This window comes from Aquarana catesbeiana, linkage group LG03 (assembly GCF_042186555.1).
Source record: "Aquarana catesbeiana isolate 2022-GZ linkage group LG03, ASM4218655v1, whole genome shotgun sequence".
In the NCBI taxonomy this organism is placed as follows: Eukaryota; Metazoa; Chordata; class Amphibia; order Anura; family Ranidae; genus Aquarana; species Aquarana catesbeiana.
The window spans coordinates 641084428-641228606 of NC_133326.1; positions in this window are offsets into that span (position 1 = coordinate 641084428).

A 144179-nucleotide genomic window follows, 5' to 3' on the forward strand; every position below is an offset into this window, starting at 1 on the left:
TGTGACTTGTGTTTGGACCACCATGTTGGAAATTCCTCCTTATGACTACAAGATTGTTGGCTGACAAGTAATATATTTTTTTGTGGAAAATTCTTTTTATTGAGTTTTACAGCTTTAAACAAAACAACATTTAGCGCCTACAATAGAATTCACCGTAAACTGGCCATGCAGGGCAGTGCAACAAAACACACATACTCCTAACTATCTAATGAAACCCCCCTCCGTCCCCACCTAACCAAAACCAAATCGCTCTCCCACCCAATCCTGATGCCCCATCGGACTGGAGCGTTAAAGCTAGATAATTCAGTTTCCATAGTGTGTAGTAGCTGGATGGCCACAGATCACCAGGTCTGTATATGTCACATACACTCGAGCCAATAATTGTTAAAGTTATCTCTGATACCTTTGAAGTAGAGGACCTTAATGTTAAACTATCTATCAATCATTGTTATATTTGCCCCTGTCCGACCCACCACACAAGAGTAAATCTACTAGTTTTTGCATGCCTCATCCTACAATCACCCTACAGTAGAGGAGGAGTCCAGCCATGCTTGTCAAATCTTCATAAATTTCTTTTCACAACCCCTGGAGATATAGGTGGCTTTATAGAAGGGGATCATTGAATTAACCAATCCCTTCCAGAAGGACACAGTTGGAGGAGTCTGCTTTTTCCGATGCAGCAGAATAGTCTTGCGGGCGTAAAATAATAAAACATTAAAAAGGGTTCTTTGTGCATTAGCCGGGAGCACAGCATCCACTAAACCTAGAAGACACACCGAGATGGACTGCAGAATCGGGATGGTAAGGATATCAGTTATGCATTTCAGGACCCCCTTCCAGAAAGCACTAATGGCTTGGCAATTCCAAAAGATATGTTCAAAATTGTCAGAGGAGTGTGTGCATCTCCAACATACCGCTGTGCAAGATGGGTAAATCCCCGCCTGTCGGGCTGGGGTATAGTAAATTTGGTGTAGAAATTTGAAATGTATCAGTCTATCTCTAGCTGAAATTAGGTATTTAAATGGACAGTCCTAAATGTCATCCCAGTCTTCTCCATTTATGTTTGGTACATCCATCTGCCATTTTTCCCTACATCGGAGCATCCTATCAGGAGTTATACTAAACAACTCTGACAAGTAATGTTAAAGTAAAACTTTGCAAACAAAATCAGAATCTGACTTGACATTTTTTGTCTGTAATATGCTGGGATGAAGAGTGAGTTAGACTACTAATGGGCTCTGCAGGGCAGGAGTAGTTGGCCTGTGGGGAGTAAAGGAGGGCACTGTGATGGAGTATTGCTCCTGGGTCTCCCAATAGTTTAAGCAGCTTGGGGTTGCAGCATTCCACTGGTGGAGAGTTAGCCCCTTGGGCAGTGCTTGTCAAGGACACAGGTTTTATATGAGCTGGGCGTTGATAATGGCTTCTGTCTACTGCCCAGAGTATTCTATTGGGCCAGTTGTTCAGTAAATAGTAAAATCATATCAGTTGTCCAGGAAGATTAGAGAGTAAAGGCTCAGTTAGTCGGCGAAATGTGACGTGGTTAATTAATTATTTTTAGTTTTTAGTTTTTTTAGGCAAGGCATCACGGCTGTGATATGTGTACATCTCTGAGCAGCTACATGCCCTTCTTTAGGTGGGTGGTCAGGTGGTGGCTTTTATAGCCCCTGGTGTTTATGTAAATGAGCCCCCAAAAAAAGTATAAAAAAAGTAGAACATTTTGAAGCTTTTTCATGCAGGACGTGTATGCACCATGTATCATTTAAGATGGATATATTTGGATGCACATGTGTGACATGGCGACTTTTTATATTGTATACCTAGAGGCCTCCGCCGTAATCTGTAATTGTGTAGGACTAGAGATAAAGCACTTGACATGATACAGAAAATTCTTTAGCAGACAAAGGACAGGTCACAGCAGTTCTCTGCCTTATTTGGTGCTGTGTCACAAAGGACATTAACCAGGGTCATGTAATTGAAGGAACAAAATGAACTGATCATGGACATGTTTGCCACTGCTTAGCTGCAATCTGCAACTGTAGAATGCTCCATGTCTGATCATCCCACATTACCAAAACATTTGACAAGGTGGGGTCTATTCTACTTTGTGAAAGTCAGAATTTGCATGTTTCTGTATATTGGGGGTACTCTTTGAGCCCTCTTGGGGAGTTTTTAGAAGAACTTGTAGTAAGTACCTTATTTTACACTTTTTTGCTCTTAGTTTTTGTAAATGTAAAAAGCATTCATGTGCTTAAAGAAGAACTCTCATGATTAGTAAAAATAATCGAATACTGTTTTATAAATGCATGTTCAGATACCTTGCATTAACCATCAATATACTTCAGAAGTAAAGCTCATTTTTTTCAAGGACTCCCTTCTTCTCCTCACATAGAAGCTCCATAGCTGGGTTCCGCTTGGGCATAGCTCAGTTGCCACCACCCCATTGTTTTCTGAGTGTGTGTGTTGGGAACTTTGTGAGTTACCCTGTCCACTCCACCTTTTTATCATTTTGCATCATAGCAACCAATGGCGCTGTGTGGCCTGGCCACCCGCATCATAGTAGCAGTGAAGCTCAATCACCAAGTGGCTCATCTTTCTGAGCCACTTGGTGATTGAGCTTCAATGCTACTATGATGCGGGTGGCCAGGCCACACAGTGCCATCGGTTGCTATGATGCAGGCGGCCAGGCCACACAGCATTATTGGTTGTTATGGTGCAGGCGGCCAGTTGACACACCCCTTTCCCTCTGCATACCTAGTGACAGTGCTTGTTTTTGGAAAGCGTCTGTTGCTTGGGACAAGCACTGTCAATCACTAAATTAATATTCATCTTTTTTTGCTAGATACAGTATGTGGTTGGATTGTGAATGGAGGAGGTGGCACGCTGTTGACCATGTATCTCCGAAACAACACCACCTAGAAAGATGGGCAAAAATGTGACCTGCATTTTATTGTGATATGCACTTTTATGCTTGGCTCACAGTCCCACAAAGTAAAATTGCCATTCAGAATTAAAAAAAAAGGAAGAAACAGGTGGCAGTAGGCAGCGCCTCCTAAACGCCTGTCAGATACTGCTATACTGCCGGTGAAAAGCAATCCACCATGGATTGATTTTCTGAGGGCAGTTAGCATTACTGCCATTTTGAAAGAATCCTTACAGAACATCATGGCTGCGTGTGCACACCTTGATTAAAATATAGGCGAGTCGTAATTTACATTTACAGTTTGCTGATACCCAAAACTTACATTTTGGTTCTGTACACTTTTATGAAAGTGCCTGTGCTGGCTATATGACAAAGGAAAATAACTTGGTAACTCGCACAGTGTAAGTATTTTTTAAGAGTTCTTGGTGAGCAAACCTATGGAGGTTTTTAGACATAGATCACCAAGTTTCAGGAGAACTAGTTGAGACCTGAGATGACTGACTTTAGTCGCTGACTACTAGCGTAATGCTTATTCTTAACAGAATTTTCCTAATCCCATGATAGGATGGAAAATATGATGCTGCTGCTTCTGGAAAAAATTGTAAATGGTACAGTTGAGTGATACCGATGGAGAAGAAATGTCCAATACAGAATGGTCCTATAAATCATGAATCTTATAAATGAGAATTTCTGTCAAGGATGTCATCAATCTCTAAAATTAAGAGCACTATGTAGCTTGCCTTTCACTACTTGGGGCAGTCACTGGAGCAATAAGTGGGAGGAAATAGAAAATCTGTAGATTCTAATCCCCCCCTTCTTGTTTAGAAGCTATGGATGCCACAAGCCGAGACATCTGCTCTTCTGTCAGTCAAGAGGACTGCTGGAATACCTGTAACCAGAGATACCTGTGGGGCAACGGGATGCTGCTACACCCTAAATAATGTTACAATGCCCTGCTTCTTTGGCAACAAGTGTAATATTGCTTAGCACATTAAATATATTTAACTAAATATTTGTTAATGGGTTTTGCAGTAGGTTGCTTCAGCTGTGATTTAGACCAAACTAGAGTCTTGAAAAATGTTTCCAAATAATTGTGCACTACCACAGGGTGACACTGTGGGTGCATAGGTAGGGGTGTGCCAACGTCCTATAAAGGCATATGGATACTAGAAGGACTAAAGAGTGGACTTTATAGGCACACAGGTAAACTTTCTAAAATGATAAAGTTAATTTATTGAGTACAAAAGTCATATAAGACAAACAAAAAATACAAGTAAAGTCATATGAAATTTTTTGTAAAATTAGTGATGTATATCCCACGCAAAACCTTAACCCCACTTCATACAATACTTAGAACTAGTAGTATGACCAGCAATATGGAAATTAGAATTCCTGTAGTGGTGATTCTGTTAGAGGTGTAAACAAGCAGGTGAGGTTATGGATCCGGTTATACGCAATCTTTCAGTTGCTCGACATGTTGCGCATGGAAGCACGCTTCCTCAGGAGCATATGAAATTCATGCGTTAAACAGATGGACGATAAGAGATGACAGAGCCAGCTAGCAAGCACCCCCCTGCCCCAAAGCACCCACCCCCCATGTTGAGGGCATGCGGCCTGGTACGGTTCAGAAGGGGGGAGGGGGGTCGCTCACTCATCCCCATCCCTTTTTCTGACCAGCCGGGCGGCGTGCTTGGATAAGAGTCTGGTATGGATTTGGGGGGGACCCCCACGCCGTTTTTTCGGCGTAGGGGGTTCCCCTTAAAATCCATACCAGACCCAAGGGCCTGGTATGCTCTTGGAGGGGGAACCCATTCCATTTTTTTATTTAAAATTTGGCACGGAGTTCCCGCTCAAGTTCATCTAAGCACAAGTCTCATGCCAAAGTCGGATCATGCAAGACGGCGATCCGACTTTGATCCGACTTCAATGATAGTCAATGGGCTGAAGTAGGATCAAAGTCAGACCAAAGTAGTACAGGGAGCATTTTCAAAGTCGGAACGACTGGTGTCGGACCAGTTAAGACGACTTCCTTATGGAAACATTGATTTTCACACGTCATGCGACATTAGCTCCCAGTGTCGGAGTGTTTGTCGCACAAGTGTGAACCCGGCCTAAACCTGGAAGCTGATTGGTCACTATACACAGCTGCACCAGATTCTGTGTACACCAGTTTTAGTAAATCTCCCCCAATGGCTAGATATGTAGACTACTTTTTTATTCTTTTTTTTAGCTACTAGAAATACTAAATGACACATAATTCTGTTGAATTAAAAAAGTGAGGATATGTTAGAGCTGGTTTAGCCATTTACAATTTTATGTAGTTTCATTGAATTCCTAAAAGAATTTATCTGTAAGAGATGTAATTCTATAGCACCCGATTACACAACATCTATAAATTAATGTACATGCACTAGACATTTTCCTGCTATTTACTGTGTGTTCTGTTGAACTCCATGTTGGTGTACTTTTAAATTGTAAAATAAAGCTTTTATTGGTATTTCATAGGCACTTTCACAAAGAATGCTTTGCTGAACAATTCGTGACGGTCCTCTTCGTTGAGTGACAGTTCTACAATCCTAGCTGGACCCCTGAAATCTTTGCTCAATTCTTATATTGTGTCTTGATGCATCCCCAAAGCTACAAAATGTAAAAAAAAATGCTCCATTTCTTCAAAAATGTAATTAAATAAACCTTAGTCGAATGCAAAATCATCAAAGTGACGCATATGCCTGCTAAAAGGATTCTAGTGGCTCCCAAAATGGTGGTTTTCAAAGTGTTTGATCTAGTGTGCTGACTCCCTCTGAAAAGGTCTAGTTTTGGGCTGTGTTGTTACTTAGTAAAGCTGAATATGGGTTCAACTTCATTGCCCAAAATGGTGAGTAGGATGATGGCAGCTGGCACTCAAATACTACACCAATCAATCCTACCCCTGTGGACATCTTGAACTTGCTTACTTGAGATGTAGCACACAATTAACACAATCTGCAGACTTCCTGTGTTTTTCTTTCGTACAGAAAGCGACCAATTGGAAGTGTGTGCATATTCATCCCAGGTGCTTGGTAGTTCAGTGAACTACATGAAGCTGAAAAGCTGGCCATTGATAGGTAGAATATAAAATAATACATTGGTTGAAATTAGAAAGGTGGATAATATTTGAAATTTCATGATATTTACCTATATAAACCCTACTGTAAAACAATGAGCTTACTTTATAGATCCTTGTAAACTTACTTTATGTATCTTTATAACATTGTATACTCAATAAACTTCTTTTGACAAGGAAATTAGAAAGGTGGAAATTTCTTTTAACATTAGAAACGATCATTTCTGCCTTTACACGCATATGAAGTTTAATGGTATCCCAGTCTTGGTCCGTAGGGTTCAATATTGAGTTGGCTCACCATTTGTAGCTATAAAAGCTTCAACTCTTCTGTGAAGGCTGTCCACAAGGTTTAGGAGTGTGTCTATGGGAATGTTTGACCATTCTTCCAGAAATGCATTTGTGAGCTCAGGCACTGATGTTGGACGGGAAGGCCTGGTTCACAGTCTCCACTCTAATTCATTCCAAAGGTGTTCTATCGGGTTGAGGTCAGGACTCTATGCAAGCTAGTCAAGTTCCTCCACCCCAAACTCACTCATCCATGTCTTTATGGACCTTGTTTCTGCACTGGTGCGCAGTCATGTTGGAACAGGAAGGGGCCATCCCCAAACTGTTCCCACATAGTTGGGAGCATGGAATTGTCCAAAATGTCTTGGGGTGAAGGAACTTGACTGGCCTGCACCTCAACCAGATAGAACACCTTTGGGATGAATTTTGCCAAAATATATAAATATATATAAATTATTGAGCCTGGGGATGTCTCAGGTGGTGCAAATAGCTAGCCATGCACGTAAATGTCGGGTGTAGACTGTAGTACATGGCCATACTCGTGTAAATGCCTATGTGCATATTGCATATCTTCCTGAACACGAGACTTGTGTTTACATGACTATGGTCACTCACTTGTATGGTTGAGTATAGGTGCCACCCGGCCCGGGTGCTTGAATTTTTTTTACTTGAGCACTTTTGAGCCTCAAGGCATCCATGTGCATGAGACCTAAAAGTAGGTTTCAGTCTGTTTCTTACAGCCTAAAAACATTAGCTATGTGTTTACATTAGAGGGTTGACAGCAGTGGTGTCGCTAGGGGGTGGCTTTTGGGGCTATAGCCCCGAATCTGGGGCCCATATCCCCGAATCTCTGCAGGAGTCCCCAAGGGGAGGGGAGGCTCTCTGGGGACCCTGATGTAAGTGGGGGGGCTCTCTGGGGACCCTGATTTTAAGGGGGAGGCTCTCTGGAGACCCTAATATAAGGGGGTGCTCTCTGGGGACCCTGATGCAAGGGGGAGGCTCTCTGGGGACTCTGATGTAAGGAGGAGGCATTCTAAGGACCCTGATGTAAGGGGGGGGCTCTCTGGGGACCCTGATGTAAGTGGGGGGCTCTCTGGGGATATACACACACACACACACACGTATATTTCTGTATATACATGTGTATGCCCGCCCAAGCGTAAGACTTTCTTTACTACGCTGCTATGGGCTCTAGCCCCAGATCTTTTGTAGACCTAGCAAACGCCCCTGGCTGACAGACTTCCCAAGGTTCTGTGGCAATAGAAACTAATATGAAAAAACACAAAGAATACCACTCTGTTAGGAACTTTGAAGATTCATTTTTCTGTAATGAATGTAGCTACAGAGATGAATGTTTTTAAAGTGTTTCACAGTCTGGGCACATTTACTTTAGGAGGTCACCAGGGCATATCTATGCAAAGGACAGTGGGAAGTTAGTGTAAGGAGCTGTCTTTTCTGAGATACAGCTCTACACAAACTCTGATGAGAGTGTAAAAGTACCATTAGCTGACAATACCACATCTACTGTAAACAATTCAATCTGTTTATGATAAATGCGGTGTGCCTGTTGTTTTTGAGAAGTTGTCTATGGACAAATATATGTTCCCACATATTTCAAGTCCTTGTAAACCCTCACATATGCTCAGTGAAGTGACTGGGCTCAGATGATACACAGAGATGAGACAAATCCTCATACATAACTTGTATCCAGGGCCAGGACAAGGGGTGAGCAGGGGAATCAGCTGCCCTGGGCACTGTGCTATCGTGAGGTGGGAGGGCACCGTGAGGAGATTTGCTGGAGGAGATTTGTGTTGGAAGGGGGAATTTGGGGCGTGGCGGGGGGGGGGGGTAAGAATTGCTCTAGGAAGGGAAATGGGGAGGGGTGTGTGTGTGTGTTAGGAGTCTTCATTTAGAGGAATGTGTGTTGTGAGGGGGATAGGGAAGAGGATTTGTGCTATGAGGGGGGATTAGTGGGGGGTTTGTGCTAGAAGAGGTGATATGATAGAGAGGGATTTGTTTTTTGAAGGGAGGATTTGTGCTAGTAGGAATGATGGGGGGGGGGGCTAGAAGGAGAAATTTGGGGGGGATTTGTGCTGGGAGGTGGGATTAGGGGGGCATTTGTGCTGGGAGGTGGGATTTGGAGTGGGGAGAAGAGTATGTGTACTTGGTGGGGGAAATTTTAGGGGTAGAGGAATTGTGCTAGGAGGGTGATTTTTTTATGGGGAGGATGGAGGGGCAAAGATTTGTACTGGGAGGGGGTATTTCAGCAGGGGGGTGTATTTGTACTGGGAAGAGGGGGAATTTGTGAATTTATGCTTCGGGAGTAATCATGCAGATTAGTGCTCAGTTTTGAGCACTTGGGGGATTTTTGCTGACACATAATGCTCATGCATTCGTTTTTAGTTTGCCATGTTCACCCTGGGCTCTAGATGACCTTGTTTCGGCACTGGTTGTATCTGTCTATCTGCAACCCTCTCTTCTCCACATCTGTTCAAATTGCTGAAATTAATCAGCTTGTCTGATAAAGGTCAGAATTAAGGGGGCGGAGAGCTAAAGTTACACTCTGCAGAGCTCAGGAGAGGAGAGCTCTTAGAGCTGATTGGACTAAAGAGACACACCTCCTTCACACAGCACAAAGGAACAGAGCTGAGCCTGTTATTTAGCTGGAGCTCTCTCCCCTGTCACCGTCTTTCTCATGCTGTCAGGAAAATATGTCTCAATTTTGTACAAATCAAAAGGTCACCAATGTAAATAGCAGAAAAACGCCTGTAATCTGCCTAAAAAAAAGTTCCAGAACTTGTTTGAGCTTCAGGCATTTTGAAGCTTCTGGCTTCAAGTGTTTTGGAGTGGAGATATAAACCATCTCCATAGAGAATCATTGATTTTTTTTCACCTCCAGCGTTTTGTAGCTTCAGGCTTCAAGCTACAACACGCTCAGGTGTGAATGGGGACTAAGTGTTCTTAATTGAGACAAGTACACACTATAGTGGAGAATATGCTTTATTCATATTTCATGACTGAGGCTTGATGCAATAGGCAAACAGAAGATATTTGACAATTGCATGTCAATAGTTCAATCTTCATGTGGGATGAGGTCACCTTACAGTGATAACTCATTTCTTGAACTCTGTCTTTATACAACCGACTTCCACATTATCTTGTGAGTATAACAGGAAGCTATCACCATCATAGTTTTATGAATTACTGTGTAATTGCTATGGTTATTGACTGTCACAAGTCTAGACTGAGATATTGCGTAGAGAACATTCATCTTCCACAGAACCAGGATCTGTGGCATTAGAATGACAGCTGTAAATATATTGCAACCACATATTTTTATTTTTTTATTTCTTTCTGCATCCCCTCTGCTTTTCTAGATAATTTACATAAACTCATGTCTCCAAACAAATCCCCTTTCATGTACATGTTTTTTTAGAATGTACTTACCTTAGATTTCCTCGTCCTGAGTGCTTCCATCTTCATTGTGGGCTTGTGAAGCCTACTTGGTCTCTCTTCCGGTATACGGTGCTGCTGGCTACCCAGCAGCAGGCCAGCTATAATGCTGGGAATTATGACACACATCTCCAGGGAGCCAGTGCGCCGCAGGAAATTGTGTACATCGCCGCTGAGGGGGGAGACAGGAAGGCATAAAGAAAGCCTTGGAAACAAGGTAAGCTACGAAAAAAAGAAAAAATTTGCCCAATGCTGTTATTGTGGACACTTAGGAAGCAGATGATGAGAACATTAAAACATGGGTGGAACTCCGCTTTAAAAAATATACACACCTTTCCCAGCAGATAAAGAATATAATTTTCTAGGTGATGACTTATTAGAGCATGGTACTTACCTTACTCCACAGTCCTATAGTCTTCCTCTTTGCCACATCCAGTTGTAAATGGTGGCTGGTGCTGTATATTTTGCTTTGCAGGAAGAAGAAACAGCCAGATTACTGATCTGTGTACAGCCGTGTGTGCTTGTATGCTATGATTGGCTACAGTCATTTAGCAGTTCTCAGCCATAAATCATTGGCTGGGAACTAAATCCTGCTGTAGCCAGTGACAGCGTGTGTTAGCAGGGCGTTCCTAACCCTAAACAGACTGGATGACATATATGTACGTGATCCAGCCTGCCCATGCCAGTAGATGTACCCCTGCAATAAATGTACTGTGGGCAGGTGGGAACTGGTTAAAGAGGAACTGCAGTCTGCTCACATAATTTGTAATAAAACATCTTTGCCATTCTGAAGCTTCTCTTCAACCACTTTGCATATTATTTTATATATACTGTGATTCTGTACTTGCCAAATATGCTGCAGAAATCTCCCTCCACTGAGCCTGGCTGCAGCCATTTTAACTGTGGGCAGCAGAAGCTGCTGCCTGTTCACTTCCTGGATTTACACAGACACACAGAGGCACACCTCCAGCTCTGCAGCTCTCATTGGCCCTCTTATGACTCATCCCCCCCTCCCTTCCTTGCAAACTCCCAGGAGAGTGAGAGAGAGAGCTGTGCATGATGTCATAAGCCTAGGGTAATGGCCAGACAAGAAACATGAAGGGGGCTGTATAAGGTATTTACTGGCAGAAAATAAATGTTTTACTATCCAAAGATAAAACAACAAGGGCAGAAGATTTAATAGATGGGAGGATGAAAAGTGACTGAAGGTTCACTTTAGGGAATCTCATATAATGTTCCATTAGAGAGATTTCCCCTCAATTTTTTTTTTTTTTTTAGGGAGGAAATGGTGAGGGAAAAACTGCGACAGGAAAACAGGCAGGAATAAAAATGTGAAATTTGTGAAAAAGATGTTCCATATAGTGTAAGATCCAACACATTTATTTGTGGTTGAATTGTTTAAAAAGGGAAGAGCATCTTCCTTACATATAAAAAGATATACCGGCCGGTACAGATAGCTTAAAACGCCTGTGCTTCCGGGACTTTGTATGTCACGATGACGTCAGCACGTCGTCCGCCCTACTAGTTTCGTCACAGATTGACGTCGTCCTGGGGCGTTTTTGACCTCTTGCAGGTCAGATCTATCTGGTAAGCAGACATCCTTCCTTTTGGTGATGGTCACATGCGGTGTTGGTGTCATATGGGACTTGGAATAACTGGAATATCCTATGAACTGTGACTTAGGAATCTTAATGTGTGAGGTTTCTATCTTTGCACCATCCTAGTCCTGCACCTGCCACTCTTTACCTCACGAGACTGTGTCTAATTGGACGCTCATCCTCCGTTGTGAAAATCTACTGTTGAATGAGGACTCGTTTATCAATATTATGCTGACATGCGTACGAATAGTATGCTTTACTAAATGTTTAAGCGCGACTGTTTTTATATTTATTGATCCTTTTGTGATATCACACATGAGAGTTGCTGCTCTTTTTTGATTTAATGGATTTATTTATCATATTGTTTTTAATAAGTGCGTTTTTTTCCCCTTACTAATTTATTAAAATAATACCTGGTGATCCTGGTATGAAGGTCCTTGTTTAGACACTTCCCATTATGGGGTGAAAACTGTCTTTTTTGATAAGCTTAGCTGTTGCCACCATCAGGGAATCCAGTTCAGAGCAATGATGTGCAGCCAACACTGGGACACATAGACATGAAGCGACTGTAAAGAGGCGGTAGGATGTCAACACTGAAATGCGAAAACCCAGACAGCAAGAAACTGAGCTGCAAGTTTGAAAAGAACTTGCTAAGCTATTGCTAGACTTGCCAGACTTCACAAGTTTGTTGCACAATTGCAGCAAGTTCTCATTGTATGACTTCAGATCAACTTTGTTTGCAAAAATTCTGCAAGTCTGCGGCAAGTTCTGGTTCAGTTATGTTGTGCAATAGTCATCCCACCACCAGGGGCACTGTGACTTGCAGAGCTCTTGCTGTAGACTCACCACTGCAACTTTGCTCTTGCTAAAGATCTGCCTCTACAAATTGGAAAAATGTTGACTAGAAAAGGTGCTCTGCAAGTGTACAACTTGCCAGTGAAAATGTGAAGCAAGTTAACAAGACTTACTTTTCAACACTGCCACAAATTTGTGGCAAGTTATCCTTGCTATCTGGGAAGGGATGAGGAAGGGTGAAACCTGTATTACAAATAGAAAAACATGGCCATTGTTTTTTTTTTCTACATAGCACTTTAGCAAATCGAGTATTCAGATTGAACTTCAGGCTAAATAAAAATTTAAAAGAAAAAAACAATCCAGATAAAATTAAATTTAAAAAGCAGCTCTGTCTGCAAAACTGTTTCTGGCTCTTTGCCCAAAAGTAGTTCATTTTTCACATTAAATGTTGTTGTTTTTCCACTTAAAGCAGAAGTCTCTCAGTCATCATTAACTATTTCTAATCCTTATGATGTTAGCATCAGTAAATAGATAGAAAAGTGTATTATATTTATCTGTTTTAAAAATTCTCAGCTAAGCACACCATCCTGTCTGCATGCCTGAGCTAAGGAAAGATGAATTCTAGCATTTTAGGCTCGATTCACACCTATGCATGTTGCTTTTGAGCATTTCTGCAGTGTTTTTTGTGATGCCACGTTTTTGAGCAGCGTTTTTTCAGCATTTTTGCTGCGTTTTTGCCGCGTTTTTTTTTTACAGTTTTTTGTAGACTGTATACAGTCTAAAAAAAGAAAAAAGAAAACACCAAAAATGCAAAACACATCAAAAACGCTGCAAAAACGCTGCAAAAACGCTGCACTTGCATTTTTGATGCTGGTCCATTGAATTCTATTACATGCAAAATGCTGCATTTTGCATGAAAAAAAGTCCCCGACCCTTTCCAAAAACGCAGAGGCACAAAAATGCATTGATGTGAACATGTTCCATAGGAACCCATGTAAAAAAATTCCCGTGCATTTCTGCAAAATGCAAAATGCATCAAAAAACGCATTAGTGTCACTCAAGATGGCGACGGCTGGAAATGCTAGGGGGTGTTTTTCAAAGTGGTTTCTGAGCAAAATAAAGCATGGAGACTTTGGATGGATGGGGGGAGTTTGCTGTGAATAGTAACAATACATTCAATATTGTTTTCAGTTTGTTGAGCTCATTACACAGTTAAAGTGATACTAAACACACAGCTGTCACGTGATCCAGATCTTTCCCAGTCTGTCTACAGGAAAACATAAGCAGGAGGAGCTTCTAGGCCTCTGCTGCTGGTCACATGTTAAAAAAAAAAAAAAAAAAAAAAAAACACAGCCTTTGGGATACAGAGTAAAAATAGATAATTAAAAGCAATAAACTGTTTTAAATTGTCGTACAAATATAAATATTCAAAGTTAAATGTTTATTATTTCTTGGCAATAACATGATGAGGGTGGATTTTTGCCAGTCACAGGCTGTGTCACACCCCTCCAGCCTGTGTCTTAGAATAAGAGGGAGGGGAAGCCTCCATTAATCCACATGTAATATCCCGCCCCTATTGTGTTTAGTTGGTTAGTGGGCATGGAGGAGGAGGAGGGAGGGAGTGGGCTGTCATTTACCACTGTGTATATGCCCACATGTGTGGTGCTCAGCATAGAAACTCACTGACAATTGAGCATGTGCAAAGCTGCCAACACTGCTCTGCAAAATCTCTATCTGAATTGGGGACATGGAAAAAAGGGGGAGATAGAGAACAGCAAGATCAACCAGGGTTTTTGGAGAATACAGAAATCTAATCCTATAGTGACTGAGTGAGAATTAACAGAATGCAATACACCATTTACTGATAGTTTTTTAATGATGTGGGTTTAGTTACACTTTAGCTACTTGCCGTCATCAAACTGCGGCAGGTCAGCACGATCGGTAGGTGTACGTCGGCACCTTTAAGGGAGATAGCGGGCGCGTACGCACCGCCGAAGGCACCTGCTGCACAGCGGGGGACCCGATGTGTGTGGCCGGCGGTCGCGATGACTGCTGGCCACCCGCAATTGCAGGCACGAGAACCAGAACAGGGATGTGTGTGTGTAAACACACACATCCCCATTCTGACAGGAGAGGAGAAACAGATTGTCTGTTCCTACTAAGTAGGAACAGCGATATGTCTCCTCCCCCAGTGAGTCACATCCCCATACAGTTAGAAACACTCCCTAGGACACTTAACCCCTTGATCGCCCCCTAGTGTTAACCCCTTCCCTGCCAGTGACATTTATACAGTAATCAGTGGCTATTTTTAGCTTTGATCGGTGTATAAATATAAATATAATTTTGTTTGGGTACAACGTCGCACGACCGCACAATTGTTAGTTAAAGCGACGCAGTGCCTTATTGCAAAAAATGGCCTGGTCATTAAGGGGGAAAGTCTTCTGGTCCTTAAGTGGTTAAGTTCTGCTTTAAATGTTGGCTATTGCCATTCAACCCACCTCCTGTGAACCCAAGGTGTCAAGAACTCCGCCAACACACACACATACTGAATAAGTCTGCCATCCACTCTGGGTTTACAAGAGATTGTTAGCGGGCGTCAGGTCATTCAGGACCCAACCCTACGAGGGCTCATGATGTCAGGGGGCCAAAGACATCTTGATGAAAGGTATGTACTAGAATTGGGCCTTAAAAATAGTATATGTTTGTGTTTAGCTTGAAGTTGCTCCAGTTTGCTTTTTCTCTGTAATGTGCTTATTAGGCTTTGTGCAGATGGGTGTCAATATCAAGAGTTTAGCGTGCAACTCAACAGCTCATTAAACATGAAAAGCTTTAATTCTCAATGGTAATCCATGACACAGAACACTGTTCAAGTAGCTCCTTGCCAGGATGCATTCAATTATATGGGACATGCACACACAGACACTTGGAATAACCATCATACTCCCTTCATTTCAACCAATTGGCGGACATGTAAGTGTTTATTAGTGTTTATTTTTAAGTGTTTAAGGATTTTTAAGAGTTTGAAAAGCATTTTATAAGTATTCTTTAAAGAATCTACCCTCTGCCCTGCTTGTGAGTAACAAAGTATATAATATATAAAATTGGAGTTAAGCCACCACTTGCTGCTATCTCCCATGCATACCTATTGCCACAGTTTAATCGTGTAGCAGAGATAATGCTTTTCTTTCACAGGCTTGAAAGTAGAAGGAGATTAATCCCTTCACAATCACTCATTTATGAGTTTTATAGCAATTATTTACTGCTCTACAACAGTGGCGGCCTGTCCATTAGGGGCGCACGGGTGCTGCCCCCCTATCCATGTGTCCGGCCCCCTGATCTACATACCGGGCACCGGACCATGGATTTCAATGGGGGGGGGGGGGGGGGTGTTTAAGCACGTGATTAGAGCCAGAGACTCTAATAGGCTTCATAAAAAGGTGGGCTCCAAGCCCTCCCAGTTTTGTGAGCATAGCGAATTAATATTCGCTATGCTCACACTGATTCTCCTCCCAGCCAATCAGCAAGCAGATCGTGAGACCTGTTTCCCGACTGACCGAAAGGAGAAGCAAGGTTATTGGCCGAGGAGGAGGAAGGAGGAGACAGGCGGTCGGAGGAGAACCAAGGGGAAGACCAACGGACCCACCAGCCTCCACTCCAGGGATGGGTCACCATCCATCATCTTGCTCAGCCATCCAGCACTGTTCCCGGTATTCCCTGTGTTAAAGTCCATCTCCCGCCAAGGGGGGGGGGATGGGGCGTTGGTTTGCACCCCCCCAAACTATCGAGCACCAGCCGCCACTGCTCTACATCAAACGTAAGCTGAGAAAAATAAATGATGGTTGCCTGGTTGTCATGTTGTACCACTTGGCCAACTGCTTAGATCACACGAGCTCAATTACAACTTCTATGCTGATGATACTCAGATATACATCCACACTAAACCGGATTCTACTTTGGCTGCTTCTCTCCTATCTAACTGTATTTGCGATATAAAAATTTGGATGGCCCAAAATTTCCTTCAATTAAACTGTGACAAGATTGAAATCATGCTTATTGGCACCCCCCCCATCAATTACGTATGGCCAGTCCTAATAACTTATCTATAGATGGCACTGTATTTGAGCTTCAGTCTAAATTGAAAAATCTAGGTGTAATATTTGATGCTACTTTAACCTTTGATTCACACGTACAAAATGTTGTCAGAACATTTTTCTTCGACCTGAGACACATTGCTTTGGCTGCGTCCGATGCTATCATACACTGCAGCTGAAAAGATGATCCATACAATTGTGTTCTCCCGACTTGACTACTGCACTGCTCTACTCGCTGGTGTAACTAAATCCACCACAATCTGTACTATGCATACTCAGGCCCACTACTTGAGCGCAAGAGAATTGCTTTGAGAGTGATCATATTACCCCTATGCTGGAGTCCTTGCACTGGCTACCCGTAAGGTTTCGCATAGACTTTAAGACAGTGGCGGTTGGTGTTTTTTTTTCAGGGAGGGGAATGTGTCAGCACCCCCTCTCCCCGGGACTTACCCAATCTAGGTGGCGGCCGGGTTGAGGACTCCTTCGGGCGGGTTGCAGGCTCCTAGGGGCGGGTTGCGAGCTGTGGCGGGGAGCGGGCGGGTTGTGGGCAGCTTCTCCTGTGTCCTTTGCTCCTCGGCAGTGGGTGGGTTGTGGGTAGTGGCTCCTGTGTCCTCTCCTCCTTGGCTTCGGCAGTGGGCTGCAGGTGGCGGCTCCTGTGTCCTCTCCTCCTTGGCTTCGGTGGCGGGCAGCGGCTCCTGTGTCCTCTCTTCCTCGGCTTCGGTGGCAGGCAGTGGGCAGCAGCTCCTGTGTCCTCTACTCCTTGGCTTTGGCGGTGGGCAGCGGGCAGAGGCTCCTGTGTCCTCTCCTCCTCGGCTTCGGTGGCGGACAGTGGATCCTGTGTCCTCTCCTCCTCAGCTTCGGCGGCGAGCAGCGGGCCGGTTGCGGGCAGTGGCTCCTGTGTCCTCATCTGCTCAACTTCGGCAGTGGGCGGGTTGCGGGCAGTGACTCCTGTGTCTTCTCCTCCTCGGCTTCGGGGGCGGGCAGTGGGCAGCGGCTCCTGTGTCCTCTCCTCCTCGGTTTCGGTGGCAGGCAGTGGGCGGCGGCTCCTGTCTCCTCTCCTCTTCGGCTTCAGCGGTGGGCAGTGGCTCCTGTGTCTTCTCCTCCTTGGCTTCGGCGGCTCTAGTCACGTGCTTCAAAAAAACACACCCCGCCATTGGAATCCATGCGTCCAGCACCCTGTATGTAAATCCGGGGGTCAGACGCATGGCAGCTCCTGTGTCCTCTCCTCCTTGGCTTTGGCGGCAGACCATGGGCACAGAGGCTCCTGTGTTCTCTCCTCCTCAGCTTCAGCAGCGGACGGGTTGTGGGCAGTGGCTCCTGTGTCCTCTCCTCCTCAGCTTCGGCGGTGGGAACTGGGCAGGTTGCGAGCAGTGGCTCCTGTGTCCTCTCCTCCTCGGCTTCGACAGCAGGCAGGTTGCGGGTAGCGGGTCCTGTGTCCTCTCCTCTTCGGTATTGGTGGCAGGCAGTGGGCAGCGGCTCCTGTGTCCTCTCCTCCTCGGCTTCGACGGCGGGCAGCGGGCAGGTTGCGGGCAGTGGCTCCTGTGTCTTCTCCTCCTCGGCTTCAGCAGCTTCCACCGCGTGGCTCCTCCCTTCTCCTCCTAGGTGTCCAATAGGATCCTTTCAGCCAATCGGGTGACAGGTCTCAAGACCTGCTTTCTGATTGACCGGGAGGAGGATTAGTGTGGCGATAGTGAATATTCATTCGCTATTGTCATACAACTGGGTGGGTTCGGAGTGCAGTGCTCTGCGGCAGGAGCCCACCCTTTTTTGAAGCCTATTAGAGGCTCTAATCACGTGCTTCAAAAAAAACACACCCCCCGCCATTGGAATCCATGCGTCCAGCACCCTGTATGTAAATCCGGGGGTCGGGTGCATGGATGGGGGGGCGCCCCCATGCGCCCATAATGGATGGGCCATCACTGCTTTAAGAACCTCTTGCTCACCTATAAGGCTCTTCATGGCTTGGCAGCCCATTATCTCTCTGAATTTTTATCAACTTACTTGTAGCGTGGTTTGCTGTGTGTCCCCCCTACTCACCTACATTCATTGGGGGACAGAGCCTTCTCCCGCTATGCTCCAAAACTTTGGAATTTACTTCCTAAGAACATCAGAGAGTCTTCTTCTCTAAACTTACTCAAATCAAATCTAAAAACATTTTTCTTTAGACAAGCTTTCATTTAATTGTCCCATTTTCCTTTATGTTATCCTGTGTATTTTTTGTGTTTTCTTTGTAAAGCGCTTTGAGAAGCCACCTTTAAAGTCGCTCTATAAAATAAGGTTTTTTATTATTATTATTACCAGTGGCTTCATGATCCACCAGATTGTGGATTAAGGTAGATATTCTTTAAATCATCCCCCTCTTTATAAGCTGTATATGGGATGTTTTATTATTTTATTTATACCCCTATAAGGCTTTAGGGAAAAATTTCAGTATTGCAGGTGTTTGTGTTGCGTCCATAACTTTTATCTTTGGTTCCTTTTATTTCACCTTTCTGATACTGTCAAACATTGTAAAAGTTTGCAGATGTCTGATGAATCAGACCTAGAGCTGGCCAATCAGCAGGGAGAACAAGTTTTGCTAAATACAGGGCTATAAGCCTAAATCAACAGGAGTATGTCTGACCTCTGCAGAGAGACTACTGCTTACACACAAAGAGCAAAGATCCTACTCTACTTGTTTTGATGCTCCTGGAATCTATTTAGCTATTTTAAACTGAGGGTTCTGTTGGACTTTATTAACTTAAAGCTGAATTCCAGGAAAATAAAAAGTCCTCCCTTGCAAATGGAGCTGCAAGGGTTAACTGTTCATTTATTTCTAGGGGTACAGGATACAGCAGTTTTACTTACCTGATCCTCTGCTTCTGAAGCTCCTTTAGAGCTTGAGTGGTTCCTGTTGCCCCTTTCCCCCCACATGTTGGTAGTCTAAGGTCCTCTGACATAAACAAGATGAATGCAGGGCCCATATTCCTGCATTAGACATGAGGACACTGAGGGACAGTCCACTGGCAAAGCGTAGGGGAGCACTGTCTGCCAGGGAAGTGGAGGATCAGGTAAGTAAAAGTTCCATTCCTGTCCCCTAGACAGAAACAAGCAGGTAATGCTTGCAGTCTGGGCACCAGTGGCGGCCCACCCAGGTGTGTTACAACAGCAAATGAATATTCGCTGTTGAAACACTGATCCTCAATCCGGGCCAATCAGAAGCGGGTGTGAGACACATTTTCTGATTGGCCGAAAAGAGAAGACTCCCAATTGGCCCGCCGAGGAGGAGGGGGAAACGGAAGCCGCCTCTGCAGTGATGATCCGTAGAAAACAGGAGAATGGGAGGCTGCCGCTGCGGAGCAGGGTGGCTGATGGGTGATTGATGGGGTAAGTACTGTTTGCGTTCCCCCCCCCCCCCCAAAAAAAGAAAAAATTTCCACCGACCTCCACTGTGCTGGGCACAGCTACAAAGCAAGGAAGGACCTTTAATTTTCCATCTTTAATTTAGCCAATAAAGAGTGTCATTCCAGCTCAAAACTTTTTGCGCAGCTCCTTTTTTGTTCCTTACTTGTTTGGTGTGTATTTCACTTTTGAGTTGCAGCTTTTTTAGTTGTTATACCAGCGCAGTTTTTCCCTTTACCATTAGCATCAGCAATGAGTATTGGAAAATATCTGTGCAACCAGGCCAAAACACTCGAGAAGAGGAAGGAAGATGTTAACCATGTGGGAAGGGAATAGAAGAAGAACAGCATGTGTTATCCCTTCTTCCTTTTCAGTGAGAAGAGGGAAGAAGTCATATGAGAAGTTCTAACAGCTCATCAATGACAAAATCATTCTGAGAGGACATACCTGGTTCCGCACGTCTCTCTCTATTGCTCCATCGCTGATGGAACACTGCAAACCATCACTACCAAGAGACAGCTCACTCCTCCAGACAGCAACGCATGGAACCGGGTGTACAGTATGTTTACTCTGCTCACCTTAGTGATCCTGTTGCCGGCAAGTCACCAATGACAGGATCACTAGTGTAACAGGCAGTGCCTGGACAAGGTCTTTTGGCACCCAAGTCAGGGAAGTCAAAGTGCACAACCTCCCCACCACAAAATCTCTATTAACTTAGCTCTACAAAGGCTAACACAGATTTAAAATAGTTGCAAAGAGTTAACAAACTAAGAACAATGCTTCTGTGATTGGCCACAGCTGATCACATGGCACAGATGGGCTGTGATTGGCCCAGTCTGCACCATGTGATCATTGTGACCATTCTCAGCTAGCAACACAATTGTACACAATGGATGGCTTGAAAGGAAGCCATCCATTTTTTCCAACTGTCATGTGACCTGCTGTGATTGGCAGCGGGCCGGTACAGTGATCTGTCATCGACATTGCCGGTGACAGATCGCGTCGCAGCTCAGCCCCGCGGGCGCGATCGGGTAGGATTTTAGTATGACGTCCCCCCAGATCGACAAGAGTCCTGCCCCGGTTGTCAGTTCACTATAGCCTACATGATTAGACCCGGAGGCTCTAATTACCTTCAAAAAGGCAGCACTGTGCCTGGAGCCCACCCAGTTATGTGACATTAGCGAATGAATGTTCGCTAATGTCTTTCTGTTTCTCCTCCCGGCCAATCAGGAAGCGTTTCCTGAGACCCGATTGGCCAAGAGTCCTAAGACCCGATTGGCCACGAGTCCTAACTCCTGATTGTTAGGAGAAGAAGCATCCGCTGAAACTTGGGAGGAGACGCAAGGGGGGAAGCTGCTGAAGCCGTGACCTGGAAGGGGTAAGTGCCGGGTTGGTGGGGGGCCTGGTGGGTGATGGGTGAGTAATGCGGAGATCGAGTGACATGGGGGGGAAGCGGTGACTGATCAAGCCAGCGCCTGGGGAGGGGGGGGTGTTCCGTGGAACCCAAAAATTCTTCCAAAGGCTACCAGGGCTCCTTGAGCTGTGTCTGAATGATCTCCCATTTGATGGTGCTTGCATAGTTTCAGGGTCATTGCCATTTGGCAAACCAGTAGCATGACAGAAATTTTCATTTTAACTGTCCGTAAGGGTAGCATTCTTACCACCGCTGTAGGGTTTTATTCTTCTTACTAACCACCAATGTAAGAGATACTTTCTCATTGACGCCTAACAAATTGGTTTTACCAAGGGTTCCCCAAGACCTAAAAAAAGTTTCTTCTGGGTTCCTCTGTGGTTAAAAGGTTAAAGTAGAGCTCCAGTCTCCTAAGCAATTTTTTAACAAAAGCGCCCCACTGAATCTTAGTACTCATACTATATAATTTGCATATTGTCATAACTGTCTTCGTACTTCTGAAAGCGGACCTTCAGTCATTTTTTAAACTTTCCACCTATTAAATCTTCTGCCCTTGTTGTTTTAACTTTGGATAGTAAAATATTTTTTTCTGCTAGTAAATACCTTATACAGCCCACTTCCTGTTTCTTGTCTGGTCATTACCCTAGACTTATGACATGATGCACAGCTCTCTCTCTTACTCTCTTTGCCAGGAAGAGGGGGGGGGGGGGGGGGGTGAGTAATAAGAGGGCTAATGAGAGCTGCAGAGCTGGAGGTGTGGCTCTGTGTGACTGTGTAAATCCAGGAAGTGAACAGGCAGCAGCTTCAGCTGCCCACAGTTAAAATGGCTGCAGCCAGACTCAGTGGAGGGAGAGTTCTGCAGCATATTTGGAAAGTACAGAATCACAGTATATATAAAATAATATGCAAAGCGGTTGGAGGGAAGCTTCAGAATGGCAAAGATGTTTTTATTACAAATTACGTGAGCAGACTGCAGTTCCTCTTTAATTTTAAATTTGCCATTTCTTACATGACCCTGGCAGACATGCAGCAGCCATCAAAGAAGTGGGCATCTGAAGCTCGCTCTTGGGGATTTTTCGGGATTCCATGCAGCTGTCTACCCTGCATGCACCCCCCGATCTCGCGCCTGTACAGTAATGACTCTGAGTGGTGCACTTTGTTGATTACAGGCAATTGCAATAGCAATTGCGGCATCGGTAGAAGTTCCCGCCCTGTTGTCTTGGCAACCTGTCAATCAGCAGAGAACAAAGAAGGCAATTCCGATCGAGAAGGCTTCCCGAAGACTTATGGGATATATGACGCTGATATCAGGAGTCCAAAGGAATCACCCAATGACAAATCGCCTAGGCAGCCGGGACCGGAAATGCTGTCTAAATACATTAAAAAAATATCCATTTAGGGCTGTACTGCGGGTGGCCATTGTGATCCGAGGAACCTGTCGAAATGGGTGGAACTCCACTTTATTATATCTAACTGAAAGCTCAGTCCTGCAGATTCTACTTGGTGAATGTGGCTCTTCCTGTGAAGCCACCAGTGCTCAGTGAGAACATGTGTGCTCTGTTTACAGAATGGACGGCTGGCATACTAAGGCTGCATTCACACCTGAGCAGAGTGATTTTAAGTCTTTTGCCTTATAAACCCTTACATATACCCAGTGAAGTGACTAGCCTTTGGCGATACACAAAGATGATACAAATCCTCATACATAAGTTGTACCTGTTTATCTGCAGTCTTCTCTTCTGTAGATCATTATAAAAGCACACAGATCAAAGGATTTTTTTTTTCTGAGCTCCAGCAGCAGGTAGCGGAGAATTGAGGTCTCACAGTGCTTTCAGTGGGGAGAGCTCTGAGCCCTGATTGGTGGGAAGGGTGCACCCGCCTTCATACGGAGAACATTCAGAGCTAAGGATGTGAATTACAGGCTGTGAGCTCTCTCCCCATCACCTTTTTATCTTTTTGCTGTCAGGAAAACCTGTCAGAAGTGACTCTCTGAAAACAGAGAAATGAGACAGCAGAGAGAAATCACACTAAAGCCCTGTACACACGGGCTGAATATCAACAGAAACCATCCAACATTCAGCCCATGTGTATGGCAGCCCATCTGACAGAAGCCGGCTGAACATCTGGCTTCTGTCGAAGGGGCATGACCGAAAAAGATCTGCCGATCGACATCCTATGCGATCTTAGCCAGTCCCCCTGTCAGAACACAATAGCTCAGCTGAAAGTCAAACCGAGAGCAGCCCTTGAAAATAAAGTGGTTCGCTTCTCTAATTCCCAGTGCTTTGTTTTTGTAAAGAATATTGCTATGACACTCATGCATCAAACACCACTTCTGTTGCCAAAGATACACACAGTTTTTTCATCACCTCCGCCAAACACCAAAGTGATGTAACCATTCTGCTAACTGTTCACTGTACCTCTTCACACTATCAGACGCTTCCTGCACAAGAGCAATAAAGCCGTCAGCTCTTTGCACAATGACCACAGAGTATCATCCTGTATAGCAGACAGTGCTACTGTTGTCTCATTGCTGTGGAACAAATAATAGAGGCAAATTAACAATGTAGTAGTTACCCCCAACAACCAGAGAAATGGAAATGGCAAAAACCTGTCAAATAAACATATAAAATTGTAGCAGTTGGCAAACAAATATATAAACAGCAGTAATTAGGGCATACAGCTAATAATAAGGTCCAGAGTAAAATGCCCCCCTAAACTCTATACTACGAAGGGTCCTGCCTAAGGCACAATGTTGCAAATATAGTCGGTCAGTCTATATTAAACCCTTTCCCTGCTGGCCAGCACATTGGGGCCCAGTTCCAGCATTGGAGTGATCAAGATAAGTTTCTCCCAATTCTGGTATAGGTGCCTGCACAGTGTCCCAAGCAAACAATAGTGTTCCTCTTGAATAGGGATGAGCTGAACCCCCCTTGGTTCAGTCCGCAGCAGAACATGCGAACAGGAAAAAAATTTGTTTGAACACGCGAACACCATTAAAGTCTATGGGACACGAACATGAAAAATCAAAAGTGCTAATTTTAAAGGCTTATATGCAAGTTATTGTCATAAAAAGTTTTTGGGGACCTGGGTCCTGCCCCAGGGGACATGTATCAATGCAAAAAAAAGTTTGAAAAACGGCCATTTTTTCGGGAGCAGTGATTTTAATAATGATTAAAGTGCAAAAATAAAAGTGAAATATTCCTTTAAATTTCGTACCTAAGGGGTGTCTACAGTATGCCTGTAAAGTGGCACATGTTTCCCGTGTTTAGAACAGTCAGAGAGCAAAATGACATTTCTAAAGGAAAAAAAGTCATTTAAAAGTACTCGCGGCTATAATGAATTGTCGGTCCCGGCAATACACATAAAAGTCATTGAAAAAAACGGCATGGGATTCCCCCACAGTCAATTACCAGACCCTTCGGGTCTGGTATGAATATAAAGGGGAACCCCGAACCAAAATTTTAAAAAAGAATTGTGTGGGGGTCCCCCCAAATTTCATACCAGGCCCTTCAGGTCTGGTATGGATATGAAGGGGAACCCCGTGCCAAAATTTTTTAAAAAATGGCGTGGAGGTCCCTCTCAAAAATCCATACCAGATCCTTATGCAAGCACGCAACCTAGCAGGCAGCAGGAAAAGAGGGGGGGAAGAGAGAGCGCCCCCTCTCCTGAACTGTACCAGGCCACATGCCCTCAACATGGGGAGGGTGCTTTGGGGTACCCCACCAAAACACCTTGTCCCCATGCTGATGGGGACAAGGGCCTCATCCCCACAACCCTTGCCTGGTGGTTGTGGGGGTCTGCAGGCGGGGGGCTTATCAGAATCTGGAAGCCCCATTTAACAAGGGGACCCCCAGATCCTGGCCTCCCCCCCTGTGTGAAATGGTAATGGGGTACAAATGTACCCCTACCATTTCACAAAAAAGTGTGAAAATGGTAAAAATGACATGACACGACTTGGGGACAAGTCCTTTATTAAAAAATAAAAAAATAAAACTGTCCCACAAAGTCTTCTTCTTCTTCTCTTGCTCTGCCGACAGACCAAAAAAGAAAAAAAATTTTAAAAAGCGACAGACTTGCCTCCATGGGAGGCACCCACCGTAATGACCTTCCTCTCAGGTGGCAGCTCTTTTATAACTGAGGGCGGGGCCACACGGTGACCCCGCACCCCTCTGACGCATGGGGATATCCCTATGGCTTTCCTGTAGCGTCAGGCTACTTCACCTCTCTGTGTCACTGATACTAAATACTATAATACTAAAAAATGTTGCTAAAAGCTTGCAGCACTTGTCTCCCACAATATCCTTACCATATTTGCCTCAAGCCTGGGAACAGACTTTTTTCCTCTCCATGGAGCCCCGATCATGCTGGTATGCGTAGGTCCATTACCAGTCTGTAATACAGGCTCAGTCTGGGCACTACATCTCCCACAAGTCATAGTTTCAGCCAGCAGGCTCTGTACTTCCCACAATCCACAGCAGCTCAGTTTCCTCTTCCTCTCTGTGACCCCTTGGTGGTAGGCAGGCTTTTCCTTTAGCTCTCTCTGTGGCTGCATACAGTAGTGTAGCTTACCAGTGCTTTGTTGCTCTCAGAGGGGAAGGTGTTGATCCTGTGTTTCTGCAAAGCAGGAACACGGATCTTTGCTTTCCCCTATTGAAAGCACCTCCCCCGCAGTGAGTAAGCACAACCTAGGCAAACATTTTACCCTTTGATTGCCCCTGATGTTAACCCCCTTCCTGACAGTGTCCCTAGTACAGTGACAGAGCATATTTTTAGCACTAATCACTGTAATAATGTCACTGGTCCCGAAAGAGTGTCAAAAGTGCCAGGTGTCCGATTTGTCCGCAGCAATGTCGCAGTCCTGCTATAAGTCGCTGATCGCCGCCATTACTAGTAAAAAAATAAAATAAAAAATCCCATAGTTTGTAGACGCCATAACTTTTGCACAAACCAATGAATATATGCTTATTTGGAATTTATTAACTAAAAATATGTAGCAAAGTCTAAATTGATGAAGAAATTAGATATTTAAATTTTTTTATTTTTACAGCATTTGTAGCTGCTGACTTAAACTTTTCTTGGGGGACCCTGGAGCTCCTCTTTAAGCTGTAATATATAACAAATTTTGTTTTCGGATTTTAATACAGTATGCTTTGAAAAAACAAGTATTCTTGAAGAAGTGGTTAAAGCCTTTCTTTCCTACTGCCAGCACAAGCCACGTAATTCAAGCCGCAGTTTCCTCTTCCAAGGTACACCTTTATATCTACGATCTGGCTGTACATTGCCAATTGGAAGAAAATAGACATGTGCAATTTCTTTTTCTGAATTAGTTTTTTTAACCGCTTGCCAACCAGTCGCCGCAGTTTTACTGCGGCAGAATGGAACGGGCAGGCGAATCGATGTTATGTTACGTCGCTTCCTTAGGCGGCCACTAGGGGCGCGCACGCCCGCCGCTTGCCCCCGGAGCCGATGAGAGTGCCCGGCGGCCTCGATGACCGTCGGGCTGCCGCGATCGTTCGTGACGCAGCGAGAACCGGGATCTCTGTGTCTCCCCTAGTCAGTCCCATCCCCCCTTCAGTTAGAACACACTTGAGGGAACACAGTTAACCCCTTAATCGCCCCCTAATGTTAACCCCTTCACTGCCAATGACATTTTTACAGTAATCAATGCATTTTTATAGCACTGATCGCTGTATTAATGCCAATGGTCCCAAAAATGTGTCAAAGTTGTCCGATGTGTCCGCCATAATGTCGCAGTCAGGATAAAAATCACAGATCACCGCCATTACGAGTAAAAAAAAAAAATAATAGTAAAAATGCTATAAATCTATCCACTATTTTGTAGACGCTATAACTTTTGCGCAAACCAATCAATATACACTTGTTGCAATTTTTATTACCAAAAATATGTAGAAGAATACATATCGGCCTAAACTGACAAAAAAAACCGCTTTTTTTAAAAAAAGGGGGATATTTATTATAGCAAAAAGTACAAAATATTGTGTTTTTTTCAAAATTGACGCTTTTTTTTTGTTTATAGCGCAAAAAATTTAAATCGCAGAGGTGATCAAATACCACCAAAGGAAGCTCTATTTGTGCGGAAAAAAAAGACGTCAATTTTGTTTGGGTACAATGTTGTGCGACTGCGCAATTGTCAGTTAAATAGACACAGTGCTAAATCGCAAAAAGTGCTCTGGTCAGCAAGGGGATAAAATCTTCCGAGGCTGAAGTGGTTAATGAATTTTGACATATTCATTAATTTGGAAACATCTGAATTAACGAAAACCCGTTTAACGAACTTTGTCCGAATATTTGTAAATTTGAATATTCGTAAATTCATAAATTTTAAAATTCGTAAATTCGAAAATTCTGAAATTTGGAAATTTTGCAAATCTGAAAGCCCGAAAATTCGAAAATCTGAAATAATAACTAACTATTAAATTATAGGTATTGGAATTTCCTTTCAAATTTGGCTGTTAGTGAACGTAACTAATACAAATTTATCAGAAGTTACAAATTATCCGAAATAACGAATGTCGTATCTAAACAAATGGAACGTAATGAATTAATAATAATAAATAACAATAATGATAATAATAAAAACGTTTAATTATTATTATTTTTTATTAATTTGTTACGTTCCATTTGTTTAGATGCGGCATTCATTATTTTGGATAATTCATAACTTTGAAAGGAAATTCCAATACCTCTAATTTAATAGTTAGTTTTTATTAGTTAGTTAGTTATTGTTTAGAATTTTAGGATTTTCGTTTTTTTGGATTTTCTTTCTTATATTTGGATTTTCGAATTTACGAACTTACAAATTTAAGAATTGCGATCATAACGAATGACCCAAAAAACGAAAAAACAAAACAAAAAACGAAAACAAACAAATTTTTCGGTAGTGTGCATGTCTAGAAGAAAACACTATTTTGGGAAAGCATAGTTATTATCTACCCTTCTGTGACCAGAGTTTTTCAAAGTTTAAATGCCCAGGCCACAATTAGCAGCATTGTCATGCATCAATTAACGTGACAATAACTTTATGAGTTGTTTTTTTTTCCTAATTGACAGTAGGTCTGAGATTTAATAACACCCAAAGTTGCACAGTCCTAGTTTTCTGCTACAAGGTTAGTTAACATTTTCACAAGGGGCCCTTTACATTTGGACCTATAAAGTCATATTATAGTCACAAAGGGGTTTACCTGAAAGTGGAGAATATGCAACAAAGAAAACCATGGTTTGATGTAAGGTGACACTTTTCTCCAAATGCTGAGGTTTTAACCCCTTGCCCCGTGGCCTCACGGAAGTGGGTTTTTATCCATGGTGCAGCAAATAAACATATTGAGAGCGACTTCAGGAACTTAGCAATGTACAGTCTGGAGGAAAATATAAATTTAGAATATATAGATATAGAAAAAAATTATAATCACTAGATCTGTTTTTGACCCAGCTCATCAGGATCAAGGTTAAGGTCAAAAGTCAATGTCAGAGTCAAATTTTGAGTTCAAAGGTCAGGGTCAGTGTATTTTAGATAGGATAAAAAAAGCTATTCTTAATTTAACATCAGTGTCAGTGTGTTTTAGGTAGGATAAAAAACAAAAAAACAAAATGCGCACTATTGTTTCTGAGCCATACTACAAGTACAAACAACAAACAATATTACATATATGTGGTATCACTGTGATAGGAGTGGGAGAATTTATTTTGGGCTGTTCTTTGGTGGTGGGTTAAGATAATAGCAAAAAATATATAGCTATTTAAAAAAAAAATCTTTTTTTTCTATTTTGTACCAGATTTCCTTTAAAAAAAAAAAAATCAGGAGATATCCATTACCAAATGAAAACCCAATTTGCCCTGAAAAAATAAGCTAGAATTTACCTGGAAACACTAGTAGTTACAATGATACGTACAGTTTTACTACGGGGGGCGTTCAAGTCAAACTGGCACTTTTGAGTTTATATAATAAAAGAAAAAATTTAAAGGAGTGGAAACTGCATTTATTTTTCATCATACTCCCCTGCTACATTTATACTCTTATCCCAGCATTTAACTAATGCCTGGAAACCTTTGGCATAGAAAGATTTGTCATTACGCCAGGACCATCCTAGGGCAGCCTGTTTCACTTCGTCATCAGTGCTGAAATGCTGACCTCCGAGGAATTATTTTGGTGGTCCAAACAGGTGGAAATCACTCAGAGCGAGGTCCAGACTGTAAGGGGGATGTGGCAATACCTCTGTGGGCTGTGAACCACCACGGCCAGGATCGTTACTGACGGACGGCCATCTTTGAAATGTTTACACCATTCAAATGTCTTACTGCAGCTGAGCGTCTCATCACCGCACTGTACTTGAAGTCTTTTGTAGATATCTGCGGGTTTTACACCTTCATTTATAAGAAACTTCATCACCGCATGATGTTCCATGTACGCACTATCACTGCCTGGGAGCCGCCTGGAGCCCGGCCAACTCCGGTCATCTTGAATAACGGTCTCTGGAATGGCCCGCAACTCGTGTGCCGCCTATCAGTAATAAGACACACTTGCCACTTACATCTGCGTGTAGTACCGCCACCCTAGCTTCCCTTTTTATACCTGTAAAAGTCCCGGTTTGACTTGAATGCCCCTTGTAGCTAAAGTTAAAGTTGCAAAACTGTGTTTGACCATTAAGATTTGCTCTTTTATCTTAAAAGGGTTACACTTCCTAGAGACTTTATAAGGCCAATATGGACACAAGGGGGTAGGATTACTAAAACTGGTGTCTGCTGAATCTGGTGCAGCTGAACACAGTGACCAATCAACTTCCAGGTTTTATTGTCAAAGCTTCAAGCTGAAGTTAGAAGCTGACTGGTTACTATGCACAACTGCACCAGTTTTAGTAAATCTCCGCCAGTGTGATCATACTGAAAATCTTGTTTACAGAACATCTCCTCCTTATGTTATTGATGTAGCGGGCTGCCGGCTGCTCCGTATAGCTGCCGATTCTTTTGCCTTCCCCTCCCCACCTACATTGTTACCCTGGGAACCATAGCAACCTGTGTAAAATCTTCTTCTCATGCTGGCTGTGTAAGACTTCTTTCCCCACTCACTTCTCCCTTCCTGGCATCAGAGCAAAGGACCAATCAGGGAGCAAGAGAGCTAGCCAAGTAATCTCATAGAATGTAATGCAGAGTGCTTGGGATCATGGGAGGTGTAGTCCAAAACGACATCTCTAAACTGCAGAAATTGACTTTCTGAACTTCAAATCTTGGCAGACTCTGAGACTCAAGAGGAGAAGGACACAGGACTGCTGCAAAGCATGCTGGGACATATAGTCCCTTGGAGAGACTGCTACACTGTGTGGGATGGCTGCAGAACTGCAGATCCCAAAAGACTCAAGGAGGGGATGAGGGGATTCTCTTTACTGTCTGCCCGGGAAGAGTTTGGGACTTGGCACCAGACCAGGGAAGGCAGCCAAGGAGCAGTCAAGGGAGAGTGTTGAGCCCTAAGGCACTGGCACTCCCCCCACCAGGGTGGCCTACTTGCCTGCATCTACGGCCCTACAGAGCAGGTTAGCCAGTCACCATCTCCATCCACAGCCTTACAGAGTGGGTTAGCTGGATATCATCTGTGGTTGCCACCATACAGAGTGGGTTTGCCGGAGCTCAAGTCACCGTTCCACAAAGAGCCTCTCTGCCATCAGAACCCACCACTGAAGTGCAGGATTGTTGTGAGGGTTGCCAACCCACCAAACTCTCTGCACTACAAAACAAAGTGAAATTCCAGTTACACAGTTTGCCATTAGGCTCCCTAGACACTACCATACCTATGCTGCATACCACGAACAGTGCCACTTCACCTGTTCTAGATTACCCTATTATCTCAGATCTACTTAACCCCTTCCTGCATCTGTTGCTTGCCCTTTTTTGATCACTGTTAAGCCTTGTTCAAGTTATTCCTGCCAGAGCTCTTCCTCAAGTTCCCTCCTTCTTGAACTAGGACCATCTCAAAGCCACTTAGCATTACCATTAGTCCACCACTGAAAGGGCCCTAACCCCAGAAATATTATTTTGTCTTGTTTTTGGAGATCATTCCTCCTAGTTTTATCATATTTAAATAGACTTTAGCAATTTTTCAACTTCCCGAACACTAAAGTTCTGAAGGCAGACTTAGACCTAGCAAAGGGCCTAAGGCAGCGTAGCCTCAGGGGGTTTATACTATCTGTTTCTGGCTGCCCTTATGATACACTAGGTGTCTCTGTTACAGTTTAAGCTGATTGGTAAAACCTGAGCCCTGCTAATCGCAATTGTCCTGTATTTTTAGTGTAGTAATACCATTGTTGTTCATTTCACCCCTTACCTCTGTCTGTCTTATCTATTTTATTTAATGACAATATATTTAGTTTGTTTTACTAATTGGTCTGGTGTTTGCATCCTTTGAAATAGCATTATAGATGGGTACTAGAGTCAATGTCAGTGATTTCTCTGTGAAACTGTATGTTTGTGTACTCAGCCTGGCGTGTCAAAGTGGCTGAGGTCTTTGAGAAGGTTGAGGCCAGCAACAGAACCCATCTTAACTAGCGGCTCCTTCTGGGGTGGCACTACATAAATGAAGATCATTAGAGCACACATATGCACACAGGGACAAACAGAATTTGTCAGCCTGTGCAAACCTTGGGAATAGAGATACACTGAATTCTATTGGTGTATGGTCTTTTATGCCCATGTGCTGTGTATGAGTAGCATAAAATAAGAGTAATACATGTGAACAACCAATATTGTATTGAGGAGATAGTTAAGACTTTAGTCAGACACAGCTTAGCCCTCGCAGTTATGTCCATGGTCCACACCCTAGACATGGCATTTTGGTCCTTGTCTGAAGTTCAAACATTCTTTTAATGCTTTTTTTAAGTAGATCACATTTGGCGTCCTAAAGCAGCTGCACGGTATAATAAACGGTCTATAATACCAAGTGCTGAACTGGAGGAAGAATCTGGAGTATTAATTCTTGATCAATGGAAAGAATTGTCCTAGACAGACATAGCTTTTCATATTTAGCAAGACAACTGGATAAGAGCAATTCAGATGAGATAAAGAGCAGCACTGTAAGGAATAGTTCAACAAGTACACACAAAATAATTACGCTTTTAATCTAAGTTTCCATAATCCTCCTGCTACATTTTCCACATCATTTTATGGTTGGATTATGGTGATATGGGGCTATGGATTGTACAAAAGATAAATATATATTATGCATATAGTTTAAGGAACCCATTTGGCCAGGGTTTTTTACAAAGCCCTTGTTCCCCATGAAAGAGTATTGACCTGTAGATAAAACTAAGCCAGAAACCTTAAAGAGTTTCACCCATTTAAAAGTCAGCAGCTACAAAAAAGTGTGGCTGCTGACTTTTAATAAACAGACACTCACCTGTCCAACGGTCCAGCGATGAGGCTGCCCGAAGCCTCACTTCTCTCCCCCTGCTATCTGCAGCGCCGGCATTGCAAGTGTGGGCGCTCGGCTGTGGCTTCCCAGCTGGGCGCATGCTGCGCGTTGTGAATGGCTGGTCAATCTTCTGGGACCTGTGACGTGTCCCAGAAGATTGCAGGTAGGGAGGGGGGAGAGGTGAACTTCCACTCGGTGCGGTGGCGCCAGGAGAGAAAGTAGGAGCTGGGTACCTGTGAAAACTAGGCTCCCCCCCAAAAAAAATTACAAGCCAAATGTGGCATGTCAGGAGGTCATAAGTACTTTAAGCGGAAGTTCCATTTTTGGGTGGAACTCTGCTTTAAGTGATCTCCTTCTCTACCAGACTGGACCCTATCTGCAGGGTGAGTTGTCTTGGTTGCATGTTATATTCTCCCTTTTGAAAAATGGGAGGTTGTCTGAGTCAATGTTTAAAAATGTGATTGTATTATTGTATAGGGGATAGGAAAGATTTGAAGAATTGGAGGCCAATTTCTTTATTAAATACAGATTATAACATTGTTGCGAAAGTGATGACGGACAGATTGAGGAGTGGGGTTGAGGGAATGGTAGGGAAGATGTGTGCAATGCCTGGAAGAATGATAACTGAAAGTTGGGTATTTTTATGGGATATTATGGTGGTGTAAAAAGGAAGCAAAAGTTGGCAGTGCTAACAATTATACTAAGTCTGGTGTGAGATTGGGGTGTCCTCTGTCCCCTGTGTTGTTTGTACTGTATGTGCAATTAAACTTTTACCACTAGCGCCCGCACCGCCCCAGCGTGAAAGGGGTTTAAGAAACAGTGTTTTTGCCATCTGTGGTCCCAATGGTAACATTTAGCCCCCCAATTCCCATTTTGCCTGACATCCTTCAAATAGACAGGATATAAGGGGATATCTCCCCCTCAGGGGGAAGACAGGAGTTCTGACACTTCACCACTCTATTCAAAACTTAACCACTTAAGGACCAGGCCTATTTTTCAAACTTGTTGTTTACAAAAACATTTTTTTTGCTAAAAAATTACTTAGAACCCCCAAACATTATATATTTTTTTCAGACACCCTAGAGAATAAAATGGCGGTCGTTGCAAAACTTAAGGTCACACCGTATTTGCGCAGCAGTCTTACTGACGCAATTTTTTGGGAAAAAATACACTTTTTTGAATTAAAGAATAAGACAGCACCAAATTTAGCCAAATTTTTTTTCATATTGTGAAAGATACATTTACGCCGAGTAAACTGATACTCAACATGTCACACTTTAAAATTGCTTGTGGAATGGTGACCCTTAAAAAATCTCCATAGGCGACGTTTAAAAATTTCTACAGGTCAACAGTTTTCAGTAACAGAGGAGGTCTTTTGCTAGAATTATTGCTCTCACTCTAGCAATTGCGGTGATACCTCACATGTGTGGTTTGAACGCCGTTTTTATATGCGGGTGCGACGTTACGTACGCAAGCTCTGCAGGACGGGGTGGGCGCTTAAAAATTTTTTTAATATTTATTTAACTTTTTTTTTTTTTTACACTGTCCTTTAAAAAAAAAAAAAAAAAAAAAAGGGTCACTTTTATTCCTATTACAAGGAATGTAAACATCCCTTGTAATAGAAAAAATGCATGACAGGACCTCTTTAACCACTTCAGCCCCTGAAGGATTTGCCCCCTTCCTGACCAGACCATTTTTTTGCAATACGGCACTTGCTTCACTTTAACTGACAATTGCGCGGTCCTGCGACGTTGTACCCAAACAAAATTGATGTCCCTTTTTTTATTTTTTGCACTATAAACAAAAAAAGAGAGACGATTTTGAAAAAACACAATATTTTTTACTTTTTGCTATAATAAATATCCGCAAAAAATGTAAAAAAACTAATTTTTTCATCAGTTTAGGCCGATATGTATTCTTCTACATATTTTTGGTAAAAAAAAATATCGCAATGCGCGTATATTGATTGGTTTGCGCGAAAGTTATAGCGTTTACAAAATAGGGGAAAGATTTATGTAATCTTTATTATTAGTTTTTTTACTAGTAATGGCGGCGATCTGCGACACCTATTTGGACCATTGATATTTATACAGAGCTAAAAATAGCCACTGATTACTGTATAAATGTCATTGGAAGGAAAGGGGTTAACACTAGGGGGAGATCACGGGGTTAAGTGTGTTCCCTATGTGTGTTTCTAACTGTGGGGGTAAGGGAGTGACTGGGGGAGGAGACATATCGTTGTTTCTACTTAGTAGGAACACACGATCTGTCTCTACTCCCCTGACAGAACCGGGATTTGTGTGTTTACACACACAGATCCCTGGTCTCGTTTTGTCAGGAGCGATTGTGGGTGCCCAGCAGACATCGTGCCCATCGGGCATGCGCATCGGCTCTGGGGACAAGCTGCAGGCACGCGCCTGCTATAGCGTCTTAAAGAGCCAATGTATGGCTACAGTGATTTGCGCAGCGTGCCAACCTGCCGCAGTCGTGCCAACCTGCGACGGCTGGTCGGCAAGCAAGTAAATGTAAGATATGGGGTCAAAAAGACCTCAGATCTCACATTTACACTTAGATGCAATAAAAAGAAAAAAAATAAAATAAATAAATGTCTTTTTTTTCTCTCAAAAAAAATTTCCCCTTTAAGACCATTGGCCGGAAGTGACGTTCGACGACACTTCTGTCATCCAATGTTATGGAACCGAGTGGGGGCCATCTTTCCCTCAATCGGCTCCATGCTACTGAGGGAGGGGGGCACCTCTCCCGCCGCCGATAAAAGTGATCTTGCGGTAAATCTGCTGTGGAGACCACTTTTATCTGAAAGCGGACTGCCCATCTGCTGCCATAACCCCGGTATTCTACGTCAAAGTACCGACGTACAATGACGGCGGTTTGCGGGAAGTAGTTAAAATAATTTTGGATTTGGGCTTTGTTAAAGTGATATTAAAGTTTTTCTTTTAAAAAAAAATGTCATACTTACCTGCTCTGTTCACTGGATTTTGTGCCAGGCGCTCCTGGCTCCTCCCACTTGACCAGTGCCCTCAATAGGAAGCCGCTTGCTATAGGGGCACTGGTGCATGCACGCTCCCAAGCCCCACTTTATGCGCCTATAGGATACATAGGGCTGTGGCTCAACCCCCCCCCCCCGCTCTCTCCTTATTGGCTCACTGGCTGTGATTGGGGGTGTCCCCTCTCGTGATATCCACCAGGCATTTTGACAGCTGTCATCCTCGTGTGCAGCCTAGTATGCCACTGCTAATATCAATACCTTGAGCTGGCTGGCTCGCTGTCATCCTCGGTCTCTGTTTACTCAGTGATGCCTACAGCCTAACACTGATTACAGCTGCTTGATGTTTTGAGACTTTGGCCAGTCATAACAATATGGAGTGGCACACATTGAGGTTGATTTACTCAAACTGGAGAGCGTAAAATCTGGTGCAGCTCTGCATAGAAATCAATCGGCTTTTAGTTTTTTTTTTGTCAAAGCTTAATTGAACAAGCTGAAGTTAGAAGCTGATTGGCTACCATGCACAGCTGCACCAGATTTTGCACTCTCCAGTTTTATTAAATCAACCTCATATTACTGAACTTACAAAACCCTCTGAAGTCGCAAAGATAAGACAAAGAAATGACTTCCTTGCAACTTTTGTGATTTCAACATAACAAAAGGCCCAAACTATTGCATCCTGTCATCCAAATGAAATGAATAAATACAAATTGGTTTGTTGTTTTCGTTATGATTTATTTGAGATTCATTGAATTTGTTACTATTGTGATTCAGCAATTCGGATATATCCAAATCTCCGTATAGCAAAAATGTCATCCAAATTTAGATTCTGATGATGCATGTATGTATGCGAAATGCGTAGAGGGTTCTGGGTAACCGCCGATGTCACTTCCTGTTCCAACCCGTACCAGATCGAGGCTTGGAGCGCACACCGATCCCGGGAGACGAAGCGGAGGAACTAACCCAAAAAATACACTGCTGGAATGACTCAGTGCTGGTCTAAAGGCACCTGAATTGTGAGTGCACATTTTTATAATTGGGGATGTTTACCTTGTTGGTTATAAATTTTATAAAAGCATATTGCGCAATGATGGCTATTTACTTCTTATGAGGTATCAAGATTTGAAGAGTAACTAGTGGCAATCTAGCTGGAGAAACACCAGGAAAGTGGAGTGGTTATCCCAATATGAACCAAAGGCAAAGTTTTTTCTAGGCTCTGGTGAGTGACCATTTCAGAAAGTGGTGGTGATGCACAAAGTGGTGAAAAGGCTTCTAAAATAGCACGGATGTGGTTTTGAGCACCCTATGCACATGGGATTTAAATGACAGAATTGTGAAGTGGACTTTGGGAAATATTGTTAATAGTCTGTGTCCAGCAGTTTTGATATTTTTGCAATTTTGCACTTGATAATTTAATAATTTGCACTAGAACGTTGCACTATAGAGCTATGCAGTTTTGAAATTTGTGCACATTTCATCGATACCGTTTTTAGTGGTAATATTGTATAAGCACTTGATCAGCGCAGTTACATTTTTCATACAATATGAATTTAAATTCATAACTAAAGGTATCGCACATGTCTACCATGTATCCCTATGGACAGGCAGGTGTTAATGTCCATTTACACTGCCCTACCTCTGGGTCCAATCTGGTCTGCAAAAAAAAAAACACGTTTTGTGGAGCGGATCAGAGATAGCCAGATGTAAATAGACAGCAGAGTCCGTTTACACTTGGTCGCCCATAGAGCAGAGCGGAGTCTGTCCATGTCTGCTCTGCATAGACTGAGCGGACATGGATGTGATATCTGCAGGGCCAGATTAAGAGCATCATGGGCCTGGTGCTGAGAATTTCGGTGGGCCTTTTTATGGAAACAAAATGAAAATGCAAACAATTTTTCGCTAAAACGAATTAAATATACTCTCACCAGTAATACCAGCCGCGCAGCCTCTGAGCAGCAGCAACACCACCAATACCACCTGCTATGCGGTCTCTCACCAGCAGCAACATAGGGAGACCACATTTCCAAATTGTCATTTAGGGACATCCCCCTTTTCCCAAAAAAAAGATGAGGGTGGAGGATGTAGTCTCGGGGTTGGCAGGGAAATCGGCAGTGGAGGTGATTTGTCAGGCAAATGGCTGGTGTTAGTACTTAAAATCAATCATCCTGACACCATGCTTGATATGGTGTCAGGATGATCAAATTCCATTATTTCAGTTACTACATTGTAATATATAGTGAAATAGTTCAACTCACCATCGTGCAGAATTAGTGGGACCTGAGCTTGTCACTTGCCACCAGATGCAGCATGTCACTTGCCACCCATAGCCTGCCACCAGATGTAGCGTATCACTTTCCACAGTTGCCTGCCGCTAGATGCAGCATGTCACTTGCCACCAGCAGCCTGCCACCAGATACAGTGTGCCACTTGCCACCAGATACAGTGTGCCACTTGCAACCAGATACAGTGTGCCACTTGCTACCCACAGCCTGCCACCAGATACAATGTGCCAATTGCCACCAGCAGCCTGCCACCAGATACAGTGTGCCACTTGCCACTAGCAGCCAGCCACCAGATACAGTGTGCCACTTGCCAACCACAGCCTGTCACCAGATACAGTGTACCACTTGCTACCGACAGCCTGTCACCAGATACAGTGTGCCACTTGCCACCAGCAGCCTGCCACTAGATACAGTGTGTCACTTGCCACCAGATACATTGTACCACTTGCCACCAGATACAGTGTGCCACTTGCCACCAGCAGCCTGCCACCAGATACAGTGTGTCACTTGCCACCAGCAGCCTGTCACCAGATACATTGTGCCACTTGCCACCAGATACAGTGTACCACTTGCCACCAGCAGCCTGCCACCAGATACATTGTGCCACTTGCCACCAGATACAGTGTGCCACTTGCCACCAGCTCCCTGCCACCAGATACAGTGTGCCACTTGCCACCAGCACCCTTCCATCAGATACAGTGTGCCACTTGCCAACCACAGCCTACCACCAGATACAGTGTGTCACTTACCACCAGCAGCCTTCCACCAGATAGTGTGCCACTTGCCACCAGCAGCCTGCCATCAGATACAGTGTGCCACTTGCCACCAGCAGCCTACCACCAGATACATTGTGCCACTTGCCAACCACAGCCTACCACCAGATACAGTGTGCCACTTGCCACCAGCAGCCTGCCACCAGATACAGTGTGCCACTTGCCACCAGCAGCCTGCCACCAGATACAGTGTGCCACTTGCCACTAGAAGCCTGCCACCAGATACAGTGTGCCACTTGCCACCAGCAGCCTGCCACCAGATACAGTGTGCCACTTGCCAACCACAGCCTACCACCAGATACAGTGTGCCACTTGCCACCAGCAGCCTGCCACCAGATACAGTGTGCCACTTGCCACCGGCAGCCTGCCACCAGATACAGTGTGCCACTTGCCACCGGCAGCCTGCCACCAGATACAGTGTGCCACTTGCCAACCACAGCCTACCACCAGATACAGTGTGTCACTTACCACCAGCAGCCTTCCACCAGATAGTGTGCCACTTGCCACCAGCAGCCTGCCACCAGATACAGTGTGCCACTTGCCACCAGATACAGTGTGCTACTTGCCACCAGCAGCCTGCCACCAGATAGTGTGCCACTTGCCAACCACAGCCTACCACCAGATACAGTGTGCCACTTGCCACCAGCAGCCTGCCACCAGATACAGTGTGCCACTTGCCACCAGCAGCCTGCCACCAGATACAGTGTGCCACTTGCCACTAGAACCCTGCCACCAGATACAGTGTGCCACTTGCCACCAGCAGCCTGCCACCAGATACAGTGTGCCACTTGCCAACCACAGCCTACCACCAGATACAGTGTGCCACTTGCCACCAGCAGCCTGCCACCAGATACAGTGTGCCACTTGCCAACCACAGCCTACCACCAGATACAGTGTGTCACTTACCACCAGCAGCCTTCCACCAGATAGTGTGCCACTTGCCACCAGCAGCCTGCCACCAGATACAGTGTGCCACTTGCCACCAGCAGCCTGCCACCAGATACAGTGTGCCACTTGCCACTAGAAGCCTGCCACCAGATACAGTGTGCCACTTGCCACCAGCAGCCTGCCACCAGATACAGTGTGCCACTTGCCAACCACAGCCTACCACCAGATACAGTGTGCCACTTGCCACCAGCAGCCTGCCACCAGATACAGTGTGCCACTTGCCACCAGCAGCCTGTCACCAGATACAGTGTGCCACTTGCCAACCACAGCCTACCACCAGATACAGTGTGTCACTTACCACCAGCAGCCTTCCACCAGATAGTGTGCCACTTGCCACCAGCAGCCTGCCACCAGATACAGTGTGCCACTTGCCAACCACAGCCTACCACCAGATACAGTGTGTCACTTACCACCAGCAGCCTTCCACCAGATAGTGTGCCACTTGCCACCAGCAGCCTGCCACCAGATACAGTGTGCCACTTGCCACCAGATACAGTGTGCCACTTGCCACCAGCAGCCTTTCACCAGATACAGTGTGCCACTTGCCACCAGATATAGTGTGCCACTTGCCACCAGATACAGTGTGCCACTTGCCACCAGATACAGTGTGCCACTTGCCACCAGCAGCCTTTCACCAGATACAGTGTGCCACTTGCCACCAGCAGCCTGCCACTTCCTCCAGGACTCTTCCAGGATGGGTAGAAGGGACAGGGCCTGCATAGTCAAACAAATCCCTGAAGCCCCCACCCCTCCTGATCTGGGATGGTATGGTTGTGTGTAAAATGAATGCCAGCAGTATTGATCAGACCAAGTTCTATAGAGGGTTGTGTGTACAGCCTTTGGGCTCACACTGGTTTGCTGCAGTTTGGGCGCACTGCTTGTGTATCTGCAGTTTTAGCTTGCAGTCCTATTGATTTTGGTGCGCTTTCAGAAAAAACATGCAACCTAATAGAAATCAATAGGACTGTGGGTAAAACGCAGGAAAACTGTGGATACACCAAGCAAAGCAGTGTGAACCCACCTAAAAGCACAAGGAGCCGAGTCTACATATTGGCTGCAGTTATAACAGCCATTGCTGAAGATAAAGGTAAAAGAGGGGGAGAGAAGGGAGATAAGAGTCCAGTCACTGAGCTCACACTTGGATGGGAAGCTTATCACTCACATATCTGTTCACCTTCTATCTGCCGGCTGCTCTGTTCATAATTTCCCAGCCCACACGGCTCCTTCACTGCACACAGAGAGAGAAGAGAGAGGGGAGGGGGAAGGCAGAGCCATTTGTGTAGGGGGGGAACTGTGCACTTTGACACTGTAATAACCACAGTGAGCCAACACAGATGCAGCCAGACACCCCTACATTTACACACAGCTTCTCCTGTCCCATAGACGTTTATGGACAGGAGAAATCAGGCTTATACAGCTGACTGGGAGGGCCGATTTTAAGGCAGGGGCCTGGAGCTGCAGCTCCATCAGCCCCTATGTTAATCCGGCCCTGGATATCTGTCCCGCTCTACTCTGATCAGCAGGGGATCAGCTCATAGATCCCCTACTGATCAGAATGGCATCTGCCCCGTCTAAAAGGGGCCTAAGACACAAAACATAAAAGTCTTTGTCAAATTGTAATAATATCCATAAAAAAATGTGAAATCATTAATTTAACACCAAAGCATATGGATGGAATTCTTCCATAATACAATGAATAATGTTATGAAGCAAGCCCTCTCCTTTTCCATATGGTGGGATCAGTCTCTAATGACCTGATTCCTGACCCAACTCTGGGAGAGACATGCGGTGAAAATTGAGTTTATTTCCGGCTATAAAGCTTCACAGCCACAAAGCTCAGAGGAGAACGGAGGCTCTTTTGGAGAGGAAGAAACTTGTTTTAACCCAGCCATCTGGAAACAGTTGTGTTTAACACTCACAGGGGCTAACTGTGCCCCATAAACTGAAGAAAGACACATATACCCTGAGGACCCTCCAGTGAAGTAGCTGTGACAGAAGAACGACTCTATATGTATAGAGATTTACCAGAGTTCTACAAAGATTTCTAAAGCTCCCCTAAAGTTTATCCTTGTAAATAAAATAGATTCAAGTTGAGTTTTCTCCTGTGCACGAAAACTAAATGCTGGCTCATATTCAGGTTTCGTAGCTCCTGAATTTATTTTTACCATTGCCCTTAAGTGGTCCACTTTTGCATCTGGGTATAATGTGGGCACACCTTGCACCTGGTGGAGTCTCTGTGGACGCATAAGCCTTATGAAGACTGCTTCTTCTCCTTAAAACAAAAAACAGCCAAGGAAGGATAATAATTTCCTTTTACCATAGGCCAACTATGTTGGGCTCCTACTAAGTCCCCAAGCTAGCTTTAGCCCAGGTTCATATTGTTGCAAGTTAGAAATCGTGCGAGTTCAGCTGAACTCCCACTATTTGAACCCAGCAATGCAGTTCGACTTCAGGGGCGATTTGACAGACATCTTTGTGGGTTCCTGCACAGATCCCTATTGAAATCACACCCAAAGTCGCCAAAAGTAGTACAGAAACTACTTTTGAGAATCGGTGTGGCGCCTCAAAGTCAGCGTCCCACCAAATGGGACGGCGCTATTGCCAGCAATAGCCGCCGATTTGGCATGTGATTTGACATGTCAGATTGCATGCCAAATCGGACCAATGTGAACCTAGGCTTAGTATCACACAAACAGATGCCATAGCCACACAAGGCATGCAGAGGGTTGGGATCAGGCTGAAAGAGACAGTTCTCTCACTTTACAACTGATAACTCAAAAAATTGTGCATATGGTTGTTCTTCTTTTATAGCAGTTGGGTTCTAGGTGTATGAACAAACGAAAAAGGTGGACCACCTCTGAGTCAAAAAATGCTGCCACGTCCCCAAACTAATTTAGAAAAAGGAAATTCTCCCATGGGACTTTATTACAGCAATAACCACAATCAATTTTGTAAAAGCGGTAGAAAACGCTGTGTGTTTTTTTTTATTTATTAAAAACCTGAAAGGCAAGGTCATAATGTGCTATCCCATACTAGCACATTATGTGAAACTTACCTGAAAACGAAGCCTTCCAGCCATGCGCTCTCACCGCTGAAGGTGTTCCCATCCTCACCCGCTCTGCCTTCCGGGTTTGTGGATTCCGGCTTTGTGAGTGGCCAGAGCCGCAATGACATCACTTCTGCGCATGCATGTCCAGTGCCGTAGTTTACGGCACTGGACTTCGAAAGAACGGTTCAGGTATGCTGTTCCTTCAGAACGCATGCACCAGTGATGTCACTGGCTGCATCTACAGTAAGTATCTCCTAAACGGCGCACGTTTAGAAGATATTTACAGTACCTATCGGTAAGCCTTATTATAGGCTTACCTATAGGTTAAATTCATGCAGGGGTTTACTCCCACTTTAACCACTAAGCCACCGCCCACCGTCATATGACGGCTGGACGAGGCTTCTGTTATTCTGGGAGGACGTCATATGACGTCCTCGCCTTCCCGAGCCACTAGGGGGCGCGCGCGCGCCGCCGGCGGCGCGCGCGCGCGCCCGCCGTGTCACTCGGGACCCGGTGCGCGTGCCCGGCGGCCGCGATGTCCGCCGGGCACTCGCGATTGCCGGGTAACACAGCAGGAGCGTGGATCTGTGCATGTAAACACAGATCCACGTCCTGTCAGAGAGGAGAGGAGACCGATGGCGTGTCCCTTGTACATAGGGACACCGATCGGTCACCTCCCCCAGTCAGTCCCCTCCCCCCACAGTTAGAATCACCTCCTTAGGTAATACATTAACCCCTCGAGCGCCCCCTAGTGTTAACCCCTTCCCTGCCAGTCACATTTACACAGTAATCAATGCAATTTTATAGCATTGATCGCTGTATAAATGTGAATGGTCCCAAAAATGTGTCAAAAGTGTCCGATGTGTCCGCCGCAATATCGCAGTCACAATAAAAATTGCAGATCGCCGCCATTACTAGTAAAAAATAAATAAATAATAAAAATGCTATAAATCTATCCCGTATTTTGTAGACGCTATAACTTTTGCGCAAACCAATCAATATACGCTTATCGCAATTTTTTTTTACCAAAAATATGTAGAAGAATACGTATCGGCCTAAACTGAGGAAAAAATTTGTTAAAAAAAAAAAAAAAATTGGATATTTATTATAGCAAAAAGTAAAAAATATTGTGTTTTTTCAAAATTGTCCCTCTTCTTTTGTTTATAGCGCAAGAAATAAAAACCGCAGAGGTGATCAAATACCACCAAAAGAAAGCTCTATTTGTGGGAAAAAAATGATAAAAATTTAATTAAGGTGCAGTGTAACACGACCGCGCAATTGTCATTCAAAGTGCGACAGCGCTGAAAACTGAAAAATGGCTTGGGCAGGAAGGGGGTGTACGTGCCCTGTATTGAGGTGGTTAAAAAGTAGATATATTTTATTGTACAAAATTAGGAATATAAAATCACATAATAAAAGAAGGTTTTGCATAAATAATTCATACACTGTATACTCCTGAATGACACCAATAAAATATAGAGTGTAGCACCTTCTAATTAGAAAGTGCTAGAGTGAGGATTTTTGTTGGCAGAGTAGGTCAATTTAGGCAGGTCTACCTCATTGCTAGGCCTGTTTGTTTTCATTCTGGGCTGGGCGTGGCTCAGAGTAGTGGCTGGTGACTCACGGGTAGCTTCACTTCACTGTCACCTCCCTCTTCCTTTTAGAAAGTGCTAGAAGGAGAGGAGGGGAAGAGAGGTGGAGCTGCCTGGAGTATCTTAAGGAGTCTTGACCAATCCACAACTTGGATTGGCAGGAGGCAGGCCTCCTTAAATACCTGGGGTCAGCCCAGCTGGGCAGGAGTTGTCGGGCTGTTCAGGGTGACAGGTGAACCACAACATTCAGCAACCCCTGCGGGCCCTCACAGCCAATAATGTCTAAACTGCTGGAAACAAAAGTGAGTACACCCCTAAGTGAAAATGTCCAAACTGGGCCCAATTAGCCATTTTCCCTCCCCGGTGTCATGTGACTTGTTAGCGTTACAAGGTCTCAGGTGTGAATAGGGAGCAGGTGTCTCAAATTTGGTGTTATTGCTCTCACGTTCTCATACTGGTCACTGGAAGTTCAACATGGAACCTCATGACAAAGAACTCTCTGAGGATCTGAAAAAAAGAATTGTTGCTCTACATTAGGGATGAGCCGAAGCTCATCCCTACTCTACATAAAGACGGCCTAATAAAAAGGAAAAATGGCACAAAGATGGGTACAGGCACTGTGGTATGGAATAGACACTACATAAAAGAACACGTTGTTGAATAAAGGGCTGTGTACAAAATATAATGTAATCTGTAATAAAATAAATCCGCTTAAAAAGCGCAAAGTCCCGGTATAAAGCAAGAAGTCTATAAGACAATAAAACAATGGCACTGATGGCAGCTCCCTTGAGAGTGAAGCAGACTCTGGACTCAAGATAAAAGAACAAAAAGGGGCGCCTACTAAGTGCAATATGTTTGAGATAACGGTTTATTAATAGTATAGTCAGCCAAATGGCTGCTCACATGATAGTTGTGAGAAACAAGCATGGGTGTATCTCAGTATGGGGTATGCAGTCACTCTGTGTTCCGGGGGTACGTCCTCAGTGTAGTCCCAGTGTGCTGAGCTGATCCTGGATAAGGAGAGGGGATCCAGAGAGTGGAGTCAGACAGCCTGCATGCTGCTGGGCAGGGGCGAGCATGTGAGCCAACCTGTGTGTATCCCTGCCGGCCTGTATGTTGCTCGGCGGCGGCGTGCATGTCAGCCTGGAACGCACACAGTGCAATCCGGAACCGGAAGTGACGTTGGGGTGTGTCAGGTGATGCGTTTCAAAGCTTCTGCTTTTTCCTCAGAGGCTTCTCAAAGGTTCCACAAAGTAGGGGTGAAGTACCTGAGGTGCTGCCTTGTGAGTCATCCAGCCTCCCTGAGTCAATCTCCCTGACCCAGATTCAGCCCAGGCTTGGCTGCCAGCCAAGTCAAATTTACCTACACTAACAAAACAAAAAAAAATATTTACACTATTTAGCACACTAGAGGATGCTACAGCAGTAAAGAAGTACTTCAGTAAACAGCTCCAGATTGAAGCTAAGTATTGCAGCAAAAGTAGATTTTTTTACTATTAACCGTGTAGGGCTGCTTATTAATTTTTTTAATTGTATTTCTGCTTTAAGCTATATAGTTCCAAGGGCGGGAAGTTACTAAACACTCACTGAGAAGTGCAATAGAAGAAAGCCAGAAGAAGAGAACAAGTGAATGTCATATGCATTTCTGGAGGTTTTTAATACAACTAAGTGGAATGTGGGAGTCCCCAGCATAGGATGATGTTGATTAAAAAAAATATTTAATATATTTTTTCATACACATTCTTTAGCACATATTGTTTTAGAGCATTGAAAAGATACCTCCCAGACAGGGCTGGATAGATAATATATGACCGGGATGGACCCCAGTTTGCAAGAAGTCTTTTTCTGGCTGGGATTTACGCAGTTTTGAATATTACTGCCAAATTCGACATCCTGTCTCAGCAATTCTAGGAATATTTGTAGTGTTCTGCTCTCCAGAAGGAAAGATTTTCCTCCTGATGGAGTGATAGGCTGATGTTTGATACACTGTATCATGGGACAAAACTCTGCAGATAAAAGCACTTGTTTACTGTAATAGTATATGGATATCTGTGGGTTTCAGCTTATCTACGCTTAATTAATGAGCCTTGCATACCAATGAGTCTGGCAAAAGAAAAGATTTAAAATCTGCATTTTCTTGCTTAAAAAAATAACAACTGTGTATTTTCATAGAGTAAACATTAAAGAGGAACTGCAATCATTAAAAAAAAAAATAAAAGTTAGCAGCTAAAAATGCTGTAGCTGCTGACTTTTAAAGGGGTTGTTTTTTTTTTTAACCAATTCAGTCCAGGACCAAGCCATTTCTTGCGATACGTCTCTGCGTTGCTTTAACTGACAATTGGAGGAAGACGTTGTACCCAAACAAAATTTATGTCCTTTTTTTCCCCAAAAGTAGAGCTTTCTTTTGGTGGTATTTGATCATCACCTCTGCAGTTTTTACTTTTTGCACTATAAACAGAAGAAGAACAACCATTTTGAAAAAAACACAATATTTTTTTACTTTTTACTATAAGAAATATCCCAATTAAAAAACAAAACAAAACAAATTTCAAATTTCTTCATCAGTTTAGGCCGATATATATTCTTCTACATATTGGTTTAAAAATCGCAATAATCGTATATTGTTTGGTTTGCACAATAGTTATAGCGTCTACAAAATAGGGGATAGATTTGGCATTTTTATAATTTTTTATTTTTTACTAGAAATGGCGGTGATCTGAGATTTTTATCAAGACTACGACAATGCGGCGGACAGATCGGACACTTTTGACACATTTTTGGGACCATTGACATTTATACAGCGAACAGTGCTATAAAAATGCACTGATTACTATATAAATGTCACTGGCAGGGAAGGGGTTAACACTAGAGGACGATCAAGGGGTTAAATGTGTTCCCTCAGTGTGTGTTCTAACTGTGGGGGGATGGAACTGACTTGGGGAGGAGACTGATCATTGTTCCTATACACTAGGAACACACGATCTGTCTCCTCTCCCCTGACAGAACGTGGATTTGTGTGTTTACACACACAAATCCCCATTCTCGCTCTGTCAGGAGCGATCGCGGGTGCGGGCACGTGCACCGGCTCCTTAGGGACGCGACTGACGCCCCCTATACTCCTTAAAGCGCCCGCTGTACAGCTACGGCAATTCGCGCAGGAGTGCCATTCTGCCACCGTCAACTGATGGCGGCAGTCGGCAAGTGGTTTAACGTGCCTATACTTACCTGCTCTGTGCAACAATTTTGCACAGAGCAGCCCGATCCTCTTCTACTGGGGTGCCCCGTCGGCACTCCTGACCCCTTCTCTTTATCAGGTGCCCCCACAGAAAGCTGCTTTCCCTGAGGGCACCCGTGCGGGCTCGCTCCTGAGTCCCGCTACTGTGTCCATTGACACAGACAGCGGGACTTGGCCCTCCCTCCCGCTTCCATGTCACTGGATTTGATTGACAGCAGCGGGAGCTAATGGCTCTTGCTGCTATCAATCTGTCCAATGAAGAGAGAGACAGCGGCTGGAGCCGCTGTGCTTGTGCACATCACTGGATCAGGTCGGGCTTATGTAAACTGACAATATATATAAGTGACAATAAGCCGTAGTGTTTATTTTGACGAGAGCCCAACACCAGAAACACAAATGTGAAGTGAATATGCCAAGCAAACCAGAAGAAAAGGTTAACCAAAGCGAACCTTTGAAGGAGTCAGAACAAGAGTTGGAACCAAGTTCCCCACCAGATCCTGCTGAACTGCCTGAAGTCAGAAGATCCACTCGGACTACAAAGGGGATACCACCTCGCAAGCTGTCATACACTGTCAAAACACACAGCATACTTGAACCAACATCCTGGGAAGACATAGAAAAACTGCCAAAACGTGAGGCCAATAAATGGAGAAAAGCTGCAGAAGAAGAATTAAAGTCAGTTCAAGAAAATTAAGCCTGGCCACTCACAGAGCTCCCTCCTAACTGCAAAACTATAGGAAGTAAGTGGACTTTCAAAGTAAAGTCAGACGCAGAAGGGAATATCCAGAAGAAGAATTATATATAATTTGACAAAGCATATGCTGTTGAGAAGGGGTGTTGGAAGAACAAGAGCAAAGTCACTTATGTAAACTGACAATAAATATATGCATTATACCTTTCTACCCAGCAGGTGGTACTACAGTGTTATAATGTGTATTCTCTGTGGTAATGTAATAACAGGATGTATTGTCTGTACCTAAGTGTGTACTTGTATACTTCTGCTTCCTGTCTGTCTCCATGATGATAAAAGGCATGTAATATATTTCTTTATAAAAGTGAAGCCATTTGCTGTATCCAAGAAGCTTCCTCACATGATTCCAATACCCTCCCAATAGGGCTCTGGTAATAAAAAGGGAGGGGGGGTTTGGGGGCAGCTGCAGCACATTAAGGTGAAAAACCTTGAGGCTTTTCAACCACTTTAAGAGACAGACACCCACCTGAAGAGTCCAGTACTGTCTTCACCCAGGCCACTTCTTCATAGGTTAGGCAAGATTGCGCTATGCTGTCAGATGGGTGTAGCAGCCTCATGTGACGTGTCCCAGGAACTTGCAGGTGGAGGGAGGGCCAAAAGGGAGAACTGCAGAGGTGGCAGCAGGTAGCTGTCAGAAAGAGGTACCTGCTTCCAAAAGAACCCCAAAATTTTCAAATATGTTAGAGGAGGGGGAAGAGGTGGTTTAGCACAGTGGCTAAGTGGGTAGCACTTCTGTCTGGCAGCACTAGGGTCAGTGGTTTGAATGGCAACCGTGGCGCTACCTGCCTTGAGTTTGCATGTTCCTGTACCTGCGTCGGTTTCCTCTGGGTACTCTGGTTTCCTCCCACACTCCAAAGACATGCTGGTAGGTTAATTGGCTTTGTCTAAATTGGCCCTAGTATGTGTATGTATGAATTTGAGCTAGGTACCTTAGATTCTAAGCTCCTTGAGGGGCAGGGACTGATTCAAATGTAAAATATACATGTAAAGCACTGCATAAATGGACAGTGCTATATAAGTACCTGTAGTAAATAAATAAATAAGTGATACTTTCACTCTTAAGTGAAGATCCGCTTTAACCAATATCAAGGCTGACGTTCCTAAACTCTGCTTCTGAAAATACCAGTTCCTTGGTTGTTGGTTGTCATAGTGATTCTATGACATCAATACATTTAAGGTCCCTGACACGGTACGAGTATGCATATTAGGAATTTTGAATACTATGACTGTCCAGGGCTGCTAGCTAGTTCCAAGTCAGTATCTCAAGCTGTTGAATTAAGCAAAGTCCGGAAACAGATGGGAAAGTAGCATTTCTACAAGCAAAGGCAGGCCACTTATTACACTTGGGTCAGGTTTCCTGATGGCCTAAACATGAGCTCCAGTTGAACATTGCATGCCTCTATTCTCCTTACTACCACCATTAGAGGCTACACTATTGTTGGTGGTCAGTGAATCAACCCTGACATTGGCTGGAATGTCAGTGACATCAGGGAAGGAGGAAGATAGTCCTGGAGATAGTCCACAGGCAGTACAGTCCTTGGCGACCAGCCAAATTTACAAGCATCTGACAGGGAACAAACTAGGGATGAGGTTTGGGTAAAATGTGAGTTTGATCCAAACTGTTTGTGGTTTGGCAAACCACTAAGCCAACTGGCCTTATCTTCTAGACTGTAAACAAAACAGCCATGGATCATAGGCAACGTCATTGCCAATTTATGGTCATGGCCATATTTGGTTAATGACATCACCCAGGATCCCAGGTGCTGTTGTCTATATTCCAGCAGTATGGGGATTATGAATCTTAGCAGCGGTAGCATGGAGAGGCAAGATCGTCATGTGACGGGTCATAGTGGGGGCAGGACACATCGGCAGGTGCAGAGAAACATCATTGGGCAAAGGTTTTGGAGGCTAGATTTACTTTGCTTGATGGTAGGTTTATATTGGGGGATATTGTGTCCATTTTTGGGTGTGTATTTTTATTAAAAAAACTTTGCAGTGTGAGTGTTTTTTTTTACTTCCAACTCCTTGTGGGAATTGGTATTTGGGAATTGGTATGGGGAACTAATGTACCCCTGTACTCATTCCTCAGGGAGGGGGGCTTGGGCAAGATATCTGTAAATCGTAAGGGTGCTTCCAGATTCCTGAAAGTTTCCCCCCCAACAACCACCCTGCATCATCTCTGATTATCGGATGTGGGAAAGAATCCCTTGTCCCCTCAGCATGGGGACAAGATGCCATTTAAGGTTGGAAGCTTAATAGTTTCCGCTTGCAAGGTACCCTCTCAGTGTTGACAGGCATGTGACTTGGTGTGCATCAGATAGGAAGGGGGGTGCGCTCTGCGTTCCCTGCCCTCCCTTTTCTGGTCACCCAGGCTGGATGCCTTGGTAAACATCTAGTGAATTTTATGGGGGAAGCCACACAATTTGTTTCATTTTTTTCTGTACTATCACTTTGACACAGTTTTAGCCTTGAAAATTAAAATCAAACTCTTATATAACCACTGGAAAGATCTACATGTAAGTGAACCATTTGCTTTGCCCTAGATCGGCAAGCTAAAGGTTCACTTTAAAGAATCATTCTGCTAAGCTCATTTGTATTTAACCAAGCCTCATTATTTATGGTGTCCTTGTGTCTCGCACTGTATTGGAATTAATGGCAAGCTTTGAATTCCTTGAAACCATGACGCTGCTTTAGTACCCGGGGGCAGATGTTCCGCACCTGTGTGATACTTTCCTTTTCTTTCATCATTACTTTCTTTTTCGAATTCTGTGCCCTATAACTCCCCCCTCAACTCTGTTTCCACTTCCTTTAACTCTTGTGTATGTCTGTGTTTTATTTCACTACTTGTTCTACAGATATGTGTACCAGGGATGTGTCTAGTATATATAAAAGGTGTAGGTTGTAGCAGTGCATTGAAAAACCCACATTCACCTTTTCATATTCCACACATAAGATTTACAGTATCTCACAAAAGTGAGTACACCCCTCACATTTTTGTAAAAATGTATTCTATCTTTTCATGTGATAACACTGAAGAAATGACACTTTGCTACAATGTAAAGTAGTGAGTGTACAGCTTGTATAACAGTGTAAATTCGCTGTCCCCTCAAAATAACTCAACACACAGCCATTAATGTCTAAACTGCTGGCAACAAAAGTGAGTACACCCTTAAGTGAAAATGTCCAAATTGGGCCCAATTAGCAAATTTCCCTCCCGGTGTCATGTGACTCATTAGTGTTACAAGGTCTCAGGTGTGAAAGGGGAGCAGGTGTGTTAAATTTGGTGTTATCGCTTCCACTCTCTCATACTGGCCTCCTGGAAGTTGAGCATGGAACCTCATGGCAAAGAACTCTCTGAGGATCTGAAAAAAAGAATTGTTGCTCTACATAAAGATGGCCTAGGCTATAAGAAGATTGCCAAGACCCTGAAACTGAGCTGCAGCACTGTGACCAAGACCATACAGTGGTTTAACAGGACAGGTTCCACTCAGAACAGGCCTTGCCATGGTCCACCAAAGAAGTTGAGTGCACGTGCTCAGCGTCATATCCAGAAGCTGTCTTTGTGAAATAGACGTATGAATGCTGCCAACATTGCTGAAGAGGTTGAAGGAGTGGGGGGTCAGCCTGTCAGTGCTCAGACCATACGCTGCATACAGCATCAAATTGGTCTGCATGGCTGTCGTCCCAGAAGGAAGCCTCTTCTAAAGATGATGTACAATAAAGCCTGCAAACAGTTTGCCGAAGACAAGCAGACTAAGGACATGGATTACTGGAACCATGTCCTGTGGTCTAATGAGACCAAGATAAACTTATTTGGTTCAGATGGTGTCAAGCGTGTGTGACGGCAACCAGGTGAGGAGTACAAAGACAAGTGTGTCTTGCCCACAGTCAAGCATGGAGGTAGGAGTACATTAATTGAATACGCTGCGCTAAAAATTATATAGATTGTAGTATATACTAAAACTAAGTAAAATTAATCAAATTAATATAACTAATAAATGAATATGATATACACAAAACCAATTTAAAGTGCCTCGCGCTTAACTGTGTTTAAATCCATAAACATAAACAAAAAAATATAAAGAAAAAAAGTGCTCCTGTGCAATATATAGTGTCCAAATAGGTTGTGAATGACTGTGCTGAATATAAACAACACTGCAGGGGATATGTGATTCAAATCATAAGACAAAGTGCTCATGTGCATATAAATCGCATCCAAATCACATCCAACTGCGCCTCTAGTAACATGCTAAAAGTTTGTGTAAGTCAAGAACAATAAAAAGTGTGATCCAAGACGTGCTGGGGTGTCTTCACTCAGGTGCCCCCCTTAGGTAGTAAACGCTCACCTTGGAGCGTGCGACTTTCCGATTAAGCTAAGTCAAAGCACACATGGGAACCACCTCTGGCTCTTTAGAATGTCAGGCTCCTGGGTTCCTCAGCATAGTTATCCGAGATATGTGAAAGGAAAAACTCGATAGTGCAATGACGTTTTAAACAATTTATTTCACTGAAGCAAAGATCCCCATCTGGGGTACTCACATATCTCAGGTGCGTCAGTGCACTATTCTATGATGAACATGTAGCAGATTATACCTGGGTGGTATCGGGATGATACGAGCATCCTCCTTAGCTTACAAGATGTCTTGTCGTGCCGTCCTGACTCCTCCACAACTATTGTCAATACAGGGATATCGTATCTGCCTCAGGGGGAAATATATTTCCTCCCAAGAGGGTTAAGGCAGTGCTGGAAAATAATGGTGGCCACACAAAAATTTGGACACTTAGGGGTGTACTCACTTTTGTTGCCAGCGGTTTAGACATTAATGGCTGTTTGTTGAGTTATTTTGAGGGGACAGCAAATTTACACTGTTATACAAGCTGGGACAAAATATAAAAAAGAAGAAGGACACTCCTATGGCCACATCCGTATAAATTGTATGTCATAAGAAAAAAAGAGGGGATGGGGTTCAAACAAGGAACCCCTAAACGGATTTTAGAGGCACAACAAACCTAAGAGAGCATAGTCAAAATAACAATATAATACATTTTATTAAATATAAATGCATACAAAATAAAGACATTGACAAAAGGTAATAAAAAATCATCTATATGAGAATATACGTGTATATATACATATAAGCCCCGATGTGTCTACGCGTTTCGTAGAAAACTTCTTCAGGACACATTCAGGTTTCAGTTAATACAAAAGAGGGTCTCACTAAAATGAGAAAATTTTTTTTTTAGAAAAATAAACACATAAACATATAATACAGTACAACAATGGATGAAACTCAGTAGCCTATGCCCAGGAATCAGATACTAAATATTAGTCCACTATTTAGTATCTTTTTACTATTAGTCCATGTTATACAAGCTGTACACTCACTACTTTACATTGTAGCAAAGTGTCATTTCTTCAGTGTTGTCACATGAAAAGATAGAATAAAATATTTACAAAAATGTGAGGGGTGTACTCACTTTTGTGAGATACTGTATATCCTGTGCATTCTTCATTTTCTGAACTATGTTTAAAGTGAATCTGTTATGACCCATAGCTTAGTAAAGCTTAAAAAGTGAAGCATGGCCAAATATTTTTTGGCCATACTTCTCTTGCGGTTCACAGGAGCGCACTTACTTGTGCTCTTGTGTGACATTGAGCTGCTCCAGGCCCCGGACAATAAGGTTGGGATCTACCCAGTTGTCTGAGTTGCCCAGTTGCATCAGACCGATGCTGCAGCACAGAGTTGAGTATGCACATTTGTTTTTTTAGTACCCCAAACTTCTGCTTTAAAGTGTACATTATATAAACCCACACAATGAACTTCTCTTTTTTGCTCTGTTCCGGTTTGTAAAATGTACCAGTGAAAGCATTTTCTTATATCTGTTCAATAAATGCAAAAAGTACATGTTTAATACGTTTAATATATGAAGAAAGCCTACACAAAAGTGGATGAAAGGCATTCAGAAACAGATAGGCAGCCATGACAATAACATGGCAAAATAAGGCTAAATTGAAAGTGATGGTAGAAGAAAGGTTCTAGGTTGGAACTTCACTGACTGTGAGTAGTCATGATAATGTTAAATTATATACTAACAACAACTTATAAAGCCATCTTCGCAACTCTTCCCCCAGCTACATCATTACCTGCTTTCAAAATCTCATCCTCTCTTCGGTCCTCCCAAGACCTCCTGCTCTCTAGCTCCATTTGTCACCACCTCCCATGCTCACCTCCAGGACTTCTCCCATCCTTTGGAACTCCCTACCTAAATCTATACGACTATCTCCTACTCTAGTCATCTTTAGACAATCCCTGAAAACCCATCTCTTCAAATAAGCCTATCCCTGCTTATAATACACAGAGGGGGTTATTTACTAAAGGCAAATCCACTTTGCACTGCAAGTGCACTGACAATGGACTTGGAAGTGCAGTCACTGTGGATCTGAGGGGGACATACAAGGAAAATAAAAAACAGTATTTTAGCTTGCACATGATTGGATGATGAAATCAGCAGAGCTTCCCTCATTTCAGATCTACCCCTCAGATCTACAGCGACTGCACTTTCAAGTGCACTTGTAGTGCAAAGTGGATTTGCCTTTAGTAAATCAACCCCTGTGTTTTTACTTTCTCCATCAGCTCATCTTCCACAGTTATTACCTTTTGTAACACTTGACCCTCCCTTCTAGACTGTAAGCTCTAATGAGCAGGGCCCTCTGATTCCTTTTGTACCAAATTGTATTGTAACTGTAATGTCTGCCTTCATGTTGTAAAGCGCTGAGCAAACTGTTGGCGCTATATAAATCCTGTATAATGATAATAATAATAAAAGGGCATTTTTTTAAGAATTCTAGCAAGCTGATAACTTTCTGTGCTTCCTGCTCTCTGTGTGGTACATACTCCTGACCCCTGCACTCTGTGAGGTACATACTCCTGACCCTTACACTCTGTGCGGTACATACTCCTGACCCCTGCACTCTGTGCGGTACATAGTCCTTACCCCTGCTCTCTATGTTGTGCATACTCCTTACCCCTGCTCTCTGTGTGGTACATACTCCTGACTCCTGCTCTCTGTGTGGTACATACTCCTGACCCCTACACACTGTGCGGTACATACTCCTGACCCCTGCACTCTGTGCGGTACATACTCCTGACCCCTGCACTCTGTGCGGTACATACTCCTTACCCCTGCTCTCTATGTTGTGCATACTCCTTACCCCTGATCTCTGTGTGGTACATACTCCTGACTCCTGCTCTCCATGTGGTACATACTCCTGACCCCTACACTCTGTGCGGTACAAACTCCTGACCCCTACACTTTGTGCGGTACATACTCCTTACCCCTGCTCTCTATGTTGTGCATACCCCTTACCCCTGCTCTCTGTGTGGTACATACTCCTGACCCCTGCACTCTGTGCGGTACATATTTCTTACCCCTGCACACTGTGTGGTACATACTCCTGCTCTCTGTGTGGTACATACTCCTGACCCCTACACTCTGTGCGGTACATACTCCTGACCCCTGCACTCTGTGCGGTACATACTCCTGACCCCTGCACTCTGTGCGGTACATACTCCTTACCCCTGCTCTCTATGTTGTGCATACTCCTTACCCCTGCTCTCTGTGTGGTACATACTCCTGACCCCTGCACTCTGTGCGGCACATACTCCTGACCCCTACACTCTGTGCGGTACATACTCCTGACCCCTGCACTCTGTGCGGTACATACTCCTGACCCCTGCACTCTGTGCGGTACATACTCCTTACCCCTGCTCTCTATGTTGTGCATACTCCTTACCTCTGCTCTCTGTGTGGTACATACTCCTGACCCCCACACTCTGTGCGGTACATACTCCTGACCCCTACACTCTGTGCGGTACATACTCCTGACCCCTACATTCTGTGCGGTACATACTCCTTACCCCTGCTCTCTATGTTGTGCTTACTCCTTACCCCTGCTCTCTGTGTGGTACATACTCCTGACTCCTGCTCTCTGTGCGGTACATACTCCTGACCCCTACACTCTGTGCGGTACATACTCCTGACCCCTGCACTCTGTGCGGTACATACTCCTGACCCCTGCACTCTGTGCGGTACATACTCCTTACCCCTGCTCTCTATGTTGTGCATACTCCTTACCCCTGCTCTCTGTGTGGTACATACTCCTGACCCCTGCACTCTGTGCGGCACATACTCCTGACCCCTACACTCTGTGCGGTACATACTCCTGACCCCTGCACTCTGTGCGGTACATAATCCTTACCCCTGCTCTCTATGTTGTGCATACTCCTTACCCCTGCTCTCTGTGTGGTACATACTCCTGACTCCTGCTCTCTGTGCGGTACATACTCCTGACCCCTGCACTCTGTGCGGTACATACTCCTGACCCCTGCACTCTGTGCGGTACATACTCCTGACCCCTGCACTCTGTGCGGTACATACTCCTTACCCCTGCTCTCTATGTTGTGCATACTCCTTACCTCTGCTCTCTGTGTGGTACATACTCCTGACCCCCACACTCTGTGCGGTACATACTCCTGACCCCTACACTCTGTGCGGTACATACTCCTGACCCCTACATTCTGTGCGGTACATACTCCTTACCCCTGCTCTCTATGTTGTGCTTACTCCTTACCCCTGCTCTCTGTGTGGTACATACTCCTGACCCCTGCACTCTGTGCGGTACATACTCCTGACCCCTACACTCTGTGCGCTACATACTCCTGACCCCTGCACTCTGTGCGGTACATACCCCTTACCCCTGCTCTCTATGTTGTGCATACTCCTTACCCCTGCTCTCTGTGTGGTACATACTCCTGACTCCTGCTCTCTGTGTGGTACATACTCCTGACCCCTACACTCTATGTGGTACATACTCTTCACCCCTGCTCTTTGTGTGGTACTTACTCCTGACCCCTGCACTCTGTTCGGTACATACTCCTGACCCCTGCTCTCTATGTTGTGCATACTCCTTACCCCTGCTCTCTGTGTGGTACATACTCCTGACCCCTGCACTCTGTGCGGTACATATTTCTTACCCCTGCACACTGTGTGGTACATACTCCTGACTCCTGCTCTCTGTGTGGTACATACTCCTGACCCCTGCACTCTGTTCAGTACATACCCCCGCACACTGTACACCACTGAACTGTGCAGCAGTTAGGATTGTTTAACCCGTGCACTCCTAACCCCTGCACTATGCTGCTTTAAGCCCCTCCCACACTTTTAGCACTCCTACTGTTCCCTTTCTACCAGTGGCAGCTGGTGCTCGAAATATTTGTTGGGGGGTCGGCAAACAAACCTGCCCCCTCACAACCCCCCCCCCCAGTGCTCGATCAAATGATCGGGAAGGCGGCAATTAATGGCTTCACCTTATGAAGGGAGGTGCAGGGAGGACGTCACGGAGGGAAGAGCTACGGCCGTTGATTCTCCTCCGAACAGGAAGCAGGTCCTGAACACCGATTGGCCAGGAGTCCTAAGACTTCCTGGCCAATCGGTTCTCAGGACCCGATTCCCGATTGGCCGGGAGGAGAAGCAGGATGACATTAGCAAATATTAATTCACTTATGTACCACAAGTGGGTGGGCTCGGGGCGCAGTGCTCTGTACCCCGCGCTCACCATTTTTGAGGTCAATCAGAGCCTCAGGCCTTAATCACGTGCTTCTAAAAAAAAAACAAAAAAACATTGGAATCCATGCGTCTGGAGCCCTGGATGGAGATTAGGGGCTGGGCGGATGGATTAGGGGGGCGGCGCCCTTGTGCCCCTAATGAGCGGGGCCACCACTGCTTTCTACTCCTGACCCTTGGGTTCTCCTCATAGTGCCTTAGGGTGCCCTAGATCTTTCACAGTCATAGCAATAGCCCTAAAACGAAACCATGCAGCCTCATATGATTCATACCATGTTTTCGTGTGTGGGACATTTTAGGGGGAATGTAGATTAGCTTCATATCTTCAGCAACTCCAGCAGAAATCAGAAGTGAAAAATAAGCATATGATCAGTCTCGGTCAAATGTAAACTGTCTGCCTGATAAGATCAGTAGAGTATTTATGTGGGCATTCTTCTCCACCACATAACATAAAGCCCAGCGACATGAATGATTTTCCTCGCAGTGTTCCATTTCCCGTGAAGGCATGTTTTTACTTGAACATGACTTATACAGAGAATACAGCGGCTTTAATTATTAGCTATTATAATACTGCAAAGAGAGGGCTCTAATAATGGTCTCACTTCATTACTTCTACTGGGAATCCCCATATCACAAACTATGTAAATCAGCTTCACAAAAATTAAATAATCGCAGCTATTCATAGAAACAGTATCAGTTCCTGTAAATGAAAGAGGAAAGAGAAAAAGATGCTTGGAAACAGAAAAAATGGCCTCTCCTCCGGCATACCTCCCAACTTTCTAAGATGGGGACTAGGGACACCTACCCTGTTTCCCCAAAAATAAGACCTAGCGTGATTGTCAGTGATGGCTGCAATATAAGGCCTACCCCCCAAATAAGCCCTATCCTGTTTCCCCGAAAATAAGACCTAGCGTGATTGTCGGTGATGGCTGCAATATAAGGCCTACCCCCCAAATAAGCCCTACCCTGTTTCCCCGAAAATAAGCCCTACCCTGAAAATAAGACCTACAAGGACTTTAACTAGGGTTTATTTGGGGGGTAGGGCTTATATTACAGCCATCACCGACAATCACGCTAGGTCTTATTTTCGGGGGGAAACAGGATATTAGCAAAAAGATAAAGGCATAGGACACACCCCCTGCTACACACCCTTTAATGAATTAACCATTTGACCTCCAGAAGATTTACCCCCCCCCTTCATGGCCAGGCCATTTTTTTTGCGATACAGCACTGCGTTACCTTAACTGACAATTGTGTGGTCCTGCGACGCTGTACACAAATAAAATTTATATCTTTTTTTCCCACAAATAGATTAAAATGATTAAAAAAAAAATGTGCTATAGGCAAAAAAAATAAGACCGACAATTTTGAAAAAAAAAAAACACAATACTTTTTACTATCTGCCTTTAAAACATATCCAATAAAAAAAAAAATTAAAAATCTAATTTCTTCATAAATTTAGGCCAATATGTATTCTGCTGCATGTTTTTGGTAAAAAAAAAAAGTCCCAATAAATGTATATTGATTGGTTTATGAAAATGTTATAGCATCTACAAGCTATGGGACATATACTGGGGCTTTAATTAATTAATTTTTTTACACTAGTAACGGTGGCAATCAGAAACTTTTAGCAGGACTGCGATATTGCAGTGGTCAGTCGGACACTAACTGACACTTTTGACACTGCGGTAACCAGTGTCACTAATACAGTGATCAGTGCTAAAAATATGCACTGATACTGTACTAATGACAATGGCTGGGAAGGGGTTAAACATTTAGGGCAATCAAAGGGTTAGCTGTGTGCCTAGCCAGTGTTTGTGTTTACTATCAGTCCTGCTTTTACTAGAGGAAGAGATGGATTTGAGTCTGCAGGGACACAGAATCCATCCCTTCCCCCTGTCATCCGTGTCACATCCATTACACATCAGTGCCACATCCAAGCCACATCAGTGCTCATCCGTGTCACATCAGTTCTCATCCGTGCCACATCTATGCCACATCAGTGCTCATCCATGCCACATTCATGTCACATCAGTGCTCATCCGTGCCACATCAGTACTCATCCGTGCCACATCCATGCCACATCAGTGATCATCCGTGCCACATCAGTGCTCATCCGTGCCACATCCATGCCACATAAGTGATCATCCGTGCCACATCCATGCCACATCAGTGCTCATACGTGCAACATCCATGCCACATCAGTGCTCATCCATGCCACATCCATGCCGCATCAGTGCTCATCCGTGCCACATCCATGCCACATCAGTGCTCATCCGTGCAACAGCCATGCCACATCAGTGCTCATCCATGCCACATCCATGCTGCATCAGTGCTCATTATTGACACATCCATGCCACATCCATGCCACATCAGTTTTTAGCCGTGCCCCATCCATGCCACATAAATGCTCATCTGTGCCACATCAGTTCTCATCCATGCCACATCCATGCCACATAAGTGCTCATCCGTGCCACATCCATGCCACATCAGTTCTCATCCATGCCACATCCATGCCACATAAGTGCTCATCTGTGCCACATAAGTACTCATCCGTGACACATCCATGCCACATCAGTGCTCATCCATGCCACATCAGTTCCCATCCGTGCAACATCCATACCTCATCAGTGCTCATCCATGCCCCATCCATGCCACATCAGTGCTCATCCATGCCACATCCATGTCACATCAGTGCTCATCCGTGCCACATCCATGCCACATTAGTGCTCATCCATGCCACATAAGTGCTCATCCGTGCCACATCCATGCCACATCAGTGCTCATTCATGCCACAGCCATGCCACATTAGTGCTCATCCATGCCACATAAGTGCTCATCCGTGCCACATCCATGCCACATAAGTGCTCATCCCTGCCACATCCATGCCACATAAGTGCTCATCCCTGCCACATCCATGCCACACCAGTGCTCATCCATGCCACATCAGTTCTCATTCGTGCCACATCCATACCTCATCAGTGCTCATCCATGCCACATCCATGCCACATCAGTACTCATCCATGCCACATAAGTGCTCATCTATGCTACATCCATGCCACATCAGTGCTCATCCGTGCCACATCAGTTCTCATCAGTTTTACATCCATGCCACATAAGTGCTCATCTGTGCCACATCAGTGCCCTACAGTACCTCACAAAAGTGTAATAGGTAGTCAAATTAGATTAAAAATTTTTGTCCCTAGAACAACTGACGGTGCTCCCTGCATGTTGGGACTCTGCATGTGGCCAGGCTGTGTAAAAGTCTCACATATGTGGTATCGCCATACTCAGGAGGAGTAGCAGAATATATTTTGAGGTGTAATTCTTGCTATGTACATGCTATGTGTTAGAAATATCTTATAAACTGACAACTTTGTGTAACAAAAATGCGTTTTCATTTTCTTTCCACATTTTCCAAAAAACTTGTGGAAAAAAATGACATGTTCAAAAGACTCATTATGCCTCATAGAATATACATTGGGGTGTTTGCTTTCCAAAAATTGAGTATTTTTTTGGCATTTCCATTGTCCTGGTGCTCCAGGGCCTAAAAAAAGTGTGATAGGTAGTCAAGAAATGATATGTGTAATTTATGCTCCCAGAACACCTGATGGTGCTCCCTGCATGCTGAACCTCTCTATGTGGCCAGGCTGTGTAAAAGCCTCACACTTGTGGTATCGCCATACTCAGAAGGAGTAGCAGAATGTATTTTGGGGTGTAGTTGCAAGTATGCATATGCTGTGTGTGAGAAATAACTTGTTATTATGACAATTTTGTGGAAATAAAAAAAAAGAAAAAAAATCTTAATTTTGCAAAGAATTGTGGGAAAAATGACAACTTCAAAAAACTCACCATGCCTCTTACTAAATATCTTGGAATGTCTACTTTCCAAAAAAGGGGTAATTTGGGGGGGTATTTGAACTGTCCTGACATTTCCGGGGCTCAAGAAATTAGGTAGGCCGTCAGTACATCAGGTGTGATCAATTTTTAGTGATTGGCACCATAGCTTGTGGAACTTTCACAAAGACCAAATAATATACACTGTTTTGGGTTATTTTAACCAAAGATATGTAGCAGTATAAATTTTGGCCCAAATTTATGAAGAAAAATCAATAATTTGCAATTTTTTTAGAACAGAAACGAAGAAAAATGCATTTTTTAAAACACAATTTTCAGTCTTTTTGTATAGCGCAAAAAATAAAAAACTCAGTGGTGATTGAATACCACCAAAAGAAAGCTCTATATGTGTGAAACAAAGGACACAAATTTCATATGGGTACAATGTTGCATGAAAATGTGAGAGCACTGAAAACTGAAAATTGGTCTGGTTAGGAAGGGGGTTTAAGTGCCCAGTGGGAAAGTGGTTAAACAAAAAAAAAATGGCTTAAAACCACAAGTGCATTTTTAGCACTATTATTCCTTTATATTGGTTTATATGTAGCAATTTAGAAATTGGATAAAAGGTTCAGCCCTGTAAATAATCTTTGATAGATAAATAGTGCATTTTATATACAACTATATAGATCAGACCAAAATGAGGGACAAATGAGGAGGAAAGAGAGACAGAGGGACTTTGCTCCAAATCAGGGACAGTCCCTCGAAATCAGGGACATTTGGGAGCTATGCCTCTGGAAAGCCAAGATTTTGCTTGATGCCTGTTTTTCATAGCATGTATTGATGCTTTACAATGCTATAGACTGCACACTGCCATTTTCTAAACTTGAAAGTGGCCCATTCCATTCCCTATGGAATCATTAAAGGTGAAGTTGTCCTTTTGCAAGTCGAATTTGTCAAGCTGGAGAGTGTCAGTATACATTATGTCTGCACAGATACAATGGCATAATCTCTACTTTCATAATTGGCAGGGATTATTATTTCTTAACTATTGGCTGACAGCTCACATTCTGCTCAGGATTGCAGTGACTTTGCATAGTCTGCATACAGTTGTGACTTTAATACAGAGATCAAAGTCACAGTAATCATCAAAGTCACAGTAATCATGACCGTACAGCTATATTTGCAAACACAATGAGCTCCCAGCCAATAAAAAATATAGTTGTTTCAGCCAATCAGGAAAATAGTATTATATCTGGGCAGATGTAGTATGTACAGACACACTTCAGTTTTGCACATTGGACTTTTAAAGATAACGTAGATTTTTACTGAGTTTTCACAGCTGCTTTCCAGATATTACTATAGAGCTGGCACATAAGAAAATGAGCAATACCGAGCCTATGACTCTATGCTTTGGATTTGGTAAATGGAATAGCAAGAACCACTTAAAATGTCTTCTCTGTAGATTGTCAGCCAACATCAGCTCCTGGTGATGTCATTGTGATGAAACACGTTGGACGGGGCTTGCTGGCATCACTGCTGTCCCCCATATTCTGGTCTGTGGAACGCAGATGGTTACTGAATGCCAAAATCGTTGCTCTGCAATACATGTGATTGAGCTTGTGTAATACAAGCAACAGTCTTATGAATTTTAATTTTTTTTTTATCTTTAATAAACAATATTGTGCTTTGGGGTATTGCCTGGTGTATGTTCCCTAACATGCATGTATACCGGAATCAAAGAATGGAGTACTGATCCACAAAAAAGCCTAGCACCGGAGATGACCAGAGTGGAGGCTGTGGTTATATATAAAGCTGGCATAGCACCTTAGCTTGAGAAATATTGATACATAAGCCTGGCACTGGAGATCACTAAAGTGGAGGCTCTGGTTATATACAAGGTGAGTATAACATTTTGGTCTGGTGAGTTTGTAGGCAAAGGAGGGGAGCATGAAGTGGTGACCTGCACACAAATCACTGAATGTATCTGAAGTTTACAGCACAGAGCACTTTTTAAGCACATTGGATTTGGATATATCATTTGTCATATATGTACAGTATATTGACTAATGTGAATGGACACATCAGCACTTTATTTTATATCACATTTAGTAGACACTTTAGCACTTTATGTTACATGAATTGTATTATATATTTATAGCACTATTGATTTACTAATTGATTACTTTATAACACTTAGTAAGTATTTATTTGCACTTTGAGTAGCGCACACATTTTGTGGCTTTGATTTACCTGCATCACTTCTCGTTTCCAAAAAAACAAGTTTATGTGCCATTAAAATAGGGGAAGAGTTTCAGACTCCCTTCCTTAGCTACAACAGTACTGTATTGAGGTTGATAAGAACAATGTGACTGAAATGCATGAGCAGTTTCAATGTACTTTCTCTGTTTGGAATCAATGTTTTTATACATATCATAATATTTTTGCTACTCTTCATAGTTACATAGTAGGTAAGGTTGAATAAAGACAATAGTCCATCCAGTTCAACCTGTGTAGGTGTATGTGAGTTAGTGTCGATAATTATTTCCCACATCCCTGTATGTTGTGTTCTTTAAGATGCACATCCAAGAGTCTTTTAAAAATATACATACTCCTCGCTGACACCACCAATTGTGGAAGAGAGTTCCACACCCTTACCACCCTGACAGTGAAAAACCCCCTGCGCAGCTGAAGGTTAAACTGCTTCTCCCTCAATCTCATTGTGTGGCCACGTGTCCACTTACATTCCATGAGACTGAATAGTTTTTTTCCTACGGTAGCATCACCATTGAGGTATTTGTAAATCGCTATCATGTCCCCTTGCAAGTGTCTCTTCTCCAGCGAGAATAAATTTAGTGCTTGTAGTTACTCCTTGTAATTGAGGTCCTACAATCCCCTTATTAATTTAGTTGTCCTTCTCTGGACTCTCTCCAGCTCCAGCATATCCCTTCTGCGGACTGGTGACCAGAACTGGGTGGAATACTCCAGATGTGGCCTAACCAGATATTTAAAAAGTGGCAGGATTATAGTTTTATCTCTGGAGTAAATTCCCTTCTTATGCATGCTAGTAGTCTGTCGGCTTCGGTATCTGCAGCTTAATATTGCATGCTATTACTCAGCCTGTCTTCTACTAGGACCCCCCGATCTTTCTCCATCCCTGATTCCAGGGGCAGCCAGTCCATTAGGGTGCATAAGCGCTGCCCCCTCTGTCACACCACCACCCTATATGATTAATGGATAGATTCATGCAACTTCACATCAGGATATAGAAATTTTACAGGAAGGACTGAACAAAATAATGGAGTGGACAACTACATGGCAAAGGAGGTTCAATGTGGAGAAACTAAAAGTAATGCACTTGGCAGCTAAAAACATAAACACAAACTACTTACTAGGGGGAGAACCTCTGGGAGAATAAAGTAGTGGCGTCTGGTGCTCAAAATGTTTTGTGGGGAGCAAACAAACTGAAAAATACTGAAAAAAAATCCCATCAGTTGCAGCCTCACTGTGCCCATCAAATGCAGCCACTGTGCCATCAATTGCAGCCACTGTGCCCCAACAAATGCAGCCACTGTGCCCATCATATGCAGCCACTGTGCCCCATCAAATGCAGCCACTGTGCCCATCATATGCAGCCACTGTGCCCATCTAATGCTGCCACTGTGCCATCAATTGCAACCATTGTGCCGTCAATTTCAGCCATTGTGCCATCAAATGCAGCCACTGTGTCCCATTAAATGCAGCCACTGTGTCCATCATATGCAGCCACTGTGCCCCATCAAATGAAGCCACTGTGCCCATCATATGCAGCCACTGTGCCCCATCAAATGCAGCCACTGTGCCCATCAAATGCAGCCACTGTGCCCCATTATATGGAGCCACTGTGTACAACATATACAGCCACTGTGCCCATCATATGCAGCCACTGTGCCCATCATATGCAGCCACTTGTGCCCCATCATATGCAGCCACTTGTGCCCCATTATATGCAGCTGCTTGTGCCATCAAACATTGCCACTGTGCCCATCAAATGCTGCCACTCTGCCCATCTAATGCTGCCACTGTGCCATCAAATGCTGCCACTCTGCCCATCCAATGCTGCCACTCTGCCCATCCAATGCTGCCACTGTGCCATCCAATGCCGCCACTGTGACCCCACTCGCCATCTGCCCGACACTTACCCTGTCTCGGTGGGGCAGCAGGTGACGGAGGTGAGCGGTGTTTTCCATTAGTCTCCTCCCGTCTTCTCCCGTCAGGCATCCAATCACAGCGCCTGTCATTTCAGCCGATCAAGTGATGGGTAACAGACCCAAGCATGCATCATTCGCTGTTCTAACACACTTGGGTGAAGGTCACCTTTTTTGACGCCTATTAGAGCCTATGGCTCTAATCAGATGATTCAAAAACACGTCCCACCGCTGTAATTCAGGCGCCCGGTGCCCGAAAAGGGGCCGGGCGCCTGCATAGGGGGTGCCGGCGGCAGCCATGGATAGATTCAGGCAATGCATGAATCTATCCATTGGCCATAGAGGGGGTGGCTGGAGAGAGGGGGTGGCGCCCATGTCCCCTTATGGACGCACCGCCACTGCTTCATACTTCTGCTAGTAGGTGTCCCTCATTTCCATGTCAAAAAGTTGGGAGGTATGAAACATGCCCAAAAACAGCAGCATTGTTTCCCCAGGGCCTAGAAAGCAAACTACGGTACTGACAATAAGGCCCCTGCAGACACTGCTGGCTGAGGCTCATCAGGGTACATGTACAGGTTTGGAAACCTTGCTTAATTGCTCTTGTTTTCTGGATATGCAGTGGTTGAGGTATCTGTAGTAGATGTAGCACCCTCCTAGGTAGGTGCTAGGATAGTTAGTTAAGTGTTAGTATGTGTTTTATATATGATAGGTAAATTTAATTGCCACACTGTAGTCATTGTGGCTGTCATTTTGGGTAAGATAAAAGCATAGTTTGGCTCGCAGTGCTCAGTGAGCTGTGATAGTTTAGTTAGATCTGCTCTGTGTGCTCTGCTGCTGCCATTTTGCCTGATAGTTACCTCTGAATCCAGGTAAATTGAGAAGGTTCTGGTTGATAAGTGTGGAATTATGCAGATGGCAGCATGAATATTGATGCAGCCCTGGCCTATCCCTCTATTCTGGGAGCACACTGAGCTCTGGGTCTTTTCCCAGAGTGGATTAGTCCAGCCTGAGGGGCACTCTGCCCTCCCAGGCAGAAGCTGCTATTGGTGAGGCCTCAGGTTGGTGACCTGAGGGCAGGAATGCTGAAATCCAAGTGCTAGTGGAAGCTGACTGAGGAGAGCTGTCCGCCAAAGATCTGTCTGGTATCACTGGAAGGTGTCACTTGGAAGATTGGAAGGTGGCTACCATCCACCCTTGGCCCTTGTGAGTACAGAAACTGAGAGATCTTGGGGATCTTGTGCTTTAGCCTCTGGTGTCTTTTATCAGCTGTGGGTCTGTTAAAGGGGACACCGGCTGGTGACGTAAAGAGCTTTGTCCAGATAATCTCCGATTTAAATGAACTCTGCTCTTGTGGCTCTAATTACTACTCAAGCTAAAGTCTACTGTTTGTTACAAGCCAGAACTTCATTATAGCTTGCTCAGAAAGGAATACAAAGTGCTCAAGTTGTACATAGTTTTTATCTTTGGAGTATCCCACCACTTCCCTCAACCCCATCCAAGTTCTCCAAAAAAATAAAAACACAAAAACAACAAGAAGAAGAAAGGTAGAATGAGCCTGTTGTGTACCTGGTTGTGGGGCAGAAGTGGGAAGACCTGGACAGTAATGCTGCTGCTCCTACGGGAGTAGCGCAAAATCTAGATTCCCCACATTGCTCCATAGATGATTGTTATTTAGAAACAGATGCCTTGGGTTGGTCAGATGGTGCCTATGTATCCAGCAGCCCTCTTCTGCCCATAGTAACCTTAAAGAGTATCTAAACCCAAAAATAAAAGTTGAATATACTGCAGATTACCAATCCTTAAATGTGGTTGTTGCATTAATTTCCTTTTTTGTTTGTTTTTTTTTCTTCTTTCATCTGGTGACCCAGGTATTAACATGCTTCCTGTCCCAGGATAACTTCATTCTATGGAGGAGCAGCGGAGTCACCCATGGACATGTAAGCAAGGGTGAATTCACTGCCCAGCTAGAGGACTAGGCTGATGGGAATAGAGCCACCTGGTCATGGAGATGTACTGAGAGACTAGGACTAGAGATGACTTATTGCCCTAGAATTATTGCTCTCACTCCGACATTTGTGGCAATAGCTAACGTGTGGTGCATTCAAACTTTAAAAACACATGCATTATTTTTATTTAATTTATAATAATTTATAGAAGCAGCAGCAGCCATGAGCTTGTTTAACCATCTGAATATCAGGCTTTTTATAAGGAGAGCCAAGTATACTCACCCACCTTCTTCTGTAGTGCTGGGATCTTCTGGCATTGCCCACATTGACAGCCAGCACTACAAATACCACAGCACGGAGGTCCATCCCTGCAGCACTAGCAATGTGAAAGTCTGCATTGGCACCACACACACACACAATCTCCTCTGCTTCTAGCTGCTTATATGAGCTTGAACATTTTACAATCTACAAAGAAGTTTCAAATCTTTATGACAGTTACATGGAAAGTGACATTAACTGTTTTGTAAAGTCAATCTGGGTTGGGTGAAAGTGTAAACGGAACTATATAAAGCATGATTTTACAATCATCTTTTGTTTGTACCTCTTGTGCCCAAACCCATTAAATCTCTGTGATTTATGATACTATTCTGCTGTCCATTAGAATCATTTACTGCAGTTTTAAACTGCTGAGAGCAACTAAAATATATTCTACATAGTGGAGTAACAGTAGAGTTGAAACCCGATAGTGGCTTGTTTAAAGTGGAGTCATCAATTTTATTACAATCTATGTTACATTTCCTCCATATCAGAACAGGCATTTCCTTTAACAGCTTTAACCAAGCCACTTAAAGCTTGCTGAAAGATTTAGAAATGCTTTGCAAAACTTGTTATACATGAACTTTTATGACCTGAAGCCCTTGGCTTTGGACACAGAGGGGTTTACTTACTAAAATTGGAGAGTGCAAAATCTTGTGAAGCTGTGCATGGTATCAAATCATATTCTAACTCCAGCTTGTTCAATTAAGCTTTTACAAAAGGAACTGGAAGTTGATTGGTTTTTATCCAGAGCTGCACAAGATTTTGCACTCTCCACTCTTAATAAATCAACCCTATATTGACTGTCTTGATGTCTATATGAAAACATGCCACATCTTTGCACCTAATGTATTCACAATCCACTTTTCAATTTTGTAAATGATGTTTTATTGTGGTCTTGTGTGGGAGAATTATGGTGGTGTGGCAGGGCTGTATCTTTTGCATAAACATTTTGGTTCTAAAAAGATATACCTCTTAAAAAGATGGGAATGTTTCTTGTTATTTCTTCCATGGGTAGGGTTGCCACCTAATCCCTTTAAAACTGAACACATATAAATTATACATGTTCTGTGGCTGATTAAGGTGGTATTTAAATTCACTTGGTGCCTTATTTGCATTAAATTAGCCTCAGAACCTGTGTAATTCATATGTGTTCGGGTTTAAAGGGATGAGGTGGCAATCCTAGCTGTGGGTCACGTGATCAGTGGGTCACACCAATGGTGGATAGGCTTGCCTGCAAGTCTCAAATACACACAAACTACCAGCAGAAAGGAAACATGGACATCTACATGTGCTGTAGATATGTTTTATGTCTTCTAGTCCATTCAGGGAGCCCTCAAGTGAAACTAAATTATATCCTTATTCTGCAAAAATAACTCTTACATATCAACTACTAAATGGCCCTGTAATCTACATATTTTTCGTGAAATCTTTTTTTTCCTTTTTTTTGGTTTTTGTAAAGTCCACCATAAGCTCCAGAACCCTTTTCTTCCCTCACTTCTGTTTGTTTGGAGCAAGCAGTGTACGTTAGTTGCGGTCATGTGCAATACTCTATGCACACTACAAATCCCATAGTCCATAGTTCACCTCAGGAGCAAACAAGAGAGGATGGCTACAACCCTACATACAGTGGGATCATGGAGAACGAGTGTAGCCACCCTCTAACAGGACTTCAGATCGTAGCAGCAAAAAAGAAGAGATTTGGAGATATTTTTTTTTGAGTTAGGAATACATGCATAAACAACACTCTTTTTTCACTTAACAATACATGATTAAAAATAATTTTTTAAACCAGTTTAAAGTCACTCTAAAGTGTATATAAACCCAATAACAAAAATATAATATGTTATTGCAGGTTTTCATTTTTGATTGTGATGCTATTGGTTTTGATAAATAAGCAATACAAAAAAAGGCCACATATATGATTATTAAGGACTAATTTCTGCTAGGTAGATGCCTTTCCATATGTGTTATGGGGTTGGTAAGCGACTGTGGGTAGTAGTTGTGTGTGAGCGAAAGAAAACCATAAATAAGAGTTTTGGGAATATGAAGTGGAGAGTGGTGGTGGAAGGTAGGGAAGGTGGGGAGGATTAAGCACAGAAGGGGGGAGATAGGAAGGAAGGAGGAAAATTATCTAAAAAAAAAGATGGGGTGAGGTGAGTGTAAGGGAGCAGGAAAGGAAAGACAAGATGGTGTTCCTGGGGAGTGGGGCAGGTGGCATGGGAAGGGGAAGCGTAGGGCTTAAGGTAAGAGGCAGGGAATTGGCTTAATGACTTACACCTGGAGGAGGATTAGGGAAAGGCTTGAATTCTGCAGTGTCCCTAAGCACGACTTATGCAGACCATGTATGTGTGAAGTTGTCTTGTTTGTCACCTTCTTCTGCCAGGAGGCGTAGTTCCGTGCTCATAATGTGATCAAGTTCAGAGAGCCACTTCACGAGGGGGGGGGGGGGGGGGGGTAAGCAAGTGATGTGGAATCACAGTCCTAGCTGAAACAAGAAAGTGTGTGATGAATCCCCTTTTAGCAGCCTTAAATTGGTTGTAAACTCTGTTTTATTATTTTTACCTACAGGTAAACTTGTAATAAAGCTTACCTGTAGGTAAAATTAATATCTCCTAAACATGCACCATTTAGGAAATACTCTAGTGAGCAGCAGCCGGTGCATGCGATCTGAAGGAACGGCATTCCTGTGCTGTTCATGCAGAGCTGTGTGCCGTGGTTGAGACGTCATCGCAGCTCCTCCAATCAGAAGGCCGGAGTCCACAAACCTGGAAGGAAGACCGGGTGAAGATGGAAGCCTCTGCAGCAGTAAAAGCACTGGATTTCTAGCAGGATCAATAGGCATTTTTTGCACTTACTAAAGAAATATAACAAAACATTTTCTATGGTATATTTAGCAATAAGACAAATGAGAGAAGTTTATTGTTAGTTTTCACTTACAGTTTAATAGTCAGGGAGCTTTATCATATGAGTACTGATATAAAAAATTATATTGTGCCTACCCCCTCCGCTAATAACCGTTGGCTCATCTCCATGATGGGTGATATCATTGACGAATTGTGGGGCAGAAAAGGATGGACATGTTCCGCTTAATTTCTTGAACATTTTACAATTCCATGGATTTTGGGGTTGCCCTGTGTTATGCTGGTTGTTCATCTGGTATTCTGGAAATAAAGATTTCCTCTGCAAATCCCAGAGTATCTCCCTTGGCAAGGTTCTATTGCCAAAGACAAGTGGACAACCATGGAAACCTAACAAAGATCAGGCAAAATAAATAATGATATAAGTGAAAATAATATTTGAATTATGTCCACATTTATCTCTGTAAACTTTCCCTGAAGTTATGCCTTTAATACATTTGTTTCTAATTAAACTCATTCAGCCTGGGCATAAGGTCACAATGATTATAAAAACACCAGCAATCATCGCCAAGTTCTGCTATAGAACTGAATCTCTCCAGTTTTTGGAGAGCAGTCATGATGCTCATGTACGAGTCTTGTTTTAAGTATTTTTCTATAATAAGCTACCCTATTATTACTGGCTTCAGCCTCATGTAATCACTGGGTTGCTGCAATAAAACGGATGTTTTCATAACCCTAATCTTTTCTGCCTGCCACAGAAAACTCAACCTTCTGTATGGCCGCAGGGAGTGATCTGAAGGTCAAATGACTAATGTGTCTGATAACACTAATCTGGCGCAAGTCCGACAAGGTTATGATGCTTACTGGGTAGTGCATAAGGCATAAGCCTGGTCATAGACAGAATAACCAATCAGATCCATCTTTATGGTTGATCAGATGCTGTTACTGGAACTGGCAAATACTCATTGCTTTCAGCTTTGGTCTACTGAAAAAGCCCAAATGTCTAACTTGGTTGACTTGGTCTTCTATATCTCATACTGGTGCACCTTTTTGGAGAACATTTGTTAACAGCAGCTCAAGCCTTAGTGATGCCTTAGTGATGGCCCAAATTCAAAGAATGAGGCTTCTATACAGAAAAACTGAAGGCTGCATGACGACACTGTCCTGCCCTACTTTATGTATTCTTTTCTTTATTTTATTGCTCTGTAGTATGCTATGGAAACTTTTGGGCCGCTACAATTTTTCTCCCTCTGTCCTCTCCTCCAGAATAGTCCTAGTTATTTCAGTCCCAGCTAGAACCTCCATGTTTCCGCAGTGTTAGTAGTTGGCAGAGACAGGGCTTAGGAAAGTCATTGTCTTCTTACACTTTAAAAGACTGGAGAAAACATCCTCTGTACACTATTGCAATTAGGTGAAGTAAAATTGCAATGGATTCAACTTCTGTGTCTTATTGAATAGTTAAGCTGCCAGTGGACAGTGTCAATGCCTTCAGGTAATTATACTGTCTGGACCAACTGGGTCTAAGAAGGTATGTCAATGTATAAAGTGGCATTTGAAACAGAACAGATATCATGACATCTGGTGATCTCATGGGCATATGTGGTGATGTTACATGAAACAATCAGGTGACTGTTATCTTTAGGTACCCTAGGTGTTGTCTATAGGTACTGTAAAATAAAACATATTCATTAGCAATTGATTAGGTTGTAAATTACTTGTAATGTAAACGGAAAGCCCTAACATGCTGCTCACTTGTGATGGTCCAAATGGGAACCTGCAAACTCTGCAGTGTCTGGCTTTGGCTTTTCTCGTTGTGCCACCTGACATGCTGGACAGCTCTCTGCCTGATCCCTTGGACAATCTTCCCTTATTTCTTTTTCCGGTGAACCTTGAACTCTTTGCTCCTCCCATGAACTTCCTAATATAAGCCATATCTCTGTACTTTCTGTTTGCCAGATTATTCTGCCATGGTCAGGGATCAGGCTTGGTGACCATAAGGACAGTTGCAGGTACATTAAGGATAGATATCGGCTGGTGAAGAGCACAATAATCTGGAAAACAGGAAGTGCAGAGACAAGTCTTAAATCAGGATGTTCATGGGAGGAGCAAAAGAGTTCAAAGTTCACCAGAAACAAGAGACAAGCCAAGATTGTCTAAGGGATCAGAGAGGGAGCTGTCCAAGATCTCAGGTAGCACAATGAGAAGAGCTATCAAGGAATTGCTTGCCCTACACCATGGGTCTCCAAAGTACGGCCGTGGGACACATTCGGCCCGCTAGGACGTTGGCTCCCGTCCCGCTGTTTACATTGGTGTCCTTTAGCGCTGCAAGTTTACATACAGCGTGCCTGTGAAACAGCGGGATGGAACCCGAGACAAGGAGGTGCAGAAGATTTGCACTGAGACACACTGTAAAGTGGTAAAATACAGGGAGATTGATGGGGAGGAAAAAAATGTGGCATGGGGATGAATTGGCTCTGTTTAATGGCACTGAAGGGGATACAGTGATGGTAGTGGGGGTTCATGGCACTGAAGGGGACACAGTGGTGGTGGGGGGTTGATGGCACTGAAGAGGACACAGTGGTGGTGGTGGGGGGTGATGGCACTTAAGGGGACACAGTGGTGGTGGTGAGAGGTTGATGGCACTGAAGGGGACACAGTGGTAGCGGTGGGGGGTTGATGGCACTGAAGGGGACACGGTGGTGGTGGGGGGTTGATGGCACTGAAGGGGACACAGTGGTAATGGTGGGGGTTTGATGGGACTGAAGGGGACACAGTGGTGGTGGTGGGGGTTTGATGGCACTGAAGGGGACACAGTGGTGGTGGTGGTGAGAGGTTGATGGCACTGAAGGGGACACAGTGGTGGCGGTGGGGGGTTGATGGCACTGAAGGGGACACAGTGGTGGTGATGGGGGATTTGATGGCACTGAAGTGGACACAGTGGTGGTGGTGAGGGGTTGATGGCACTGAAGGGGACACAGTGGTGGTGGTGGGGATTTGATAGCACTGAAGGGGACACAGTGGTGGTGGTGGGGGGTTTGATGGAACTGAAGTGGACACAGTGGTGGTGGGGAGGGGTTGATGGCACTGAAGGGGACACAGTGGTGGTGGTGGGGGGTTGATGGCACTGAAGGGGACACAGTGATGGTTGGGGGTTTCATGGCACTGAAGAGGACACAATGGTGGTGGTGGGGGGTTGATGGCACTGAAGGGGACACAGTGGTGGGGGGGTTGATGGCACTGAAGGGGACACAGTGGTGGGGGGGTTGACGGCACTGAAGGGGACACAATGGGGTGGTGGGGGGTTTGATGGCACTGAAGGGGACACAGTGGTGGTGGTGGGGATTGATGGCACTGAAGAGGACACAGTGGTGGCGGTGGGGGGTTGATGGCACTGAAGGGGACACAATGGTGGTGGTTAGGGATTTGATGGCACTGAAGGGGACAGTGGTGGGGGGGGGTTGATGGCACTGAAGGGGACACAGTGGTAGCGGTGGGGGGTTGATGGCACTGAAGGGGACACGGTGGTGGTGGGGGGTTGATGGCACTGAAGGGGACACAGTGGTGATGGTGGGGGTTTGATGGGACTGAAGGGGACACAGCGGTGGTGGTGGGGGTTTGATGGCACTGAAGGGGACACAGTGGTGGTGGTGGTGAGAGGTTGATGGCACTGAAGGGGACACAGTGGTGGCAGTGGGGGGTTGATGGCACTGAAGGGGACACAGTGGTGGTGGTGGGGGATTGATGGCACTGAAGGGGACACAGTGGTGATGGTGGGGGTTTGATGGCACTGAAGAGCACACAGTGATGGTGGTGGGGGGTTTGATGGCACTGAAGGGGGCACAGTGGTGGTGGGGGGGGGTTTGATGGCACTGAAGGGAACACAGTGGTGGTGGTGGGGGTTGATAGCACTAAAGTACACACAGTGGTGGTGGTGGTGGTGGGGGGGTTTGATGGCACTGAAGGGGACATAGTGGTGGTGGTGGTGAGAGGTTGATGGCACTAAAGAGCACACAGTGATGGTGGTGGGGGGTTTGATGACACTGAAGGGGGCACAGTGGTGGTGGGGGGGGGGGTTGATGGCACTGAAGGGAACACAGTGGTGGTGATGGGGGTTGATAGCACTAAAGTACACATAGTAGTGGTGGTGGGGGTTTGATGGCACTTAAGAGGGCACAGATGTGGTGGGGGGGTTTGATGGCACTGAAGGGGACACAGTTGGGGGGGTAAGGCACTGAAGGTGACACGATTGTGGGGGTTTAATGGCTGTGATGGGGACACAGTTGTGAGGGGGGATGTGATGGCACTGAGGATGACACAAATGTGCAGGGAGACATTTATGGGCATACAAATGTGCGGGAGGGCTCTGATGAGCACACAAATGTGTGGGGGGGGGGCTCCAATGGTCAGAGGGGCACTAAAGGAGACATCAATTTGTGGAGATCCTCTGATAGGTGATGGGGACACAAATGTGTGTGTGTGGGGGGGGGGGGCTACGATGGGGACACAGATGTAAGGCCCTAATGCACACTGGAATTTTAACCAGCTGCATGAGGCTGCAGCATTTAGCTGCAAGAAGAGGATACAGGTACACCATCCAACCCCCTCCTCCAGCAGCGTGGCAAATTTTATTCTATTCCACTGCTGTGGATTTATTTATATTAAAAAAAAAATTCAGCCTGCAAGTATGTGTAAAATATACGATGTGGCCCTTGAAATGAAAAGTTTGGAGACCCCTAACTTAGACAATGCCAATGTATGATGCACAGTGGACCAGAGCAGTTGAGGCTGGGGAAGAAAGAGCTAGAAGATGCTGGAATACCACTAGCCAGGAAATGAGGTAGAGGTAGGCTTTATCTAAATGACTGCAGCTTCACAGAGTGCAGTAATATCAGAGTAAGTATCGTCTGTAAAGGAGAGTAGCCTGTAAGGATGAGCTCCGGCTTGTTCGCACAGCCCACGTGCAGAGTCCGCCAGGAAGTCGGCACTGCACTGCGCTAATCACGGGCAGTGAGACATTGTCCTGATGCGCAGCTGCAGAGATCGGAAAATGTCTCACTGCCTGTGATTAGCGCAGTGCAGTGCCGACTTCCTGGCGGGCTCTGCATGTGGGCTGTGCGAACATGCCGGAGCTCACTCTTAATAAGCTGTGCAAGACTAAAGGTAAGGCTGGAATTCAGGTTAAAATTAGTACCTGGTGATCCTGTTATAAATATCCTTATTTGGGCTTTTCTTGCTATAGGATGTCAATGCTCTGTCCCTACCCCCCACCTGTGTTACCACCCTGCCATAAGCTTCCAATGGAGACTACAAGTGGCCTTTTCAGCACACATTACACAGAAATTGTCCACTGTTGTCATCAAATGCTCCCTCAGAAATGCCATGCAGCCATCCCTGGAGAATAGGTAGACCAGTGTTTCTCAACTCCAGTCCTCAAGGCGCCCCAACAGGTCATGTTTTCTAGATTTCCCTCAGATGAAACGGCTGTGGTAATTACTAAGGCAGTGAAACTGATCAAATCACCTGTGCAAATTAATGGAGAGCCTGAAAACATAACCTGTTGGGGTGCCTTAAGGACTGGAGTTGAGAAACACTGGTGTAGACTGAAAGAGGCCGCAGAAGATCAGTGAGATGAAAAAAGGCAAAAAACAGTGTTTTATTTAAAAATGGTAATTCTTTGTGATACAAGGTGCTTTAGCAAACAAACTAAATGTCATTCAGCAAATCTTAAATTTACTTTCAGTAGTTCACTAGTCAGCCTGTGTTTGCTGTGTCCATCAAATAATTAATAAATTAAATGTAGTATGCAATATGAAGCATCACAATCTACACAGAGGCATGCAATTTGGTAGAATAAAGCTCAGCTACCTGACTGAACCTGATAAACAACAAGCTCACACAGGTATATTTACTTATGTCTGATTACATTTATTGTATTCTTATGACTAAATAAACTCAGGATATGTGCACATAGGAGCTAAAAAGTTATCAGTAATATACAACTGGACTTGTTCTGTAATATCGCAGAATGCCAGTTGAGCACTTCCCTAGAGGCGTTGTGGGGTTACTGGGTCTGAGCCTTGAGTTGGGACCATTTAGTAGGTAGGCCTTGTCCCTTAGAGTAAGTTTAAATTGAAAATCATGTTTGATTGCTGTGAACCTTAAAATCCACCTGTAATAATTTTCATTCTCTAAGACCCCCTTCACACTGGGGCGCTTTGCAGGCGCTATAACGCTAAAAATAGCGCCTGCAAAGCGCCCTAAAAGGCACCGCTGCTGTCTCTCCAATGGCTTTGACACTGGAGCGGTGCCCTGGCAGGACGTTAAAAAAAGTCCTGCTAGCAGCATCTTTGGAGCGGTGAAGGAGCAGTGTATACACTGCTCCTGCCCATTGAAAGCAATGGGGCAGTGCGGCTATACCGCCTGCATAGCGCTGCTGCAGCAGCGCTTTGCGGTAGTTTTAACCCTTTCTCGGCCGCTAGGGGGGGGTAAGAGCACCCTGCTAGCAGCTGAATAGCGCCGCGAAATTGACGGTAAAGCGTCGCTAAAAATAGCGGCGCTTTACGGCCGACGCACCCAGCGCCCCAGTGTGAAAGGGGCCTTAGTCACATTTAAAACCCAACTGAAAGCACCGAAATAGATATGCAGTCAGATAAATATATTGTACAAACAGTCTTCATTTTCATAGCCTTACCTCGGAACTAGTTCTGAGCATCAACACTGTCCTGTGACACACCCCCTTGTCTTCTCAATAAATGTTTGTGTGAGGGGTATGGCTGTTACTCAGCTCTGCCAACACAGAACCCTGGTGGGTGAGGACAAGAAGCGACTGTATTATAATAGTATTTTCAGGCATTTCCAAAATGCAAAAAAAAAATCAATCCAGGGACAAAGCTATAAAGAGATAAAAGTTAGGAAACTTTAAAGTGGTTGTTAACCCACTAAGTGAAAATTACACCATCCTCTCTGTTTAATCATGTAAAGTGCTCCTGTGTCTGTGCCTTATAAAAAAAATGCAGCTATGCAATGTAAGTCTGTATGCCACATTGTTATTGCTACTTCCATGTTTTGTTTCTTCTCAAGAAAGTCAAAAAAGAATACATTTCAAAAAATATAAATAAAAAATGCAGCTATATAACTGTTTTTAGAGCGTCAATCGGTGCTCACGGGACCCGGCCGCTCTCTCCTCTCTCGGCCTGACAGCTGCAGTGGGCAGGGCAGAGGATCCCCCGCTGACATCAGTGAGAAGGGGAGAAGGAGAGAGGCGGCGGGTCACGTGAGCACTGATTAGCACTCTGAAAACTGGAATATAGTTGCATTTTTTTATAAGGCACTGACACAGGAGCACATTACATGATTAAACAGAGAGGATGGTGTAAGAATTGAACAGTAATTTCAACAGCAGGAGGGGAGGGGGCGGGCACGGACATGGAGCTGACAGACAGGGAGGGAAGGGAGGAAAGGACAGAAAGAGCCCAGAGGAGGACAGAGGAAATGGATGACGGAGGCACGTAAACTGACCATGGTTTTAGGGCTCAGCAGCCATGATTAACTGTGGTCAGTTTACAAAGCAGAGAGCAAAACCAGACAGGATCAGCCAGGTATTTCAAGCGATACAGGGGGCCAAATGACACAGCACAAGTACTGTACTGTATAACATGCTTTAAGGAAACAGGATCTTCTTTTCTTCTTTTTTTTTTTTATTAGGTTAACAAACACTTTAACCCTTTCACCGTCAGAGCAGTTTTTTTGCACACATGCTTAAAATAATAATTTTAGCCCTGAAGATTACATAAAACCCCCAAAACATGATATATTTTCTAAAAACAGACATCCTAAAGCGTAAAATAGTCATAGGTCCAAATTTTTATGTCACAGGATATTGCTGTATAGGTCTAGGAAATGCAAAATTTCAGTAAAAAAAAGTTAAAGTTAATTAAGGATACCCAAATATAATAAATGACCCATTTTTTTTGTAAAATACAAAAGACGTGGTTGCACTGATTAAAGAAATAACCAACACATCCAACCTTAAATTTGCATGCATCTGTGAAATGGAGACAAACTCCAGTACCCTATGTTTTCCATAGGTGACACTTTAAAGGCCCCTATTAGTCATCAGTTTAGTGTTACAGAGGAGGTCTGGGACTAGAATTATTGCTCTCACTTCCAGCGTGCGCGGCATTATGTAACATGTTTCCCAGTTTCCATGCGTAGGTTTCCCCCCAAACGAGTGTTGTATGTGAGGGTGGGGGCCTCAAAAATCTTTTCTGGGGCGAGGGGTTTATGTGCTTGAGTGTAACCTTAAAGGATCACGAAAGATATATATATATTTTTTTTTATTAAATAACAAACATGTTATACTTACCTCCACTGTGCAGCTCGTTTTGCACAGAGTGGCCCCGAACCTAGTCTTCTGGGGTCCCTCGGCGGCTGTCTCGGCTCCCCCCCGCAAGGACTCAACACCTTCATGCGAGCTCCCTCACATGGTGTTGAGTGCTTGTGGGCACGCTCCCGTGATACAGCCGGCGACCATAGCTGCTCGCTGTATCACTCGGCCCCGCTCCCTGGCGCGCTGCGCCATTAGATGTGATTGACAGCATCGCGAGCCAATGGCTGCACTGCTTTCAATCCATCCACTGTAACCAATCAATGGCCAGGCTGAGCGGCGAAGAGGATGTCGGGAGCGAGCACGGGACTTTCGAGGGGTCAGGTAAGTAAAACGGGGGGGCTGGGGGGGGCCGGTATTGTCGGATGTTTTTTCACCTTAATGCATAGAATGCATTAAGGTGAAAAAAACTTTTACCTTTACAACCCCTTTAATATTTTATTTTAAGACATTTTTTTTTTAACTTGTTTTTTTTTATCACACGGGACAAAAAGTCTATTTTTTGGTAACAGGTTTTTTCTAATGAAACATTCAGAGTCTAAAAGACCCTGAATGTCTCCCCTGTGCTCCCCTGAATGTAATGCAATGCAGATCGCATTGTAGCACATTCTTTTTCGGCCATCATGGCCGGGAACACTGAGAGGCTGACCCGGAAGTAACGTCAACACGTAGCTTTCTGGTTCAGCAACAAGTAGAGGAGGAGAGTGGACGTGAGTCAGCTCTTCACTTACCCCTCTACCCAGCGGCAACTGGATCTGTGAATGAAGAAGAGTCCGATCAGTCACAGGATTCTCTCCACCATTCACAGATCATGGTAAATGCACTGCAATGGTTTATAGCTTGTTGGGTCTGGAGGGAGAACAAAAAGGAAAATTTGCTTACCTGATCCTCCACTCCTCCCTGCAACTAGATCGGTCCCTGCAGCTTCTTCTCCCCCATGCTCTAGCAGTCTAGGATTGTGACATCATCAAGACCAAAGCAAGGTCCATAGCCCTTTGTTGAACAGGATGACGCCAAGAGACAGTCCACCACTGGAGTGTGAGAGAGCACCTTCTACCAGAGAATCAGGTAAGTAAAATAATTTCTCTGCTCCTCTGGATAAAGCAAGCTATCAACCCTTGCAGTGTGGATGAAGCCCTCTATTTTTTTGGTTGCCCAGTGTTGGACTTTAAATGTTAAGCCCTGTGTATAAAATACCAGGTTCAGAGTGAACTGGCCACAGAATTTGCAGACGATACTAAGCTAAGCAGGGCAATAACTTCTCAGCAGGATGTGGAAACCTTGCAAAAAGATCTGAACAAATTAATGGAGTGGGCAACTACATGGCAAATGAGGTTCAATGTAGAAAAATGTAAAATAATGCATTTGGGTAGCAAAAATATGAATGCAATCTATACACTGGGGGGAGAACCTCTGGGGGAATCTAGGATGGAAAAGGACCTGGGGGTCCTAGTGGATGATAGGCTCAGCAATGGCATGCAATGCCAAGCTGCTGCTAACAAAGCAAACAGAATATTGGCATGCATTAAAAAGGGGATCAACTCCAGAGATAAACTGATAATTCTCCCGCTCTACAAGACTCTGGTCCGGCCGCACCTAGAGTATGCTGTCCAGTTCTGGGCACCAGTCCTCAGGAAGGATGTACTGGAAATGGAGCGAGTACAAAGAAGGGCAACAAAGCTAATAAAGGGTCTGGAGGATCTTAGTTATTAGGAAAGGTTGCGAGCACTGAACTTATTCTCTCTGGAGAAGAGACGCTTGAGAGGGGATATGATTTCAATATACAAATACTGTACTGGTGACACTACAATAGAAATAAAACTTTTTTGCAGAAGAGAGTTTAACAAGACTCGTGGCCACTCATTAAAATTAGAAGAAAAGAGGTTTAACCTTAAACTACGTAGAGGGTTCTTTACTGTAAGAGCGGCAAGGATGTGGAATTCCCTTCCACAGGCGGTGGTCTCAGCGGGGGGCATCATTAGCTTCAAGAAACTACTAGATAAGCACCTGAATGACCACAACATACAGGGATATACAATGTAATACTGGCACATAATCACACATAGGTTGGACTTGATGAACTTGTGTCTTTTTTCAACCTTACCTACTATGTAACTATGTAACAAATTATATTTAACTGAAATAATAAAAATAACAGCTGTAGTTTATATGTAATAAAATGCATAGACATTTACAGGAAGCAACTATGGGTGACAAAAAAGTGGATCCCCCTTCTTTAAGTTTCGCATGGAAATAGAATAAAAATCTGATGGCATGAAAACTCGCGTGTCTCTCAGGCAAGCTGGTAAATAGGAGTTAAATTTAGATTTCTGAGAAATCCATGCTAAATTGAAATATTTACTGCATATGCTTAGAAGCGGCATAAACAGTCTTAATATCATTACACTGGATAAAGTGAAACTTCCATAAGAGGGCATGCAGTGCTGCCCCTGCTGGCTCTGTCTGGATAATTTCCCATTCTTTCCGCACTCATTTCAGAACGTGTTTTTTTATGATGAATATTGGAGATGAGTCTGTGGAAATGCTACTGTTAGCTTTTGTCACGCTAACCCCTAACGCAGGTCCGTCAGACACTATTAATGGCTTCAGTGTTCTTCACCTTTAACAGCCCCCTTTACTATAAGGCAAGCAGGCCTACTGGTACTCGGTTGCCCCTAAGTGTTTTACACGATATAGTGCCTGACCACCACACCGGGGCAGGTGCAAACTGAGCAAAGCAAACAGGTACTTGCGGTTGGCAGACAGGCAGAGTGGTTCAAAAACAGTCCATGTACAAGGCAGTCAAGGTTCAGAATAGTCAGGGTCAATCCGTAATCAAAAGGCAGGCCAAGTTCAGAGAGTAGTCCAATATCCGATCTGGGGTCATCAACAAGGAAATCCAAACAACAGAGCAGGACACACAAACAGGCATCTTGAGCACATGTAACCAGCACTATCATAAGCATGAGACTGCAGGCTTGGCTGGCTTTACCCTACGTTCACACCTGTGAGCTATTTGGTGCTTTTTGCATTTTGCAGAAATGCACTACAGTCCATTTAACATGGTTTCCTATGGTACACGTTCACATTGATGCATTTTTCAGCCAGTGCATTTTTGAAAAGGGTCGGGGACTTTTTTCCCACAGCAGATTGTGTGTTGCGTGTAATAGACTTCAATGGAGTCGCAACATAAATGCAAGTGTTGCGTTTTTGATGCGTTTTGTGTTATTCGATTGGTGTGTGTGTTTTTTTTTTTTGCTTTAAAACCACTGTATATAGCTGGTTGCTAAGGAGCAGGCTGGGGAGCCCACGTCCAGGCATGTACTGGCCATCGGGACTACCGGGAGTTTCCGGTGGGCCGATGGCTCAGTGGGCCGGTTTCAGTGACCGCCTAATTTGCCTCGTTTCTCAACTGGGGTTTCCCAGTTGTTCTGCGGTGAATTCCCCCTGAGGTTCACGGCGTTCTACCCGTCAATCACCGACAGCTGGCGCTTGACGGGTAGATTGAGATTTAGCCAGCGTGCAGAATAGCGCAGGAAGCGCTCGTAATAAGTTCTCTCTCATGTCACGCTGCTCCCCGGTGGCCCCTCCTCTCTTCTCGTCCTATCGTCCATCAACATTTGCTTGTGACATCATCTGTAATGGATGAGAAGAGAGGAGGGGCCGCCGGGGATCAGCGTGACATGAGAGAGAACTTATCACAGACGCTTCCTGTGCTACTCTGCATTTGAAGAAAACGACTAGTAAACGCTGTGCCCTGATGTGCCCCATGTACCCTGATGTGCCCCGTGTACCCTGATATGCCCCATGTGCTTTGATGTGCCCCATGTACCCTGATGTGCCCCATGTGCTTTGATGTGCCCCATGTACCCTGATGTGCCCCATGTGCCTTGATGTGCCCCATGTGCTTTGATGTGCCCCATGTACCCTGATGTGCCCCATGTGCTTTGATGTGCCCCGTGTACCCTGATGTGCCCCATGTGCTTTGATGTGCCCCATGTACCCTGATGTGCCCCATGTGCTTTGATGTGCCCCATGTGCTTTGATGTGCCCCATGTACCCTGATGTGCCCCATGTGCTTTGATGTGCCCCATGTACCCTGATGTGCCCCATGTGCTTTGATGTGCCCCATGTACCCTGATGTGCCCCATGTGCTTTGAAGTGCCCCATGTACCCTGATGTACCCCATGTGCTTTGATGTGCCCCATGTGCTTTGATGTGCCCCATGTGCTTTGATGTGCCCCATGTACCCTGATGTGCCTTGTGCCCTCATGTGCCCTGACGTGCCATGTGCCCTCATGTGCCCGGATGTGCCATGTGCCCCGATGTGCCTTGTGCCCTGATGTGGCCTGATGTGCTGTACCCTCATGTGCTGTGCCCTGTACCTTGATGTGGCCTGATGTGCTGTACCCTGATGTGCACTGTACCCTGATGTGCTGTGCCCTGGGCCGGTCTGGATGAAGTCCAGGGCCACGTTTTTGTCCCAGTCCAGCCCTGCCCACGTCTGTCAGTTCTGTTCTGTCTGACGGGAAGCTCCTCCGTCTGACAGTTCCTAAATAGATAAGGGGCGGTGCCACCATGCGATGTTACCTGGTGGCCCCACCCCATGTGACATCACCGACCGATGCATGCTGGGTCGGTGACATCACAAGGGGGCGAAGCCAAAATGTGACATCACTGGGTGACCCCGCCCCTTACCTATTTAAGAGCTGTCAGGCAGAGGAGTGGTTAGTCAGCAGTAAGCCTTCGACCAGTGTGGTGCGACGGGTGGCATGATTGACATTGGATCTACATCGGGGGACATTATTTTTTGATTTTGAATAAAGACATTTTCAAAAACAGTGTTTGTTTTTTTTTTTCTATGTGACACTTTTTTTGGTGAATGCGTAGGGGTACAATGTACCCAATAGTCATCCACATGGGGGGGGCAGGATCTGGTAAGCCCCCAGCAGAGGTGGGCCCCTGCCCCAAAGCACCCCCCCCAATGTTGAGGGGCATGCAGTCTGGTATGGTTTGGGGGATGGGTGCTTGCTCTTCCTCACCCTTTTGTGTCCTGCTCATGCTTGGTAAGGGTGTGGTATGAATTTTGTTTCTTGATTTTGGCATTTGTTCCACTGCCAAACCATACTAGACCTGAAGGGCCTGGTATGGATTTGGGGGGGGGGGGGGGGGGGCACACGCCGTTTTTTTCATAAATTTTTTAGCTGGCAATTCTTTTTTTTACAATCAGCTGTCAAGAGGGAACCCTGCTGACAGCTGATGACTCATCGGTTGTTAAGGATGAGGCGGCCGGCTTCCTGGCCCTCTCCTTAGCAACGAGCAATATACAGTGCGTTTCAAGAGGAAAAAAACGCAAAATGCATGAAAATGCATCAAAAACACGGGTTTAACAATGCAAAACGTGCCTAAAAAAACGTATCAACTGCATAGATATGAACCTAGACTAAATCAGGTTTGGTCTCCACCCAGAGACTGGCCACATCAATCACCTTGCAGATGGACAGACAGACAGGAATGCATCATAGCCCAAACCAGGATGCTAAATTAAGGCCAGCAGGTGTCAAAGTACAGGAGTGTTTACACATTCCTGACAGCTTTAAAGCCTAACTCCTACCCAATTATCTTTGGTTTTGGATAGTGCAGGAAATAGGTCAAATGTTATTAGATTTTTATTTCTGTCCCCATTGTGGAGATTTCCACTCACTTCCTGTCCCCGTAATGCCCTTAGAAGACATGGTTGGTACAGCTGTAACCAGGACATCAATAAATACACTTCTAGAAATTCTAAGTACTAAATCTCAATAGGCATGACAGGTATACAGGCAGCAATAATAGCTTTGCAGAGGCTCTAACCTGCTGGTGCCCAACTTGAGGCCCTTTAGCACTTTTTGTGGGGCCCCTCCAGACACTAATCTGCATTTCTTTTATTGCCCTGTTATAGCAAAGATTTCTAGCAATCTCCTGCCTCCAATCTTTGACTGTCTCCTGAAGTATGTCCCCAGTTTCCAACAACCCCTATTGCATGTTCACAGTCTCTGACAGTCTCCTGCAGCATGTCTGCAATCTCTAACCATCTCTTGTATCATGTCTGCAGTCTCTGACCACCTTTTTATTATCATGTCTGCAGTGTCTGAGCATCTCCTGTAAAATATCCGCAGTCTCTAATCAGCTTTTTTATCATGTCTGCAGTCTCCGACAATCTCCTTTATCAGGTTTAATGTCTCTGACCATCTCCTGTACCATGTCCACAGTCACTGACTATCTCTTATGTTATGTCCCCGGTCTCTGACCATCTTTTTTTATCATGTCTGCAGTCTCTGACCATCTCTTTTATCATGTTTGCAGTCTCTGACTATCTCTTTTATCATGGCTGCAGTCTTTGACCATATCTTGTATCATGTTATCAGTCTCAGACCATCTCTTATAACATGTCTGCAGTCTCTGATCATCTCTTGCATTATGTATGCAGTATCTGACCATGTCTTGTATCAAGTCCACAGTCTCTGACCATCTCTTGTATCATGTTTGCAGTCTATGACTATCTCTTTTATCATAGCTGAAGTCTCTGACCATTTCTTGTATCATGTTCTCAGTCCCTGGCCACCTTTTTACCATGTCTGCAGTCTCTGACTATGTCTTGTATCATGTTTGCAGTCTCTGACTATCTCTTTTATCATGGCTGCAGTCTCTAATTTTTTGTATCATGTTCTCAGTCTCTGACCATCTCTTATAACATGTCTGCAGTCTCTGACCATCTCTTGTAACATGTCTGCAGTCTCTGACCATCTCTTGTAACATATCTGCAGTCTCTGACCATCTCTTGAATCATGCCTGCAGTTGTTGACCATTTCTTGTATCGTGTCCCTGGTCTCTAATCTCTTTTATTGTGCCTGCAGTCTCTGACCATCTCTTGTTTCCTGTCTGCAGTCTCTGACCATCTCTTGTTTCCTGTCTGCAGTCTCTGACCATCGCTTTTATCATGTTTGCAGTCTCTGATCATCTCCTGTATTATGTCTGCAATCTCTGACCATCTCTTGTATCATGCCCAGTCATTGACATTTTTCTCAAGCAAATTTAGTTCTAACAGTGTATGTGGTTTTTGTTAGGCAAATTTCATTTAAATGTCATTCAGCAAGTCATTGAATGTACTAAGAATTTCTATCTGTTTATACGAGTGTTTAAGCGAAAATATACTAGCTTATGGCCAGCTTTGGAAAGACATTGAATACCTTTTGTTTTGACGCACCTGGAATGCATTTAGCTGATTTATATTAAAGGTCCAATTGGACTTTAATTAAAAATACCATATGTACATTCCTTTTAATGTTGCAAGTGTTACTATTGAACCTACAGTATATTTACAACCAGTCTTTGGTTCTGCAAATGAATCATTCTTTCCAGTTATTCCAAGAATTCTTGGAAAGTGAGACCCTTCTGTGGATATAGGGACATATTTTTTAAGCAGTAATTGTGACATTCATTAAAAATTCACTGCAGGCGAATAATATACACATGCACACATATACACATGCACCAGGAAGATTCAAATGTAGTGAATGTTTGGTGAATGTCACATTTACTGCTTTATAAATGTACACCATTGCAGTTCCCCTCTTCTTATATAAAATCATCCTGCAATATATAATCCATTAAATATAATATACATTCTATATAAATCAACTTTCTCTGTGATATAGAAGGATTAATTTGTGCCTTCCCATAATTAATCTTACCCTGCCATGAGGAAAGCTCAGAGTTTATTAAATGTCTCATTCTAACTTTCCCCTGTGGGCCACTTAATACAATGACAATAAATTGGATTTTTGGCTCGGTAGTGGAACGTCTGTGTTCTTCCCAGAGAATATTGACAGTGGCCGGGCGAAAGCCTTAGGCGGAGGACATCTTTGTCATGTGAAGGTCATTGTCAAATCTCTTCCAATCAATCTGTCTGGGACAGAACAGCCCTCGGAGAGAGGTTATGCTGAGGCTAGTCCATGGCTGTGTTTAGAGAAGGTCACAAGATCAGCCAGCTTTCCTTCAGCTGAATAAATGTACTGTTCTAGCTGTCATTGGCAGCCTAGTAAATTGAAGAGAAACTCCACCATTCAGGCTGTTTTTCATGTTATCCAAGATCCAAGATATATAGGTCACCTCCACGTAATGAACTGTTGATCCCATGTGCAATTTTATTACTGGCAAATTCTACCCATAGACACACTATGTTCAATGCCTGATATGGATGATAATGATCAGATCCAGAAACAAAAATATCAGCATAGATATAGAGGGTAAAATAAGTATTGAACATCCACCATTTTTCTAGGTAAATACAGTCAGGTCCATAAATATTGGGACATTGACACAATTCTAATCTTTTTGGCTCTATACACCACCACAATGGATTTGAAATGAAACAAACAAGAAGTGCTTTAACTGCAGACTTTCAGCTTTAATTTGAGAGTATTTACATCCAAATCAGGTGAATGGAGTAGGAATTACAACAGTTTGTATATGTGCCTCCCACTTTTTAAGAGACCAAAAGTAATGGGACAATTGGCTGCTCAGCTGTTCCATGGCCAGATGTGTGTTATTCCCTCATTATCCCATTCACAAGGAGCAGATAAAAGGTTCAGAGTTCATTTTAAGTGTGCTATTTGCATTTGGAATCTGTTGCTGCCAACTCTCAATATGAGATCCAAAGAGCTGTCACTATCAGTGAAGCAAGCCATCATTAGGCTGAAAAAACAAAACAAATCCATCAGAGAGATAGCAAAAACATTAGGTGTGGCCACATCAACTGTTTGGAACATCCTTAAAAAGGAAGAACACACCGGTGAGCTCAGCAACACCAAAAGACCCAGAAGACCACGGAAAACAACTATGGTGGATGACCGAAGAATTCTTTCCCTGGTGAAGAAAACACCCTTCACGACAGTTGTGCAGATCAAGAACACTCTCCAGGAGGTAGGTGTATGTGTGTCAAAGTCAACAATCAAGAGAAAACTTCACCAGAGTGAATACAGAGGGTTCACCACAAGATGTAAACCAATGGTGAGCCTCAAAAACAGGAAGGCCAGATTAGAGTTTGTCAAACAACATCTAAAAAAGCCTTCACAGTTCTGGAACAACATCCTATGGACAGATGAAACCAAGATCAACTTGTACCAGAGTGATGGGAAGAGAAGAATATGGAGAAGGAAGGGAACTGCTCATGATCCAAAGCATACCACCTCATCAGTGAAGCATGGTGGTAGTAGTGTCATAGTGTGGACATGTATGGGTGCCAATGGAACTGGTTCTCTTGTATTTATTGATGATGTGACTGCTGACAAAAGCAGCAAGATGAATTCTGAAGTGTTTCGGGCAATATTATCTGCTCATCTTCAGCAAAATGCTTCAGAACTCATTGAACGGCGCTTAACAGTGCAGATGGACAATGCCCGAAGCATATTGCGAAAGCAACCAAAGAGTTTTTTAAGGGAAAGAAGTGGAATGTTATGCAGTGGCCAAGTCAATCACCTGACCTGAATCCGATTGAGCATGCATTTCACTTGCTGAAGACAAAACTGAAGGGAAAATGCCCCAAGAACAAGCAGGAAGTGAAGACAGTTGCAGTAGAGGCCTGGCAGAGCATCACCAGGGATGAAACCCAGCATCTGGTGATGTCAATGCGTTCCAGACTTCAGGCTGTAATTGACTGCAAAGGATTTGCAACCAAGTATTAAAAAGTGAAAGTTTGATGGATGATTGTTAATCTGTCCCATTACTTTTGGTCCCTTAAAAAGTGAGAGGCACATATACAAACTGTTGTAATTCCTACACCGTTCACCTGATTTGGATGTAAATACCCTCAAAAAAAGCTGAAAGTCTGCAGTTAAAGCACATCTTGTTCGTTTCATTTCAAATCCATTGTGGTGGTGTATAGAGCCAAAAAGATTAGAATTGTGTCGATATCCCAATATTTATGGACCTGACTGTATAATTCTAAAGGTGCTATTGACATGACATTTTCACCACGTCAGTAACAACCCATGCAATTCAAAGCTAAAATACAAAAAAAAAAAAAGATGCAATACAAAGATACCAAAACAAATAAGTTCAGAAATTAAGTTATGTGTAATAAAAATGGAATGACACAAGGAAAAAGTATTACACGCTAAACTGAAATGTATTTAATGCGCACACAATTTTTTGTTGGTAATGACATCTTCAAAATGCCTCCTGTATGGAGAAACTAGTCGCATGCATTGTTCAGGTGTGATTTTGGCCCATTCTTCCACACAGTCTTCAAACCTTGAAGGTTCCCTGGACCTCTGCTATGAACTCTGATCTTTAATTCTTTCCTGGGATTTTCTATTGGATTCAAGTCAGGTGATTGGCCATTTTAGCAGCTTTATTTTCTTTATTTGAAATCACTTGAGAGTTTCCTTGGCTTTGTGTTTGTGATCATTGTCTTGCTGAAATGTCCACCCTCATTTTATCTCGAAAAATGGGGACATGTTCATTATTTATTTTACCCGCTGTATATTGTGAGCAATGCAGACATCACATAGCTAAGCAATCTTAAAGAAAACTAGGAAACAGAATCATATTTTCTGGATTGTTGTTATTTTTTTCTTAGTGCTAGTGATGACTGCTCAGTGCAGTGAGTGCGTTTTTTTTTCATTTAACCAGAAAGTTGAACAAAAAAACTGACTTGATTCCTCCATCCATCCACTAACCCTCTAGTTAATCCTAACACCAAAAAATGAATATATTAAGTTTGGAAAAATTATTTTTAGAGGTGGCATAATTATCATGCTTACTGCATAAGATAGTAATGACAAATGTACTCATTGGTTTTCCTGTGATCTTGCATACACATGGTCACAAAAATCTTGTCGAAAATTCCGAACGTCAAGAACGCGATGACGTACAACACGTACGCCGAGCCGAGAAAAATGAAGTTTAATAGCCGATGCGCCTCTTATGCTTGATTCAGAGCATGCGTGGAACTTTGTGCGTCGGAATTGTGTACGTATCCGCGATCGGGATTTACGACAACGGATTTTGTTGTTGGAAAATTTGAGATCCAGATCTCAAATTTTGTGTGATGGAAATTCCGATGCAAAATGGAGCCTACACACGGTCGGAATTTCCGACAACAAGCTCCCATCGAACATTCTCCGTCGTAAAATCCGACCGTGTGTATTGGGCATTAGAGGCCTATGTAAACTGCTTTTTACTCCACACTGCAGCCTGTATTTTATGTATCATTTCTAAGAAGTTCTCTCTGCATAAAAGCAGACCATCACTCTTCTAATTGACTTAAAGTCCCTGAACTCCTCCCCATCTTCTGAAAATAGAAAATTGGTTATTTTTTAATTTTTTTTTACTTTTTCATTTCTTATTTTGCTTAGGCAAGAATGAATTGTCACTGCTACGTAACCTCCTGGGATTTTACCATCACATATCCCAGGAGACTGCAGGAGTAGGGACAGTAAGCAGCCATGGTAGGGTTGCCACCTGTCCGGGATTCACCCGAACAGTTCGGGTTTGGCATCATGGGTTGCTGGCTGCAGTTGTCTAAGCTGAGAGTGTCTGTTATACTCTCTTTCATGCTGCCTAAAGCCAGCATTAACAATCCCCCCCAAACACACACACAGACGGGAGAGGAGAGAGGGCTCGATCTGCACCTCTTCCTCCCGCCCCTACCCCTCTGTGCTGCCACAATCCAATCCCCAGCGCTGTGCCTCAGAAAAGGAAAGTGTGGGCTGGAAATTTAAAGTCCAGCAGCCTCAGATACATCTGGATGAGAGGTGCTGACTCACAAGGGGTGGGTGAGCTCACCATCCATCCCCTGTCTGTGCCTGAAGTCTCCCCCTTCTATCTCCTGCCTCTGAGTGAGTACACTAAGATAAATCAGAGTTCTCAGAGCACCCCTTACATCAGAGTTCCCCTTTACACCAGAGGCCACAGTGTTCCCCCTTACATCAGAGTCCTCTCCGTACACCAGAGTTCCCAGTGTTCCCCCTTAAATCAGGGTTCCCAGAGCATCCCTTATGTTAGAGGCCCCAGAGTTCTCCCTTACATCAGAGTCTGCAGAGTTCCCCCCCTTACAGTGAAAGGGAACTCTGAGAGTTCAGATGTAAAAGAGTAACTCTGTGGACTCTGATGTAAAAGGGGACTCTTGTTGTTAACTTCATATGATGTTATTTAATAGCAAAATATATGTATAGTTTATACGACAAAAAGAAAAAATTGCTGTGTGCCGCTAAAGTGTTTGGGTTTGACTTGAAGAAAAGGTGGCAACTCTAAGCCATGGGCGGAGCTAGCACCCATCATCGTGGCCCCAGTCCCTTTACCCAGAAGAAGCAGCCGGCCAAGAAGTACCAAAATGGCAGTGCAGGACCCAAGTGTGACACCTGAGCAGGACAATGCTGCATCCACTGAGCAGGTGACTATGTGAATTGCAGACATTTCTACACAACAGGTAAGAGGGGGCTAATAATGAAAAAATGCAGGGGGGGAGTGAAGTATATCTTTAATAAGGATGAGCTCCGGCGTGTTTCCACGTGCCGAGCCCACCAGGAAGTCGGCACGGCGCAGCGCTAATCACAGGCAGTGAGACGTTTTCCCAATGTGCGGCTGCAGAGATCGGGAAATGTCTCATTGCCTGTGATTAGCGCCCTGCCGACTCCCTGGCGGGCTCTGCACATGGAGTGTGCGAACACGCCGGAGCTTATCCTTAATCTTTAATACTGCAGAGAGAACTCTGTGATTGAAAAAAAAATAGGCCAGTCACGTGACTTTGACGGGTCATGTGATAGGGCTTTTAAACTGAATTCTTTTTTTTTTTCTTTTGGTTGATGCAACCACATGTGACCAAAATTTGGGGTATCATATTATGTTTGTGTGCACTAGTGTATTTTTTCCTAATAATATAGATTGGCTAAAAATAAAAACAACATAATAATTTGCAACTGCCACTATTTTATTCAATGGGGCCTCTGCATTCAGAAAATATATAATTGTTTGGGACTATGCAGATTTTAACATTAGTGTGAAAAATGTAAAAATTGAGAGAAAAGCGGTCAAAGCAGCAGTATGGCCACAGAAGTGTCATACAGTACTGCTGCATTATAAGGCTGAGTTCATACTCATGTGAAACTCCGCATCCAATTCGCATGTCAGGAGCCTGTGACCGGCTCCCACACATCTCTAGAGCGGTTCCCGTGTGAAGTTGCACAGGGGTCCTGTGCGTCTTTTGGTCCGTTTCAGGTCCGAATTCAGCCCAAAAATTCAGGCTGAAATTGGACCTGAAACAGTGAACAGGGACGCACAGGACCCCTGCTGTAAACCGCTCCGGCGTGCAGTATGAACCCGGCCTCCATGGGACCCTAAGAGAACAGTATTTTAGCATTTTATTCCAGGTAAACAAGGTAAATATTTTGGGGGCAACACTGGCAGTTGTACAGATGGGTTTTGTTTTGCTTGGTAGAGTTAAAAGAGATTTTCCAATCTGATTATATAGTGCATGGTCATCTTTAGTATACAAGTGACTGTATGCCTCTTTGTCTAATAAAAATGGACAAAATTAAAGTACACTACATAATATGCTTGTCAGAAATGAAGGATGTGCGGGGTGGAGGGACTGGGTGTTCACCGCATTAAAAGAAAAATCTAGCTATGAAACGGCTATTTTATGATGTGAAATTCACAATGGATTTCCTTCCAGTTGCCATGACTTCCGTATAGTGACCGCACTGCAGGAGAGACAACACCTACCTACTGCCAATGACATCATGTGGAAATGAGCTAATTTCGGGTGTTGGGATAGCCCGGCTTTCAAGATGTGTTAAGATTTTGAAGTAAGGAAGAATGAGACATGTAATTACAGGACAGTGTTGGCCCTCCATCCGACCCAGATGTAAGATTACATAATTGCCACCACTTGTTTTACAAGAACCAGTAGATATAAATTACATAAATGCCACAACTGGTTTTTACAAAAGAGTTTATTTAATAAAGTTTGTGGTTTACAGAACAAGAGAAGAGTCACTGTGCAGAGTCCATACATTTAGAAAAAGAACAGACGCTGGGAATTATACCCAGCATACAGGACAAGTGTCACTGTACAGTGTCCATCCCTACAAAATGAGAACAAAAACTGATAATTATGTAGAACCTTGTCCTAAACAAGGGTGGCTATTTAAATTAACCTGGAATTCAAGTGTAGCACCCCCTAGCGTAGCTAGAATGCTAAGGCTATAATTTAATGTTAGTGTAGGTAACTTCAGGCTTGGCTGGCAGCCAAGCCTGTGTGTTTTTCTGGGTCAGGGTTTTGAGTGACTCAGGTAGGCTGGATGACTCAGCAGCCGCATCTCTGGTAACTCCACTGTGCTTGCTGGAAACTTAGAGAAGGTTCCAGAAGAGGGGTTGGGAGGGGTCTAGGAGGAGCTGGCCTGAGTATTCTAAGGGCCCTGACCAATCCCCAACAGATGAGTTGGCAGGGGACAGGCCTCCTCAAATACTCAGGGTCAGCCCAGCTGCGGGCAGTGGAGTTTGGGTGGAAAATGGAGATGGAGTGTTAGGCTGTCGGAGGCCTTTGAGAGTAACCCCTTAGTCTGGGGAGGGGAGGTTGAACTCAGGCCTGGGCTCGAGTGCAGAAGGGACCCCTTCTCATGACACATGGAGGGATCCTGACCAGGAGGTACGGGAGCAAGGGGAGGACAGCAGGAGGTAACTGCTGGGCAAATCTCCAGGGAGGAAGACAGCCAAGAGGGCTAGTGAGTGTTGCAGTCAGAGGACTGAGAGGCATGCATGAAGAGACTGGGTCCAAGCAGTCTGGGATGAATGCAGAGTCTTACTGGGGGAACTGTGGAGAAGCAGCCAGGAGAGCTAGTGAAAGGGACAGATGCAGCCAGGCGGCCTGGCAGTGCCTGAAGAGGTGGTACTGGGAGCAGTAGCCACAGGAATAGGACAGCTAAGCACCAAAGACCTCTATTTTTGCTGCACTACCAAAGGGGCCCACGGGCCCTGCCTGCAAAGGGCATTCGCTTGGATCTAACAGTTACATAGTTAGTCAGGTTGAAAAAAGACACAAGTCCATCCAGTTCAACCTTAAAAACAATAAATAAAAAATAATTCAACCTTAAAAACAATAAGGTTGTTGGATCAAACAGTCAGTGCTAGCTGGAAGATGTAGTTCTACAAGCAAGTCTGTGCTGGAGGTAGAAGAGGAAAAGTGTATATACTGGATGTATATAGTTGAGTCCCTGAAGAGTTTCTTTGCTGATCAAATGGGCATCCCATACGAGCCCTTACCCCATCCAAGTTTAATTCCACTAAATAAAAAAAAAAACAAAGCTGCAAGGGCTGTTTCTTGTCTTCAGAGAGAGTGCATGGCTGTGCAGGGTGGGAGATAACCATATTCACCTGCGGCTCCTGCGGGGATAGCGCTACACAAATCAAGAACTAAGTAAGCTTAAAACTGCTCCCAACCCCCTCCTACAACCTATACTAACTACCTTGTGGAAGGAAGCCAGGTGAATCACAGTGCTGTGAGAATAGCTAAGTATAAGCATCTTCCTTCTACAGGGTAGTTAGTATAGGTTTTAGGAGGGGGGGGGGGGGTGAGAGCAGATTTAAGCTAAGTTAGTTCTAGAGTTGAATTTAAATTTAAGCTTTGCTAGGTGGTAGTCAGCCCAAGCTGAATGTATAGTTTAGTTATTCACTTGGTTTTCCCCTAAACTTAGTGGAGCTGTGGCTTCTTTCTGCTGCCAGTAGGTGTCCTGAGTTATGAATATTTATGTTTCCCCTAGCCAACCAGTAGAAGGTTTATTACTGTTGGTGCATGCTGGGGATGATATAAATATTTATGGTGGACCATGTGAGTTTTCTCTTCCCTGGGCTGAAACCTGGAGAGGTGCTGCTGGAGTGATCCGATCTGTTAGGTCCATAGCCTGTATGGGGCTAAGCATGTTCTTTGGGCTGAGATCTAAGCCTGACGTGGTATTGGAGGCTGTCTTGCCTGGTTGAGGAGGAAGCTGTGCCAAGATGAGACTCAGGATGAGTACCCTGCTGGAAAAAGGAGCCAGGATGAAGGCTGGCTTTCTTGCAGGGACCTGGTGACTCTCTTGGGAAGATGCACAGTGGTACTGGATTAAGCATAGAGAGAAAATTGCTCACCAGCTACAGCCGTCTACAGTTTTGCCGATGTAGGCTTAAAGGTTCTCACACTACATAAGCTGGACTTGGAACTGGAAAATGTATAAGTGTTACTAAGTGTGCCTGAGGCCCTACCCCTCCCTCCTTGTGTGATGAGAGATAAAACCAAAGATAATGCAAAATGACGCACAGTGTTTTCTTGGCACCCCATTTTAGCCATGGGCTCATCCCTGGGGTAAAATGCTAACCCTTTCTGTCTCTGGGAGTACCACCATAGCTCCCGGGGTCGGGGGGGGGGCTTTACAATTACACCCAGCATACAGAACAAGAGAAGTGCTACTGTATAGTGTCTATGCAGAGAGAGTAAAATCAAATACTGAGAATTATAACCAGAATACAGGAACAAGAGAAGAGTCACTGTGCAGCATCCATCCATCCATACAGAGTAAGAACATAATCTGTAAATAGGTGTGCTACACAGAACAATTTTTAAGAAAGTAAGGCTGCTCCCTGCCAAAATGTCGACCTGAATATGCTACTTTTGGATATTATCTCTGTTGCCAAGTCACATGGAATGCACCTACTTACAGATCATGGTTATGCTTACATTATATGGGCTGCACATGGGGCATCACCCTTGTTAGGGTGTGCGATGGCCACCTTTGGCTTCATCAGGAAGAACATACTACAAGAAGCAAACTGTCACTGACATGAGTATGCCAACCAACTAAGATCATATCTTTTGAACTAGTTATCTATATTGGAGGATACTTTTGTGGAATTTATTTATGTTTAAGTATTTTCTGGAAACAATGTTGGGAGCGATGCACGTGTGAATTTATTTTTTCTCTTATGAGCATTACCTGGAGAGAAACTGATTCTGCTTCCATCTTGATTATTTATGTGAAAATGGTTAGCCACAAATTTTCCTTTAGTAAATACATTCATAGGCATATTATAAATAATTATACCAATTTTTTTTTCTTGGTATATTGTTAGAATCAACTTGGCATTGAAGATAATACCCTAGGCTAGTATGTAAAGTGGAGGAAGACTACAAGGGGGTGCTGATAAGTATTGAGCCTTACTCAGAAAAAATTTAGATAGGAAGCTGTAAATTGCAGGAGGTACTGGCCAATTTGTCTTCATTCAATGGTGCAAAAATCAACTACCTATGATTGTAACTTATCTTTCTTTTTCAGGTCCAAAGTGGACATGGCAGCACCGCCATAAAAATTCAATATGGAAGAGCATAGGACCATAATCAAGTTCCTGTTTCTCCAAGGGAAAAGTGCGAAGCAAATCTATGATGAGATGTCACAAACTTTGGGTGACAGTGGTCCTTCATATGCAACAGTTAAACGTTGGGCTGTCAATTTTGAAACTGGCCATTTCGGTGTTGAAAGTGAGAAACCCAGTGGAAGGCCTGTTTCTATCTCTGTGCCTGCAAATATGAAAGCCATCCATGACATCATCATGGAGGACTGCCGAATACAAGCCAAAAGTATTGCTACATATCTGGGAATATCACGTGAGAGAGTTGGTGCCATTATCCACAACATTTTGGAAATGAGAAAGCTTGAAGCAAAGTGGATCCCAAAACTTTTGACTTTTGCAGGCACAGAGAGAGAAACAGACCTTCCACTTGGTTTCTCACTTTCAACACCAAAATGGCCAGTTTTAAAATTGAATGACAACCCAACATTTAACTGTTGCATATGGAGGGCCACTTTCACCCAAAGTTTCATCATGGATCTGCTTTGCACCTTTCCCTTGGAGAAACAGGAACTTGATTATGGTCCTATGCTCTTCCACATTTAATTTTTCTACAATGTTCACTTTGGACCTGAAAAAGAAGGATAAGTTAAAATCATAGGTAGTTGATTTTTGCACCATTGAATATAGACTAATTGGCCAGCTTCCTAGCTGAATTTTTTTCTGGGCAAGGGTAAGGCTCAATACTCATCAGCACCCCCTCATACAAACAGATAACTAATAGTAGAGATTGAATATATTAAGTGACCCATATCTTATCTTTATATAGTTATAAACCATACCTACCATGTACTGCCCTGGGTCCATTTTGCAGCACAATTTTCTACACGGGTAATTCGCTAAAATGTCATGTGTTTCTCCTTATGGGGTCCCCATGTGGGGCAAGATGCACATGACCTGGACTTTTATCATTGTGATCTCTTGGTGGTGAAAATGCATATTGATAAACATAAAAATAAATTAGTTTCTTTCATGAGTAATGCATGTACATATCTGATTTTATATATGTTTCTTTGATACAGTTTGCTTCTTGTAGTACATTCTTTCTGAAGAAGCCAGTTAGGGCGAAACATGTTGAGGCCATTACTTGAACCTGTTATGTGAAGAGATGTGCATTGAACCAACCATTATATCAAACAGTTACTTGTTTATGATCGATTATTGTTTCCCATTCTTTTAAAGTTATTATTATTTTTATTTTTTTTAACAGTGAGTTTACTAGGAACACAGAAAGACAATACAATTCACAGTAGCACATATTACTTGGAGAACATGTTACATACATACGTTTTGAATGAAACACACTACAGCAATACCCAAACATCTCAATAACCTAGAAATAAAACTGAAAACCAAACTGATGGTGGTATCTTGTCGAAAGACCATATCCAGGAGGGGAAGAAACAATGAGGGGAAATAAGGTGTATGAAGGGCAAGCAGGTAGGAGGATAAAGGGGGGTGGGGTGGGAGAGAAGGGGTAGAAAGGAGATCCTAGGAAGTAGAAGAAGGTGGAAACATGGCAAAATAGTAGTACAGTGCTAGACATCCACCAAAGAGTCCAGGCCATAGACATCAATCCAGTTGGACCAAATTTTATTATTATTTAAAGATTTTTGGGGCAGTTTCTGCTCTTATAGGTTATCTTATACAATGGTAACACAGAGTTGATTGTTTTTCACCAAGAGGCTTGAGTAGGAGGTTCAGCAGCTTTCCATCTCAACAGGATCTCCCTTCTCTCATATAATAGGGTAAAGCTAAGACAAAGGTTAGTATACCTATCTCCTTCAATATCATCCAAGTAACCCGGTAGCGGAACAAGGGGATCTGGGGGGACAGCTACACTACGCAGGTCGCTCAGAGTGTCAACCACCAAAGCCCAATATGGGAGGAGCCTAGAGCAGGACCGCACCACATGCCAGAAAGTGCCAACTTCTGCAGTGCACCTAGTGCAGTTCGGATCTAATTGGGGGTATATAGTGGCCAGTCTCTGGGGACTGTGAAGGAATTTTAGTTGTATGAACTATTCAAATTATTTTAATAAACAGTGTAAAAATATAAAACATATATAGTTTTTGTATTTGAGTGTGGTTTAATGTGTTGGCACCCTTAAAATCCTATTTTTATTCAGATTTTTGTATGTACAGCACTGTGATGGTGTCATCACTACTTTTACATGGCAATATATGTAATTTGGAGCTCACAAAGTGGATTGTGGCTTTGTGGCTACTACTCAAAAAAAATGAATCCATGTTTTCTGCCCAGAGTTCAGCTTTAAGTGCAAGAGAAAAAAAATATTTCTTATGGGCATCTCATTTTTTGCATGCAGTTTCCAGGCATTTCTGAGCGGCTGGCAAACCTTTATCCATAAGTGTGTAAATTCTATTATTCAGATACAATTTCTCCTCCAGTAATGAAAATCCCGGCCTTTTCCAGCTCTGTGCCTAGAAGGAGTTGATCCAGGCACAGAGAATTCTGGGTAAAATCTTTGAATCAATGAACGATTTCTGCCTTAGGGAAATGAATCAGAAACAGACAACATAATTTGTGGCTGTTGCTAGGTGCAGTAGCAGATCAAAGAACAAAACAGCGTGCTAAGTAAATTATTAAATAGCCACAAAATAACATTAAGCTGGAGCTAAACTTGTCTTGTTTGATTTTTTTTTTTTTACTTTGAGTTTATATTTTAATTCTTCTCAATTTAGGGGAAATAGAGCCACAATTAAGTTATGGAGGAGATGGTAGTGAACAATCTGGGTAAAACGACATAGTGAACCTGTTGCCATTGCAGGTTAAAGCAACAGATTTATTATAATGGTGGCCACAGCAACAGCTTATGCTTACCTCCTCTTTGCGCCCCTTTGGCTCCAGTTAATAAAAGAAGTAGACATGTGCAGTTCGTTTCATTCCAAATTGAAATTCGGACAAATCTTTCATTATTCGGAAATTCAGATGTATCCAAATTTCCGAATTACAATAGTAACGAAGTTAAACGAATTTGAAATAACGAATCAAAATTTAGGATGAAATTCCAATTCAGTTAGTTTTCAAATTGAATTTTAATAGTTTTCTTGTCGAATTTCAATACTTTTCTTGTCGAATTCGAATTTCCGAAGAGAATGAAATAGAATAGAAAATAAAGGAATAGAATAGAAAAGAATATAATAGAAAATAAAAGAATAGAATATAATAGAGTAAAACAGAACAGAATAGAAAATAAAAGAATAGAAAAAAAAATAGAATAGAACCAAAAGGGATAGAATAGAAAAAAAATAAAATAGAATAGAAAATAAAATAAAGAAATAGAATAGAATAAAAAATAGAATAGAATAAAATAGAAAGAATATAACCATCTTCTGAAAATCTAAATTTGAATAGAATACATTTGAATTTGAATAGAATAGAATAAACAATATAAAAGAATAGAATAGATTAGAACGAATATAACAATATAACAGTTTTCCATAATTCAAATTTCGAATAGAATAATGCTGTTTTATATTTTAAAGGTCTGCTTTGTTAGCAAACATATCGGAACTGTCATTTCTTTCCTACTGCTTAAAGCTCACTAAATGACTATATTGAGTGACTGTATTGCTTGCCAAGTGTTTGTTAAAGGCATCATAAATCTTCCTACCAGCACCTTTTGTTTTTCACCTGCATAAGATGTGCATTGATCATGTAGTAAAGTCAAGTAAATCTTCCCATTCCTGTTTCAGATGTTTCTCTTTGTGTTCAAACATGAGGCATGTGGCATGGCACTGCACAGGTCAATGCATGACCTCTGCAATCTGAAAACTAACATTTCCTGTGAACTACAGTATATATCCCACAATCCCTGAGTCTTCTAGTCTAGAGCATTGCAAGAGCTAAACAGTAATTGTATCTGACACAGAAACAAACAGGCTGAGAAATGAAATGAGAGATCTCACCATGCTGGAAGAGAGGTTTTCTTCACATTAGTATTCCCTCATTTGTGATGTAATACAGAGGAAATGGCAAGTCAAAGATTGGATGCTACGTGACCCAGAACACCAAACTGACTGTTGCTAGGAACAAGCTAGGTCAATTTATATATGGACATAGGGGAATCAGTCAGCCACGACACTACAAATTTCAGCCACAACATGTGAGCCCATCATTACAAGGGAAGGCAAACAAACAACACATGGAATATAACTTGATAATAATACCTAAGTAACAAAAAACATTTAAAAGTGTACAATGCCTTTAACTACTCTACCTCTGGAAGATTTACCCCCCCTATCTGACCAAGTCTTTTTTTGCGATATGGCAGTGTATTACTTTAACTGACAATTGCACGGTTGTGTGACGCTGTACCCAAATACAATTTGTGTCCTTTTTTCCCACAAATAGAGCCTTCTTTTGGTGGTATTTGATCACCTCCGCAATTTTTATTTTTTGCGTTATAAGCAAAAAAAGAGCGACAATTTTGAAAAAAAAAAAAAACAATATTTTTTACTTTCGGCTATAAAACATATCCAATTTTAAAAAATTGTAAAAAATCTATTTTTTTCATCAATTTAGACCAATTTGAATTCTACTACATATTTTTGGTAAACAAAAATCCCAATAAGTGTATGTTGATTGGTTTGCGCAAAAGTTATAGCGTCTACAAACTATGGGATTTAAAAAATTGTTTTTTTTTTACTAGTAATGGCAGCGATCAGCGACTTATAGTGGGACTGCGATATTGCAGCAGACAATTAGGAAACTAACTGACACTTTTTGGGGACCAGTGTCATTATTAGTGATCAATGCTAAAAAATATGCATGGTCACTGTACCAATAGCACTGGATGGGAAGGGGTTAACATCAGGGGCGATGAAAGGGTTAAATGTGTTCCTAGCCAGTGCTTGTGTACTGTGGGGGAGGTGCTTTTACTAAGGCTGCTTTACCGCGGTATTCAGCCGCTAGCGGTGCGGTTTTAACCCCCCGCTGGCGGCCGTAAAAGGGTTAAAACCGCTCGTATAGCGCGGCTATAGCCGCGGTATTGCCGCGGTATAGCCGCGCTGTCCCATTGATTTCAATGGGCAGGAGCTTTTTAGGAGTGGTTTAGGAGCGGTGAATACACCGCTCCTTTACCGCTCCAAAGATGCGGCTGGCAGGAGTTTTTTTCTTCTCCTGTCAGCGCACCGCTTCAGTGTGAAAGCCCTCGGGCTTTCACACTGAACAAACAGCAGCGGCTGTTTTTGGGTCGGTTTGCAGGCGCTATTTTTAGCGCAATAACGCCTGCAAACCGCCCCAGTGTGAAAGGGGTCTAAGGGAAGGCATAGATCTGTGCCCCTGCTTTTCAGGAACACAGGATCAATGCCTTAGCTATTGACAGAACGGCAATCTGCCTTGTTTACTGCCTATGCACAAAACAATCGGTGGGTGCTGGTGGACATTGAGTTTACGGTACCTACCCCTGGGCTTCTGGCTGTGTGAGATCACAGCAGGAGAGGGCCACTGGTGGGTCGCATGCACCCGCCCCAACCTGGAAGAGCCGGATTAGGTATATATACTGTAAATGATCTGAAGCACAGCTGTAGCATTAAAACTGCTATAGGGCTGTCAGCAAGTGGTTAAAACAGCATAGGCTTCAAACGTGTGCTTTGTCCATGGAGGGCAAATAAACAAGCTCCCTTTGGGCCAGGATCACATCTTTGCAATGTAGTAATGTGTGGTGCCTCATCATGCACACCTTAGGCATTGTGGTGCCATTTGGCTCCCAAACACACTAAGGCAATGCACCTGCATTGCAGTAAGTAGCAACTCTAAGTAATGCACTACCGTGATTTGCGTAACTCACAAAAAAGGCCATGTTCAGTCACATTGGGTTGTGTTGGTAACCCATACAAAATGAACGGGCTACCTTAATGCAGCACACAATAAAACACAACATAATTCCATTAACATGCATGTACAGGTGTGATCCCAGGCCCTAATGGCCATTTCACTAGCTGCTAAGAGCCGGTTCACACAGGGGCGACTTGTCAGGCGACCTAGCCGCCTGACAAGTCGCCTCCCGTTCTGTACAATGGAACCGTTCTAATAGGAGCGACGCAAGTCGCTCCGACTTAGAAAAAGGTTCCTGTACTACTTTGGGGGCGACTTTGCAAGTAGCCGTGGAAGTCGTGTGCAGGTCGCCTCGGTGAGGTGACCTGCAAGTCGTGCCGCCCCTGTGTGAACCGGGGCTAACACTCACTTTCTCTTCACTTCTCTGCAGCCACAATTGGCCATCAGAAGTGTAGAGAGAATTCCTTGTGTAGGTTACAAATTGCAATTTGAAGCTTTCGCATAGCTGAGAACTCACTACCTACCCCAGTTTTCAGCATTGGGTGTTCTAATGGTTAATTACAAAGCCCCAGTGCTCTTAGGTGAAATTAAGTAAGTCAGCAGCTGAAAGATGCAGCAGGGGAGCTAAGGGAAGTTTCTATTATGTTGATGGTGAGGTTGCCATTATGTTGACCCTAAAGCTTTTCGCCTAGGGTCACTTCAGGTGTTTTTCCACTTAAAGTGCACCTGTATCCTCAACAGAAGCTTGTGTGGATGGTAAGGAGTGGGCCTGATGGAAGTGTATCGCCCAGTAGGCCTGAGAATCCTCCATCCATAGAAGATAGGATCAATGGTTCTGGCACAGGGAATTTTAGAATGGCCTGCTTAGTCAGCTTGCCATGGGTGGATTAAAATGGACCTTTCTGAATGTATGATCAACATTGTTCCATTAATACAGTTGTCCTTTTTAAATCATAATGATAACAGAAATCACCCAAATGGCCCTGATCAAAAGTTTACATCCCCTGGATTGTTTGGCCTTGGTACAAACACACAAGATGGCACACAGGTTAAAATGGCAATTAAAGGTTAATTTCCCCCATCTGTGGCTTTTTAATTTGCAATTAGTGCCTGTGTACAAATAGTCAATGAGCTTGTTAGCTCTCACGTGGATGCACTGAGTAGGCTAGATACTGAGCTATGGGGAGCAGAAAAGAACTGACAAAAGACCTGCGAAACAAGGTAATGGATCTTTATAAAACTGAAAAAGCCTTGAATATGCCAGTTAGTACTGTTCAATCACTTATTAAGAAGTGAAAAAATCAGGGATCTCTTGATACCAAACCAAGGTCAGGTAGACCAAGAAAGATTTCAGCCACAACTGCCAATAGAATTGTTCGGGATACAAAGAAGAACCCACAGGTAATCTCAGGAGAAATACAGGCTGCTCTGGGAAAAGGCAGTGTGGTTGTTTCAATAAGCACAATAAGATGATATTTGATGATGATATTTGAACAAAAATGAGCTGCATGGGTGAGTTGCCAGAATGAAGCCTTTAACCACTTCAATACCAAGGGCGTCATATGACGTCCTTGGCTTTGGGCGGGTATATCTGAATGATGCTTGTAGTTACAGATATCATTCAGATATTGCAAGTTTCAACCGGCGAATCTCTACACCATAGGAACGATCATAGCGGCCGTTCCACCGCTTGATCGTTCCTATGGGAGGCGAGAGGGGACGTCCCCCCCCTCCCGCCGCCCTCCGGTGCTTGCTCCGACTCACTGTTACGATCGGTGAGGCGGAGAGCGGATCCGCCGGCGCCGGATGTAGATCATAGAGATTTCCGGCGGACCAAATGGTCCCCGGAGTCTCTATGATCGTCGGAGGCCAGGCGCGATGTTATGACGTCACGCCCGGCCTCTCCATTCAAAAAAACGGCGCCGCTTCGGCTGGGAAGCGGCAATCGTTTTATTTTTTTTTTTATTTCAGGCTTCCCAGCCTAGTGGTGAGATATGGGGTCTTATTGACCCCATATCTCACTATTAAGAGCACCTGACATGTCAAATTGCTATTACAAGGGATGTTTACATTCCTTGTAATAGGAATAAAAGTGATCAATTTTTTTTTTTTTCAAAAAAGTGTCAAAATAAAAAAAATAAAATATAATTAACAATAAAAAAAAAAAAAATTTTTAAAGCGCCGCTGTCCCCGTGTGCTCGCACGCAGAAGCGAACGCATTTCAAGCGTCGCCTATGGGGATTTTTAAGTACCGAACATTGGCGCCATTCCACGAGCGTGTGCAATTTTGAAGCGTGACATGTTAGGTATCTATTTACTCGGCGTAACTTCATCTTTCACAAAATGCAAAAACATTGGGCTAAGTTTACTGTTTTGTTTTTTTTTAAACACAAAACTGTTTTTTTCCCCAAAAAAACGCGTTCGAAAAATTCCTGCGCAAATACTGTGTGAGATAAAAAGTTGCAACAACCGCCATTGTATTCTCTAGGGTCTTTGCTAAAAAAACATATATAATGTTTGGGGGTTCTATGTAATTTTCTAGCAAAAAAATGATGATGTTTACATGTAGGAGCAAAGTGTCAGAATTGGCCCGGTTTTGAAGCGGTTAATGCACCAATGTCACAAAAAGCCCGGTTACAATATGCCTGACAACACCTTGATGCGCCTCACAACTTCTCCCACACTATAATTTGAAGTGACAAGACCAAAATAGAGCTTTATGGTCACAACCATAAGAACTATGTTTGCAAAGGGGTCAACAAGGTCTATAGTGACAAGAATACCATCCCCACTGTGAAGTGTGGTGGTGGATCACTAATGTTTTGGGAAAGTGTGAGCTCTAAAGGCATGGGGAATCTTGTTAAAATTTAAGATAAATGCAGCATGTTATCAGAAAATACTGTCAGACAATTTGCATTCTTCTGCCGGAAAGCTGCACATGGGACACTCTTGGGCTTTCGAGCATGACAATGATCCTAAGCACAAGACCAATTTGACCCTCCAAATGGTGAAGGTTCTGGAGTGGCCATCACAGTCGCTTGACCTTAGTATCATCTAGCTGCTCTGGGGAGATCTCAAACGTGCGGTTCAAGCAAGACAACCAAAGACTTGACCTGGAGGCATTTTTCCAGGACGAATGGGCAGCTATACCACCTGTAAGAATTTTGGGCCTCATAGACAACTATTACAAAAGACGGCCCGCTATCATTGATGCTAAAAGGGGCAATACACAGTATTAAGAACTAAGAGTATGCAGACTTTTGAACAGGGCTCACTTAGTTTGTTTACTTGATGCCGTGTTTTGTTTTATAATTGCGCCATTCTGTTATGACCTACAGTTGAATATGAATCCCATAAGAAATAAAAGAAATGTGTTTCGCCTGCTCACTCTTTAAAAAGGTATATATATTACCAAATCTCCAATGGTATGCAAATTTATGATCACAACAAAAGTGTAAAATACTTTCGACTTTTAAAAAATATGACTTCTGTTCTGTATAGACAGCCCAAGCCCAACTCACATCACTGCTGATCTCAACTCGGCATGAGAAATGTACGTTTTCTGGTTTGCTGGTCAGGAGATGGTCATGTCAGAAATATGTCTCTTCTTCCGCAGTGACCGCACAGTTATGTGTGTGATATCTCATGAGACTTCAGAGGCAAAAAGGATGATGTAGGCTGAAGCCACACAAAATATAGCCTCTCCATAACAGATTCTTGCAGAGATTATGCAGAACATTTGCAGATAAGGCTGTGGCACTAATAACACTTTAACCGCATTATAGATGTACAGTATATTATACTAGTATTTTAAGTGATGCATACAGTACCTAATTAGAGCAAATGGTGTTTTTTTTTTTTGTTTTTTTGTTTTTTTCATTTGGCTTGAGTTCTGCTGGTATGACTTGTTCCCATGTACTTTATATTGATGATATTTTCACACTCTGATTGGCATACCACAATTATTGCATTGGCATGATTCATTCCCACAAGCAGTTACTGGCACAAACCACACACATTGCCCAAGGAATCTCCTCAATTGTGTTGCATACATCTCTCATATGATCGCACTGTGCAAAGCCTGGAAGCCATTGTGAAAATAGGTCAGATGAGTGCCTGTCCTTTTCACACAAATTTTACAATCTTAACAGCAGATAACATATTACTACTATATTAGTGCAGCAGTCCATCTAATTCTAGCTACATACAGTACATTACAATGATTTAAAGTGTATGCGTAGCCAAAAAAAATATGTATATACAGTAGGTACGATTAGAACCAACCACTGCCAGATTTTTATTGCCGAATAAATTTGCCCTATTTGTCGCTTTGCTCTTGGTGACTATTATCAACAACAGAGAAAGTGATGGGAAATCCAAAATTTTATAGTCACCAAAACAAGAGGTGATGGTAAATCTTTTAACAGATCAACAACAGTTCTGGTGACAACTGTCTAAGATGGCAAACCCCTCCAAAAAAGTTTTTGCTATACATAACCTTAACGAAGTCTGATTTTTCTGTGGTATTCTTGAAGAATGTTTAACCACTGACCGACCAGCACACGACGATGTACGTTGGCACAATGGCACGGCTGGGCAAATGGGCATACAGGTATGTCTCCTTTAAATCACGGCATTGTGGGCGCGCGCTGCTGGCAGGGCGCCACACCGTGCCTGCGGGTCCCGCGGACTCGATGTCCGCCGGGGGCCCGCGATCGTGTCACGGAGCGGCAGAATGGGGAGATGCCTATGTAAACAAGCCATTTCCCTGTTCTGCCTAGTGACATGACAAAGATATACTGCTCCCTGTCATCGGGAGCAGTGATCGTTGTCATGTCAGTGGTAGCCCATTCCCCCCACAGTTATGCCCCGTACACACGGTCGGACTTTGTTCGGACATTCCGACAACAAAATCCTAGGATTTTTTCCGATGGATGTTGGCTCAAACTTGTCTTGCATACACACGGTCACACAAAGTTGTAGGAAAATCCGATCATTCTGAACGCGGTGACGTAAAACACGTACGTCGGGACTATAAACGGGGCAGTGGCCAATAGCTTTCATCTCTTTATTTATTCTGAGCATGCGTGGCACTTTGTCCGTCGGATTTGTGTACACATGATCGGAATTTCCGACAACGGATTTTGTTGTGGGAAAATTTTATAGCCTGCTCTCAAACTTTGTGTGTCGGAAAATCCGATGGAAAATGTGTGATGGAGCCTACACACGGTCGCAATTTCCGACAACAAGGTCCTATCACACATTTTCCGTCGGAAAATCCGGCCGTGTGTACGGGGCATTAGAATCACTCCCTAGGACATACTTAACCCCTTGATCGTCCCCTAATGTTTAACCCCTTCCCTGCCAGTGTCATTTGCACGGTAATCAATGCATTTTTATAGCACTGATCGCTGTATAAATGACAATGGTCCCAAAATAGTGTCAAAAGTGTCCAATGTGTCCGCCATAATGTCGCAGTCACGAAAAAAAAATACTATATAAAAAAAATACTAAAAAAAAAAATTAATAATAAAAATGCCATAAATCTATCCTCTATTTTGTGGATGCTATAACTTTTGCGCAAACAAATCAATATACGCTTATTGCAATTTTTTTTTACCAAAAATATGTAGAAGAATAAATATCGGCCTAAACTGAGAAAGAAATTTAGTTTTTTTATATATATTTTTTGGGATATTTATTATAGCAAAAAGTAAAAAATATTGCTTTTTTTTTTTAATTTACGCTATTTTTGTGTTTGTAGCGCAAAAAAAAAAAAAAAAACGCAGAGGTGATCAAATACCACCAAAAGAAAGCTCTATTTGTGGGGAAAAAAAGGACGTCAATTTTGTTTGGGTGCAATGTTGTACGACTGCGCAATTGTCAGTTAAAATGACGCAGTGCTGTATTGCAAAAAGTGCTCTGGTCAGGAAGGGGGTAAATCCTTCCGGGGCTGAAGTGGTTAATAATGTGGGATTAATATTTCATACTGCTTTTCCTATTTGATTCATGCTTGGGGTGACTGTAGCCATATTAGTTCACTTATTGCAAAATCAACTGAGTATTGTCTGTGATAGTTTTTTACATCCATATGTTCAGGACAAGCTTTTGGGGCGTACCCCCTTCTTAAAAACTTTGTGTATTAGTACTGCTTGGACCATGAAGAAGGGGGTACACCCTGAAAGCTTGTCCTGAAAATTTGGATGTTAGTGCAAATAAACAAATTATCACAGACAGTACTCAATCCTATCTGACCCAGTAATTATATGTTTCTTTGAGATCTCTCCATGATGATCGGGGGTTTGTATAATCAAAATTTGTGGGAAGTTTTACAATTTAAAAATGATTATTTCATGTTATTAAGTATAAGACGAATTGAAACATACACCATATTGTCAACGCCAGCCTTTACACGTACATGAATTTAATGGCATCCCAGTCTTAGTCCATAGAGTTCAATATTGCATTGGCCCACCCTTTGCAGCTACAACAGTTTCAACTCTTCTGGAAAAGCTGTCCACAAGGTTTAGGAGTGTGTCTATGGGAATGTTTGACCATTCAGAAGCTTACCCATCTAGGTACTAAGCCCTCCAGGGCTGCAAAGTCACCACTGAGAGGGCTGACATGTTCCCCCTGTCTTTCTCCTGGGTTTGTGAGCTCCAGCGCTGTGATTGGCCAGAGCTGCGAGGACATCACGCCCACGCAGGAGCCCTCAGTTCCGGCACAAAGCTCTGAAGTTCCGGCAAGGTATGCCAGACCTTCAGAGGGCATGTGCCAGTGATGTCACTGGTTCAGGGCGAATATCTCCTAAACAGTGCACGTTTAGGAGATATTCATTTTACATACAAGTAAACCTTATTATAGGGCTTACCTGTAGGTAAACACTACCAAGCGAGGTTTAGAACCGCTTTATGAGCTTATATCTGGGAGTCCATCGCTTCATTTACTCTTATGTAAGATTCTCTTTCTGGACTACATTTCCCACAGTTCAGTGCAGCCTACATCAAAGTCTCTCAAGTCCTTCATGCTCACCATCTGTATGCTAAACGGCATTGAAAGCCAACATAAGAATCAGACATCAGCGTGAACAATTTACAACAACAAAAAAAACTAATCAGAAAAGTTTGTCACAGACAGGTAAAATGTGCATATAAGACAGCAAAAAAAACTTGCAACTAAAACTGTCCGTGATAAACCAAAAAAGTAGGAGATTCTTCAGTAGATAAAATGAAGTCCCATGTGTAGATGATGCATGTAGATGGTAGTTAATCAACCACTAAATGTGACAGGAATAACCTCTTCATAAGATATTTTGCAGCATCAAGATGGAAATAATTGAAGAAATGGGTATGCTTACCATGTGAAGTGGACACACTCACCATACGGCGGTGGGTCAATCAGGCGTTTGGATTCAACAATCCAGCAGGTGTTTGGTGGAAGGAGCTGGTGTGAAAATACGCCTCAATACTTCCATCTAAAGCCGTGGTAAGCAAGTGGTGTAGCTAGGACCGCCCAGCCAGCGAACTCGAACTCCCATCTGGTGTTCACACTTGTTAGGATGTACGAACTCCCAATGGTGTCATATCAAACCATAAAAAAAAGGAGAGAAGAAAAGGGCCTCCACATAGTGCGTGAATCCAAAAAGTAGAAATTTATTAAAAAAGCCAAAGTTCGTATTTCCACACCAGCTCCTTCCACCAAAGACCTGCTGGATTGTTGAATCCAAACGCCTGATTGACCCACCGACGTATGGTGAGTGTGTCCACTTCACATGGTAAGCATACCCATTTCTTCAATTATTTCCATCTTGATGCTGCAAAATATCTTATAAAGAGGTTATTCCTGTCACATTTAGTGGTTGATTAACTACCATCTACATGCATCATCTACACATGGGACTTCACTTTATTTACTGAAGAATCTCCTACTTTTTTGGTTTATCACGGACAGTTTTAGTTGCAAGTTTTTTTGCTGTCTTATATGGACATTTTACCTGTCTGTGACAAACTTTTCTGATTTGTTTTTTTTGTTGTTGTAAATTGTTCACGCTGATGTCTGACCCATAAGTCACCACCGGCTATATTTGCACTCGAAGTGACACTTCACTTTTGCACTTTGTTATACACTAGCGCTGCATTTATACTTTTCATCTTTTCACACATTTGTGCAGTTTACTATACTGTTTATGCTAGCGGCTTTATTATATATATATATATATTTTTTTTACCTACATATACTTTTTACCATTAGTAGCGCGACATTGTTTTATATTTAAAGCCAACATAAGAGTCTTGTACAGACTAACAAAGCAACGGCAGCACAGTGTTTTTATAGCTGCTATCTCTCTCTCTCTCTCTCTCTCTCTCTCGCCAAGCACCTGGCTACATTGAAATTATAATGCCCTGTACACACGGCTGGACATTGATCGGACATTCCGACAACAAAATCCATAGATTTTTTCCGACGGATGTTGGCTCAAACTTGTCTTGTATACACACGGTCACACAAAGTTGTCGGAAAATCCGATCGTTCTAAAAGTGGTGACGTAAAACACGTACATCGGGACTATAAACAGGGCGGTAGCCAATAGCTTTCATCTCTTAATTTATTCTGAGCATGCGTGGCACTTTGTGTGTCGGATTTGTGTACACACGATCGGAATTTCCGCCAACGGATTTTGTTGTCGGAAAATTTTATAGCCTGCTCTCAAACTTTGTGTGTCGGAAATTCCGATGGAAAATGTGTGATGGAGCCTACACACGGTCGGAATTTCCGACAACAAGGTCCTATCACATGCTATCTCATGTCTGGCGGTAATACCTCAGGGTCTATAAATTGTCAATTTCTGAGTTCATGGAAAACTGATTTGAATGCTGAAGATGCTCTGTCATGTGAAATTCTTTTTTTTCAGCTTCCTCCTTCCTCCACTAGTCACTGGAAAGTATGTGCATTCTAAGAATAGAACCGTGTTGACAGGAGATAAAGATCCATCTTTTCATCTGACCACATTGATTCTGATTGGCCTTCCCGTTCACTAAACTGCTTATGCCGCGTACACACGGTCGGACTTTTCGTCTACAAAAGTCCAACGGACGCTGACGGACTAAAGCTGGCTGGTAATCCGATCGTGTGTGGGCTTCTCCGGACTTTCAACGGACTTTTTTAGCCTCAAATCCGACGGACTTTAGATTTGAAACATGCATCAAATCTTTACGTCGTAACTACGACGGACCCCGAAGTCCGCTCGTCTGTATGCTAGTCCGACGGACAAAAAAACGACGCATGCTCATAAGCAAAAACTAAACGGAAGCACTCGGTCTAGTAAAACTAGTGTTCGTATTGTAGGTAGCACATTCATCACGCTGCAAAATCTGTGATCGTTGAATGCAGCGCATTTTATTTCTTCTTTACGAATGCTCTAAAGAACGAAGGTGTTTTGCTGTTCATAATCAGAGTTCTCCCAAACTGATTTCTGGATTCTTTTTCTCTTTGATCTCATGAATGATATAGTATGCATTTTAAAAACAATGTTTCCATACTAATAATACTTTTTCCCCTTTTTTTTTTTTTTTTTAGGTTTGTAAAGTTACCACAAAGAACCCATTATTCTTTTTTTTTTATATAGTGATTATTTTTTAGTTTTTAGATAAAGTTAACCCAAAGCACCGTTTTTGGTTATGTAAATTTTTTTATTTTCAAGACTTACCACTTGAACATTATTAACATTAGTAATGTATTTTTGGTGTGTTTTTTCCAAACTCAATGAGATTGTTGTCCCTTGTTAATTTAACATTGTGTGTAAAATCAATGATTTAAAAGAAAACACATAAAGTCTTTTGCTAAACTCAAAAAAGATCCATTTATTCATGGTCAAAATAAAATAAAGAGGAAGTCAACGCTGGAAAAAGTCGGTGTACAAGAAAATTGGGATCTTGCGGAGTCCATATAAGAGGGAGCACAATCTGGTCCAAGAATCCCAGAGATCAACAGCACCAGCAGATGATCTAGATGTCCCCAGACTGTGGTCCTACAACAGCCTGCGTCTTCTGTCAGACCAGACTGAACCCATCCCAGTCTTAGTCCATAGAGTTCAATATTGCATTGGCCCACCCTTTGCAGCTACAACAGTTTCAACTCTTCTGGAAAAGCTGTCCACAAGGTTTAGGAGTGTGTCTATGGGAATGTTTGACCATTCAGAAGCTTACCCATCTAGGTACTAAGCCCTCCAGGGCTGCAAAGTCACCACTGAGAGGGCTGACATGTTCCCCCTGTCTTTCTCCTGGGTTTGTGAGCTCCAGCGCTGTGATTGGCCAGAGCTGCGAGGACATCACGCCCACGCAGGAGCCCTCAGTTCCGGCACAAAGCTCTGAAGTTCCGGCAAGGTATGCCAGACCTTCAGAGGGCATGTGCCAGTGATGTCACTGGTTCAGGGCGAATATCTCCTAAACAGTGCACGTTTAGGAGATATTCATTTTACATACAAGTAAACCTTATTATAGGGCTTACCTGTAGGTAAACACTACCAAGCGAGGTTTAGAACCGCTTTATGAGCTTATATCTGGGAGTCCATCGCTTCATTTACTCTTATGTAAGATTCTCTTTCTGGACTACATTTCCCACAGTTCAGTGCAGCCTACATCAAAGTCTCTCAAGTCCTTCATGCTCACCATCTGTATGCTAAACGGCATTGAAAGCCAACATAAGAATCAGACATCAGCGTGAACAATTTACAACAACAAAAAAAACTAATCAGAAAAGTTTGTCACAGACAGGTAAAATGTGCATATAAGACAGCAAAAAAAACTTGCAACTAAAACTGTCCGTGATAAACCAAAAAAGTAGGAGATTCTTCAGTAGATAAAATTAAGTCCCATGTGTAGATGATGCATGTAGATGGTAGTTAATCAACCACTAAATGTGACAGGAATAACCTCTTCATAAGATATTTTGCAGCATCAAGATGGAAATAATTGAAGAAATGGGTATGCTTACCATGTGAAGTGGACACACTCACCATACGTCGGTGGGTCAATCAGGCGTTTGGATTCAACAATCCAGCAGGTGTTTGGTGGAAGGAGCTGGTGTGAAAATACGCCTCAATACTTCCATCTAAAGCCGTGGTAAGCAAGTGGTGTAGCTAGGACCGCCCAGCCAGCGAACTCGAACTCCCATCTGGTGTTCACACTTGTTAGGATGTACGAACTCCCAATGGTGTCATATCAAACCATAAAAAAAAGGAGAGAAGAAAAGGGCCTCCACATAGTGCGTGAATCCAAAAAGTAGAAATTTATTAAAAAAGCCAAAGTTCGTATTTCCACACCAGCTCCTTCCACCAAAGACCTGCTGGATTGTTGAATCCAAACGCCTGATTGACCCACCGACGTATGGTGAGTGTGTCCACTTCACATGGTAAGCATACCCATTTCTTCAATTATTTCCATCTTGATGCTGCAAAATATCTTATAAAGAGGTTATTCCTGTCACATTTAGTGGTTGATTAACTACCATCTACATGCATCATCTACACATGGGACTTCACTTTATTTACTGAAGAATCTCCTACTTTTTTGGTTTATCACGGACAGTTTTAGTTGCAAGTTTTTTTGCTGTCTTATATGGACATTTTACCTGTCTGTGACAAACTTTTCTGATTTGTTTTTTTTGTTGTTGTAAATTGTTCACGCTGATGTCTGACCCATAAGTCACCACCGGCTATATTTGCACTCGAAGTGACACTTCACTTTTGCACTTTGTTATACACTAGCGCTGCATTTATACTTTTCATCTTTTCACACATTTGTGCAGTTTACTATACTGTTTATGCTAGCGGCTTTATTATATATATATATATATTTTTTTTACCTACATATACTTTTTACCATTAGTAGCGCGACATTGTTTTATATTTAAAGCCAACATAAGAGTCTTGTACAGACTAACAAAGCAACGGCAGCACAGTGTTTTTATAGCTGCTATCTCTCTCTCTCTCTCTCTCTCTCTCTCGCCAAGCACCTGGCTACATTGAAATTATAATGCCCTGTACACACGGCTGGACATTGATCGGACATTCCGACAACAAAATCCATAGATTTTTTCCGACGGATGTTGGCTCAAACTTGTCTTGTATACACACGGTCACACAAAGTTGTCGGAAAATCCGATCGTTCTAAAAGTGGTGACGTAAAACACGTACATCGGGACTATAAACAGGGCGGTAGCCAATAGCTTTCATCTCTTAATTTATTCTGAGCATGCGTGGCACTTTGTGTGTCGGATTTGTGTACACACGATCGGAATTTCCGCCAACGGATTTTGTTGTCGGAAAATTTTATAGCCTGCTCTCAAACTTTGTGTGTCGGAAATTCCGATGGAAAATGTGTGATGGAGCCTACACACGGTCGGAATTTCCGACAACAAGGTCCTATCACATGCTATCTCATGTCTGGCGGTAATACCTCAGGGTCTATAAATTGTCAATTTCTGAGTTCATGGAAAACTGATTTGAATGCTGAAGATGCTCTGTCATGTGAAATTCTTTTTTTTCAGCTTCCTCCTTCCTCCACTAGTCACTGGAAAGTATGTGCATTCTAAGAATAGAACCGTGTTGACAGGAGATAAAGATCCATCTTTTCATCTGACCACATTGATTCTGATTGGCCTTCCCGTTCACTAAACTGCTTATGCCGCGTACACACGGTCGGACTTTTCGTCTACAAAAGTCCAACGGACGCTGACGGACTAAAGCTGGCTGGTAATCCGATCGTGTGTGGGCTTCTCCGGACTTTCAACGGACTTTTTTAGCCTCAAATCCGACGGACTTTAGATTTGAAACATGCATCAAATCTTTACGTCGTAACTACGACGGACCCCGAAGTCCGCTCGTCTGTATGCTAGTCCGACGGACAAAAAAACGACGCATGCTCATAAGCAAAAACTAAACGGAAGCACTCGGTCTAGTAAAACTAGTGTTCGTATTGTAGGTAGCACATTCATCACGCTGCAAAATCTGTGATCGTTGAATGCAGCGCATTTTATTTCTTCTTTACGAATGCTCTAAAGAACGAAGGTGTTTTGCTGTTCATAATCAGAGTTCTCCCAAACTGATTTCTGGATTCTTTTTCTCTTTGATCTCATGAATGATATAGTATGCATTTTAAAAACAATGTTTCCATACTAATAATACTTTTTCCCCTTTTTTTTTTTTTTTTTAGGTTTGTAAAGTTACCACAAAGAACCCATTATTCTTTTTTTTTTATATAGTGATTATTTTTTAGTTTTTAGATAAAGTTAACCCAAAGCACCGTTTTTGGTTATGTAAATTTTTTTATTTTCAAGACTTACCACTTGAACATTATTAACATTAGTAATGTATTTTTGGTGTGTTTTTTCCAAACTCAATGAGATTGTTGTCCCTTGTTAATTTAACATTGTGTGTAAAATCAATGATTTAAAAGAAAACACATAAAGTCTTTTGCTAAACTCAAAAAAGATCCATTTATTCATGGTCAAAATAAAATAAAGAGGAAGTCAACGCTGGAAAAAGTCGGTGTACAAGAAAATTGGGATCTTGCGGAGTCCATATAAGAGGGAGCACAATCTGGTCCAAGAATCCCAGAGATCAACAGCACCAGCAGATGATCTAGATGTCCCCAGACTGTGGTCCTACAACAGCCTGCGTCTTCTGTCAGACCAGACTGAACCCAGGTCATCATTTTCTTCTCTTCCCTGCAGCCTTTCCTCCACGCTGCCCTGCAGCCTTCCCTGTAGCCTTCTTTTGAGGCTGTGGCTCTGGTGTTTCAGTTGTGGCAGGAGGAGGAGGAGGAGGAGGAGGAGGAGGAGGAGGGGGGGCTGCCTCATGTAGTTGGGTGTTTTGTGTTAGCGTGCCCTGCAGCCCCTTATGGATTGTTTCCCCAAATAGGCGCTCACAAATGAGGCGCTGCTCCCAATCCATCTGAAGAAGCCTGCTGGCTAAGTAGCAGCCATAGGATTCTTCCGCTTCGGGGGGGCTCCTTAAAAAACGGGTGGCCTCTTGCATGAGGCGCAGGGATGCGTCCTGTGTGACCATCCCCTTCCTGGCCCTTTTTTTGGGAAGGTGGAGGGGAGGCACTTGGGATTCGGTCAGGCTCCTACTGGGCCCAGCCACCTCACTTGGCCCAGCCACCTCACTGGGAGCAGCCACCTCACTGGGAGCAGCCACCTCCTGCCTGACACTGGGCCCAGCCTCCTCCAGGATGATGGTGAATCCGGTCTCCTCCTGCCTGCCACTTTCCCCACATTCCTCCTGGATGGACTCATCCTGTGTATAAAAAAAGGACAATAGTTTGAGTATATTTTTTTGGGTTCATCAATGACACACAGTTTGCTTCTCATGAATAGCAAATTCAATGTGAATACATCTCTTTAATAAAAGAGTCTAATCAGACACCCTAATTATTTCAAGCAGGTGCCAAACATATTTAGCCACTACTGTCAATTGATATGTATACACAATTTTGAGTGCAAAATTATTTTAGACAATTATAACATCCAGTTAACATAATTAATATTAGTACAGTAAATATTTGTTAAAATAATTTACCTGACTCCAGATGGTCATATTCGGTTCATCCAGGATGGAAGACCCAGCTTGCTCCTCATCAGCCTCTGCTGGGGTGGAGGGAAGGGTGGAGGGAAGGGTTGAAAGTGATGGCCTGGCTTCATTCTGGTCATCCAGAAAACGGAGTTGATTGTAGTACCACAGCCTGGGTACATAAACATCATCTGCTGATGCTCCTGATCTCCTTGATTCCTGGATCTTCTTATGCTCCCTCTTATACATGTTCCTCAAGACCCCAATTTTCTTGAGCAATGTCTCCATTGTTGCTTCCGGGATGGTCGCCTGGACAAAGGACAGAAGTCTCTCCAGCGTTGACTTCCTCACATGCTTTGCATAATACTGAGGGTGTTTCACCTCCCACAAATTCCTCATCTCTCGATATTTCGAAATAAAAGCTGTAAGGAACTCTGGATCCTTAAATAGGGGATTCATTATATCTGGAAAAGATGAAGTCACAAGACAAAAAACACTTTTATTATAGGTTTCTGCTAACCCCTCATCATCTTCTCCCTATGTAGGCCTCATCAATCTATCAAGCCATATAGGCCGCTTGCTACAAAGTCATGACCATAAAACCCAAAAAATATATATCTAAAATTACCTTCGTTTTGTAACGTCCTGGTCCACTATCACCTACCACAGAACGTACGTACGACACGTGCGCAAGGGCCCTCTTTACACACTACGCATGTGTGAAACTCCGCCTGCGTCGCCCGCCCCTGACGTTCGAAATTAACTCATGTTCTCCGCCCCCTAATTCGACGCACAGAACGTACGTACGACACGTGCGCAAGGCCCCTCTTTATACACTACGCATGTGTGAAACTCCGCCTGCGTCGCCCGCCCCTGACGTTCGAAATTAACTCATGTTCTCCGCCCCCTAATTCGACGCACAGAACGTACGTACGACACGTGCGCAAGGCCCCTCTTTATACACTACGCATGTGTGAAACTCCGCCTGCGTCGCCCGCCCCTGACGTTCGATTTTAACTCATGTTCTCCGCCCATTTTTTGTTAGTGGAGTAAATAATGGCGGAGACACCTGATATGTTGACGACCTCAGGTAGTGGAGAAAAAAATTGATTTTCAAAAACCAAAAAAAAAAAAACTTGATTTTAAAAAAACTAAAAAAATAACAAAACTTGATTTTCAAAAAAACAAAAAAAATAAAAAAAAATTGATTTTAAAAAACCAAAAAAAACTAACAAAACTTGATTTTCAAAAAAAAAACAAAAAAAAAAAAAACTTGATTTTCAAAAACCAAAAAAAAAAAACTTGATTTTAAAAAAACTAAAAAAATAACAAAACTTGATTTTCAAAAAAACAAAAAAAATAAAAAAAAATTGATTTTAAAAAACCAAAAAAAACTAACAAAACTTGATTTTCAAAAAAAAAAAAAAAAAAAAAAAAAAAAAAGCCTGTTTGCGAAAATCAAAAAGCCAAAAATATTTTTTTGTGGATTAGGTAGAAATATTTAAATATAATTATATTTTTCTACATTATTAAGATATCATTATATTTTTGTCTATGAACATTTTATACTAAATGCAGAACTGAATGCATAACAACCATTAATAAAAACATCTCCTTATAGGAATTAAATAAATGTGTGGTTTGTTATTTCAAGGCTCAGTATCAGTTTGGTTATAATTGTAAAAAAGTTGTTTACAGTGGCAATGGAGCTTATTTAGACATTTAAAATTAAAATACAGTTGGCACTACAACTGCTCGACCATAACCTAGGAGACAGCCCAAAAGAAAGGCAAGCAATAAATATAATGCAAGATTTCATCAATATTTTTTTTATTGTAAAAAATTATATATCCTGGCCCATTGCAATGGCCCCCCTACCCATAAAATAATTAACATATTGCTGTCTAACTTGACGGGCACTTTGGGGGGCCAAGCCAGTACGGACAGTATCCAGGCCCGTAAGGTTGGCATCTATTTGTCCGGCCTCAGGCCCAACTGTGCCTATATAATTCGGAGAATGTTTGTTTAAAAAGTTGTGCAGAATGCAGCACGATAAAATGATAAAATTAAGTTTGTATTCCGCCAAATTAATGGCTGTTTGAAACAGGCGGAACCGGCTGGCCAGAATTCCAAACGCATTCTCAACCACTCTTCTAGCTCTGGCCAGCCGGAAATTAAAAACCCTCCTCTCCGGGGTGAGGGTTCTTTGGGGGAATGGCCTCATGAGGTGCTTGCTGAGAGCGAAGGCTTCATCGCCAATGAAGACAAAGGGGAGTCCTTCCACGTTATCCGCATCAGGTGGCAATCCCAGGCCACCACTCTGGAGACGCTGGCAGAACTCCGTCTGGGCAAATACTCCTCCATCCGACATCCGGCCATTCTTCCCCACGTCCACATATAAAAAATCATAGTGTGCCGACACCACCGCCATTAAAACAATACTGTGGAACCCCTTATAATTAAAATAGTATGACCCCGAATGGGGTGGTGGCACAATGTGGACATGTTTCCCATCTATAGCCCCTCCACAATTGGGAAAGTCCCAACGGCTGGCAAAATGGGATGCCACAGTCTGCCATTCCTGTGGCGTTGAAGGAAACTGGGGAATCAAACAAGAAAACCAAAATCAATTAATTTTGAAGCTAACATTGCAAGAAAATTAGACAATTAAAAACATTATTCCCCAGCATCAGTATAACATTCAATAATTTAATTCTTCTGGAATAACTAATATGGAAAGGCACACTTATCAGATTGCTCACCCCCTCTGATGGAACATTGATTACATTTTAGGGGGTTGTGAAATCCCTAAAAAAGATTACTTTTAGGACACGCAGGAATTTAGGGACTAAAAAGGCTACAAGACTGCAGTTGTCGCACTCTGCAGGTGCAGTTGCTAACCAGCTTACAGTAAATGAGGTAATGTAAAAAGGCATTCATGTTGCAAGGAGTACACAATCACATGCAAGGGCAATTAATGAAAACACTTTGAGGCTTGCATATGATTTGATGATGGAAATCAGCAGAGCTTCTGCTCATTTACTAAAGCACTGGAACAAATGCACTTGTAGAGTGCACATGCATTTTGCAAACTGCAACATATATTTGCTTTAGACAAATCAACACCACAGAACATTCAAGAAAATTTTTACGAGGGTGGGGGGGGGGGGGGGGTTGTGAAATCTAGATAATTGCTAATTAGCAGCACACTATTTGGAGTGAGTTTAGGTGGGGGTGGGTGGGGGGGTTGGGAAATCTAGATAATTGCTAATTAGCAGCACACTATTTGGAGTGAGTTTAGGTGGGGGTGGGTGGGGGGGTTGGTAAATCTAGATAATTGCTAATTAGCAGCACACTATTTGGAGTGAATTTAGGTGGGGGGGGGTTGTGAAATCTAGCTAATTGCTAATTATAAGCACACTAAATACACTCAAACAAAATACATTCAAAATGAGTAGACTAGGTGGATATGTTCCCATCACTTCATGCTGGGAAGGTTATTGAATGAAAATATACATGCATGACAAAAAATAACAGGAAAAAAATCCAGCATGTGTGAGGATAAAAAGGGGACATTCACACTATATTGCAATGATGGTAAGTAGTGTTTGAAGCAAGAAATACATTACATTATCAAAGATTACATAAAAGAACATGTGATGCTAATAAAAGAAAAATATCTTACCTTAATATAGTCCTTCTGCAGGACCTGGATGATGGCAGAACAGGTCTCTGGGATAATGATCCCCAGAGCCTGGGGGGAGATGCCTGTCGAGAACTTAAGGTCCTGCAGGCTTCTCCCTGTGGCCAAATACCGCAAGGTAGCGACCAGCCTCTGCTCCGGAGTGATGGCTTGCCTCATGCAGGTATCCTGCCTGCTGATATAGGGGGTCAGCAAAGCCAACAAACGGTCAAAAACGGGGTCTGTCATCCGGAGAAAGTTCCTGAAATCCTCAGGATTATTCTCACGGATCTCACGGAGCAAAGGCATGTGACAGAACTGGTCACGCTGAAGCAACCAATTCTTGGTCCATGAACTCCTCCTCGCCCTGTTCATGGACTGGTCTTGGGCTGAAGAATAAACTACAGCACCAAGCACATACAATGCACGAGCTCTACGACGAGTACGTACAGGTAACATGGTTTCAAAACGGTCGGCTGGTCAGAACGCACTAAACAGAACGCACTGAAGAACAGCAAGGCCTGTGAAGAACGACCTGAAAATCAGGAACGAGCGGCCAATAAAACAAAGATTTCTCAATGCCAACTGACCAAACGCACTGAAAAGCAGATACAAACCTCACAAGCACAGACTGAACAACAGTTAAAACGAACTGAAAAATACGAGTCTCACAAGCGCGAATCGTCTCTCACCAAACTTCTACTAACACGAGATAAACACGAGATTAGCAGAAGGAGCCCAAAGGGTGTCGTACGGGCTATTGAACTTCCGTTTTATAGTCTCGTCGGACTTGGTGTACGTCACCGCGTACTAGGCTGTCGTACTTTTGTGTGGTCGTGTGTAGGCAAGTCCGTTCGTAAGAAAGTCTGCCGCAAGTCCGCCGAAGGTACGTCGGAAGTCTGTCGGACAGGCTGTCGGACTTTTGTAGACGAAAAGTCCGACCGTGTGTACGCGACATTACACATATACACAAGATATAGTTTAAGGTATTTCCTTACCACATCTCTTTCTTTTCCTAGAATCGTCTACTCTTATCTCTATTTTTTGTGTGTAGAAACATAGAAACAGACACAAACAGTTGTATTCCATAATAGGTCAAAAAGGCCTTACAGTATATTGCAATGTACAAGGGTACATCATTCCAAATTCGCTCTGCCATGTGTCCATCTGATCTAGAGGAATGGTCTACTTCACTAACTGTGCACCTTTTTGATTTTTCTATTTTCATTGTGAAAAAAGGCTTATGTGCTGTGAAGTGAGCTGTCTCTTTTGGAGTAAGCTGACCAATACCCCTCATCTTTAGCCATGCAAACCAACTTTGGCTGCCTTTGCTTTGCTGCTACTTAGACGTTACCTGCAGTACATGTTCCTATTTTTTTTTCCACCGATGAAGAAATGGACATTTAAAAATGTCCCATGCTACTTGGGCATGATAAGTTAATCCTAAAGTCAACCTGTATTTTGCTTATATTTCATAAAGTAACACGTTTATTTTACTGTATGGACGCTTAAAGTGTATCTAAACCCAAAACCAAAAATGTTATATATTGCAGTTTACTAGTCCTTGGTGTGGTGGCTGAATTTGATTTATATTCACCTGATAATCCTGCAAATAACACAATTCATGTTCCTGGGTGGCTATGTTACTCCTCCACTATATCTATAGAGGAGGCCATTGTTGTTACTCTAGCCTGCTCACTTGATATGGACTACAAACATGTCCATATCTCTTCAACTCCATTATATATGGGGCAGGGCAAGTGGTAGTTTAGAGATGATAGCTATGAAGGGTATCCCTTTTTTGGGGGTGGTACAAAAAATGACCCTCCCTAAACGGGATATTGCGCTGAAACCGAGGGTAGATAAGAGAACCAGATCCTTTGTTAAGTGGAAGAGTGAGTTGGATAATAGAGATGGCAGTGCCTCCACCCAGGATAGGGCCTCTGTGATCAGAGTGAACTCCTGTCCTGGGAAATTAACCAGTGATCTAAGTACTTGGGAGCACAGGAACTACTGCAACCAATACAATTATATATACAGTACATAATATATATATATATATATATATACCCCCTTGGGGGTTGCTGAAAGTTGTGGTTCACAAGTCACCCTGACCAGCCCAATGTCCTTCTCACAGTCACTCAGTAACACAGACCAGTCCATAACTTGTTTTATTGAGGGGATTACACTTGGATGGGTATTAGGGAATCATGGGATGCCCATTTCAGAACAAACACTTATGAATTGTAGAGCAATCAATTGAAGGTTGCAGAACAGTCAATTGTGAATTGTATATCAATCAATTGGGACTACTATGTACACTCCCTGTACATACACCTCAATCTTCTCTCTAGCACTTCACTTGCTGCACACTGTATCTCCTCCAGCAGTTCACTTGCTGCAGAATGTTCCTTCACTAGCACTTCCCTTGCTGCAGACTGTCACTCCTCCGGACCAGCTAGCACCGCATGGGTAGGCCTGATGCTACTTCTGCCAAGCCTCACTGAACTGCCTTTTGCAGGCAGGGACCTGGGGCCCCTGTGGTGTAGAATAGTTCAGATGCTAGCTATCCTCTGCTCGGCTACCACTCCCAGATAGCTTGCTTTAGGCCCTGCCAGCTAGCCTGGCTGCAAAGACCGCTTTGCACTGCCCTTCTCCACATTCCTCTCTCCACTGGTTCTGCACCCATCTCTCAAACTGCAATCTCCCAGTTCTCTCAGGAGTGCCTCCCCAGACCTCCCGACTGTGCTCACTCACCAGCCCTCCTGGCTGCGACCTGTAGTCCTCCTGGAGACCCTTATGCCCTGTACACACAATAGGATTTTCCGATGGAAAATGTGTGATAGGACCTTGTTGTCGGAAATTCTGACCGTGTGTAGGCTCCATCACACATTTTCCATAGGAATTTCCGACACACAAAGTTTGAGAGCAGGATATAAAATTTTCCGACAACAAAATCCGTTGTCGGAAATTCCGATCGTGTGTACACAAATCCGACGCACAAAGTGCCACGCATGCTCAGAATAAATTAAGAGACGAAAGCTATTGGCTACTGCCCCGTTTATAGTCCCGACGTACGTGTTTTACGTCACTGCATTCAGAACGATCGGATTTTCGGACAACTTTGTGTGACCGTGTGTATGCAAGACAAGTTTGAGCCAACATCCATCGGAAAAAATCCATGGATTTTGTTGTCGGAATGTCCGATCCTGTGTACAAAAAAAGGGGGAGTACCATCCAATTATGTCACAAGAGTTGCCGCCATCCCTAACATAAGGAGAAAAGGAAATAACCCCTCAGGAAGTGGTGGGACTTTAAAGGCAACGGAGTAAAAATAAAAGCAATTTTATTAACACAAATATGCAAAAATATACATGTCAAGAAAAATATACTACAGTCGTATAGAAGGATCAATTTAACAATAAAATCAGGATTGTACTGGTGAGCGAACCAAATGTGTGTTCATGTAGTCTTCAACCTGAGCCTACGCGTTTCGGGACTACAGGAGTCCCTTCATCAAGGGCAAGTGGTAGGCGGACTTTACACTACATAATAAAAAAAAGTCCCACCACTTCCTGAGGGGTTATTTCCTTTTGATCCTGTGTACAGAGCATTAGAGTGTTCTCTCCTGCTGTCCTCTCTCCTGCTCTTTCGTGTGCCTCTGTTTCTGGGATCTCTTCACTCCTACTGGATGCACCCGAGCCCCAGCCCAGGGTCACTCCCCCCCCCCCCACACTGGGGAACTCCCTCTGGGCCTGACAGCCTCCGCACCCTCTCACTCCAGCTCTTCCACCCGATAACCCCTTCCCAGCTGGTCTGACCACAGCTATTTAAGGAGGCCTGCCCCCTGCCAATCCAAGTTGGGGATTGGTCAAGGCTCCCCAGATACCTCAGGCAGCTCCACCTCACCTCCCCTTCCAGGACCTTCTAGAAGGAAGGGGGAGGTTATTTTGATGTCACCTGTCAGTCACCCAACTCTCTCTCTGAGCCACTCCCAGCCCAGAATGAATACAAACAGGCCTAGTCACCAGCTAGGCCTGCCCAAATTTTCCTACCCTGTAAAAAATCCTCACTTCTAGCACTCACTAACTAGAGGGTGAAATAAATATATGTGTGTATATATATATATATATATATATATACAGTAACTCACAAAAGTGAGTGCACCCCTAACATTTTTGTAAATATTTTATTATATCTTTTCATGTGACAACACTGAAGAAATGACGCTTTGCTGCAATGTAAAATAGGGAGTGTACGGCTTGTATAACAGTGTAAATTTGCTGTCCCCTCCAATGTAACTCAACACACAGCCATTAAGTATAGTAGTACTTTGGATTACGAGCATAATTCGTTCCAGAAGCATGCTTGTAATCCAAAGCACTCAAATATCAAAATGAGTTTCCCCATAGGAATCAATGGAAACTCAGATAATTTGTTCCAGTGTCACTGCTAGTGTATGCAGTACTGCATGTGGCCAGAGGTGGGGACAGAGACGCTCGGAGACCACTCGAAAAATGTCCAAATTGGGCCCAATTAGCCATTTTCCCTCCCAGGTGTCATGTGACTCATTAGTGTTACAAGGTCTCAGGTGTGAATGGGGAGCAGGTGTGTTAAATTTGGTGTTATCGCTCAAACTCTCTCATACTGGCCCTGGAAGTTCAACATGGCACCTCATGGCAAAGAACTCTCTGAGGATCTGAAAAAAAGAATTGCTGCTCTACATAAAGATGGATAAGAAAGAGGGATTCTGGCAGTCCAAATGGTGTAGTGTCCTTAAAAAACCATGTGTGTTAGCTGTAAGAGCAATTATAAACAGTTCAATGCTGGTAACTGGTAATTCGTAATGAAGGGGGCAGCCATCCTCAGCCCTCAGCTCTGATGCCTGCCCTAGATAGGAAGTAGTTCTGAACAGCCACACTCCGAAAAAATTGCCTTTTATTCAAAAAGCAAAATCAAAAGTACATGCCACAGCACAACAGAAGAGCTGACGCATTTCACACTTCAAACAGTGCTTAATCATAGCTATGATTAAGCACTGTTTGTAGTGTGAAACGCATCAGCTCTTCTGTTCTGCTGTGGCATGTACTTTTGATTTTGTTTTTTGAATAAAAGGCAATTTTTTCGGAGTGCAGCTGTCCAGAACTACTTCCTATCTATTGCTATATGCTTTGCCAGCACCTGTGGCTTCTAAACTGGTGAAGAGGTTTACTATCGTTTGACCTTCCTGGAGGGGTGATACCTCCCCTTCCCTCTGATGCCCGCCCTGTTCCGGTGATGTCACTTCCGCTTCCACGTTCCAGGCTTGATAGAATTGTGCATATGTACATGGGTAAACATACAGTTATTAATAAAGATGCCTCAGATGAATGTTGCAACAAAGTTCAGTTGCAGGGGCCCTGAGGATGCTGGCGATGCAGCGTCCATCCTGGTGTCGAAGACCTGAAGACAAGATCAACAATGACAACGGTTGTCCAACAAGCCTGGAACACAGCTTCGCATTAGCAGAATTTGTGGTGTGGCACTGGAACTCAGGGTCAGCCTATCTACTGTGCAGCTTCGTCCCTAGTAGCTGTTGTGCAACCAGACATCTGACCATCAAGTAGCCATCAGAAACTCTGCAATAGCTCAGAGAAATACAGAGTGATTCTGAATAAGGGGGAGCATGTGACACTCCCTTGACTTCCCATAATGCAGTGGTTTTGGAGTGGCTAGTTGCCAGGCCCAATCACTGTTTGGAGAAAGCATGGGTAGCATGCACAGCTCTGAATCAAAATTTTAGGTGGCCTGGCAGTGGATCAGGATGATAGGGAAGGGACTGACTGTAAGATAATTGTCAGGAAGATCCAGCCAACCATAGAAGCCAGTACAGTCACAAGGTTCTGCACTGGTGTGCCTTATGGTGTGTGCGCAGGCATGCTACATATCCAGCACTTGTGTTGGCATCAAACAGCCAATTAACATTTTAGCCAGATCAGATTATATTGTGGTCTTAAGCTTAGTCCTGCGATCTGACCTGCACTTCTGTCTTTCTCTTACAGATCTGACTTGCCTTGTCTCCTGGCTTGGCTGGACCGCTAACTAATGATTCTGTCCTGGACCTCTAACTAATGATTTTGACACCACCTTGATTGCATTAATTGTATTTCTACGTTTGCAGCCAATTTAGGATAACACCTACTTTATATTTGTTACATGTTCACATTCATATAGCATAACTTAAAAAAAAATGCTCCATTTTATTTGCTATTTTCTGAAAACTCCCCAAACTGTTACCTTTTGTAACACTCGCCCCTCCCTTTTTGACTATAAGCTCTAACAAGCAGGGTCCTCTGATTTCTCCTGCAATGAATTTTATCGTAACTGTACTGTCTGCCCTCATGTTGTAAAGAGCTGCACAATCTGTTGGTGTTATATAAATCCTTTATAATAATACCCGAACATTTACCCGAACATTTCATATTCCTGATATAGGAGAAAAGGAAGGAGGCGCCAATTAGTGTAGTATCCCAAATAGAGAAATTTATTAAAAGGATTAAAAACACTCACCCGAGTTAAAGTAATACATGCTCATCTGATAATAGATAAAAAGGATCCATCCATCACCCGTCCTGCAGGATCGCTGGAATCGGGTCCCGCTACTGGTGTTGGTAAGGACCCGGCTCCGGCACCTGCACGAGTTCCGGGAAGCAACTCTAACCTGCGTGGAACGCACAACGGTAGTGACGTCACCTTCACCTAGTACGTGATCCTGCACTTCCGGGTCTGATCATACACAGCAGTAGCTGATCTGTGGGTACTGTGGACTCGATGTCTGCCAGCACCCGCCGATCATTAGGCAGAGAGCCAGAATGGTAATCTGCCTACGTAAACAAGGTAGATCGCCGTTCTGTCAGTAGGGAAGGCATGGATACTTTGTTCCTGCAAAGCTAAAATTGGCCAAAGCCAAAACTGATGAAGAAATTAGATTTTTTAACTTTTTTTTGGATAGGTTTTATATCAGAAAGTAAAAAATATTTCCCATTACTTTATGTTTAGTGATGATAGTCAACAGAACACACAAATGCTTCCCCAGCGAGCATTAAAGTGACATACCTGTATTTTTTTTTTTTGTTAGCCACTTGCTGACCAGGCCTTTTCTGGGACTTTTGTTTACAAGTTTAAATTAATATCTTTGCTAGAAAATTACTTAGAACTCCCAAACATTATATATTTTTTTTTTTAGCAAAGACCCTAGAGAATAAAATGGCGATTGTTGTAGTATTGTATGTCAGACAGTATTTGCGCAGCCGTCTTTCAAACGCAATTTTTTTGGAAAAAATACTCTGTAATGAATAAAAAGAAAGAAGTTACCCCAATTTTTTTGTATAATTTGAAAGATATGCCGAGTAAATAGACACCTAACATATCATGCATTAAAACTGCACACACTCGTGGAATGGCGACAAACCTTGGTACTTAAAAATCTCCATAGGCGATGCTTTAAAAATGTTTGCAGGTTACCTGTTTAGAGTTACAGTCGTAGTGATATCTCACGTGTTGTTTGAACACCGTTTACGTATGTGTGCGCGACTTTAATTTTTTTTTTTTTACACTGTCCCTTTATTTATTCATTTATTTTTATCACTTTTTTTTCCTATTACAAGGATGACAGGTCCTCTTTATTGAGAGATCTGGGGTCAAAAAGACCCCAGATCTATCATTTACCTTTAAAAGCAAAGGAAAAAAAAAATTTTTTTTGCATTTTGACTTTAAAAGAAAAAAACACTTGGAGCCGGTCCTCCAAGGGCATAGAGACGAGTGGGGGCCATCTTGCCCTCCAGTAAGCCCAGAAACTACCAGGAAGCAGCATGGGGGGGGGGCTCCTCTATCGCCGCCTCTAATGCCCTGTACACATGATCGGACATTGATCGGACATTCCGACAACAAAATCCATGGATTTTTTCCGACGGATGTTGGTTCAAACTTGTCTTGCATACACACGGTCACACAAAGTTGTCGGAAAATCCGATCGTTCTGAATGCGGTGACGTAAAACACGTACGTCGGGACTATAAACGGGGCAGTAGCCAATAGCTTTCGTCTCTTAATTTATTCTGAGCATGCGTGGCACTTTGTGCGTCGGAATTGTGTACACATCGGAATTTAACGATTGGATTTTGTTGTCGGAAAATTTTATATCCTGCTCTCAAACTTTGTGTGTAGGACATTCCGACGGAAAAAGTCAGATGGAGCTCACACATGATCGGAATTTCCGACAACACAATCCGATCGCACTTTTTCCGGTGGAAAATCCGACCGTGTGTACAGGGCATAAAAGTGATACTGCAGCAAATGCGCCCACGGGACTACTTTTATCTGATGCAGAATCACCCATAGTAAAAAACGATACCGGGGTTAGGGCAGCTAGCTGCTGCCGTAACACTGGTATTTAGTGTCAAAATAATGACGTATTTGTCAGAGAGGTTACCTGGTTGGGCGCCGGTGCGCGCCGGGGCGCGATGGCGCTCGTGCCTCTGTGCGTGCTGGGGCGCGTGTCCTTGGGGATGCTGGCGTGTCTGGGCTGACCAGCCGTGGCATGCGGGGTGGCACCCGGGCGTTCGGGCGTGCGCGCGTTCGCGCTAACGCGCGTTCGCGCTAGCGCGCGTTCGCTTGTGAGCGTTACCGTTGGCATGTCCGGTGGTGTGGGCGTGCACGCCGGTGTCGGGGGCGCGTGCGGGGGCGCGGCGCGCTTTGGCGAATCGGCGCGTGCACGTGCGCGGCGTTTTGGCGCCAATCAGCCTATTTAAGCCTGCCTCTACTCTGATCCGGTGCTGCCTGATCAAACAGCTCCGTGTCTTACCCCGTGATCATCTTGTCTCCCTGTATCTCAGTAGTGTTTACCCGTTGTGACCCGGCTTGCCTTTGGACCTCCCTCGATTGCTGCCTGAACCCGACCCCGGCTTGTCTGACCTTGCTTCTGCCTTCTCCTTTGTACCGCTGCTGCCAGCCCGTTGCCGACCTCTGCCTGTGTGTGACCAGCCTGTTAGCTCCTGCTCAGCATCCGCTTCATCCAGCCCTGAAGCTCTACCGGTTGCCTGCCAGACCATCTTGCTCCAGGATCCTAACTCCAGGCCCTCATACCACTCCGCATTCGTGGGCCTCCTGTCTACTCTATCAGGGGCCCCGAATCGGATACGTAAGGGAGCCTACCCTCTGCCCAAGCGGACTCACCTGTCTGGTAAGTGTGGGACCTGACAGTATTTTTACTATGGGCCGGTTGGCATGTTATAGTTACCTGGTCTGTGCAATGATATTGCACAGAGCAATCCCTTACCTCCTATTTTGGCAGTCCCCTATCTGCTCATCCCTGCTCCAGCTGCCTCCTTGACAAGCTGAGCGCTAAGGAGGCACCCTTATTCATACGTTCCTGCCCATAGACATACACAGCGCCAGTAAGCCACGCCCCCCCATCCCCTCTTGACAGGAGTTTTTGACTGACAGCAGCAGGAGCCTACAGCTCCGTCTGCTCGTGATATCTCATGTGAGACCAGGAAGTGAGGGGAGCGGTGCTGGAGCTGAGACAGCGATGAAGCGGTGAGAAGAGTCATGTAAGAGTTTAGGGATTGTGGTGGGCAGGACGGGTACTGGGGAGTTTTTATAATAATGCAGTAAGGTAAAAAAAAAAAAAAAACTTTTGACTTTAGAACCACTTTAAAAAGTTGGCAACAAATCTAAACCTTCCCTACTGTAAAAATTAAAAAAAAGTAGATAGATGTATTTTAAAACAATAGCCAACTGTTTAACTAAACTGTCGTTACTCTTGTGAGTCAGGCGTACAGAGGTGGGGGATTTTTTATTTAGAAATAGTTTTTTTTTTTTTTTTTTAATCACCATCACCAATGGCCTGTCACCATGTGTTGTCTTTTTCTAATGACTGTTTATATTATGTGATCATGAGACTAAACCTTAAAGCTGCAGCACAATACATCGCCCGCTGTATAAATTTGTGAATTGCCTGCATTTACATAAGACAATCAGGAGCCCCTGCATTGTAACATTCTCCTGCCCGGAGGAGTCACACAGTTCAGAGGAAATTGTTTTGGGCGAATGCCAAACTTTTGTACCCCTCCTATCCCCCAGGACTGTCAGCGAAAAACAACTTCCAGTCATCCTAGAAGGATCTGTTCAGCTTCTGCTCTCAGTTTCATTAACATCTGCTTCTTCTCATCTCTTCTGTATATCCACACACAATGGCTCTTGTTTGCACAATGTCCTTTCCTCTTTCTTGTTCTTTAGTCTATCCCTCATCCAGACGCCCATCTTGTACCAGTCATGGATCACAGACCTCCTTTAAAGAGACCAGACAGTCCAAAGCACACGTTGGCTTAACCCAAGTCCAGGCTCTCTGTCCAGCTCTAAATTCAATCTTGTTTGGCTGAGAGCACACAGATTTTTTTTTTGCACTGAATGGTGTCTTGGATATTTGGAAAAGTATACAAGCAAAAAAAAAAAAAAATAACAATAATAAAGGAAATGTATAAGGTGAGTAATGGCCCACTCTCGTAGATGCATTCAAATTTTTGCATTTGGTGTGCCTTTTTTACTGGCCGACAAGTAAACTGACCAGCAATTTCATTTCAAAGTAACAACCAGTTAAAATGGGCCTACACTCGAATTATGAACAGTATCAGTGGGATGAATACACACCTCCCAACTTTTTGAGATGGGAACGGGGGACACCTATTAGCAAAAGTATGTTTAGTGCTCATCCCCGAAGGAACCGCTGGTGATCGGGTTCCCCATTTGTGCAAAACCAGAAGTATTCTCCACACATTCTCCAGACACGTCTTTGAGCTTGGTTATTATGTTGTATTAGGGGTAATAACTTGGATGGGGAACAGGAATGATGGGATGCCCAGTTTGATAGCAACAAAGAACAGGGACAATTCCTCCCTATGTACAACTCCGATTGATCTCACTCCCGATTACTGACAGTCTCTGATAGAAAAGCAAAAGCCCCTTAAGGATTAGGAGCCTTCTGTTCTATTTGAAAGTAGCGCAAAAGTTGTAGGTTGCATATGGGAGTGACTCCAGCTCCACTGTAGACACTGATCCCAGTTCCACTGACTGCAGGAATCACCAGCCCATCTGGCTGATACTGATGATTTCCCAGGGCAAGGTAAAGGAAAAATTTAAGCCCAATGCTGTCTTCTAGAAAGTCTTTCCCTTTGCAAGTTCCTAACAATTCTGAAGCACTCACACTGTCCTTTTTGCTCTCCCTGCATCTTAGGTAAAATTCCTCTCAAACAGTGATGATGCCAAAATCCCTCCAGGCCAGCCTGGGCCCCAGCCCAAGGCAGAGGCCCCCCCGGCAGGGGTTCTCCTCAAGGGCCACCAACAGTCTCCTCAGCACTGCATCTTCCATTCATTTTTAAGGTTTGGCTCAACTGCCATGCCAAGCCCACTGGCTGGGGATTGGCCAAGTTCCCCTAAGTATGCAGATCAACCGTCCTGGCCCCTGCCCTCCAGTTTCTAGAAAGTTCTCCAACCTTCCAAAACTAGGAGGAGGCACCAGAGTCCTGCCTGTATAAGTCATCCAGCCCTGAACTGGAGTAAACTTTTAACACAGATTTGAAGACTCATTTTACCATAAGCCAAAAACATAAATTTGCCTGTACTGCCAATTGATAGCACACTAGAGGGTAGGCATATGACACACACCCTACCTCACCTCCTCAAAGAAGAATTATACAAAAAAAATGATTAGTTAAACCCACAAGTGTGTTTTTTACCACCACTGTACTATTATATTGGCTTTTGAAATTCACAAATGCAGCAATTTAAAAATTGGGTGAAAGGTTTAGCACTGGGAAACACTTTTTGTATATATAACTACGTATATATATCAGACCAAAATTAGGGACAAATGAGAAGGAAAGAGGGACAGAGGGACTTTGTTCCAAATCAGGGACAGTCCCTGGAATTTAGGGACAGTTGGGAGCTACAGTATCTCACAAAAGTGAGTACACCTCTCACATTTTTGTAAATATTTAATTATATCTTTTCATGTGACAACACTGAAGAAATGACACTTTGCTACAATGTAAAGTAGTGAGTGTACAGCTTGTATAACAGTGTAAATTTGCTGTCCCCTCAAAATAACTCAACACACAGCCATTAATGTCTAAACCGCTGTCAACAAAAGTGAGTACATCCCTAAATGAAAATGTCCAAATTGGACCCAAAGTGTCAATATTTTGTGTGGCCACCATTATTTTCCATCACTGCCTTAACCCTCTTGGACATGGAGTTCACCAGAGCTTCACAGGTTGTCACTGGAGTCCTCTTCCACTCTTGAGGACATGAGGAGCTGGTGGATTTTAGAGACCTTGTGCTCCTCTACCTTCCATTTGAGGATGCCCCACAGATGCTCAATAGGTTATAGGTCTGGAGACATGCTTGGTCAGTCTATCACCTTTACCCTCAGCTTCTTTAGCAAGGCAGTTGTCGTCTTGGAGGTGTGTTTGTGGTCGTTATAATGTTGGAATACTGCCCTGTGGCCCAGTCTACAAAGGGAGGGGTTCATGCTCTGCTTCAGTATGTCACAGTACATGTTGGCATTCATGGTTCCCTCAATGAACTGTAGCTCCCCAGTGCCGGTGTTCTGCCATATAGTGTCCTCCTATCGGATAGTGTCCGCTCCGTACTGCGCAGGCGCAGCGCTTGCGCAGTACGGAGCAGAAGGAGATGCCGAAAATGTCCGAAGTTGATCAGCTGACCATCAGCTGTACACGGCGCTTCGGCAGTTCTTAGCGATGGCTGTGTAAGAGGGCCCCTCGCGGGCTCGCTTCGCTCGCCACGCTTCGGGCACAGCCTCGCTGCACTCGGCAACTATTTATTCTCACTCTATGTCCACTTGGATAGTAGGGAATGAACCTGGACATAGGGTGAGAATAAATGCGCAGGCGCCGTGTACAGCTGATGATCAGCTGTTAAACTTCGGAGACTTTCGGCGTCTCGTTTGTCCTCCGTACTGCGCCTGCGCAGTACAGGGAGGACACTATATGATAGGGGACTGTATTTGACAAGACACCGGCAGCACTCATGCAGCCCCAGACCATGACACTCCCACCACCATGCTTGACTGTAGGCAAGACTCACTTGTCTTTGTGCTCCTCACCTGGTTGCTGCCACAAACGCTTGACACCATCTGAACCAATAAAGTTTATCTTGGTCTCATCAGATGACAGCCATGCAGATCAATTTGATGCAGTGTGTGGCATATGGTCTGAGCACTGACAGGCTGACCCCCCACCCCTTCAACCTTTGCAGAAATGCTGGCAGCACTAATACGTCTATTTTCCAAAGACTTGGGAAGAGGCTTCCTTCTGGGATGAAAGCAATGCAAACCAATTTAATGCAGTGTGCAGCGTACAGTATGAGCACTGACAGGCTGACCCCCCACCCCTTCAATCTCTGCAGCAATGTTGGCAGCACTCATACATCTATTTCCAAAAGACAACCTCTGAATATGACGCTGAGCACATTCTAATACTATATTACCAAAAGTATTAGAATGCCTGCCTTTACACACACATGAACTTTAATGGAATCCCAGTCTTAGTCCGTAGGGTTCAATATTGAGTTGGCCCACCCTTTGCAGCTATAGTATATCATAACTCTTCTGGGAAGGCTGTCCACAAGGTTTAGTAGTGTGTCTATGGGAATGTTTGACCATTCTTCCAGAAGAGCATTTGTGAGGTCAGGCGCTAAATAAATGTTGGACGTGAAGGCCTGGCTCCCAGTCTCCGCTCTAATTCAACCCAAAGATGTTCTATTGGGTTGAGGTCAGGACTCTGTGCAGGCCAGTCAAGTTCCTCAAACCCAAACTCACTCAGCCATGTCTTTATGGACCTTGTTTGTGCACTGGTGCACAGTCGTGTTGAAAGAGGAAGGGGCCATCCCCAAACTGTTCCCACAAAGTTGGGAGCATGAAATTGTCCAAAATGTCTTGGTATGCTGATGCCTTAAGAGTTCCCTTCACTGGAACTATGGGGCCAAGCCCAACCCCTGAAAAACAACCCCACATCATAATCCCCCTCCACCAAATGATTTGGACCAGTACACAAAGCAAGGACCTTAAAGACAAATTGGCCATGGTAAAGGGGCAGAGTATGGAATTCATGTTTAGAGATGTTAACTCTGGAGTTCCAGAGCAACAGAGCTTGCCACCAAAACAAGATTTATTAACTTACTGACTGCCAACAGTACGTTTAATCTTGGTGGGCGGCTCCCCCAAGCACTGTGACATACCCATATGTCCCAGTGCTCATGTGCACATCGGACACAGTGGATTGCGATGCTTGGTGTCAGGCCGCTGTGAATGGCATAGATACCACGTTATCTCTGTGCGATCACATGTCACATAGCGAACAATAGTCATGAATGGAATCCAAATATTCATCATTGTTTACTACTGAGAGTGATTGGTCACCAGTGATCACATGGTACGTGGGCCAATCACAGTACCCTGTATCATGTGAAAGCTGTGAGCCAATCACAGCATCACAATATTAAGCAATGAGTCATGAATGAAAGCTATTCATGATAGTTCAAAAGATTGCTGTAACAGTGATTATTGCTGTAACAAGCAATCACAGTGTAAAAAAACAAAAAAAACAAATCTCTGATCACACCCCGAGAGTAGTACAATGTCACTATGGTGACACTGAACTACTGTGAGGACAGTATGCAAAAACAAAATTGTCAAAAAAGGAAAAAAATGTATATTAAAAAAAAAAAAAAAAAAAAAAAACAGAATAAAAAAATATTACTTTTTTTAATGTTTTATTTTCTATATACCGTCAAGAGTCAATATCCCTGATCACTGCCACATCAGTCATATGATTATGCTGTACTGCACTGGTGACAGCATGTAAACAAATTCTGAAACAAAAAATATTTGATTTCTTCATATTCCAAATAATTGTGACAAAACATTACAACTTCAAAAAACTTGCTATGCCTCCTAAATACCTTGAAGTGCCTACATCAGGATTGATCAATTTTTAAATATACTGTATATATCATAGTTTTTAGACTTTATAACTTTCACACAGACAAAATAATATACACTGATTTTAGTTATTTGTTACCAAAGAAATGTAGCATAATACATTTTAGCCTAAATTTATGAAGAATTTTATAAATGCTAAATTTTGCTAACTTTTGCAAATTTTTTTTTTTTTTTTTTTGAGAACTAACAATTTTTATTAATAATAGTTTTTCAAGATAAAACACAGAAAGTACAATACATTCAAATTAGCAAGGACAAAAAAAGCCAGCATAGAAATGATAAAACAACGCTACAAAGATATATATATTCCCGCTAGCGTAGGGGTGACATAGTGAGATCAACAAACTGACTTCCAGTAAAGGAAAAAAAAGATACAGTGGCTAAACTAAATCCAATCTGCACTGAGGTATTCAACCAAATATCAAAAGGCACTATATTTAAACACAAATGAAAACTAGAAGAGGGCAAGAGGGAGAGAAAAGGAAAAGGAGGTTAATGTAGAGTATCCACCTGTGTTGGAGCCCTACCCAAATCGGAAGCCGCCAACCACGCACACCATGAAACGGCCCGGAATATGTCAGACTGGAGAAGCTTCTAGACGGTGCCACAATTCTCAAACCCGATTACGGGTTTCCAGTGACTCAGTTAAAGCGGAAGTAAACCATCCATTTACCAGTATCAAAAAAGTTTCATTTTTGGCATGTGCCGGAAATGTAACACTCCAATTGGTTGTACTCTCAACCAAACTGTCAAACTATCCATTTACCAGTTTCAAAAAAGTTTCATTTTTCAGCATGTGCTGGAAATGTAACACTCCCGTTGGTTGAGCTCTTAACCAAACTGTCAAACCATCCAATGGCTGGTGTCATAACTGATCACATGTGCAGCATCATGGCAGTTGCAGATTAAACAGAGGCAAAGATGGCAGCTTCCTTGGCTGAAAACAATAGGGGGGTTTACTTACATTTTAAGGAGGCAGTCCATACGCTTCACATCTTGGATCCCAGAGTGCAAAGAAGGGGGTTCCCGTTTCTTCCATTAAAGAGCAACCAATCGTTGTGCTGCAGTTAGAGAAGGACGGAGGTGGGAAACCCAGAAGAAAGGCTATGGGAATGAAAGAAACCCAGGTTCCAAAGATGGAATGTAGTAGGGAATGGACCTTCTGACAGTAATGGACAATTAGTGGACAGAACCAATAAATGTGGTACAGTGTGCCAGGGTCTTTTTTGCATCACCAGCAACGGTGGACAGCACAGGTATATATGGAGTGGATCAGGTCTGGGTTTTGGTACCAGCGATAGAGAATTCTATACTGATTTTCCTTGTACAAGGTACAGTGGAGCAGGTCTGGGGTTTGGTACCAGTGATAGAGAATTATATACCAATTTTCCTTGTACAAGGTACAGATAGAGCTCTTGGATGCCTGTGACCAAATAAATTGCCACGTTTTTGGAAGCAGCTCCTCCCCCAAGGCCTGCTTCCACTTTCGCATATAGGCATGTTGAGGCTTGAGTGTGGTTTGCAAAATTTTATAACAGAAAAACTTTTCAAATTTTTCAGTATTTTTTCGTTTATATAGCAAATAAAAAACCCAATGGTGATCAAAAACCACCAAAAGAAAACTTTATATAAATTTCATTTAGGTACAGTGTTGCACAATTGCCAGTTAAAATAGCGCAGTGCTAAATACCCTGGTCATGAAGAGGGTAAAGCCTGCTGGAGGTCATGTGATTAATCTGATGTATGTTGAACCCTTCAATCCAGTTTGCCATTTGTTTATTGGACCTTGGTGAATCATATTACCTGCTGAGTACACACTGTATAAGGGCGAAGTAGGCCACTGCACATATGCCTTTTGCCCCCTCTTCATGTGTTGAGCAGATGCTTCCTGAGAAGAGAACAATATTTCATCCTAAACGGTTACAGACACACTTCTAAAACTTTCAAGTTATCAACCCCCCCTCTGTAATTAGCCAACCAGATGTCTGATATTCTCAGGGCTCTGCCACAGAGGCCATGTTGTTTTCTACAAATGATTCTCAGTAATTATGATGAGGCAATTCAAGTTTAGATAAATCAGTGGGCCCCATCTTGGCTTGTACACAGTTGATTCTATAGCAGATGCATTATTGGAATGGAAAAAGAGAGTATTGAGGTATGATGCAATGGTTGGAATGTCGCTGAGAGTTGCTTATCAGACGTGGCATCTATTAAACTGGAGTCGGAATAGAGAGTAAACGTGACAACAGGGCCTTGTTCCAGGTCCTGCTCCCCCTCCTGCACACGACTGTCACATCTGTCTATAATCATTCAGACTATAAGTTGTCTGACAATGGAGTTGGTTTTCTGGAGCTGCCTTCCCAGGTTCTCATATAACACCTTGATCCGAGGACAAGCAGCTGCTGAACTGCAGCCAAAAAATCACAAACTGCTGCTTTTTTTGTAGCAGCTGCTTCAACACATGTCTCGAGGGTCATGCCTTCTATACAGAGTATTTTTCCTATATTTTCTGTATTTCCTAAGGGGGGCTCTAAATGGGTAGATTTGTTGCCAAGGAAGATAGATGAGCTGAACATTCTCACTTAAACTATTGTAGCAAAGGGACCCCTCATGTCACTGATGTGAAAGGTTTGTCCCGCTTTTCCATGGAAAGGAAACAATCAATGGTCAGCAACAGGATTTTCAATGAGTCAGAAAGTCAGTATGTCAGAAAGTCAGTAATGACCTCTCTATGATTCTTGGAGGTCTTTGCTACTTGCAGGGTCAGATGGCTACTGGAGATGCTTGAATCCATTTTCTTGTTCTTGTTAGGCCAACATCCGTCCCCTCAAGTTATTAAGGCACCTAACCACAAGTGTGGAGTATAGTTTCATCATCTTATGTAATAAAATCACCTCATGTAATATACACTATATTGTCAAAAGTATTGGGGCACCTGCCTTTTTCACGCACATGAACTTTAATGGCATCTCAGTCTTATGCCCGTACACACGATCAGAAATTCAGCCAGCAAAAGTCGGATGTGAGCTTTTGGTCAGAAATTCCGACCGTGTGTATGCTCCACCGGACTTTTGCTGGCAGAATTCCAGCCAGCAAAAGATTGAGAGCATGTTCTCTATTTTTCGGTCGGAAAAAGTTCCTATCCGAAAATGCGTTCGTATGTATGCAATTCGGACGCGCCAAAAATCACGCATGCTCGGAAACAATTCGAAAGCATGCTAGGAAGCATTGAACTTCATTTCTTCATTCTCGGCTTGTCGTAGTGTTGTACGTCACCGCGTTCTTGACGGTCGAATGTTCAGAGAACTTTTGTGTGACCGTGTGTATGCAAGCCAAGCTTGAGCGGAATTCCGTCGGAAAAACCATCCAAGATTTTTCAGACGGAAATTCCGCTCGTGTGTACAGGACATTAGTCTGTAGGGTTCAATATTGAGTTGGCCCTTTGCAGCTATAACAGCTTCAACTCTTCTGGGAAGCCTGTCCACAAGGTTTAGGAGTGTGTCTATGAGAATGTTTGACCATTCTTCCAGAAGCGCAATTGTGAGGTCAGGCACTGATGTGGATGAAAAAACCGGGCTCCCAGTCTGCACTATAATTCATCCCAAAGGTGTTCTGTCGAGTTTAGGTCATGACTCTGTGAAGGCCAGTCAAGTTCCTCCACCCCAAACTTGCTCATCCATGTCTTTATGGACCTTGTTTGTGCACTGGTGCGCAGTCATGTTGGAACAAGAAGGGGCCATCCCCAAACAGTTCCCAGATAGGTTGGGAGCATGAAATTGTCTAAAAAAGTCTTGGTATGCTGACGCCCTCACTGGAAATAGGGGGCCAAGCTCAACCCCAGAAAAAACAACCCCACACCATAACCCCCTCCACCAAATGATTTTGACCAGTGCACACAGCAAAGTCCATAAAGACATGGATGAGCGAGTTTGGGGTGGAGGAACTTGATTGGCCTGCACAGAGTCCTGACCTCAACCTGATAGAACACCTTTGGGATGAATTAGAGTGGAGACTGTGAGCCAGGCTTTCTCATCCAACATCAGTGCCTGACCTCACAAGTGTGCTTTTGAAAGAATGGTCAAACATTCCCATAGACACACTCCTAAACCTCGTGGACAGCCTTCCCAGAAGAGTTGAAGCTGTTATAGCTGCAAAGGGTGGGCCAACTCAATATTGAACCCTACAGACTAAGACTGGGATGCCATTAAAGTTCATGTACGTGTATAGGCAGGTGTCCCAATACATTTGGTAATATAGTGTATGTCAACAAAGAGCTCTAGAAAACCCAGATTTCCTTTATCATGATTCTTTCTATTTAGATGCCCTTTTCGGTCACTCTCTGGGTTCCCTCTATCTAGGCAGCCATCTTTCTTTTCTCCCTCTTTCATTTCTCTTCTTTGTTTTTTCTCTCCGGCTGGATTCCCTTCTCTCTTCCATCGTTTTTCTTATCTATTTCTTTTTCCTAAGTTGGGGGTCAGGCCCTGTATTTTTACTTGTCTGAGAACCCTGATAGTAGGTTCCACTGACCTTTTGGTTATCTGAAATGCTTTTCTGTGTAGTTAGTTATTTTGGATTGTGAGCCTATTTCACTGTCATGTTTGTTACACAACTTATTTTTCATTGTGCTCATTTTTATATTATGCTTTTGTTCTGGCAATGTAGCCAGGGTTCTGGCTTTAATGCTTTCATGTCCAGTATTTTAAACTTTACAATAAAAAGATTAAAAGTAAAATAATTACAGTGCCATCATCCATATACAGAAATCGAAGGGATAATGTAAATTAAACAGTATGTGTTTAGTAACACTTTAAATTAACTCCTGGAGGAAACCAAAGGAAAAACTAATATACTCAGAAGCAAGTCACAGCAATGCAGAAGCACCTAAAACACACACTGCATTTTGCTTCCAGTTTACAGCTCATGTACCAAAATGCGTAGACCAGAGATTGAAAGCTCTAACGAGCAGGGCCCTCTGATTCCTCCTGTATTGAATTGTATTGTGCTTGTACTGTCTGCCTAATGTTGTAAAGCGCTGCGTAAACTGTCGGCGCTATATAAATCCTGTATAATAATAATAATAATAGACCAGCTCAACCAGTGTTCTTTGGAACCCCAGGGTTCCATCAATGTTTGATAGGGGTTCCTTGAACAAGATGAAATTTCTGCCTCTCAGATATGTAAGTACCGCTACCAATAATTGTTTTTAGCTATCTGTAAGTAGACATCCCTCCCACTGAGGTGGGCTTTAGAGGGCCAGAGTGTGCTCAGGGAAGTAGAAAATTCCCCGGCAATAATGCCAAGTGTGAGTAAATAATGACTTAGGCTTTATGGTCAGTGGTATAAAAATGACCTAGTGCCTGTGCACAGTGAAAGGAGGAATAGTGCCCAATCAATGGTGTCAGCAAGAGGAAAAGTGACCCATTGTCGGTATCAGTGGGAGGAATAGTGTCCCATCATTGGTGCAATTGAGAGGAATAGTGCCCCTCTATTGGTGCAATTGAGAGGAATAGTGTCCCATCATTGGTGCAATTGAGAGGAATAGTGCCCCTCTATTGGTGCAGTTGAGAGGAATAGTGTCCCATCATTGGTGCAATTGAGAGGAATAGTGCCCCTCTATTGGTGCAATTGGGAGGAATAGTGCCCCTCTATTGGTGCAATTGAGAGGAATAGTGCCCCATCATCGGCGTTAGTAAGAGATATAGTGGCCCATCATGACTGAACGTGTTTTTAAAACCTCTGCTCTCGATATCTTCCTCTTTCGGTGGCACTTGAATGTAATTTCTAATTGTGATGCCACAGGAAGTGAGGAGAAATCACTCCAATGGGGCCATTCCCAGCATGCCTTAAATGCAACTGTTTTTTTAAGCGTTTAATTGAAGGGTTTAGTTCCACTTTAACGATGAGCCTGACTACTCGGCAGGAAATAGCGTAAACATCCAGACATCCTGCCTATCAGCAAATGGTTGGTATTTTGAGTCTATGGCTCCACTGTCAATATAGTCATGGTGGGACAGCATGCTTTAGGCTTTCTTGAGGAAGCGGTAGCCTATAATGGTCCATTGAAAATGTATAGTTTATGGGAGAGAATTGTGCTTTTCTTCAATTAAATAAGACTGGACTAGAAGATTAGGAATATTTGCAAATGTTTGATGACCATGAATCATTTATTCAACTGCAAACTTCACGCCAACAGGTTAATAAGTTCATTTCAAAATGTGATGTGGTTCCTTCTTCATGTTATGCCATGCTCATGTTTACGGGATTTAAACATATACCTTACTGAAATCAAGTCTGTGCAGGGAATTAGGTCACATTTCTAGAAATCTGCTTGTACTGTCCTATATTTCACAAGGATAGAATCAGGGTAATGCTGACAGTCATGCTGTTCAGTATATGCAACCCAGTTTTGTAGCTATTAGTAGTGGGCCGTTGTCACTGTGATTCAACAATCCTTGTCCTCCTCACCCCCCCTCCCACTTGCACCAATAGAATCACCATCATCATCATCATCATCATGTGTTTGTTAGTCCATCCAAACTCATGGGATTTTTAGATCGATGTAGGTGTTAGTAGGGAATGGGCATTACCTGCTGTATATACTTTAAACATATAAAGTGCCCCCACATCCAATATTATGCACAACAAATAGGGCAATAACTGCAAGTAAATAAAATAATATTAATATATGATAGAAATCATTTGAAAATAATGTGAACCATGAAAATTGACAGATAAAAAAAGTGTCTAAATAAATAAAACCACATCAAATGATGTCACCCCGCTCAGTGGTAACACTCCATGCGATAAAGCACTGGGCGAATGGTTTGGGCCGCACAAAAGTTCAGCCCGAACATCGCTTGTTCACCGAACACCTGAATTTGCGGCGAGGAGCAGGATGTTCACCGGCGAGCACCCCACAATACACAGTGCATTCTAAGCCCTGAATGGGCAAAGCTTTGCCCAATCAGGGCATAGTGAATAGCTGGTTGTTAAGGAGCAGGCCAGGAAGCCGGCCACTGCGTCCTTAGCAACAGAGGAGTCATCAGCTGTCAATGGGCCTCCCTGTTGATAACTGAAGCTGAAGTCCCAATGTCTATGGGACCCGATGATGTTCGAAAATTGTGGTGCGAACCGAATCGGGGAGGGGGGGGGGGTTAGGGTGTCGGGGGAGTTCAGCCCATCTTTAGCGATAAAGTTCAAATATGAAACATTGAACAAAGTCTAATGCCCTGTACACACGGTCGGACATTGATCGGTCATTCCGACAACAAATTGGATTTTGTGGATGGATCCATGGATTTTCTGAACGCGGTGACGTAAAACACGTACGTCGGGACTATAAACGGGGCAGTAGCCAATAGCTTTCGTTTCTTAATTTATTCTGAGCATGCGTGGCACTTTGTGCGTCGGATTTGTGTACACACGTTTGGAATTTCTGACAACGGATTTTGTTGTCGGAAAATTTTATAGCCTGCTCTCAAACTTTGTGTGTCGGAAATTCCTATGGAAAATGTGTGATGGAGCCTACACACGGTCGGAATTTCCAACAACAAGGTCCTATCACACATGTTCCATCGGAAAATCCTATCGTGTGTACGGGGCATTAGTGTGCACACAATCTTCTGTGAATCAAGTGTTCATTAACATGAATCTCCACCTTCCAAACTATGTGCTCACCTCAAATATAGGTCTTCCGCAGGTCACTATGAGCCTTCCCCTTTAAGGGTTGTATAAATCCAATGATTAGTTGTTAGGATCCTGATCCAGGTACACTCATTCCAACATATGATAATCCATATAAGAGGCGCTCATAAAAAAAAAAAAAACTCACATAGTGCTGAATCTTTAAAAATAAGCTTTAATAAAACGAAAAATGTAAACTCATGATTTTCGGTGCACTTTCTCTAGTGCACCTAGGCAATGCACTTGGCACATTTGGGGTGTGGAGACCCTTTAAAAGTCACTTGGATGTTGTTATACTCGGATCCTTGGGAGTAAGGGAAAAAACTTCCTGCTCATGCTTGGTGACGTCACTAGGCCCTTTTTTCACTAGCAATTTGTATTACATCTTTTACACATAGTAGCGCAGGGGATCAGGCACTTTTATTACCTACTGGATAATTGTTATAAAACAGCTAAAGATCATGGTGACCCCAAAAGTATTAAAGGAAAGCTAAAACTGGGTGTTGTCTCTCAGTAAGCAGATTTCCATTTACCTAAATGGAGCAGTGTGGATGACAGTTCTGAAGCTGCATTTGTCCTCCTTTAAACTGCATTCCTGTGGACACAACATATAATATTGGGTAGCGTTTGCATTGATGGGCAAACAGGGCAAATGCAGCCTTTCACTATGATATGTGTTTGATTGCATGTGTTTCAGTACTGCCATGTTTGAGTACAAAAGCCAA